At 32.9% G+C, this 127,866-nt stretch overlaps 5 protein-coding genes across 10 annotated transcripts in view; 2 read left to right on the forward strand and 3 right to left on the reverse strand.

Moving 5' to 3' along the window:
* LOC145246738 (uncharacterized) overlaps positions 1-2,628 on the reverse strand; it is a 38,907-nt gene extending 36,279 nt beyond the window's left edge. The window contains exon 1 of the mRNA XM_080108498.1: positions 1,472-2,628. Coding sequence (XP_079964624.1) covers positions 1,472-2,189 — 718 coding nt within the window. The 5' untranslated portion in view covers positions 2,190-2,628. The remainder of the gene's footprint in view (positions 1-1,471) is intronic.
* LOC145246739 (DNA-directed RNA polymerase II subunit RPB4-like) lies at positions 2,499-23,664 on the forward strand. Its single transcript, XM_080108499.1, has 5 exons — positions 2,499-2,690; positions 10,750-10,807; positions 17,254-17,376; positions 18,687-18,782; positions 23,373-23,664. Exons 1-5 carry the CDS (start codon positions 2,609-2,611, stop codon positions 23,449-23,451), a joined length of 438 nt encoding a protein of 145 aa, XP_079964625.1. The 5' UTR covers positions 2,499-2,608; the 3' UTR covers positions 23,452-23,664.
* A 7,247-nt stretch (positions 23,665-30,911) lies between these two features.
* On the reverse strand, positions 30,912-39,916 carry LOC145246733 (transport and Golgi organization protein 6 homolog). Its single transcript, XM_080108490.1, has one exon. It carries the CDS (start codon positions 39,914-39,916, stop codon positions 36,209-36,211), a length of 3,708 nt encoding a protein of 1,235 aa, XP_079964616.1. The 3' UTR covers positions 30,912-36,208.
* Positions 39,917-40,178: 262 nt separating this feature from the next.
* Positions 40,179-120,033, forward strand: LOC145246734 (splicing factor Cactin-like). Its single transcript, XM_080108491.1, has 19 exons — positions 40,179-40,321; positions 51,309-51,584; positions 51,692-51,761; positions 57,882-57,935; positions 59,727-59,873; positions 62,879-62,950; positions 67,702-67,764; positions 72,515-72,569; positions 75,287-75,375; positions 76,043-76,196; positions 78,766-78,912; positions 81,863-81,972; positions 88,279-88,505; positions 90,042-90,231; positions 93,195-93,350; positions 97,924-98,007; positions 105,807-105,857; positions 106,299-106,361; positions 119,835-120,033. Exons 1-19 carry the CDS (start codon positions 40,233-40,235, stop codon positions 119,958-119,960), a joined length of 2,223 nt encoding a protein of 740 aa, XP_079964617.1. The 5' UTR covers positions 40,179-40,232; the 3' UTR covers positions 119,961-120,033.
* Positions 120,034-123,738: 3,705 nt separating this feature from the next.
* The window catches only part of LOC145246736 (sialin-like), a 254,509-nt gene continuing 250,381 nt past the window's right edge, over positions 123,739-127,866 (reverse strand). For all 6 annotated transcript variants that reach the window (XR_013863157.1, XR_013863158.1, XM_080108493.1 and 3 more), the window contains exon 13: positions 123,739-124,578. Coding sequence is in view for 4 of the 6 variants with exons in the window: in XM_080108493.1 (XP_079964619.1) it covers positions 124,528-124,578 (51 nt within the window). In the remaining 2 variants the exon portion in view is untranslated. The remainder of the gene's footprint in view (positions 124,579-127,866) is intronic.

Here is a 127,866-nt window from a genome sequence, read left to right on the forward strand (position 1 = left end):
AAAAAAAAAAAAAAAAACAAAAAAAAACTATAAAGTTCTATAATTGAATATCCCATTCCAAAATAAGAACGAAAAACAAACCGGCAGTCCCCCCCCCTCAAAAAAATGTGACCATAAAGTGAGTGTATTTCTTCATATCTTGGAAACTACTCCCCCCCCCAAGAAAAAAATCGTGGCCACAAAGTGGGTGCTCATTTTACTTTAAATTATTATAGATAAGTGATCTCCCACTTTTTTAAAACTAACATTTCGTCATATCTTGGAAACTACTCGTTTGCCGTAATTTTAAACGTTATTTTCCTTTTCAGCGACCTCGAAAACCTATAAAAGTGGTAATTTTAAAGGAATTTTCGAGGGTGGAGTAAGTCTTCATATTTACACCCCCCCCCAAAAAAAAAATCGCAATTGAAATTTTTCCGTGTTGAAATAATGGCGTTATTATTTAGAAAGCCGTTCTTAACATTAAGACGATGTTTTGATGTTTTTCGATATGAGGAAAATCACCGAGGACATTTTGTTTATTTTTGTTAATCTCCGCAAATGCTGCTAACCTGGACTTGCACCAATTTTCCTACCTATAACTATAATCTCCGGCCAATAAAAAGATCCATGAAAAAAAAAAAAAGACAAAAAAACAAACAAAAAAAAACATAAAATAATCCGAACAGCGCCAAAAAAATATACAAAAAAAACAAACAAAAAAAAAAACAAAAACAAAAATATCATAACAAAATAATCCGAACAGCGCAAAGTTCAAGAAACAAAAACAAACGAGGACACATATGCAAAATAATAAGCGCTCCCGCAAACGTGATGCGATGCGTACATTACAAGATCGGAGCCGATGCGTATTTCGTGTACGTTCGCCAACAATTATTTAAGAATTTAGAGCGAGGATCATTTTCGCAATAAAATTTTAAAATAAATGACCCCCCCCTTTCAGTTTTAGGAAATTCTAACATGTTAGGGCAGGTAACCATTTATTTGCTATGGGAGGTAAATTTTGTATATTTTTTGAGGAAGAGTCTATTTTGTTGGGCGATTTTGTCTAATTTTACAACCATAGCAGTTAGACTTGGGGTTAATGGTAAAAACATTCAGTTTAGTAAACTGCTGTAACTGACAGTTTACAGCACTAAACTGTCAGGATCATTGTATGTTAAATGTATATGCAAAAATGATCTCCCACTTAAAATTCTAAAATAAGTTTCAGACAATTCTTTCGTAATAGCCTAAAAATGTAGAATCTCATTTTTTTTTTTTTTTGTGGGGAGGAGAAGGAGTTGAGTGTGTTAACAAAATTACCATTCCCCTCTCAGTGTCTGAAGTGAAGAAATTCAAGTAAGATAGGTGTGATGTTTAATGGCCTTAAGTTATAGTCATTGAAAATAACATCTAGAGTTAAGGCTCTTAACTATAGAATAAAACCCCGTGGGACGAAATGCAAAATTAAGTAAAAGTATTTATTTACCTATGGCCATACTAGCGAGGTGTTCCGTGGTAGAATCAACATTCCTTTCCTCGTCTTGTTGCGAATCAAGTATCTGTTGTTGCTCAGCCAGTCTCATTTCTTCTTCTTTAGTTCTTTCAGCCTCCTCATAAGAGGGCAGGTCGGTGGCCACGTCGTATGAGGGCAAGCTATTGTGGCCACCCGGAACATTATTGTTGTTATTGTGTCCACCATGGAGATTACTATCGGCACCATTGCTTGGTGACATCTTCAGATGATGATGATGAGGAGGATTATTAATTGAATAATTCGATAGCATCATCAGTGTCATCAGGTTCTGAGTCTCGTCAGACCCCTCAGCTAGGTTTAGGGAAGTTGTGGTGCCACTAGCCAGAGGAGCCCCTTCTGCCCCCTCGTAAGGGGGAGGTGGTATCGCAGACGAAACGCAAGGCTGGACAGAAAAGGCTGGCATGGATATGGAAGAATCGAGGTTATCATTATTGTTCGTCAGCTGATAGAACTGTTGACTTGCATTTGCAGAATATTGAGGAGGCACATCCCTTGTGTTGTCTTGCGATAAAACGATGCTTAAAACACTCGCATCATTGTCGTTTTCATGTTCGCTGTGGATTGGGGTTATAATGATGATTTCAGATCCTTCTTCGGACGCATCACCATCTTCATCTTCTTCTCGGAGTATTTCGTATTTAATACTATTAGTCGTTAGCGTGGTAGCCATCGTTGGCTCTCCTTGTTTTGGTCGTGGGTGGAGTGAGTTCTTATGCTTTAAAAATAAAATAAACAAAATAAAAAAAGGTTTTAAAGATCACAACGAAGTGATCACTGGTTGATGAAAACAGTAAACACCACTCAGCTGTTTTGCAACAAGCGTAATAGATCTAAATAGATTAAAAAAAAAAAAAAAGAAAGATCGTAACAAGTGACAAGCCGTCACGGTCTGAAAAAAAAGCCTTGAACGTTTTTGTTTTGTTTTTGTTGTTTTTTTTTTTACTTTTATAAATACAAAACCGGAAGTGGAACTCTTCTGTAATTAAATCGTTTAGAAACACAGTTATCGTTCCTATTTCCTCCATTCTTAGTTTCCGAAAAAATAAAGCACGCTTTTTAAACCGTTAAATTATTGCAAAGATACTAAGAATGGCAGCTGCAACTAATACAACTACGACGAGTGTAAATGATTTAACGGAAGAAGATGCATCAGAGTTACAGTTTCCGAAAGGTTAGTTATAAAATCTCCACATTATCCACTCGTTTTTAGCGTTACCGATTTCAAAGACATGATTTGATTTGGTTGTTTTGTGCTAATTGCTTCATATTGTGAAATTGTAATGCTTGTGCTTTTGAAACAATAACAAAGAAAGCGAATACAAACGGACAAAAAAATAAATAAAATAAAGTTATACTATTTATCTGAATAATTCGTAGTTAGATTTTATGGACTACTGTTCTCGTCTTCAGCGTTATTTTTACAGTAGTCTGAAGAAGGTCGGAGATTACATCGACCGAAATGTAAAAATAACAGTAAATTTATACAAACACCGTGACAGCGAATTAACCCTAACCCTAACCCTAACCCTAACTCTGTCACGGTGTTTGTATAATAATACCAAAATAACACTAAAGATGATAACAGTAGTTCGAAGTATTCAAACAATAGAAATAATCAACCCTCATCTAAAATAAACTACCTAGATTAGTTACTTTTTTTGTGTGTGTTATTTTTTATACGGCTAGCGTCAACTATGTTAGCACAAGAAAAAATGGCTGTGACGTGGATGGATCGCTGAAAATTTGAAAATTGCACGAAAATACTACTAATAAAAATATATAATTCGGTTGGACATTACATTTTCGCACGATTGATAACAGTTATTAACTGAGATTCTGTTTAATTTTCGATTTTTTAAAGTCACCACGTGACCGTCTAATGTCAGCTATTTTTTATTGGTAGAAATGGTGCTTGTGTATTTATGTTACTGTAGTGTAGCAGTGTCAGAAATTTCGTGAAAATAGTGAATAATTCCACCCCATCTTTCCAAGCTTATAACTCCTCGAAAAATGTAATTCAAGCCCTAATTTTTTTTTTCAATTAAAGGAGTAAGGACCAAGGTTTTATTTAAAAAAACAAAAAAAAACAAAACAATGTGTTTTTTTTTTTTTTAAAAGGTTTTAAACTTCGGACTTTACAGGTAAATTTCTAAAAAACTGATTTTTTTTTTTGTTTTAAATTTGAATATATTATTTATTGACCTTTTCTCTTCAATTTGTGATATATAAAACTATTAAACATAAATTAATTATTTACTTTTTAATAGACATTTCAAAATGAGAGGCGTAAATTATTCGACCCCCTATCTTTCTAAGCTTCTAACTCCTCGAAAAATGTAATTCAAGCCCTAATTTTTTTTTCAATTAAAGGAGCAAGGACCAAGGTTTCATTAAAAAAAAAAAAAAAAGACAAAAAGAAAAAATGTGTTCTTATAAAATAAGGTTTTAAACTTCGGACTTTACAGGTAAATTTCTAAAAAACTGATTTTTTTTTTGTTTTAAATTTGAATATATTATTTATTGACCTTTTCTCTTCAATTTGTGATATATAAAACTATTAAACATAAATTAATTATTTACTTTTTAAGAGAAAGTTGAAAATGGGGGGGGGGCGTGAAAATGGGGGGGCGTGAATTTAAAAAAAACGTTTGTCTAAAATATTATATTCGGTTTATTGGAAAGAACATAAAATTTCACATTGACCCTGAAAATATCGTAAAAATAGAATCAATAGAAAAATTTTGATAGATTTTTAAAATTTAAAAATATTGAGTTTAAAAATTGAAAGATATTGAGTTCGGAAAATTCATTACTGTTTTAAAAAAAAATAAAAATATTTTTATTACTTTTAAAACAACTGTAATAGTTTATTTTGGAAGTATAATCCATAAAGAAAATAAATAACCCACTTTTAACAGAGAAATTACGAGATTTTTATATTGTATTCGCAGTTTCGTGTTAGGAGTGTCAAAAATTCCTACAAAAATTCTGATACTGCTATTGCTATTTTTAATGGTATTTTCAAGTGTAAGTTCAATTTTTACGATATTTTTGTTCATGAAACTGCTAGGTGAAAGTACAGAATACTTAGAAAACACCTTCCCTTCCCCATGTTAAGAATAGGTTTCTAAATAATATTTTTCAGCGCCGTAACATAGATGCAGTATGCACATATACCGAAAAAGTTACTTATTCTGATTTTCCAACCTCTCCAGCATTCCTTTACATATTTATAGTGACAATTCCAAGCGATAATTGTGGTAGGATGTGACATAATTCTTCAAGAGAAATTAGGGACTTGTGAGATGACACACATTAAGACACCTTTACACTCCCTTTAGTATGGAATTGTATGGGAAAGACTAATTAAAACCATGAAGTCTTGTTTATATAAATTAATTGGCCGTGCTAGCTATAATTATTTTGATCTTCTGATTACACTTTCTGGTATACAGAATTCTGTAAAATGACCGTCCCTTGACTTATAAAAGTTCATTGGACTCTAGTTTGGAAATAAGCGCAAATCATTTTGGTACTCATGTACTGATCCGTGCTGAAATAATATCGTTATTATTTAAAAAGCCATTCTTAACATGGGAAGGGGAGGGTGTTTTGTACCTATTCTGTACTTTAACCTTACAATTGAATAAAAAAAAACATATCTACTTCACAAGATTTCCAGCTACGGTATAACTGGAAATGTTTTCTCAATCATTAAATCATTTCTCTCCGATAGGCTCATAAGAGTAGTGGTCGATGGACAAAAATCAGAGGCCTGCAGTATTAATGCTGGAGTCCCTCAGGGGTCAATCCTGGGCCCAACTCTCTTCTTGACCTACATCAATGACCTCCCTAAACACATACTTAAATCATTCGTTGACATCTATGCTGATGACACGACCATCTATGGCAACACGTCAAAGGCTGTAAATGACAAAGTTCTCTCTGATTCTCTCTCCTCTGATCTTGAGTGCGTGGTTCAGTGGGGGAAGACGTGGTTGGTTACCTTTAATGCATCTAAAACCAAACTCCTATCCTTACATCATCAGCGCTCTGATCCCCATCTGGCATCAATTGGGATGAATGGCTCTCGTCTGGGAGAGGCCCTGGGTTTGACCTTTACTCCTGATCTAAAATAGAACACGTACATCAAGTCTGTTGCCAAGGTCGCTGGAAAGATGGTGGGATCCTTCTACCGCTCCAGAAGATATCTCACTACTGATGCAATTCTCTATCTATATAAAAGCCAAGTACGTCCAAGGATGGAATACTGCTGCCATATCTGGGCAGGAGCTGCTAAAAACAGCCTATCCTCCCTTGACAGAGTACAAAATAGACTTTGTGGCTTAGTGGGGGATGCCCTTTTCTCTACCCTGCAACCTTTCTCCCACAGAAGAGACGTTGCGAGCCTATCCTTGTTTTATCGTTATTTCCATGGCAGGTGCTCGTCTGAACTCCAACCTCTGGTCCCCCCTCACCAATCTTTCATGAAAAACACCCGTCTAGCTGAATCCACTGTGAAAAATTTCCCCCACTCTTTATCTGTGCCTAAATCAAAACGTGGATTCCATGAACAAAACTTCTTTCTTAGAACTGCACGCCTGTGGAACTCTGTTCCATCTGCCTGCTTCTCACCTGACTACAACTTGGATGTGTTCAAGTCCAATGTTAATAAATTCCTAATGAACTGCCCCCTTAAGTAAACACTTCATCAAATCTCCACACTAACGTACTGTACTTGCAATAACCCTTATCCCTGAGTGGCTTCCAGGCCTTGATAAGTGGTGACCACTGTGTAAAAAAAAAAAGAAAATATCATAAAACTTTAATTAAACGTGGAAATACGATTTAAAAAAATAGCGCAGATCACTCTCTGGATTAGCACCATCATTTTTTCCTATGGAAAAAATAAGGGAAGCACTCATGCCAAGAAGTGGAGGTTTGAGAAAGTCGGTTTTACCCTAAGGTGTCTTCGACTCCGCCATTTTACATTGTTACTGGGAGGTGCTGGCCCTTAGACATATATTGAATATGTCTTGGGCCAGGTGGTGTTGATCATTGGTGCACGCCACTTCATCGATAGTTCTTAGGGATGCTGACGTCATCTGTGTTCTGCAGTGTTCCCTGTCTGACCAGTAGTTTCTTATATTGCGTCTATTCAGGTTACGTGACGTGGGAGGTTGCTAACAGAACCTTGGTGAGCACTTTATCTGTTACCAGTTGGTTGCCGACGTATATGCACCATTCCAAGTCTGGGTGTGATAATGAGGTATACTGTGGACGGTGCCTCTGCAGGATGCAGGTGTCGTTGGTTCCTTTTGGAGTTTGTCCAACAACTAACCACAGAGTCAATGTTTCACATTTCTTCATCTAGCTGTTAACTGACTCCTGAGTTAGTCGTGAAATAATGATCATTTCGCAACCTTGATACCGGCCCCTTCTCGAACCATCCGGCCCGACTCTGGTTGAAATTAAATTTTTGACATTCCACCCTCTAGTAAACCCTTGTTTAATTTTGAGAAAGAACATGGAATATATTCATCAACTGGAACCTACCTTCGAAAACAACTCTCGGAGTCACTGAATTGCAGGGATGAGATATTAAAAAGATTTAGGAGAATCTGGTACCAGAATTATCTGTTGAGCCTAAGAGAACATGCACAAAATCAACAAAGAAGAACTACGACTGTTATTTGTGTGAGACATAGTGACAATCAAGCTCCCTAATAAATCTCGATACTAGTGCACTTGTTGATCCATGCTAAAATAATAATGCTAGAAAGCCAATCTTAACATGGGGAGGGTGTTTTGTACCTATTCTGTACTTTAACGTTACAATTGAATAAAAACAGATCATAAAACTTGAAAATACTATTTAAAAAATAGCGCGGATCAATAGGGTCACACATCTGTTCATAGGAGATGACAACTTGGTGAGATTTGCTCAGATAAGGCAAGGAGATGGCTTCTTGCAGGTTCATTCCTTGAAGCACTTCTATCCCTTGGAGTTGTCCATTCAGGAACCCTCTGATGCATTTGTTTCTTTGATAAGGAATGTTGATGACAACTTTAACAGCTGTACATGATGATGAGAAAGGATTATCATAATTATTAGAAAGGACAGAGCTTGTTTGGATTTGCCCTGATTATGGTGAATCAGATGATGACAGTGCTATGATAGCTGGTACCATTTCTTCTGTGTTTGTGTATGTCCGTCTTCACTAACAGAGGAAAGTTGGTGATGTCATAACTGCCTCAACCAGGACCCTTCATCATTCCATTCTGATATGTTTGTGAATGATTCCTAAAATGACGATGCTGAACATACATGAATTTGCAAAGGATGTGTTTGACTTGATAATGGTAGTCCTATGATATACTCTTTTTTTTTTTTTTTTTTTTTTACTCATGTTCACCCTTACAAAGCATATCGCCACTTGGACGTAAGGGGCTACTATTTGGAGCCATATCTAGGAAAGATTAATAAGATATTTGTTTATGTTACATTTAAACTTCTGTATATCAGTAAAGCCAGAGAAGCAGGGAGTAGGAAGGGAATTCCAAAGTCTAGCTGTTCGAGGGAAGAAACTATTAGAATAGAAAGCTTTCTGGCATTTAGGGACAACAACAGTGAAGGGGTGAGATCTTATTGCTAAGCAGGTTTGTCGGGGATATGTACGTCAAGGGGTTACAAGTGAAAATAGTTCATGAGAACACATTCTATTAAAATATTTGTAAATCAGGCACAGTGGTGGGTGCCATGACTGGTACCATTTCAACTGAGTAAGCATACAGCAGATTCCCCCAGAGAGTGATAGTTGAACTGTTGGAATTGCCTAAGTTTGAGGGATTAATAATCAACCTTCAAAAGATTTAATTAGTAACATCCCCACTTTTTCTTTCTTTCTTTTTTTTTTGAGATGTGAGTGTACAAGAAAAAGTTACTTATCCTTAATGGTCTCTGATTTGGGGAGACAGATGAAAAAGCGTCTTCTCCTTTGTGATTGCTTTTATATTAATGGGTAATCATGTGACCCTTGGTGGAAGTCACATGTCATGGATCATGCTAAGAAACGGATTGTTTTGATGAGTTTCTTTATCCTTTCTCTCTTTCTACAATTGGTTCCTACCGTCATAGTAATTTTATCCTTTTCATTTCCTGTAACTGTTTGCCATTACTCATATTCATTTTTAGACTTCGATGACTTATACCTTAGGTCGTAACTGACGGCAATCTGTTGCAAGAGATATCTATACAAGGAAAGTCAGGTGTTTTTCTCTTTCTCTGTCTGTAATTCCATGTTTATAACCTAAGTCCCTTAATTATACTCTTTGTTGCATCCTAGCAAGGAATTGCTACATTCTTAGTGGACACTGCCTGTGTATCAAACTAAAAAACATTAAAAACGCATAAAAAATTCATTCAGGTAAGTAGAAGAGTAACTTATCTTGCATTTGGTATCACTTTCTTTTTTTTTTTTTATATATATATATATATATACTTGCAAAAATCAAAACAACAAGGAAAAGATTAATCAGAACAAGTTTTATCAAAACATGAGATGTGTCACACTGCTGGATACTGTTAATAACAGGATGAAAACATGTTCAGATATATATTAACCTTGTATTTCTCTCAATGAGTCTGATGAGATGCCAACCTCGAAAATTTTTTAATGTAAAGTTTAAAATTGTCTAACAATGTCGAAACAATTGTAACATTCGAAAAAATATAAAATATGATGTAATCTTTTCCCTTGTTTTGGTTTTTGCAGATCTATACGAATGCTCGATTACAGAAATATTACTCATGTTAATATTTAAGTCAATTTACCTGGCTTAATTTTTTATTGATATATGTACATTGCAACTGATTTTAATATATTTGGGAAAAATTTTCTAATATATATACATATTTATTTTTTTCCACTCCTTTTTTGTTTTGTTAGGTATTATTAAAAAGACCACCAAATTGATTATTATGTTAGTGTTTAATGTCTGATATGGATAGTTTTTATGAATGCATATCCAGAAATTTGTAGTTCTGACATATTCATTTCCAGGTACAAATGGAGAAATTCAAATCTAGTTACGATGCACCATACGAACTGAAATAAAATGACTTTTGCCAAACCAAACTTAATAGTAAAATGTTGACATTGTATGCTTAAACAGAATGCGATAAAAAAAAAAAATGTGTATTGGCAATATGTTTTTTTTTAAATTTATTTTATTTTATTATTTGTGAACTATTCTCCTCCTCTTCTAGTTATTGTTTTACGACATTTTGGCCAATTATTCCTCTGGCCTTCGTCAGGTGGTTAACCGCGGCAGGATAGGAATGTTGAATCTCCAAACTGCATCCATAGCAATTACTGCCTTCCATAGTTGTTGTCGGCTCACAACGGTTTAATCAACTAATTTACTGACCGACTTTTGGTGGGATTGAAACTGCTACCTTCAGGCAATGCTCACCTGGAATCATAGATATTCCACATCTCTATCCATTGCGCCATTTTGTTATTAAGTAAGAAATCATTTTGAGTTAAAATCTATTTAGTATTATGCATGTAATCTAAAGAAAAATATGTTTGAAATGTGTAAATCCGCTAGAATAATCGATAATTTTTATTAAATGACAATTATATTTACACAGTCCAAACATAGTAATTGCTTTCTTCATGTATAGAAGATATATTTTTCTTTTTGGTAATAATTATTTCATATTTTTTACCCATTTCTAATTTAAGATTAGTGACATATTTTATTTTTAATGTTATTCAAAATGTCCAGCATCCTTTTTAGCTTTATTGCACTTTATATCTAGAAGTGTAAGCCATGTTTAGTTTCATAAAAGTTTCAGATGGTTCGTTGTTTTAAACAAGTCTTGAGAGGTGACTTGTTTGCAGTAGACAGTTCCACAGAGCAAAATATTCTTACCGTGTCGAGATGGAGAAAAAAAAAAAAGATGTGAAATTGCTCCAGAAAAGGTTTAATATTTATGAAGCAATTCTGGTTTCTGATTGGTTGGTAGCAGAACGTGAATTAATTCGATTCGTCAGTTCCTAGCAAGAATCGTCCGACTGTGTGAGATCATACCCCATTACAAGTCCAAAATATTGCAACATTATATTTAGAAGATTTTTGAAAACGATCTTCCCTGTCACCAATATTTGAATTGTACGAATGGTCATAATGAATAAAACAGAATTTTTTCTTTTCTTTAATAGAATTTGAGTCTGCTGAAACTTTGCTGATATCTGAAGTCTACATGCTGCTGGAACATCGGTAAGATCACGGCTTTTCAAATAAAAGTGAAGGTCAAAATAGAGTTTTATGTAAAAATGGAAACTGGCTGAAAGTAAAATGAAATAAGAAACCATTACACTGCTTGATAAATGGAATGAAACAGAAATTTTTATTTAAAAAAAAACACTAAGAAAATTACACATGCAGAATATGATCCAGGCATTTTAAAACTACTCTGTACTTTCATCTAACAATTTAATAAAAAAACCTGTCAACATTAAATTTTACTAGAGAATCTTATCTAAAAATAGTATTGTTCATATTCTGAATAAACACCATTTTAAATTCTAGAATTAAAATAGAAAATGTATCCTGAATCGCCTACTCTAATGTATGACCACAGCATATTTTTTTTTTGCACAGACACAGTGCCCCACCCCTCCCTTGAAACAAAAGAAAGCAAAAAAAATAAGCTGTCTGTATTGTACATAAATACCTTTAAAATAAACTATTAATTTTTAATTTTTTTTTAATATAAATAAAAAATTTAGTTTCATGTGCCGGTTTTGTATTTTGTTTTACTTTCAATAATTTTTTTTTTTTTCTGACCTACATTTTGTTTCTGTAGACTGAAATTGCAAAATCTTTTCTTTTTTTTAATAGAACTATAAAAAATTTACAAAACATTTTAATACTTTTTCAAATGAACAATCAAAAGGAAGTGTATATTAGTACAAGCGGATTAGAAACCCTGGAACTAAATTCTAACCAGGTGATATTGTTTTTAGAAAAGTTCCTCTACTTCGGTATGTAGAATAACGTAACAAACTCCCTAAGTTTTCACTTCAGACTTTTTTCAATATGATCGGCAACCCCATTACATTAACAACAAGAACATAATAATGTAAGAATGGGACAAATTCTTATCTGGATCTTACCTCTACATATTGTATAAGTATTCTCAAAGTTATGTCATAGAAACATTGATAACTTAAAAACTATTTATCTGATTGATTGAAATGTTGCATGGTGATTATTGTTATCAAAGTGCATTTCATCTATGCATCAAAGTTAGAACAAGTAAGTTGAAATTCCATCAAAATTTCAACTATAATCAAACTTTTCAAAGTGAAAATAATATACGAGACATCATTAGCTACAATATGGGCCAAGTAGTGAGTCCCTATAATGAACAAGACTAAAGTGTGACCATTTGCTTGACTTTGATATCCCGAATTTAAATTGGTTCTAAGTTTGATCATAACTGATATTTGGACCAAATTTAGTAATAATTGGTCAAGCTATATAAATTCTAGGCTGTAATGATAAACTCAACTGAAAACATAACTGCCACTTTGGTGGAGGTAATTACTCCCAAACTAATTGTATCTGATGTTTCACAACAGGATTCATATAATTAATAATATATGAAAAGTTGATCACACTCCAACTACTAGAAAGGTAATAATTTACCAAATTGGTTCCCTTGGGATTAAATACTAAGCTTATTAATTTTGAATGGTAGCATTGAACTTCAGACTCAATTGGACGCATGAGAAAATGTAGTTATTATATTGGTCAATAGATTAAATCTTGTGAGGATATGTTTAAAGATATACATTTGTTTGCAGTTTCTGTCAGAATTTCAAAATGAAAGATTACATTGAGTTTAGTAGTGTTTAGATCTAGCCGGAAATGGATCTTATAGTTAAGCAAGATAAAATATGTAAAGATTGAATTGCTGTTCTCTCCTGTTCTTTCATATGTGTAATCAAAAGCCACAGGCAAGAGAAAACAATATTACTGCCAGACAGTGAAGCGTTAAGAAAAATGACCATGACCCCATTAAAGTGTAGTGTAACATAATTTCCAAGATGGCTGACCTTGGAATTTTAATTTCTTAATTAGAATAACCCTAACTAATAAGTTATGCAAAATAGCAATTTGTAATATTAAGTGTGTCATAGTTTGACCACCTGAAAGTTTTTGTGATTAATTTTTTGATTATTATTTATGAGATGGCTTTAAAATATTTTTTAAAAAAAGTTGGTACTTGTACAGTTTAATCAAGACATTTAAAAATAAAAATATTGAAAAAAGTTTATATTGCATGTATCCGTTATGGAATGAAGTTCTCAGAAAAAAGAATTTCACTTAATTTCATCAAGTATTTTTTTTTTTTTTTTTACAGTGAAAAAGCAAAAGGTTCGATTTTTAGGAAGGAAAGTTAGTATTAAAGATGGGGAGGGAGTGTCGGCGCTTTAACTGGAGTTATCTCCCTGTAGCGTGTTTAACAAATTCCATAATGGCTGACTTCAATGCGCTCTCATAAGAACGTGTTTTTCCATTGTAAAAAAAAAAAAAAAATACTCGATCAAATTAAACAAAATTCTTTTTTTTTTTGAGATCTTCAGTCCAAAACGGATGCGCACAATATAACCTTTTTTTTTTTTTTTTTTTTAATTCTTTTTGATATTTTCATTTTTTAATGTCTTGATTAAACTATACAAGTACCAAAAAGTTAATAGATGATTTTTTTTTCTTTTTCCAGACTAATTCTCACATTTTAAACACCATATTTGAAAAATGCCAAATTGGAAACTTGGATTTTTCACAAATTGTTCTATACAGCATAATCGAGTAAATTTCAAAAATGAAAAAAAAATCTCAACTTTTTAGCATTGCGTTCTGGGTTAAATGCTAATTCTCTTGGTTTACAATGTTTATACCAATAATTTTAAATTTATTTGCTGTTAAACACAATTTGTTAGTAAATATTTAAAAAGTTTTCTTCATTATTGAGGTTTTAGGTTTTATCAATTCATCAAGGGAATAAACTAACAACTTAGTTTAAGGCCTGCTAGCTAAAGCTGGAACACTTAAATCTCTTAAATAGAACGTCCATTATTCAAAGGCATTTGAATCAACACTGTTCGACCAAACTTTGATGACCAAAACCACCAATATGGCTATTGTATGAATGTCTTTGTACCATAAGCAAAAAATACAATGCGCCACAAACTAATAGAGGTAATGTTCATATTAGCACTTCCTCTAAGTTAATTAATAACTCTTCTCAATAAAACTCCTTTCTAGTTTGCATGGGCTGTGGTAGAGACCAAGATAATACAGTATGTCTGCCTCCTGGTCATGGCCTTGAACTGCAATTTTTTGTCCCTCTTGTGAGCATAATCTGTCCAACATGTACATCAACTTGTTAATATTGAGTTCCAGGTTAAATGCTAATTCGCTCTGTCTCTTGACTGTTAATGTCGATGAATTTTTTTGTTGTTGTTTTAAAAAACAATTTATTAAATATTTCAAGTTTTCTTCATTATTGAAGTTGTTAAAGTTTTGTTACCTTCGTGATATCATTAAAACATAGGGAAGATAGATGCTAGCATGATTGCAAGCATTAAGAGTAGATAAAATAAATTAAGGGACGACTTATACCATTACTAATAAGCAAAGCATTACCACTGTTAACTGTTAACCAAGGAAAGAATCTGTTAGGCATATGCACATAGTGTTATGATACCTGAAATTGAAACCTTGCCAGTGAGGGTTGAAGATATGCATTGTATGGAGAGAAAAGATGAAAATGATACGATAGATATGTAATGCAAGTCTTAAAGATAAGATTAGATCTGATGACCTGAGAGGAAGATTAAATGTGGACTGTATAGAAAGATGTGTGCAGAACAGCAGACTTCAGTAGTGTGGCTACGTTGAAAGAATAGATGAAAGAAAGTTCTTGGGTTAGTAGATGTAGAACTGTTGAGATAACAGGATCAGTTGGCAGGGGAAGGTCAAGGAAAACATGTGAAGAAGTGATAAGATTGAAGGAATGACTAAATAAAGACCTGGCCAGAGATAAGTTTGTTTGGAAGTTGATTTTTAAAAGTTGTCTAACATTAAACTGAAGATGATGATGATGATTAGTAGTAATAGTAGTAGTTGTCTTTTTGATCACACAAAGAGAAAAAATGGAATGAATGCAGAGTTTTATGAAATTATTAGAAACAAAATATTTTTTATTGCATATGGTCACATTTATATTCCAAGTTCCATAAGATCACCAAAGTTAAGATATGTAGAGTCTAGTTAGTAAATATGTAACCCCAACGGGTGTGGCTCCTCGACAATCGCCGGACTCCCAACGTTGTGTATCATGGATTTTTCGTTCGACTGTTCTTCTTATGGCCGGATCGTCCTTTTCCCGTTGGCGACTGTCGATGAGAACACACGCGGTTCACAAAATAGAAATATAAACGAAGAAAGGAAAACACAAACGCCAATGTTCACATATAAATTGACTGTTGGACTTGTGTGTTTGTGTCCCCCCCCCCGTTCTATCGATGTTACATTTGTCTATCTTCTGTTTCACAATCAACTCCAAAATTGCCCACGTCTCTAGTTCACAGTCAACTCTATAATTGTTCAACTATCACTGTCCAACTTCCAACCGCTGTCTAGCGAATCTAGATCTTAACTCTCACTGTCCAATTTCCATCCGCTGCGACGGGCATCTGTCAACTGACTGTTCAACTTCCATCTGCTCTCGAGCGCATCTCGATCTCAACTGTCTGTCCTCTCTACGTTGGTATCACTGGTTGCCCACCCTACCCTGGCTACCGGAAGCTGCCCTTCCCTGTTTTATCAGTAGGTTTCTATTGTTATGGTTGATCATAGGATATTTTCTCTTTCTTTGTTTACTCTAAGCCATTTCCTATCCCTTTGTCTATGGTAGGATATTTCCGATTTCTTTGTCTATTCCCCCCCCCTCTAAGCACTTAGTGGCTCAAATCCACCCCAAGGCCACTTTATAGTATCACACATAGATGAGTGACCATTTGGAAACCAAGTCCTAGTAGCCTTACTATCTGAGAACCAGTAACAAATGTACACCTGTCAGAAGCTCACAGTATTAATGCTGGAGTCCCTCATAAGTTTATCCTGGGCACAACTCTCTTCCTGATCTACATCAATGATCTCCCAAATCACATCCTAAGATCATTTATAGACATTTATGCTGATGTCACTACCATCTATGGCAACACTTCAAAGGCAATAAACAACCAAGTTCTCTCTGATTCTCTCTCCTCTTATCTTGATCACGTGGTGCAATGTGGAAAGAGGTGCCTGATTAATTTTGATGCATCTAAGACCAAGCTTCTATCTTTCCATCATCGATGCTCTGATCCTTGTTTGGCATCAATCAAAATGAATGGCTCTCGTTTTGGGGAGGCTCTATGTTTGAACATGTACATCAAATCCGTTGCCAAGGCTGCTGGGAAAATGGTGGGATCGTTCTACTGCTTTAGTGGATATCTCACTGCTGATGCAATTCTCTACCTGCATAAGAACCAAGTACGTCCAAGGATAAAGTACTGTTGCCAGATTTAAGCAGGATAAGCTGCTAGAAGCAACTTATCCTGCTTTGACAGAGTTCAAAATAGACTTTGTAGCCTAGGCGGGAATGCCCTTTTCTCTTCTCTACAATCTCTTTCCTACAGAAAAGACGTTGCGAGCCTGTCTGCTTCATCGTTATTTTTATGGCAAGTGCTCGTCTGAGCTCCTATCTATTGCTCCCCACTGTCCTTCACGAAAAATACTCGCCTAGCTGATGACCACTATCAATAATTACCCCCCCCCCACTCTTTATCTGTGCCTAAACCTAAACGTAGATTCCATAAACAAAGCTTCTTCCTTAGAACTGCATGCCTGTGAAATTCTGTTCCATTTTCCTCTTTCCAACTGATTACAATATGGTTGTCTTCAAGTCCAATGTGAACAAATTCTTGATTAGCCATCCCCTTAAGTAATCAAATTTACCAAATTTCTACTACTAATGATGACTACGGCATGTTCCCCTTGATCACTGTACACTCATTAATCCTTATCCTTAAGTGGCCTCTGGGCCTTGATAAGTGGTGACTCCTTTGTAAAAAAAAAACAGTCCTGGGCCTTGTGTTGTGATATATGGCAACCAGGCACTGATCGGCAATAATAGATTCATTTCAGATATATTCATTGCCATCAGAGTTTGATGCAATGCCAGTAAAAATATAACCTTAAAATATCTGCTACACTTGCAAAAATCCAAGAGGTGATAGGTTTGTTCCCTTGAAATCCAGGGTTAGCTGCCTAAGTTTAGGAGTGAGTCAATTTTTTCTACGCTATTCCTTTTGTGTCCAAATCTGTTCTTTCTTATGAATTCATGTTCCTTGAAAAAAATCCCTTTATTCCAATTGGTTAATTGACACGTCAGCTCAACCAATGGAAATTTGCCCTGTTTGTATTCCACCAATTGGCTAATCTTTCAAATTAAACCAACTCACAGACACACACATTTCTTCAGTCCACCAATTCTGTTTTCTATGGTGACAATGATTTCTACCATCTTGCTTTTTTTTTTTTCTTCATCCAATACATAACTGAAAATAAATAATGTTGTGTTAATCTTGTTTTTTTTTCTCATCTAGGAAACAACAAAATGAAAGTGCTGAAGAGGAACAAGAACTGTCTGAAGTGTTTATGAAAACCTTGTTGTATACCCAACGTTTTAGCAAATTTACAAACAGAGAAACGATAGCTGCTGTCAGGAGGTAAGCTCTTGTTTTCAATGCATTCTCGTAGCTATCACATGTAGTACTTGAATAAATGTTAATATTAAAAAAACTCATGGTTAAACTTTTATAATCCCGACTAACTCGACAAGCAGCAAAGTCTCACTCCTTCACTGTTGAGATCCCTAGATGCTGGGAAAGCCTTCTACTCTATTATTTTCTTCCCTCGGACTGATAGATTTTGGAATTCCTTCCCTGTTTCCTGCTTTCCTAACCTGCAAAAAGTTAACTGTAATGTGCTGCTCAAATTCCCACAGTCCCATGTTAGACACGATCTCAAACAGTAACCCCCTTATGTCTTAAGTAGCAATATATGATTTGTTTGGGATGAAAAAGAGTTAAAAAAAAAAAAAAAAAAAAAATTAACAGTCTCTTTCACATCAAATATGGGTTACATGTTAGCCATTGTGATCAAAGAGATTTTTTTCATTAAACTATCATTTATGTTTGTTTATACGGCACAATCACGTTGACACACCGATCCTCGCCAGATCACCAAAGTTAAGCAGTATCAGATGGCTGACCACTTGGGAAGGCTAGGTGCTGTATGTACTGCAACAAGGCATAGAAATTTCCAGGTTGGTATCTGGGGCATGTTTAACTCACTGGGTTAGATACACCCCTGAATCAAGATGGAAAGCAACGAGAAACTACCGCCTTTACTTGTCTTCCCAAAGTTAACCTGGCTCTACAATTTGGAGAACCGTGGTCACCGATGCTGTTAAAACAACAGGGCCGCATGCATGTATGTATGTTGGCCTTGATGTGTTATAGCTTGAGGTCTTCCTCAACTTTTTCAGTCTGCCTTTTCCTCGTTTATGCTCAATTGGGATGTGGGTACATTTGTTGATCCAACCAGAGCTTTGTTCAACGTATCCATGCCACCATAGGCAGTTGCAGAGCTGACTCTAGTCAGAGCACCTTCAGGGAGTCAGAACTAACTCTGTTAAGGCATACACTGCATATCCACCAAACCAGAGCCATGTCATTCGACTATGTGTATCTTCAGAACAATTGAACTGCATATTCCATCTCCTGAATTTCTAGCAAAGAATCCAAAGATAAAACACAATAGATTAAACAATTGGTTCAGTTTGAGATTCTAAGGTTGATCACCACAAAAATACCTGGAGAAAGTCCGAGCATGGCTTGTGAAAGCAGGGTAAATATTTATTTCTAAAAAACACTTGCTTTTCATAAGTATTAACATAAAATCTATTGCAATTCTTCCAATGATGAAACTATTGGTATTTTAAAGATTCTTATTTTCATAATTCTTTTTATTTCAGCCTTTTACTGCAAAAGAAATTGCACAAATTTGAACTTGCTGCCTTGGCTAATTTATGCCCAGACAATGCAGAAGAGGCCAAATCTCTTATTCCTAGGTAAGCGTTTGAAGCATATATGTAAAACTTATTTGATATATATTTTTTTTTTTTTTTTGGATCCTCTTTACGTGACCCCCCTCTCCCAACAAACTCTACCTATAATTGTAATATCTGTTGAATGGTAAACTATATTAATGCGACTTGAAAGTTCCTTTTTAAAATTTTTCATTGAATCTGAGAAAAATATTTGAGTAATGTTCCTATTTACTTGCCTCACCATGGGGGCAGTTAGACATGGGGTTGGTTTTTAATGTGGACAGAATCCAGCTCCCCAAAAGTGAGAACTCTGGATAGGAACAAAAATAAAAATTGTCTCAGTCCTGAATTCCTATCCTCCACTGACCGAGGACAGAAACGGTGAAGTGTAGCATTAGAACAAATACTACACTGTGATCTTTGCCCGAAGGCCAAAAGATCTGTATTACTTGGAAATTATTTGCCCTTACTGTGTAATGCTGCATAATTACATTGACACTGATTCTTGGTAAATCACCAAAGTTAAGCAATGTTGAACTTGGTTAATACCAGATGGGTGGCCATTTAGGAATACCAAGGACTGTATGTATGAAGTTGAACTTCCCTTCAAGAGCTACAAAACCCTGTTGTCATCTCTCCTGTCGGGAATATACATGCTACTGGGGATTGCTTGTGAATTTTATACTCCTGTGAAATTTTCTCCTAGGTTGAGTGCTGCTTTGGTATGGTCGGTATAATGTGATGCTTGTCGATGATACCTGCCTTGTTGTATGGATTTACCTTCACTTTTATCGAAAGTGTTGAATGCTCAATGAGTGAGCATTCAACACTTTCAAGAATCACTCAACTTTCCCCTAACCTCAAAAATGTCTATTGCACACACACATAATGTAAAAACGAAACGGATAACATTTAAATTTGCTGTAATTATTCTTATCCCATAAGGAAATTAATGTAACTCCTCAACACCACCACCACAATAACCAACGACAAAACTCAGCTCTAATATTCTCTCGCAACTTTCAAAAGTTCAACTCATTGTCTTCCTCAATTTGTCTTAAATTAGTTGTCCTCATATTCAAATGAATTCTGCCTCTAAAAAATCTAACTACAAATACAAAAATCAAGACTGAAAGTCGAGTGTCCGATATGCGAAACAGTCCATGCGTTTCAAAGCTTGTAACCTTTTATTTACTTCTCTATTGTTACAGTAGATAATGTTTAATTCTCCTTTATATTTTAAACCACAGAAGGGTTACATTTTCTGGTAAGGGACAGAGTTAGCAAATTGCAATAATTCGTTGGTAACCAAAAGCAAAGAAAAACATTTTATCACAGTTATACTGAGAATTTAAACAGTGAAATTTGTAGTTGCATTATCATTTCATTTACAAACCTTATAATTAATATGAAAATTTACCCAAAGCCATCGAAAGGCACTGATAAATTGCAAATATATAGACTTTTAAAAAAATTTTTTTTTTACACTTTTGTTTTAAGTTTTGTTGGTATAAAACCTTTCCTTAGAGATATTTTGGATGTTTCTATCATATCTTTGTAAAAATTAAGTTTTTTTTTTTTTTTTTTTTTTTTTAATAACATCTTGTATTCCTTTGATATAATGAAGTGATGATGTTAATATTAATCTGGGTACTTGTACAGTTTAATCAAAACATTAAAGAATGAAGAAGAAAAAAGTTATATTGTGCATATCCGTTTTGAACTGAAGTTCTCGGAAAAAAAATTTATTTGATCGAGTAGTTTTTTTTTTTTTTTCTTTTTTTACAGCAGAAAAACACGTTTTTATGATGGCACGCTGAAGGTAGCCATGTTTGGATTTATAGAATGTGCCATGAGGAGATAACTCAGTCTAAAGTGCCGCCCCACCCCTCCCCATCTTAAACATTAGTTTTTCTTCTTAAAAATTGAAACATGGCTACCTTTTGATCTGTATCATAACAAATTGTTTTTTTGCTGTAAAGAAATATTTGATCAAATTAAATGAATTTTTTTTTTTTTTTGAGAACTTCATTCCATAACGGGTATGTACAATATAACTTTTTTTTTTTTTTTTCCGATATTTTCATTTTTAATGTCTTGATTAAACTGTACAAGTACCTTAATATGTTCATCTTTCATGTGGCAATCATTTCAATCATACCTTATTCTCAAGTGGCTTTTGGCCTTGATATGTTGTAACCTAATAGTATAAAGAACAGTACATAAGACTAATTTTCACCATCTGATTACATCCAGCATTACTACACTTTAAGTGTAATAATTCTTTCTATTAAATTCAATATATTTGTATTTTGTTAATCAGAATTGTTATTGCGTGTTCATTATTCACACATACCATCAAAAGTCCAATGTGGCAACTTCCATCTTCACACAGGTGGCCTTGAATAGTTATTTCTATTATTCGGATGACTGTTTAACTAAAACCATACTAAAGTTATTTCTATATTTTTAAAAGTGTTATGACCAGTATCTCAAGAAACAAAGGGAGACAATTCAACAATAATTCATACTTATTAGATTTATGTTTTAATGCCTACAAATTCCCATTAATCGCTTAAAAATGATTTTCTTTATAAAAATGAAACTACTTGATCAATTTACGTGATTTTAGAACGATATTTTTATTACATCATACAGATTTTTCTTTCTGTTTTATTTTATTTTATTTTTTTAATGTAGAGAGAATTTTGGACAATAACTCAAAATTATTTTTACATTGACCTTTTAGAATTTTGAGTGGTGTTATTATTTTACTAGCAGGGAGACATGATGTTTGCCATGATTGAATAATGATCAACTAATATTTCACACTCCTATATTGTCATAAAAATTGGTGAAATCAACAATTTTTCAATCAAATCAATTGATTGTCTGCTCTAGTTGGGGACAAATTGTGGTGCACTGAGAAGAAGCTTCATATGCCTCTCTGCAGGGACTTAATTCACAATACAATGTAGTCTATATTGCATTGTAATCTATATTATAGAGAACCTACTGTTGATGATTTTATAAAACTATTTCTTATATATAACTAGCAGGAGATACCCGGCGTTGCCCGGGTGTTTAGAGGTGTGTGTGTGTTTGGGGGGGTAAATCAAAACAAAAGAATAAGCGAAGTAATAACCCTGTTTAAATATATATATAAAAAAAAACAATGTTAAAACTTCTTAAAAAAAATCCTTGCCTGGGTGTTTGTGTTGGAGGGGGGGGGGGGCTTAAAAAAAAAAAAAAAAAAATTTTGGTAAGTAGGTAGGATGGAACCCGAAGGTGGAAAATAAAGTGTGTAAAAAAAACGTGACATGTTACCTGCTCGGTCAGCAAGAAAAAGTAACTGACACACGTTTGAATTTATTTAAGTATTAAAAGCAGAATTGAAAGGTGCCCGCAATAAAAGTTATCTCCGCTACTTCTATTTGACGTCATTAATGAGGTCAAATAGAAGTAGCGGAATTAATTGCGGGGCAGTTTTTTCTTTTTTTAGGTTTGTTTACCCAACTTTGGCTGGTTGTTTCCCCAAGATGTTGGGGGGGGGGGGGCAGCTCCCCTTAAAAAGAGGATTGTCCAAATTGAATAGCAGTTGTCTGGTATAAGGAGTTTCTCCCGCATTGATCAAAACTGATTTTTTTCTGGATGTTCCCGGCGCGATTGCCGGGAACAGTTCCTTAGCTTTGAATTAGTTTCAGTTTTATACAAAAAAGCCGAATGAACACAAGATGGGCTGAAATAGCAAGAATTTTGTAAGAATCGACATAAATAAATCTAGATGCGATGCACGTTCACAAATCGTAGATATTATGATCTAGGGGGTATATAAACACTTCTAAGACATAGTACCCCCCCCCCCCAAAAAAAAAGCCTTTCTTGGACATATAAAAACATGCACGCCCGTTTTTGCCTTTTATATATATATAATGGCTTAAAACTTAAAATGCAAAAGTAAAGTATCGTGCTTCGATTGTGCCTTAAACAGAAACATTTATTTCAAGCACGCCTCTGTCATATTAAAGAATCTACTGTTGATTTTATATACTGGGTCTTTTTGCTGGAGTGGTAATAAAACTTCTCAAATGTACTTGTGATATTAGACTGTGTAAGGTTTTAACTTTAGTCAAAATCGTCTGTTCCTTCTTTCATCAGATTATTTTGATTATTGATACGTATCGAAAATATTCCAATACAAAAACTATCTAAGAACATTGCCAGGCACATAAAGTACCTTTGTGTGAAGTTTCATCAAAATCGCCTCAGCCGTTTTCGAGTCCATAGGGAATGAACACACACACACACACAATATCTTTTTATATAATAGATTATTTTTTTATTCATGTTTTGCTAAAAAAATCAAGTAGGAAGATCATTTTATGTTGAACCTTTCATAGAAAATTGACCCCCCCCCCCTGCTAAACATTGAATAAATAAGTTTTTTGATTGAAAAAAAATTGTTTACATTCTGAAGAATTAAAAAGAATTTTTTTTAAATCAGTTGAAATATTTGTAGAGGATGACACTGGAATATGTTGTATAGGTTCAACTTTTATTGAACTTTGAATAAATTTTTATGGGTTTTATTTTCTTTCTTTTTTTTTTTAGTTTGGAAGGTCGATTTGAAGATGAAGAACTCCAACAGACTTTGGACGACATTCAGACAAAAAGAAGCTTCCAATATTAATTTATTGCTGCCATTTTCCAGGGAAATAATATATATATATATATGTCCAAAAATTTCATCCATAGACTCTTGAACATACTCCTTCATCCCCAATCGACCAATTCAGTCATGTCTGATGAGAAATTTTATTTTTTATTTTAAATCATAAAAAAATGTAACCATTTCTGTTTCATCATAAATGTTTTGTCATAATAAATTTTTTTTTTTTCTAAATTTGTTTTTTCTTTTCTAAATTTTGTATTTGATGATGGCAATTCATTAATTTGAGTCTTTAAACTTGTGATATTTTAAGGAATTTGGTCAGACAAAACCCTTTTATAAGTTTCTCTCTCTGATAGGTTCATAAGAGTAGTTGTAGATGGGCAGAAAATAAAAGCTCAGTATTAATGCTGGAGTCCCTCAGGGGTCAACTCTCTTCCTGATCTACATCAATAATCTCCCTAATCACATCCTAAAATCATTCATAGACATTTATGCCGACAGCCCTACCATCTATGACAACACTTCAAAGGCCGTAAATGACTAAGTTCTTTCTGATTCTCTCTCTCCTCTGATTGTGAGCACATGGTGCAACGGAGAAATAGGTCGCTGATTAATTTTAATGCATCTAAAACCAAGCTTCTATTTTTACAACATCAACACTCTGATTCCCGTCTGGCATCAATTGAAATGAATCGCTTTCATCTTGGGGAGGTTCCATGTTTGGATAAGGTTCTGGGTCTGACTTTACTCCTGATCTGAAATGGAACATGTACATCAAGTCTGTTGCCAACATTGCTGGAAAAATAGTGGGATCATTCTACCACTCCAATTGCTGATGCAATTGTCTACCTGTATAAGAGCCAAGTACGTCCAAGGATGGAATACTCTTGCCACATTTAAGCAGGAGCTGCTAAAAGCAGCTTATCCCGCCTTGACAAAGTTCAAAATAGACTTCTTAGTCTAATGGGGGATGCCCTTTTCTTTTCCCTACAACTCTTTTCCCACAGAAAAGATGTTGCGAGCCTGTCTCTGCTTAATCTTTATTTTTATGGCAAGTGCTTGTCTGAGCTCCAATCTATAGCCCCCCCCCTTGCCAAAATTTCACGAAAAACACTCGTCTATCTGAAACCACTATCAATAACTACCCCCACTCTTTATCTGTGCCTAAACCTAAACATAGATTCCATGAAGAAAGCTTCTTTCTTAGAACTGCACACCTGTGGAACTCTGTTCCATTTCCAGCTGACTACAATATGACCGTCTTCAAGTTAAATGTACACAATTTCTTGATGAGATGTTCACTTAAGTAATCCAATTTATCAAATTTCCACTACTAACGATTACTACAATATTGTCCCATTGACTACCGTACACTCATTAACTCTTATCCTTGAGTGGCCTCCGGGCCTTGATAAGTGATGACTCCTTTATAAAAAAAAAAACCAAAACAGAATAAGTTCATTCAGAAAGGAAGGTGTTCTAAAATCAAAGGAATTAAAACCCAGTGAAAAATGATAATGTTGAGTCTTCTTTTTTTCACATGTTGACTCATAGATTGGGCGGTTTCCCTTTTGGTTGATCTAGTAACAAGATCACTCATATATAAAAATAAGTCACAACACGAAAGTTCACTTCTCTTTCCAGTTGGACCCTTACTGAAACAACAGTTGGGCCAGTTCTGTTTATATGCTTTAAAGACAAGATCCTTTCTATAAGCACAAATCTGCACAATGATGCATCTTTAGTTTGGGTTGCAAGACATCTTACAAGCGACACACCTGTGATGGGAAAAATATCTGGTTCTAGATTTGACCACCCAGAAAATGGGATGCCATTTTGGAAAAAGTAATTGTCTCTTAAAGACAATATTCTGTGCTGAAATTTCAAGCTACTTGAGATTCTACAGAAGTTATGTGCTTTTGAGCTGATAGACCCATCTACATTTTATGTACAGTGATTAAACATTTGAAAGGGTTTCTATGTGGTCCAAAACAGTACTAGAATTTAGATGTCTATATATCTAAATGAATAAATGCAAAAGATTTTTTTATCTATTTTAACTCTGTTAACATCAAAACAGTTTATGCTTATTTAGTTCTATGATGCAATATTTTAAAATACTGTATATATAGTAATCTGCAAATACCCACAAACAACTTTAGGTATTCTTAATTTGTATGTTTATTTTATAAACCGTTTCTAATAAAGTTAATATTCTGTAATATATATTTGTAATTTGCATTGTCATATTTTCTTTCTATGAACACATAGTAGTTTAATAAAATATCTGATGTCACTGTGATGTTGAGAACAGATACTACACTTTGACTCCTCTTTTTGGCACATCAAATTCATTCCCGAGCACTCAATCTATTTTCGTTTCTGGAAAGATGTCAACAACCTGAGAATCCATCTGGTAAACACCTTATGCATGTACATATAATCATGAATGATAGTTTTCACAGACCCTATACTGATCTAGACCTATTTGGTGAATAGTCACACATTGATCTTCCGAAATGGCAAGCTCAACTTTACTGATAGATGCCTTATCAATGGCAGAAGGGAGACAACTAGGTCTGGGAGATGTTTCCACAGATTTCCGACCATGTTTTAATTTATGATACTTGTGTTTTACAAGGTCACATGATGGGACATCATTACCATACGTTTATTTTATTTCATCAAATCTCTTGTAGGTGTCTTTTCCAATACAAAAACCGACTCACTTCACGACACTGTACAGGCTCTATTTCACACCTAACTCGATTCAAACCAGACGTAAATCAGAACCAGTTAGTTCATAACTATAATTTGCCACATAGTCCAATAAAGATATAAATCATTGCACATGTAAAATTTTAGCTGGATTAGATAGTTGGAAGTGGATCAAGGGCACTACTTATTGAATGCCCCTTGTATTTCTGTGTGCATGTGTATATATATATTATATTTTTTCAGCAAAACAGATAGGGGAAGTTTGGTATTTCAGTCCAGCTGCTGGGCAGGTTCTAAGCTTTGTTTGTCATAAGAAAAACGTTTTAATTCAGTCAGGTCTTAGAGTGCAGTCAGGATTTTAAAAGGATGGTCTGTTTTGTACTTGGTTGCAAGTGACTATTGTTCTAATTGCAGATCTATCATTTGGTAAAAAAAATCAAGTGTCAATTGTAAACCTCTCAAAACAAAACATTACTTGTTAAGTCTAATATATAAAAGGCTATATGTCTGTCTGTCTGTCTACATATTTTCAAACTCTATCTCCTCTAAAACTAAAAGTCACAGAGCGGCGCTAGGGCCCTCAAATGATTAGATTTTTTTAGGACCGTTCTCTTATGGGTCTTTAGCCAGTTAAAATAGTTTTAAATGAGTCAAAATTAAAAAAAAAAATTATTATACATCTTGTACATTCATCTTAGTTTATTTTTAATTTTTAATCAGTTCATATGCATATCACGTAACATCACCAGCTTTGAATGCTAGAGTTTTGCTTTCGGTTTCGATTCTAGCTGATGGCACCCAAATACTTTTTTTTTACTTTTGAAATCATGACTTTAACATATATATGAAATCTGGACAAATCAGAATATCATATTTAAGCGTAGTTTATGCCTGGGCAATAATAAAAAAAAAGAATTCATTTGTTACAGCAGTAATCGAGACTAAATTATTAAAACTATAGGCTAGTGACGAAATCAAATACTGAATGGACAATCACAATTTGTGAAGTGAACACGCAGTAACACAAATTCACATGAGAACAGATAAGGGTAAATTCTTCATTAGTAACAAAATATCATACTGTGAGACTGTGCATTCGTCTTGACAACAATCACCGATCCTAACACTGTTGTGTGTGTCGTGGTTTTCTTCTTTATTTCCTCTTCTCTATGTTTCTCGTTCTGGCTGTATCATTGTCTTTCATACATTGGTGACTGCTGAGAGCAAGCACTGGTTCACAAATATAAAAAATAAAACAACAGAAAACAGAAACTCAAACACATTCTATAGATATCAATTGGGCTCTGAGTGTGTGTGTGTGTGTGACACCATCGCAGGAAACAACTCTCTAATTGCTAACATCCACGTCTTAGTCACCTTCAGGTGTATCTTGTTAACCTTGGGGAAACTTTCTGTTGAACTCTGAAATCTGCACGGAATTACAAACAGAACCTTTTATTCAATCTATGCTCTCATCCTGTTCATTATAGTAATAATATGTAGTCAGAAATATATCTATATATTTATTAAAGTGAGAATGTATTTTTGAAGACACTTCTCAACCTATATACTCAACAAATTTTTGATCTACAGATTTGAAATGTGGTATATTAGGTTATTCAGACATGTGTAAAACTTTTTAATCAATTTTCATCCGAACAAAAAAAATGGCTGCTAAGGGGTCAACACTGAAAAATGGGTACTTGCAGATCATCAGATGCACAGTCGTGAAACATGATAGCTTCCTCATGTTAAGAATAAGTAGGTTTGAACACAATTTTTAAATATTGCGTCAAGCTGGTCTAATAGTTATCATACTTGATTCACTGTCTTTAGGTTTTGGTTTCCATCTCAGCTTGAGTATTTTTTTTTTTTATTTATTTACAAGAAGTGAACTGTTTAGAAAAGACATAATACTCACAAGCACATGTCTGTTTTTTTCCTTTTTTTTTTTTTTTTTACTTCACTTTTTTAAACATTATAAAAGGATAAAAATTACCAGAGCAGTAGCAGAAACTTGCCATGAAGCAAGTGAACAACAGATGTTGTGTTTTTAAAGAAGCAGCTTACCTTATAAGGTTGTATACGAGGTTTATCAGTTGTTTTCATTGGTGAAGTAATCAATTTCAGATAAAGTTAATGTCAGTTGTCAAGAGAGAAAATGCACCTTTCTAGGGCCTTCCTCATCTTATTTTTTTATTGTATAGAATGGTGTTCATCGTTTTTTACCTGTGGTATCTCATTGGATTTCTTAGTTTATTCACTCACACAATCATGTTTGGGGGTATATTTCATAGCATCTTACAGATAATATTGGGTCATCAGCAGAGAATATGCACTGTTTTGGGGCCTTCCTCACTACAGTATTTATGTTTATAATGAACTAGCATTTCAGTCTGGCGTTGTCCGGATGTTTGGAGGTGTGTGTTGAGCAAAAAAAAAAAAAAAAAAGCGGTCAATGTTTTTTTGACCCTTATTATGATCGCTTAACATTTATTGTTTTGGGCTCAAATCAAGTTATTAAGTTAGATCCATGTCCAAAGAACCTATATCTAAAATTTCAAGTGTTTAGACCCACACAGACACTTTCAGATATACTAGCATGGGTGCCCGGCTTGCCCAGGTGTTTGGAGGTGTGTGTTGATTAAAAAAAAAAAAAAAAAAAAAAAAAAAGTGGTAGTAGAAAGGCAGGCTCGAATCCGTACAAAGAAAGAGGAAAAGAACATGAAAAAAATGTGACATCTTTGCTGTTATGACCACTGCCAAACCGGAAGTGACGTAGGTTTGAATTAAGGCTAGTCAATCAAAAAGAGGGGATGTCTTTCGAAAATATTGGCAAAAAAGCGACCGCTCCCTGTAGAAAAGTGCCCAGTTGAGGGTGAAGAAATGAATGTTTTTAGCCAATTTTTCGGTATTTGTCGTCTGAAGGGTTGAGCTTCAAAACGATACTGATTTTGTGAAAATCCATCGCCTCTGTCGAAAGTTTTAGGCAGACATGCAAACATACATTTATATATTGGTAGCTCAAATTTTCAACCCAAACCGATTAAAAAGCTTGCCCTATCTCTGAATACCTTTAAATGTTTAGACCAGAAATTGTCTTTAGTAATTTGGTAGAGACCGCACAGGTCAAATTTTTTAAACTTTGATCCCTATTATAACCCCTTAACATTTATTGTTTTGGGCTCAAATCATGTTAAGTTAGATCCATGTCCAACGAATCTATATCTAAAATTTCAAATGTTTATACCCAAAATTGGCGGAGAAGTTCGGTAGAGTTCTCAAAGATCAAATCGTTGAACTTTGACCCCTTAATAGTCAAATTTCTGGCTGAAAACGGATTACAAAGATGTTCCCAAATCTCAATACCTTGTATATCAAATTTCGAGTTTGTAGACTGAAAATTGACAGAGTTATTGTGTAGGGAAATGTACACAGACAGACAGACACTTTCACTTTTATAGATATATAGATAGATAAGAAATCTGCATTAATTAAAATATAATACTTATGTGTATTTTATGATCGGACAACACTGGGCAGCCTGCTAGTATATCTAGAAAAGTGAGAAACTGTGTGTGTGTGAGGACAATACTCAACAAATTTTAGATCTACAGACCCGAAATTTGGTATATAGAGTATTCAGACACATGAAAAACTTTTTAATTGGTTTTCATCTAGACAAAAGGGGCGCTAAGGGGTCAAAATTGAAAATTGCTATATGGGGTGGGGTGAGGTCGGGTGGGGGATCAGCAAATTTTTATCTGTCAACTGTTTCACGAATGTGCATGCGTGAATCATTCACATGACAGCTTCCTTATGTTAAAAAATAAGTAGGTTTGAAAACAGTTTTTAAAATCGTATCAAGCTGACCTAATTGTTATTGTACTTGACTCACTGTCTTTAGGTTTTGGTTTCCATCTCAGGTAGAGTATTTTTTTTTTTTTTTTTTTTTTTTTTTACTTACAAGAAGTAAATGTTTGGAAAAAAACTTAATACTTGCATGCATGTCTCAGTTTCTGTATGAATTAAAATTTAATATCTATGTGTATTTTACGACCGGGCAACGTCAGGCAGCCTGCTAGTAATGATATGTAATGATAAAGTAGGTCTAAGGCTCCTAAAAATTCATACTAGACTTGTCTGCAAGGACCTGTGGCATAAAGTACTTGGTAAAATTCAGTTGTAAGCTACACTCTTCTGGAGGTTGAAGGGTCAATCTTCAGTGTGGGCAATATTCAAAATACAATCATGAATTACTTAGAGGACTTCTATATTTTGAACTCTTATTTTGTGCTCTCTTTTCACTCAAGCAATACTGGCTGACAAAACAAGAGCATGCTATCCCTGTGGAATAAATAAAAAGTTGTGTTTGAAATTCCATGCAAATTCTAGAAGATCAGTGGTTACATTGATTGAAACTTTGTGAAGAATCCAAATAATATGGGAAATCAATCCACATCTTAAAGTTAAAAAAACATGGAATCTATGATTTTCTGCATTTTAGCCTGAGAAGGCCTTATGGGGATGAAACAAAAAAATTCTCTGTAGCCTAATTGCCATATATATTTTCATAACTTACAATCTAACTCTACTCATGTATTGAGTGCTGAAGTAAATACCAAAAAATGATAGATAATATATTATATCTCCTTATAAAATTTTATGTAGCTACATGAGATAATAGCAAAACCCATGGAAATTCCATGGTAGTTGAAAATTTTTAAAACACATAAATAAAATGAATAAAAAATAAAATAAAACAAATAACAATGAATTTAAAACAATTTTTTAGCAAATTCTTTTTTAATCTTTTAAAGCAAAAAAAAAAAATGATTTAAAAAATTTACATTTTTTTTTCAATGAAAATTCAACATTCAATACATAGTTTTGTTTTCCTGAATAATTTTTAATATAAATTATAAAGGAACAGATGCCAATTCACTTGCACATTTTTGTTTTTTAATTTTAAAAAGAAATTATTATAAAAAAAAACTTAGTCTTCTCTCAACATGCCTTTTTAAATTATAATATAAAATAGTTAATTTGAAACTGTAAACAGACTGCCATGTTTTAAAAAATTTTTTTTTTTTAATTTTTGGACAGGAAATGGTTTTAATGATTTTTTAACTGATAAAAATCGACTATGAAGGGAGGTAATTCATTTCTCATTAATTAATGTTTGCAATGATGATGTTCTTTTTTTGTGACACTGGGCGTATGGACAAGTAAATTAATATTTAGATAATGTAGATAGTCTGCTATATATAAAATTTTTCTTTTATTGTAGTTAATGCTATTGTTTGCAGAAATATTACTAAACAAGCAGGGCAGGATATAATCAAAGAATATCACAAAGTGAAAATTGATGCTTGTAGAGGATTCACACTTATACCGCAAAAGAGGGATTGCTTAATATAGGTGTTGTGTTGGACAACTTGACTGAAAGGCCATATGATTCAATAAAGCCGAAATTGTACAAATAATTAATTTCCAAAGCTTTGTGGTAAATCTTTATTTACGATTTTACGAACAATGTAACCTAATATCCTTGCTGCATCTGTACAATTTCGGCTTTTTTGAATTCTTATTCTATGTTTTCTTTCCACTTGGACAATACTGGATAATCCTGCGAGTTCATATGTGTCCATGTAAAGACACAATTCCTCAAATGTGATTCATTAATGTAATTATGAATAAAATACGGTTTATGAATATTTAAAAATTTCTAAAACTATCTTATAAAAGTAATAAGCAAAAAATAAAGCAATCTTGTCTTACATTTAAAAAATCAGTAATATTTAGGTCTTCCTTTATTTTTACAAAAAAGTTCTTTGTGTTTTCCACCTATTCCAGAGTTTATAATCTCATGGCAATTTTAATGTCACTATTTTCAGCAGAAATGTTTCGTTTTTCATTTCTGATAAAATAAATAGTTCAACGGTACAACAGGTGCGCAACTGAAGTGCACCATTTTTTTTTTTTTTTTTTTTTGCTTAGGAGAACAAATGTACCAGAATACCTTTCTCATTAAATCTTAATTCTCACTAGGAATTATGGTTCTTGTCCAGAATTCCCTATATATTAAAAAATAAATAAATAAATAAATAAAAATAAAGAACAATCTGTATTATGAAAATACCTTTGATGAAACAAAAATATCATACTCCAAAAATCATGATAAAGTAGTTTAATTTTATAAAGAAAGTAATTTTTATGGAATGCATGGGAATTCATAGGTATTAGAACAAATCTAGTATAAATTATTGCTGAATTACCTCTCTTGTTTTTTGGGATTTTTCAAAATGGCAGACAATACAGTTATTCTTTGAATACTAATAAAATGTTGTTTTTTTATTTAAAAATAAAACTACTTGATCAATTTACGTAATTTTTGGAATATGATATTCTCGTTTTGTTGCAGGTATGTACATCATACAGATTTTTCTTTATTTTTATTTTTTTTAATGACGGGGCGACTCTTGACAGGAACCAAAATTACTTTTGAATTGGTAGTTTAAATATATCAAAATCACATTAATTTGATAGTTGCAATCCAAAACTTTTCTTGGTGTTTCTATATTATATGAACAAAAAAAATTATTGAATTTCAAGTGCAACAAAAGGTATCTATGTAATTGTCAGGTCTCAAATAGTGACATATGCAAAAATTATGAAAAACAATAAAATAGAAAAATAACTTAATGAAAAAAGAAATTTGTGAAAAGAAGCGAAATCACTATATAATGCTTATTTAAAAAAGAGATAAGTTGACAAGGGAGATAATTAAGTTCTGTTGCTTACATCATGTGATGAATGTAATTCCAAATGTTGGATAAAATTTATTTCCCATATATATAAACTTTATCGAAAACAAATTTTCATTAATAATTATATTTCTTATTGTTTTCTGTAATTTTTGGAGATGTTACTATTTCTGACATGACAATCATGTAGGGACCATTGGTTTTACTTGAAATTCAATATTTTTTGTTTGTATAATATAGCAGCCCCTTTTCTTTATTATTTATAGATAAAAATATGTCCAACATTTACTTTGAAGCCATGCGACTATGAAATCCTAAAGTAATTTTGAAGATTTTGTAAACTTGCGATTTGAAAGTAATTTCTAGATAGAATTAAAGTTTAAAGGCAGTGTACAGATTAGGATCACAATTTTGTTAATGAAAAAAAAAAAAAAAAAATTAAGAGAGGTAACTAAATGTATAATGGATGATTGGTTAATTTAATGACGAAACAACTTAACCATTATATTTAGTTAAGATTTTAATTATTTCAGAAAAAGATGTGTCGAGGTGACCCAAAGCATGAATGACAGTTTACGGTGAAGTTCTAATGCCACAGATGAAGTAAATGCATACACATAAATAATATCACCACTGTTTGTGCTGCTTATTTGGGCCTCAATGTTCAGTGATGAATCAAACTGTATTTCCTTTTGTGGAAGACTGGAGGGAATGTGGAACTGCAGCAAAAAAAAAAAAAAAAAAAAAAAGAAAGAAAAAGAAAAAAAAAAAGAAAGAAAAAGAAAGAAAAAAAGAAAGATTGCTGGTATTTGACAACAGCTTTTGGAAAACCATTAAGTTAATCATAGGGAAGAAGCAACATGAGAATCACTTTTGCATGCATGAACGCTTTTCAATGTGTGAAGATATGAATGTAAAATGTTACAGTTATCTCCCTTGTACAAAAAATTTGGCACTTTGGGGTTTCTTCGTTATTCTAGCGAAATTCGAAAATGAAATATTAAATTTCAAGTGAAACCAGTGATACCCACTGAGTTGTCATGTTGTAGCAATGAAAATATCCAAAAATTACAATAAACGATAAGACAGAAAATGACTTATTAATGAAAACAGTTTTCAAAGATAATTAGGTAAAATCAAGTTTTTCTAAATTGGGCAAAGATTTTCAGTTTTTAAAAAATATTTACCTCCATTTTGTTATAATTAGAACTCTCTGGTTCCTTTCTTTTTTGTTTTTGCAAAACTCAATATTCGCTAATTATCTTCAAAAACTATTTTTATTAATAATTAATTTTCTACCTTATCATTCTTTATAATTTTGGGATATGTTCATTACTGTGGCATGACAATTCAGTAGATATCATTGGTTTCACTTGAAATTCAATATTCCAATTTTTGAATTTCCCTACAATAACGAAGAAGAACTGGTACTTTTGCAGTATAATTCAATTTCAAAAAATACATTTTAGGTATTATGTACTTAGCTGTTATGTCGAAATTAGTAAAAGATTACAAAAATTATGAAAAATCATTGACTAGATCTGCAAGAACTATTTTTTTTTCCAAGAGACAGATATTAAATAATCCAACATTTTCAATTTGCAACTGGCGGATTTTAAAATTGTCAAAATCATAGACCACAGTTACTTCCCCTGTATTTTAAGTCTTCATTAATTATAATAAAACTGTATAATTCAATAGATTTTTTTATTTGTGACTATTTTTCTATGTAATCATTTTTCATAATTTTTTACTAATTTCAACATGATACGTAAGCATGTGATAGTGTTTTTTTTGTATTACCTAGAATGCATTTATTTGGAAATGAATTATAATTTGCAAGAACCAAAATGTCATTGTGGCCTTTTTCTGGATGATTCAAAAACAGAAGTATTATGATGCATTTTTACTTCTAAACCAAAGAAAACCATTATCTTGTTCCGTGCTAGTGTGTACTTAGTGAACTGAAGACAAGGATGGAATACTGCTGCCACATCTAGGCAGGAGCTGCTAAAAACAGCCTATCCTGCCTTGACAGAGTACAAAATAGACTTCGTGGCTTAGTGGGGGATGCCCTTTTCTCTTCCCTGCAACCTCTCTCCCATAGAAGAGATGTTGCGAGCCTGTCTTTGTTTTATCGTTATTTCCATGGCAAGTGCTCATCTGAGCTCCAATCTCTGGTCCCCCCCCTCGCCAATCTTTCACGATAAACATCCGTCTAGCTGAAACCACTGTCATTAATTTTCCCCACTCCTTATCTGTGCCTAAATCAAAGCGTAGATTTCTTTCTTAGAAGTGCACGACTGCGAAACTCTCTTCCTTTGCCTGTTTCCCACCTGACTACAACTCGGATGTCTTCAAGTACAACATAAACAAATTCCTGATGAACCGCCCCCTTAAGTAAGACCCTTTATCAAATCTCCAATACTAACGATCACTACGATACTATCCCATTGATTACTGTACACGCAATAAGCCTTATCCCCGAGTGGCCTCTGGACCTTGATAAGTGGTGACCTCCATGTAAAAAAAAAGGAGAAAAAAACATTGTGGGGACATTGGAGGTTGGGTGAACAAATGTTTTAGTGAGAGAAACATTCAGAAAAACAAAGTATGGATTATGTAGTTGTTGAATCAAATTTGGAAAAGGTTATTTCAAATCAATCCATTCACAACCTTCTGACAATTCAATATACATTTTGTTTTTACATTTTAATTGGAATTATAGTGTGGGCACATGTGTGTATATAAATATATCATTTTTTTCTTAAGTATTATTGTGTCTCTATATTTTTTACTTGATCCTTTCTAGGTGCTCCGATTAATTTTCCATATTCAAAAATTAATAAAACATCTTGGAAAAGATATGCAGACACAAGTCATTTGTAATATTCAATGAGATATGTCTTTAATATTTAAAAACTTGTTGCCAATGCTATATATATATATATATATATATATATATGTATGTATAAGAAACATTTTATGGCAATATGCAACAGATAATAGGATCAGAAAAAGATGTTAATTATTCTTTTAGATGCATCCATGTAGACTGACAAAAGGCTCTGTTCATAAACTGATCTGTCATACTTACGTTTGAAATAATATTTTCATTACTATCTTCATATATGCAGATAAAATGAACAAATATTAAATATTTATACACCATTTTTACTTGTTCATCTTACTGATCTCCTTTTTTAGAGCTGGGGAACATTCCTGAATACTGTATTTTAGAATGGTTTGGTTTCTAAATTAAATAATAACAACAAAAACGAACATCCCATCTATTCTGCATCAAGAACTTTGATTTTCTTAGTCAGGCTTTGTTTCGGAAAAAGGGTTTCTTTCATAATATCGCTGAGTTCATTCAAAGCCAAGTTTGCATGCAACTTGACTTGATCTTCTTTTTCCACAATCATGATTGACTTAAGCAACTGATAAAGATCCTTCATGACAAATTCCAAGACATGCAGAGCATCTTTCCCGAGTCCTTGGAGCAACTGGGTAATAAGTAGAACAGCTGCTGCTCTGACTTCCACACTGGGATCAGATTTGGCCATTGAACTACAGCAGGAAACAATTTCATGGATGACATTACCAAGGGAGAAATGAAGTAGTTTACATGCTTCCCCTAAATTTGAAAGACTGCTTGCACGTACAAGTGGGTCTTGATCTTTAACACCCTGTAAAAAAGCATTCAGAAGGAGATCCCGATATTTTGGGATTGTCGAACCAAGGCTTCTTGATGCCTTAACAATTGACTCACCTAATTTTATTTTCATTTCAGAAGGAACGGCTTCGCCATTCTGAATTTCTGATTCTGGATCACTAAACAGTTCTATAAGCCTGGGGACAACCTTTTCAGGGAAAGTTTCAGCCATGGCAGCTAGACCATTAACAGCTGATAAGTAAATATAGGAGTCTGGATGGGTCAGTTTTTCTTCAAACACGTGCATAATAAGATCTTGTTTTTTGACCGCTTCCCGCTCCTGGTCTTTAATAAGTTTGGTCAATGTTATCAAGCCATGACCTTGAACTGGGATAAGAGAATCATAAGTTTCTTTCAGAGCATCTTGCAGTTCTGAATGTCGAGAAACTTTTGTATTTGTGTTTGAAGGAGTAGAAATGTTGTTGCTAGCGGTATCGGGCAAATTTGCAGTTGGATTTGTTTGTTTTGCAATTGTGTGTTCACTGAAACTTTCAAGAGGTGTGTTCTTTGCTAAGTCAATGTTTTTGGAGATATCTTCTTTCTTGATATGGCATGGTTTAGAATGAGCAAGAGTGGAATGATCATCTAATTCTTTCTTAACAATTCTTTTGTTTTTCTTGTTTTGCTTTTGTGAGTCTTTAGCAGGTGCTGCTTCGTTTTGGGGACAATTTTTGGCACAGGTATTATCAGGTAATTCTGTGATTAACTTAGAACTATTTTCTGAATCTGGATGTTCTTCCTTGCACTCTTTTTCATAATTCTCAACAAAGTCCATTCCAGGCCAGACTTTACCATATGTAGCAATGGCAACTCGCAGACTTGAGGCCATTGCTTTAATACTGTAGTTACCAGTTGTAACAATCAAGTTTTGTAACAAAGGAATGAATCCCGTTAAAGTCTTCTGGTCTTCAGCTGTCATGTCCAAAGCACCAGCAATTACAGCTGTGAGCATTCCAAGTGACATTGTTAAGATTTCATTATTAAAAATCCCACCAAATTCTTTTTCTACTGGATCAAGTTCGTCAATGCCTCCTTTCATTAAAGTTGCTTTTATGAACTCAAGCACATGCTTCGTACTTTTTAAACCACCAGGTCCAAGCTTCTCGTAAACAGCAGCAAGGAAGTTAAGTATCGTAAGCTGGTAGAAAACTTGGTCAGTGTTCTCCTGCTGCCTTTTTTCAATGTCAAGCAATTCTGTTGAACTCTGCCCTGAAGATTCATTTTTAATAAAATTGTCTGGTGCTGTTCCTTCATTCAAAGTTCGAGTAAGTTCTTGAAGCATGTAAATAAGAAATCTCTCGCTGAGTTCATCTTTGTCTAATTTAGAAATTAGATTAAGCAGGCTTCCTGTACGCTCAGATTCATCACATAACAGATCCAGTTGTTCATCGTCGGTCTCGTCCTCAGGTTTTATAATAACTCTGGGGCAGTCATTATCTCCAGCTGCGAACATTAATCTAGGGTGCATTAACTGGGTGCCAAGATTCCAATCCTTAGACAGAGATCCAAAAACAAAGGTTTTCAGGCAATTCATTGCGTCTTTTATGTCTACAAATGTTAAATAAACTATCAGAATCTCTTTTGTAAGAGATTGTACGTGGGATGAGGTCATATCTGTGAAGCAAAATATAGAAAATATGACATGGAGAAATGGACGAAGTTGATTTAATAATTCGGCTTGTGGCTCAGATCCACTGACAAAAACTTTGTGTGTTTCTTCAATGCATTTATTTAAATCAAATTCGTTTACAATAATCTGTCCAGGTTCAATGCTGCAATCGTGGGTGCATTCGATGCAGGAATAGAATGGTCTAAGTAAACCTTTAAGAAAATACTTCTCAAATAAACATGGGTTTCTGCTTGACACTATTTCCATCACACAGCAAGAGATGCGCATCATTTGAGGATACTGGTCATTGTTGGCGTCTCGAATCAGGTCGATCACTTGCGGGGCTATTTGTTGGTAATATTCATTATCTGAGGCAACATTGAGTGGACGGGTAGCAATCACTCTGGCAATCACTTCATATTTTTGGTAATTTTGGGTTTCGTTGCTTGTAGAACTGACTGGGACGTCAAGCATTCCTTGGACAACGTGACTTACACCATTTGGTTTAGATAAAAGGATTTTATTTAAGGTTTGACTACAAGCATTTTTTAGCCAGGAAGGAGCAGAGGGTAGGTTTAGGTTCCTGGAGAGATTGATTACTGAAGGGTTGGTCTGTTGTAAAGATTTTATTAGTTTTGGTCCAGGTACTCCCTGAAGAAGCAGGAGTTCTTTCACAAGTGAGGGTTGGAAAGAACGCTTTTTTAAATTTTCGAGAAACTTTTGGCAGAATTCAACATCTTCTTCAGTAATGGCGACACGGTAAATCGATGTCGTTTCTTGGGTGTTATTATTTGGAGATGAAGAAACTGGATTGTCAGTCTGCAATGGAGTGTCTGAAGATGCTATTTTAGAATCATCTTCAGCATGACCATGATTCAAGTTGGCATTATCAGAAACTTTAGAGCCATTTGTCGGGAGACTATTATTGCTCTCTGAGGTGCCGTCTTCTTTCGCCTTCTTCTTTACTCCGTAACATAACTGAAATATGACTGCAAGACAGTCGCCTAAGTGTTGAGATAAAAATAGGCTGGAGAGTGACGTCTGATCGAGACAAGCAGAGAAGGCACGAACGACCAGCACTAATCTGAATTGCCTTTCAAGGATAGAGCGGACGTCCGACACGGACGAAGTTAATAGGCATCCATAACCTGACCTTCGTTCCAGAGGAATGCCCACACCTTTGGCGAGATGTGGATAAACACCGAGGCACAATATAAACTGCATTGTGTTTATAAATACCTTTTGTTGGTTAATGCTGAGGGCGTCGGCAGGTAATCGGGGAGCGATGTTTTTTTTCTTGTTTGACTTGTTTTCACTCGTTTGCGAAGTTTGTCGGACATCGTTGCTTATTTGATCTTTTTGTTCGCGATTTGAAGCTTCCCGAAGAGATGCTGCTAATGCTTCGATGAGGATCAAACAAGCTGACGCAAATTTCCATTTTAGGCTTGCCTCGATTGGGAAATAACGTGTTTTTCTCTCAAGCCAAAAAGAATTCAAGCTACTAAATTTTGTATCCGTATTGATTTTTTCTGTGTAATCCTTTAAGCTGTTTTCTAGTATCATATCCAAGCCATCACTATCTTTTTCGCTGTCATCTTCCTGCGAAATCGCGAGATTTCCTGGTGTAATAAGGAGCTGTATAGCTTCAATCACAACAGCTGGTTGAGGTAACATATTTGATCCGTTGTACAAAAATGGGTTCGATATTACAGAAACATTAATCAAACACAGATACTTATCTGTTATTACTTTAAAATCATTTTAATCAAGAGTGTCCTAATTTACGGACATGTGTCTTGCGTCGTTTACTGATTTCTCCACACCAAAGAGCGACGTTTCGTCATTTAGAGTGATCTCCCCCTGAATGACTTTTCAATGTTTGAAGGTAAAAAAAAATTGAAAACGGCAAAAAATCTCTAATCTAAATATACTTTTTAAAGGATTAACTTTTTTAATGGAATTTTAGGATTGAAAATAAATAAATAAATAAATGGATTGTATAGAAAGTTCGAGAAGTCGGGACAAGCATACGTCTTCACACAAATCTCGACACGAAGAAAGAAAGACACATAGTAAAAGGTAAGAAAAGAACAACAGATTTTTTCATTTTTAGTTTTGTTATCAAGACACGCTGATATAATTTACGTTATGAAAACGTTTCTAAATCATTCCTCGGGTTTGTTTTACAATCCACAGAGATTCGAAAAAGTGGTATAATATTAAACATATAAACAAACGTTGCCAAAAGCACGATAAGTTACTCTTCTACCTAGCCGAGTAGGTTTTTAGTGCTTGTATTTATTTGCTTCCCCACTGAGCAAATTAGGCACAAGGCCGTTTTTTAATGTGGAGAGATTGGGGAAAAGGAGGCCAGCCCCCCCCCCCCCGGAGAGTAGAGGAGCTGGATAGTGACATGAAGGGTTTCCCCTACATTGACTAATAACTGATTACTACAAGAGCAATGGTCTTATATGTGGGTTGCTCCCATATATGGTCTTTGCTTGAACTTTAGTGCCCAGCCCCGCAGGGGGGGGGGAGTTTTTAGTGTTTTTACTTCATGTAAAATGTTTATTCGGCTCGAAAAACAAGCAATGTCAACCTGTACGCGACCACAAGAAAATATGGCCCCAAAATATTTATTATGCAGCCATTTTTTTCTTGTGGTCGCATACAAGTTGACATTGCTTATTTTTCGAGCCGAATAAACATTTTACATTAAGTAAAAACACTAAAAAACCTACTCGTCTAGGCAGAAGAGTAACTTATCGTGCCTTTGATAACATTTATTTGTTATATGCTTAATTTTTACCACTTTTTCGAATCTGTGGATTGTAAAACAAACCCCAAAATACTGTTAGAAACTCATTTGTCTTTTTCACATATATCGATAAACACTATGATTTTCGAACCGATTACGTTTTAAAGTGAATAAAACCACTAAAAACTTTGGTGCTAATAATGCACTTACTGATCGGCGCTATTCTTTTCAATCGTATTTCCAAGTTTAATTAAAGTTTTATATGTTTTTTTTTTTATTCAATTGCAAGGTTAAAGTATAGAATAGGTACAAAACACCCTCCCCTCCTCATGTTAAGAATGGCTTTTTAAATAATAACGTTATTATTTCAGCACGGATTAATAAGTGCACTGCATGAGTGCATGATGAGTACCAAAACTTTTCCAGATAGATAAAAGCGTAACTTATCTTGACTTTGATAACATTTATGGCGCTTATGTCAACGGATCATTAAATCTAAGGGAGATAACCAGCATAAACATAGCAAAAATAAGCATATTTTGCAAGATATAATTTGGGACGCTGAAATAATCAGTAGAACAATGAATGTTAAATGAAAAAAAAAAAATGATTACACGATTACTGTAGCCGAGTTCCAGAAATTGCTGAAGCAGTTTACGAAAAGAAAATAAGTTAGCGAAATTAATCAACGAACTTTAAAATATAACAATGTTAAGTAATAAAATAAACTTATTAATTAATGTACACAAAACAAAAGTAAACAACCTGTTACAATGAAACGATATTAATTAATCAATAAAAATTAAATAAACTTGTTAATCAATCAAAAAGTTGTTGTCCAATTAGCCAAAGAAAAATGCTTGTGTTACATGATAAGGGCTGTCCCCTTTTCATGTAAGTATAAAAATAGAGAGATTTAGTTAAAATGAAAATGAAATAGAATAGACGAAATTCGAACCTCGTAAATTAGGTTTAGAAATAGATTACGAGAGAGAATTAGCAATGGAATGTAAAACAAACGATTGTTTAGCTTAGAGATAAAATAGTTTCAAGAAAAGAATGTGCGTTGACAGTTCTGTTATGAAAAAATTCAATTGAGGAATGCAACACAAGATAATTTAATAAACATGTTTTTAACATATTGGAAATATAGGTTACTGAGAATATAGGTTAAAATTCCTTTTGTAAACAAAGGAAAAAGTTTTGGACATGCATGGGAGTTTGAGAACGACAGATGATAGTCTGCAGTTTGGAATTCGAACGTCTAGAAGCGAGACGGTAACTTTGAAACTTAATATGTGAAGCTGAATTCTTGATGAGAAAACCACGGCCGGTCGTGAGAAGAAATAAACCCATCATGTGTTTTTATAAACGTCGTCTTTGTGTTGTCATTCGACCAAAAAGGTAAAGTGAAAATTGTTATTATATGTCTATATATCTGTGTTATAAAATGTCCTTACATACACGTCTACACATCTTACATACACAAATGAACACTAAGACTGTCTCCTCATTCTATTACACATCTAAGTATGAACATTTTAATATATATGAATATCTTCATAAAACAAACAATCTCTTCATAACAGAAACAACGACATTCTTTATAGCACGAACATCTCTCTCTCTAAGATACAACAACATCCCTCTTAATAAAAGACTCTCTAAAACTCTCTTAATAAAACTCTCTCAATGAAACCCTTATATAACACTTAGTACTTAATGACGAGTGTAGACCCTGCGCAAACATTTGTCTATTTAGCAATGAAAAACTTTTTCAGGCCAAAATAAATTTAACCCCCCCTCCCAAACAAAAATGCCAAATTGATTTTAAACTCCGAATTAATCAAGCGTGTTTTCCGTTTTGACTTTTTTTTCTTTGAGTAAATTTCATTCATACTTTTATTTTGTGCTTGTTTTTATTTTATTTCATTTTAAATTTATTTTAATCCATCTTAAATTTATCTTTATTTTAATTCATTTTAAATTTATTTTAATCCATTTTAAATTTTTATTTTATTTCATTCTAAATTTATTTTATTTTCATTTTAAATTCATTTTTATTTTATCCAAATATTTTTTTTGTACATTTATAATAATAAAAAAAAATGCTTACACAACTATTTAAGTGGACAAAGGACTTTGATTCTTCTTATAATTTAAATTATTTAAATTATAAGAAGAATCGAAGTCCTTTGTCCACTCAAATAGTTGCGTAAGCATTTTTTAAATTATAAATGTACAAAAAATATTTGAATAAAATGAAATAAAATAACAAATTTAGAATGAAATCAAATAAATTTAAAATGAAATAAAATAAAAACAAGCACAAAATAAAAATATGAATGAAATTTACTCAAAGAAAAAAAAAAGTCAAAACAGAAAACATGCTAGATTAATTTGGAGTTCAAAATCAATTTGGCATTTTCTTTGTTTTTTTTAAAAGTTATTTTGGCCTGAAAAAGTTTTTCATAGCTAAATAGACCAATGTTTGCACAGGGTCCACACTCGTCATTAAGTACCAAATGCTTCCCTTATTTAAGAGAGAGAGAGAAAAAAAAAAGGTACTCATGCACTTATTGATCCGTGCTGAAATAACGTTATTATTTAAAAAGCCATTCTTAACATGGGGAGGGGATGGTGTTTTTTTACCTATTCTGTACTTTAACCTTACAATTGAATAAAAAACAAAAACATATAAAACTTTAATTAAACTTGGAAATACGATTGAAAAAATAGCGCGGATCAGTAAGTGCATTAGCACCAAAAAAAAAAAAAAAACCCCACTTTATCTTGTGCAGAATCTTTGAATGTTGTAACTCCTCTTTTGTTTTTAATACATTTGTACATAATAGTAAAAAAAAATAAAATAAACTTTAATCATAGACAGAAATGACTGATTACCTAAAATAAGGAAAACAAACTTCTTATTTTTTAATTTTTTACTTTTGTTTAAAAAAAATTACATCGATGGTTTAAATACGTCAAAATCTCCTTCAAAAGCGTTTTCTATTTTCATTGTTTTGTGGATGTTAATTATTATGCGCCTTAAATTATACATTGAAAAATGAAACTACAGAATAGGAAAAAAAATAAAATCAATAAAATTAAAAAAAATTTAATTAAACTTTAATCAGCCAGAAACTGATGATTCAAATACTTCAAAATCTCATTCAAAAAAGTTTTTATCACCTTGACGCTGACTGATTATTTGCAATAAGCAATAACAAATTTTTTTTTTTTTTTTTTGTCTCATTTAACATCATTTCATTGTTCTACTGATTATTTCAGCATCCCAAATTATATCTTGCAAAATATACTTATTTTTCCTATGTTTATGCTGGTTATCTCCCTTAGATTTAATGATCCGTTGACATAAGCGCCACATTTATTTGTTATATATTTGTTTTTTTGCCAACTTTTCGAATCTGTGTATAGTAAAACAAACCCCACTTGGGTTTTCATATAAAAAAAAAATCACTTTTCATCCAAAAAACAAAACCAGTTAAAAAAAAACTCCCCAAACTCAATATTCTTTTGCATTTTTAATTGAGAAAAAATGGCAAATTTTTACGACTTGCCCAAGCATATTATAAACATCCCAACCTCCCCATATTAAGAACGGTTTTCAGAATAAACACCCCACAACCTGGAAAGCTGTTCTTAACATGGGGAGGTTTGGGGGGTATTTATTTCGAAAACCGTTCTGGTAACTTTTTACGACATGCCCTAGTGTATTATAAAAACCTCTGACCTCTCCATGTTAAGAACGGCTTTTGGAATATACCTCCCCCCTCCGCCAACCTCGAAAGCTGTTCTTAACATGAGGTGGTTGGGTATGTGTATTCGAAGCCGCCATTAAAAATGCTGTATATGAACTTGAATAATTCAACTTACTGTCTTTCGAAGCTTATAACTACTTGAAAAATATAATTCAAACCTTAATTTTTTTTCAATTAAAGGAGCAAAGACCAAATCTTAAAAAAATAACAGGTTTAATAGTAAATTATGCAATATTTGTTTTTTTAAAAAATTGGTTTTCTTTAAAAAAGATTTAAAGAAAATCAACAAAATTTTACTTACTTTGATTATAAAAATATATATAAATTCCAAAAAATCACTTACCTATAAAAAATACTATTCAACGGATACTTTCATTGTTAAGAATTTATCCATATTTATACTTATATTCCATGTCCTTTTTAAATAAAATGCTTTTTTAAACAAGGATTCCAAAAAAAACGCGAACTCAGATGTCTTTCACTGTTCAAAGGAAGGGAGACAAACGTCTGATTTTCTTCCAGTTTATCTTATGGTGGCTTCGAAGCGCCACAATTAATGTCTCTTTCTATTGCGTGCTGTAAACCAAAATTAGTATTTTTGGTCCACCTTAGTTGAAAAATGAACACATCCACTTCTTAGTTTTTGCCTTTAAAAAAACCCCACTCTACCGATTTTTTTTTTTTTTAATTCTCTTAATGAAATACATGAGTTTTTGATTAATATATTTTATTTCTTCTTTATCGACTGAATTATTTTTTTTAAATATCTAAAAAAAGAAAACATTGAATGAAATAGAAAAAAATTGTTGTCAGCGTCCAATATTTACTTGACAATCTAAGCATAACATGAGCTTTCACTTAAATAAAATCAACGTGGTTTAAAAAAAAAAGGTTTTTACACTTTTGACTTTTTTTTTTTTTAAATTAGAATATTTTATTTATTGATCTTTTATCTTCAATTTGTGATATATAAAACTTTGGTGAGTAAATTAATTATTTATATTTTAATAGACATTTCAAAATGCGGGCACTGGTCTCCCGCTTTATGGTTTTTTAAATCAGGGATTTGCTTCTCCTAGAAAGGTCGCCTTCACCACGGCTTACGGGAGCCCTCTCCAACACATATATACATACACACAAATATACATGGTGCTAGTTGGCCATTGACCCCGAAATATAATATATATATAATATAATATATATATATATATATATAGTATATATGTATGTCAATACTCAAAGATAGCAACATAAAATGGATTCAAATTGGGTGCTTTTATTCATTGTATTGGTGTGTTTTGTAAATTTCTGCAAACTTTAAATCATTTCATTTTACACCATTTTGTTCCGAACAAAACCTGTTTAATTTCAAGGATGCCAAAAAATTCCAACTGTTTTCGGATGAATATACATTTATATTATTTAACTAGCATGTGTACCCAGCATTGCCTCGGTTGACATAAAGTTCTGTTTAAAACACGCCTGCTATACTAATCATTTTCATCATGGGTAATGTGGATACCCCCACAACAATTTAAAAAAATAAAAGAGCGGATAAAAACATGTAATCGCCCCCAAAAAGAAGTATCTGATACCCTCTCCACCAGATATTTCAGCAGAAGGGATCACTGTCCTAAGAAAACTTAGGATTTTGTGAACCTAAAAAAATAACGTTTATAAACATTAATGCTTGCGTTTATTTTTTATTTTGGCAAATGTGTAGTTTAGTTGAGGCTGCTATATTGCTTTTTAAATTTGGCCTTTCTAAGGTTTGGTAGATTAGCCTGTTTAAGCTCTTTCATAAACTGTTTTTTAGCCACTATAGTTTTTTTTTTTTGTAATGAAAGAGCGTAAAAAGGGTCAAATTTGGCCTTAAAAAGGCCAAATGTTAAGCGTGTAAGGTGTGCACATTTAGTCTAATAAAAAATGATAAAAAAACATAAAAATGAATTTTTTTTTTGGTTTTATTTCAGCCTTTAGGGCTAATAATGTTTTATATAAAAATAGTTTTTAGAATTTTTTTCATGTCAAATAATTTATGCTGCTAAACTACACATTTACCATTATTTTTTTTGTAAGGGCACATTTTTACTGGCCTTTTTTTGTAAATAAAGGAAATTTTCGATTTGCTTTTTTTAAGGGGGTGGCTTTTCAATTTGCTTTTTATTTGTTGTTTTATCTTTCTAATGTCTAAAAAAAATTGAATTTGTCATATTTTGGGGTTTGTTTTGTTTATTTAATTGTTAGGGGAAAGTAGAGAATGGTCTCATAAAAAATAATTAAATTTATCGTTATTTTATGTTTCCAATGTAATTCTCCCCCCCCTCCCAACTAGAAAAAAACAAATTGTATTTGTCAGATTTTGCCCTCCCACTCAATCGCCAAACTTGAAAAAATTCTAGAGATAACATGTCTCGTTAAACGCTTGGTGGCCAAAAAGTGGGTGCTCATCTTACATTAAATTTATATAGAAAAGTGATCCCCCACTCTAACATGTTTTTTTTTTTTTTTTTTTTTTTTCAAATTTCTTCTCTCATAATATTTATAAAGGCTGTTTTAGGCTAAAAAAAAGTAGATCTTCATTTTTTTTTTTTTTTTTAGGGGTTAAGCGACGCTGGGTCACGTTGCATAAAGTTACCCTTTTTAATTAGAAAGTTAAGTTTGTAATCAATGAGATTAACGTGAGAAAGTGTAAATTGTGGAATTTAGAGGGGGGCAGTAGTTCTTCATTTTTTTTTTTTTTTTTTTTTTTTAGGTATCAAACGACGTTACATGGTAACAATTTAACGATTTCTGTATAGCCGTTTAAGGAATAAAATAAAACAAACAAATGAAATCTTTTCAGTTTTTTCCGTAAATGTTTTTTTGAATATTTAAAAAAGCAATAAAAGCCAAACATTTTTCTATCTACACGGAATTATTTTTCCAGCTAGAAACTTAATGAAATTACCAAATGATTTGATTTGGTAAACGTTTTCTTTTTATGCATAGCATCTAAGGGCAAATAACTCTAAAAAAAAGTTTTTAAAAAAGGTCGCTGTTGGAAATATTAATTCCAAATAAATTAAAGTAAATATATTATCAATATAATTGTTGGTTAAAATTTATTAAATAACAATTTTAAATAGAATGCTTAAAATAATTCTCTCACTAAAAACATTAATTAAGATACCGCTATTTAGTAAAATCGATTTTTCTTAATGTCATATGCAAATAAGGTGATTTCTTAATTGTATATTTTTGAAAGTATCATACTATATATAGAAATAACTGAAAGATTAAAGTAAGACACGTTTTGTATATATTAATCAAATTGTGAACAAACAGACAGACAGGAATACGAATTTATATATATAGATTAATTGGAATTCATTGAGTATTATTTATTGCAGACTATTATCCTCATCTTTTTTAGTTGTTGTTTCACAATGTTTTAGCCAATATTCTTCTGGCCTTCCTCAAGTGGTAACTGACGAGATAGGATCTCTGAATCTCCTAACTGCATCCTCAGCAAATCCCAGAAGGCAAGAGGAATAGTTGGCTGAATCATCGTGAAGCAACAACTAAAATAGATGAGGATAATAGTCCGCAATAAATGAATTAATGAATCTACATTTGTCTCTCATAAGATGTTAAGTGGGATTTCGCTATTTATGAAAACGGACATAAAATCCTCATAGGCATAAAATATGTGCCTACATTAAAAATGGCTTTCCATGTGGCAGTGACATCTCCAGAAAATTTTCTACATTGCCTCATATGTGCTTGACAGCAGCACTTGTTCACAGCAACATGTTCATATTTGCCCTCTATTGCCCACTTCGGCTAACATTCACGTCAGCACAGACTTCAGTGTTAACAATATTGAATGGCTAGTCCACTCAAACAATACGGATGATGAGAGGAGGTACTGTCATGATTTCTTGATTGCCTATGACCTAACACAAATTGCTCACGAACCCACTCGTATGCCCTACTCTGACAGAAAATATGCAAGTCTCCTATCGAGGTTGTTGAGAAGTTGTGTTAGCTTGATGATACCGTTTTGGAGCATAGAGTGGAGAAGGTGCTGATCCAATCCCAAGAATTAGATGTTGATGGAGTAAGTTCTGGAGACTTCTGCCATTACTAACCAGGAGAGTGTTTGAGTGATGTATTGCTATGGACTCCATGACATGGACGCACAAGCAAAGGACGACCTAGATCCACCTACATCCAGCAAATAGCACATGACGCCAACTGTGAACCTGAAGATCTAAGGCAGCTGATGGAAGGCAGGAAACTCTGGAGAGGAAGAATCACATTGGTACGGGCAAGGAACCCGTCATGATGATGATGATGATGATGAGTGTTTCCACTGTCAACTAAAGGAAGAATCTGTCCGGCAAGTGTATGCAGTGAGATGATGTATTATAATGAAACTTGTCCAGTTACGATTGAGAGAATGATTCAATGGATGTGTAATGTAAATCTTAAAAGACAGGCTTTGTTTTGTTGTCTCAAGAGGTGGATAAAATCTTATAGTATAGGTAGCTTTGTACAGAGCAGATGATTTCGATATGATAGTCAAGTTGAAAGCATGGATGAGAGTTCTTATGAACAGTTGAGGTAACAAGTTCAGTTCACAGTGCAAAGCCATGAAAAATCTGATCCAAAATAAACCTGAATTGATAAACAAAAACACAATTCGCAGTGAATGAAGTACATAGAAAGATGTTTAAAATTAGAGGACATTTTATTTCAAAAACTGGCCCGGATAATTTTTAATGGTGTGACAATTTCTTTAAAATTGAATTCAACAAGTCACTATCGAAACGGCAAACGTTCACTTGATTTCACTATAACTACATTGCTTGTTCACATTCTCTTCTAAAACAAAAATAAACGCTTTCTTATTAATAATTGTTTTTAGTTGTGTGCATTTTCATTCCATTAAATTACTCTTTTACTCTGAGTTTGACAATTTAAAAAGTAATCTTTGTTTAAATTTTTAAAATTATTTTATTGCAAAAAAAAAATTTTTATTACAAAAAAGTAATAGACCGTCTGTTTTTTCCAATTGCGGTCCTTCTAGACTGAGACAATTAAAATTTTGCCTGAATCAAGAGTGCCGCTTCTATGTAAATATTCTCGATCAACCAATCAGTCAGTAAGATCAAACCCATTCACTGTAGAGGCCCCCAAATATAAAGATGAGGATAACAGTTTGCAAATGAATAAATAAATATAAAAACACTGTCCAGTTTTGTTTTTAATATTAATTTATTCATTTGTGAACTGTTATCCTCATCTTCATAATTATTGTCGTTTCACTACATTTTGGCCAACTATTTCTCTGGCCTTCTTCAGGTGATTAACCATGACGGGATAAGAATTCTGAGTCTCTTAACTGTATCCTCAATAATTACTGCCTTCCATAGTTGTTGTTGTCTCACCAGGTTTTGGCCAACTAACTTTCTGGCCTGCTTTGGATAGGATTGAAACCGCTATCTTCAGACTATGCTCACCTGGAACCGTACAGATTTAACGTCGCTATCCACTGTGCCATGGGCACTGAAGGGCGTTCAAGGTTGGATTTTTTGGTTTTATAAATCCAAGTTTTCGTTCTTATCTGGTCTTCCATTGTTGGGTTTGTACTGAATGGTATTATTTCTTTTTTTATTGGAATCCTTTGAGATGAGTAATTTGTGTATTTATTTATTTGCAGACTGTTATCTTCAGCTTGTTTCATCACGTTTCGGCCAACTTCAAGTGGTTAACTGTGATGGGATAGAAATGCTGAGTCTCTTAACTTTATCCTCAGTAATTACTGCCTTCCATAGTTGTTGTTGTTTCACTACGATTTTTTTTACTTTGATAACGTCTTTCCTGGAACTGCTAACTTTTGGAAATCCTTTTTTGCTTTCTGTTTTCCTGACTACCAACATGCAAAAGTTTAAATGCAATGTGAACAAACATATCCCAGCACAATTCCCTACTTAAGATGCCATTAATTCACAATAGCCTCTTATGTTTCAGTGGCATTTTGCTTTGTTTGGGTTGAACTTCCATAAAAAGAAAATAATTTAGTAGTTAATTCTGTACATGCAAATATATAAACATGTACACATACCTAAGTTTATGAAAAGATACATCAGAAAACCTAAAACTTTTATTTTTTATACATTCCATTTTCAAATACTCCTCTTTAGTATTTAAGGTAATTGTCTGTGTGTTCAGATAAAAATAAAAAACTAACCTCCACAAAGTTAGTGATGACTGTTGTCCTGGATAAATAATATATAAAATTCAAAAGAAATTATTCATTCTCTTAACTGAGTCACATTATGGCTGGCTTTTCAGTCATTTTAATTGAATAAGTTTCATGATTGTCTTTCCTTGTCACAAATTGGTTGCCATTTAAATTGGTGTCCCCTCTATTCGCAATCTTCAGTCTTGATAAATGAAAACAAAAAAAATTGCCGAAGTACTCCTTCTTGTTTAAATGCTGTTAAATTTTTTATTTTTATTTTTTTATTCATTTTAGGTATGATTCTTCAGAAAGTTCCAGAAGTAACAGCCGGTCTCGTTCCCGATCAAGATCAAAATCGCAAGATGACAAGAAGAAAAAGTCAAAATCTTCCAAGAAGAAAAAAAAGAAAAGAAAAAAGTCAAAGAAACCTTCCCCTTCTCCATCTTCAGCAAGTTCCTCAGCAGCTTCCGACAGCGATACTGGCGAAGTCGGATCAGCTATACAGAAGCGGTTGAACGACATTGATCGGAAGAAACTTGTTCAAATTGAAAAACATCAAGTTGAGAAAAGGTATGATCGATTTTGTTAAGTTTTCATTTTCAGTTTTAATCCGTAGGTTCTTATACTGTGTAATATACATGGTTTGGGCTAATTATTATTATTTATTTTTATTTTAGGCGTCGTAAAGATATCATAAAGTCAACTGAAACTCCTGAAGAGAAAAGAGCTCGAAGATTAAGTAAAAAGGTATTGGTGTTTGCTTCTTTTTTGGTGTTTATTAAGATAGTCGGAGATTGATTTTAAAAAAAAAAAAAAATGTGGTTTTAAGCAAAACAACAGTACTTACTTGTCATGTCGAAAATAGTAATATATTCCAAAATTACAAAAAATAATTTAGTAGAAAACTGCTTTCGTGTTTTTAGAAAAATAAGTCTACTGCTAGTGTCTGATACAGTACATCAGCCATTAAAGTGGCGATAAGGTAGATAAGTATGTCCCCTGTATTCACAGCCTTTAATTTTCCGTAAGAATTACTTCTAACTATAAATAATATTCTACTTGATGAATTTTTGTAATTTTTGGATATATTACTATTTTCGACATGAGAACTGTTGCTTTTTGCTTAAAATTACATATATAAAAAAAATCGATTTGTTGACTCTATCTTAACAAGCATCTTTTTTTTTTAAATTTGATTTTTTTGTAACCCTCTGCTTATTTGATGGTTTAATACTACCTAACTTTACAAACTGTTTGAACTCTTCCTCTTCACTTTAAATACTGGGAACACATGCTTCTGGGTGTTAGGACAACCCCAGTCTTATACTTGGCAGTCAAGTTGACGTTCAACCACTCTCTTATATGCAGTATTTATATTTTCCTTAATATACTTTATTTCCCTTAATCCAGAGTTTGCGTATTTTTTCCGAACCTCTTACCAGTCAAAAAATATATTATATGATAAGTGATAATAGACAATCTATATCTATCTATATATCTATAAAAACAGAGATGTGTGTGCCACAGACGATTTCTGATTGGTTAATCCAATAATCACATCTCCTAAAAAACTATGGTTCATAGGCTCTTAACTTTACCATAAAATATTATGGCTTTATTTATTGTCCATCTTGGAAGGGTTTAATTTTTTCCTAACTTGCGATTTACAAATTACAAAAATACGAAACTTACAATCTAACAATCGAACCTCCGACATCACGGCCGCCATTATGAAACTAAACTAAAAAAAAAAAAAAACGCGCGTTCACCCGTGGTCTTTTCATTTCGGGTTTGGGTACGTGTGCAGTTTTCCATTGACATTAAAAAATGGAAATATTTTTAAAAAAATATATTGTACGTACTCGTCATGGGATAAAGTTGTCCTACAGAAAAAATCACGTAATTTCATCAAGTAGTTATTTTTTTATAGCGAAAAAAGAAAACAAATCAACGCTACAAGCGAGTAATTATTAATTCAGCCATCGTGATTTTTAACCAAACAGAAAGTTCAAGTAGGGGGATTTCCCTTTTTTTTTGATAGCGAGGCCAAATTTCGCGAATTTGGCCTTTTTTTTAAAGCAGTTTGGCCTTCAAAATTTCTGTTTGGCCTTTTTCTTCACCGATGAAATAAAAAAAGCAAATAAAAACAACGCAATAAAACTTTTAAAAATACGGCACACTTTTGTTGTTCTTGTTTGTTTTTTTTTGGTAATTTTCCTTATTTTTTTTATTTTTTCAAGATAATACTATTAAATGGACACTATTATGCCAAATTAGCCCCCCCCCCCCAAAAAAAATGCACAAAAATTCGAGATTTAAGGTTTTGATGAGATAATTTAGCGAATTGTCCGGACTATTGCGAGATAACCATCCATTAGTTTTTCCTGAAATTTTGCCACAAATTGTATTTCAATACATAGATGTGCATAGTAACAACATTTTTTTGCCGAAAATTCCCGTTGCGTCCCCAGATTTCATCGGTGAAGAAAAAAAGGCCAAACAGAAATTTTGAAGGCCAAACTGTTTTAAAAAAGGCCAAATTCGCGAAATTTGGCCTCGCTATCAAAAAAAAGGGAATTCCACCTACTTGAACTTTCTGTTTGGTTAAGAATCAAGATTGCTGAATTATTAATTACTCGCTTATAAGACTATCAATACACACAAAAAAATATAGATTTATTTTTGGGTAAAGTTCCCCCGGGTTTTCCTTTCACTTGAGTAAATAATGGTCTTTCGTTATATATATGGCGTACTATTATCCTTATATATATGATGTTTATGTTTATAACAACATCTTAATACGGCGCTGATCCATAGTCGTTTCGACTGACGGATGCCACATACATGTTTATATATATATATATATATAAAGTGATAGTGTCTGTGTGTGTCTGTGCGTCTGTGTGCATTTCCCTACGCTAAAACTCTGTCAATTTAAAGCCTAGAGATTCGAAATTTGATATAGAGGGTACTGAGATTTGGGAAAATCGATGTGATAGGTTTTCGACAGAAATTTGGCGATTAAGTGGTCAATATTCAACGATTTGACCTTTGAGAACTCTACCAAACTCCACCTACAATTTTGGGTCTAAACAGTAAACACGTGATATTTTAGATATAGATTCCTTAGACATGGATCTAACTTAAACTTTACTTGATCCCTAAACAATAAATGTTAAGAGGTCATAATAGGGGTAAAAGTTTAAAAAAATTGACCGTTTTTTTTTCTCAGCATTAACCTCAAAACACCTGGGCAACGCCGGGCACCGATTGCTAGTATTCAATAATTCAATTAATATAGATTTTAATAAAATAAAATATGCATGAAGTGCACTTGAAACCAAATCACAACGTAATATTAGGAAAATGGAACACGTACATCAAGTCTGTTGCCAGGGTCGCTGGAAAGATGGTGGGATCCTTCTACCGCTCCAGAAGATATCTCACTATTGATGCAATTCTCTATCTATATAAAAGCCAAGTACATCCAAGGATGGAATACTGTTGCCATATCTGGGCAGGAGCTGCTAAAAACAGCCTATCCTGCCTTGACAGAGTACAAAATAGACTTTGTGGCTTAGTGGGGGATGCCCTTTTCTCTATCCTGCAACCTCTCTCCCACAGAAGAGACGTTGCGAGCCTATCCTTGTTTTATCGTTATTTCCATGGCAGGTGCTCATCTGAACTCCAATCTCTGGTCCCCCCTCGCCAATCTTTCATGAAAAACACCCGTCTAGCTGAATCCACTGTGAAAAATTTCCCCCACTCTATATCTGTGCCTAAATCAAAACGTGGATTCCATGAACAAAGCTTCTTTCTTAGAACTGCACGCCTGTGGAACTCTGTTCCGTCTGCCTGCTTCCCACCGGACTACAACTTGGATGTCTTCAAGTCCAACATTAACAAATTCCTAATAACTGCCCCCTTAAGTAAACACTTAATCAAATCTCCACACTAACGTAATGTACTTGCAATAACCCTTATCCCTGAGTGGCTTCCGGGCCTTGATAAGTGGTGATCATTGTGTAAAAAAATAAAAAAATAAACAAATATTTTACTTGCTTGAAATTTATCACAATACAACCGCCAGATACAATGCGCGGCTCTATACAAACAGACTACTTGCTCTAAATTTACAACATGGCAAGGAAGAAGAAAAAGAAAAAAAACAACACACTGAAGATGGAGTATACCTCCGAAATATATTTATGATAAATTTCAAACAAGTAAAATATTTGTTTATTTTCCTAATATTACGTTGTGATTTGGTTTCAAACTCACTTGATGCGTATTTTATTTTATTCAAATTAAAACAAGGTTTCTATTGAACTCTCATTCTTGACAATATAGATTTGTTTTTGAAGCATTCAAAGAAGATAACTATGTAGAATTGCACACGGTCACTTCCCTTTAATCTGTCTGTGGAAAATGTATTCACTAACTCACTGTGCAGTACTTTTAGCTAGACTCTAGCTCCAGGCAAAGTAAAATAAAATATATCTGTGCCAATAACATAAAAGGAAACAGAAACACAGAAAAACAGACTAATCTGAATCAAGTATCAATATGCCAGACAAGTTTCTATTTGGGTTTGACTTTAAAAAAATTAAAAAATATAACTTTATGTTATGTTACCCTACTTTTATGGACTACATAAACTTTTCCTCTTCATTATAAATACTAAAGTACATGCCTGTATGTGTTAGGACAACCCCAGTTTAATACTTGTCAATCAAACTAATATTCAACCACTCCTATATGTTATAGTTATTTATTTTTCAATATATTTTATTTCACTTATTTCTGAATTTGTGTCTTTCTTCCGGTCTTCAGTCCACAATAAATGAATATCTACATTCTGATCCCAAATTCACCCGATATTAAAAAACAAAAATAAAGAAAAATCTGTATGATCTACGTCTCTCTGACAAAACGATAAAATGATATTCTAAAAATCAAGTAGTTTTACTTTTTAAATAAGTAAAATCAAATTTTATGAATATCAGAAGACTGGCTGTCATACCCACCATTTTGAAAAAAATCTCAAAGACAAAAGAGATAACTCGACAGTAATTCAAAACTTGCAAGATTTATGCTATAATGCCTACAAATTCCCATTCATCACTTAAAAATGATTTTCTTTATAGAAACAAAACTACTTGTTCAATCTATGTGATTTTTGGAATATGATATTTTTGTTTTGTCATGGATACATGTATCATACAAATTTTTCTTCATTTTTGTTTTTTGATATGGGGGAATTATATCTACAATATATTGATCGCTATAACCTTTGATTTTCTTTAAGTACATCTTATCAGACACTGGAATCTTTATGTTCAACTTGAAAATCTGTATGGAATTTCAAATCAAACCATTTCTTTGAACTATTAGGGTAGATTGCTCTTGTTCTATCAGTCATGATTGGGGAAAAAGCATTAAGTACTTCTTTTTAATTTTCTTAATATTGTTTGTACTGAGAATTGAATTTTCAACCTTTTTAAAGACTATGATTTAGCACTTTATCCATTAAACCATGGGTTCATGGATAAAAGTGCTAAGTAATCAATAATTTTAAGTGAGGTTCAACATTCAATCCTTAATACTAAGAATATAATTACATCTACCTCATCATGGTTGAGTGAAAAACACTAATCTACTCCCATAGATGAAATGGATGCTGATGATGATGATGATGATGATGGAGTCCCTTAATCTGTTGAGTTTGATTTGGTTGTTTTGTTTTACAGCATATCAACCTTTTTTAGGTTATTTAATGCCGAATTCAGTTATTTTGGAAACAGTTTTTATGCTTCAAGTTTTTTATATCTTCAAATATTTATTTGCAGAGTTTGGTTTGGTTGTTTTGTTCTACTGCATATCAACCCTTTTCGAGCTATTCAATGCCAAATTCAGTTATTTTGGGAATAGTATTCATGTTGCATCCAGTTATTTTTTTTATAAGGGTTTTATTCTTCAAGCTTTTTGTATCTTCAATCGCTAGTTTGTAATGTTTGGTTTGGTTGTTTTATAGTGGATTTTATCGTTTTTATTCCCTGCAGAACATGAATGAGTTTTGCAATCGGAGACGGGAAAAGGGTTACAGTATTAATGTTTGGTACATTTTAAGTTGGGAAACCAGTCAGGAAGTGGGGGGAGATAGAAAGAGGAAATGGAAAAAAGGAAAAGGGGGAAAAGGTGGGTTTTTGTTGTTAGTTTTGCAGAACATAATTAAGTTTTTTCAAAAGGAAGTAGAAAAACAAAAAGCATTAATGTTAGGTGCATTTCATCTCGGGAAGCCAATATCTTCAGACAGCCTTATCTGGTAGTACCAGTAACCTGTCGGGGTCATGCGGGCGTAGAATTATTTCATGCAGTGTTTCTCTGGTAAGAATAGTCTGGTAGCATCCATCCCTTTCCAGTCTTCAGAACGTATACAGCACCTGGTATTACCAATTTTATCCATTTTAATACTGATCAGACAGGTGAACAGAAGAATGTTGTAAGGTAAATATTTAAAAGAATAAAATATTTACAGGGTGTTTTACTGATATGGGACTGGGATTTAGTTCGCAAAATAATATTACAATAAATGCTATTTAGTTTGATAAGATGCATCTGAAAAATGTTAGAAGTTAGATTGATTAAAACGTAGCGAGAAAAGAGTCCAAGATGAAAACATTAGTTTGAATTATTCAGATAATTTAAATTATCAATCCTCATCTAAAAAATTCTGAAACATAGAAAATATGCTTTTTTCTTTCTTTTTTTTTTTTTTCCCTTTTCCAGAATCCATTTTGGCATGCTTATATAGAAATAGTTTGTTTTTTAAATTAACAAATAATGTTTTCGGTTTACTTTTTGCAGGAAGCAAAAGAAAGGAAACGAAAGGAAAGAATGGGATGGGACCAAGATTATTTGGTAAGTATGTGCGTGTATATGACATTGCAACATTTATTATTTGTTTTTATTTACTTAAAGAAGAAAGTTACTGTATATCTATCTATCTATCTATCTATCTATCTATATATATATATATATATATACTTCTATAAAAAAAATTTTTTTGTGTATTGATATTCATATTAAAAACCCTTTTTTCTATTTATTTAAAAAAAAAACAACAACTTTCTTATATATGAGCCGTGGAATTGCATTTACTAGCAACAGATCTTGCGTGATATTTACGTAAAAAGTTTATAGTAAACACAAAACTTTTTCCATATATATTTATGTATACATATATATTGTTTAAAAAATTTTGCCTACCAAACTCCTAGAGTTTTTGGTCTACAAACATGAAAATTCATGTATAAGGTATTTGAACCTATGCAAAATCTTATATTTGGGTTTTAGCCTGGGAAAATCGGTAAAAAATTGTGAAAATTGAAAAACAATGAAATTTACCAGGTGGAGGTCAAATGCACGCATTACGAATATGCATGCATAACGTAGTAGCTATTGGTTCATGTTTTAATTTTTAGCCTTGCAGCAAACATGTCTTCATAGCTCTGTCATTAAATGGCAGAGGCAAAAATAAATCGTACGCTAAATGTTTTGGTTTTGATTCTCAGTGTTGGCACATGAGTCTTTTTTTTATTTATTTATTTATTTATTTTTAAACTTTTTAAATCATTATTATATATTGGATCCAATATAATAAGTATAAAATCTGCATTAATTAAAATATTATATTTAAGCGTATTTTACGACAGGCCAATGCCGGGCACCTTGCTAGTACTTGGATAAAACTTCATCCTCTAATATAATAAAGAGAAATGTGTCCCTGTTATTCGTGGCAATCCATCCAATGATGCATACTGAGGGTGCGATATGTTCAATATTATTGAAATATAAAATATTTCAATAACAAGAATGCTGTAAAGTAAACAGTATTTTCAGGATGTTTTACTGATATGGGATAATAATCACCATTGATGACAATAATTATAATTGACAATAATTATAATTGATAACAATAATTACAATTGATAACAATAATTATAATTGAATAACAATAATTACAATAACAATAATTATAATTGATAACATTAATTACAAGTGAAAACAGTAATCACCATTGATAGCCATAATTACAATGCCAAATTCAGTTTGATTGGATTAATAGTTTTTTAGTTATCAACATTTCTATAACTTTGGTACCATTTTATACAATATGAATAAATAAGGCCCAGATAAGACTTTTGCTCATCCTTACATTGTCGGTCAGATAATAAAATAATTTGAAAATGTTCATAACATTTGTTTTTCTAATATTTTCAAATTAACCTTACGAAATGTTTTCAAAGATGTGACCAAAGTTTTATTTTAAATTTGCACCAAAACATACACATCAATTTCAGACTTACAACAACCGTCAACTTGATCGGATGTATACTTTCTCTCTTCATGAGGGGCTGACCCCGCAGAGTTAATACCACTAGAAAAATAAAGAGAAACAAAAAGAAAAAAAAAACCCTAAATAACCAACAGTCTTTGAAAAAGGTGTATTACACTGTAAGTCTAAGAAAAAAACCCAGATTTAATCATTTAATAAAATATTTCATATTTTGTTGTTTTTGTTTTTCTAATATTTTCGAATTAACCTTACAAAATATTTTCAAAGATCTTCCCAAACTCCTTCTAAATACTCTCATTTACTTGTAGAAATCTGTTTTGTTTCTGATTTCTTCATTATTTTCTTTCTTCTAGGGTTACACTAATGCCGACAATCCATTTGGTGATGAGCATCTGCTGGACACATTTGTTTGGCATCGGAAAATGGAGAAGGAAGGAAAAGAAGATATATTGCATGAGGAACTGCAGAAAATGCAGAAACTGAAAATGGAAGAAAACAGAGTGAGTCCGTTTGAAAAAATAATTTTTATATTGTTGTAGGGAATGGGGGGGGTATCTCACATAAAATTTTCTTACACTTTTGGTGATTTGTCTTTTCTTTTTTTTTTTTTACTTTTTTATTTTGTTTTTCTGCAAAATTTACAAAAATCTGATCACTTTGTAATCTTGTTTTCTAATGCTTCTATCTTTATCTCTACCAGCATTAATACTATTCGTCTATCCTCACTATTTTAAATCCTTGAGTGGCTTTTAATTTTATTTTTATTTTTCGTTTAACACTTCTCTTTCGCATCAGATGTAGGTTATACATTGGCCATGGCATGAAATGATTTTCTCTATGAAAATCGGTTCTTGTCCAGAATTCTTCTATATTAAAAGACAAAAATAAAGAAAAGTCTGTATGGTGTATGTACCAATGATGAAACAAAAATATCATATTCCAAAATTCATATAAATTGATCAAGTAGTTTTATTTTTAAATAAAAAAAAAAATCAAATTTTAGGAGATACTAATATTTGTCCTTATTTTTTTCTTCTAAAACATGAAGATAAACAAAGGCACACACTTCCTGGACATGCTCCCTAATAACCCGACGAGCAGCAAAATCCCACCCCTTCACTGTTACGATTCCTAGATACTGGAAATTTCTTTTTTCAGACTGCTAGACTTTGGTATTCCCTTCCTGGATGTACTAATCTGTAGAAGTTAAAATGCAATGTGAACAAACCTCTTGCTACTCAACTCCCCACAGTCCTCTATTAGACATGTTCTTAAATAGTAGTCTTTTAAGTCCAAGTGGCAATTTGCTTTGTTTGGAATGAAAGAGTAAAAAAATAAATAAATAAAAAAAGCATTCAAATTGAGGGTAAATAAAGAAAATAAAAAAATCGCAAACTTTTAAATAAAAAAAAAATGCTTACTTTGCTATCTATTTCAGTTTTGTGATTCTTCACTCGTTGAAAATTGGTCGTCTACTTTTTTCCTTTTCTTTTACATTATTGAACTAACCAACCAATTATCCTTCAGATAAGATAAAGCCCATCCCTCATCTTATGCTTTTTAGTCACGAAAGTATATTATATTAAGGCCAAGTAAAATGCAGCAATAAGTTTGTGTTTTTATGACAAAACCTAAACCTTATTGGACATAACTTGTTGGAATTCTTTTGCAAGTCCAGAAAAAAAGTTAAACGTTTTCCTCATTCCCATGAAATCTTGATTAAAATAATGTTGTTTGATGATTCCGTAGTAGTTGGAAATAGTAAAATGATTTGTGTGCTGAAAAGGATCGTTAAGAATGGAGTAATTTTAGCAGTCCTTGAAATCTGTTAATTTTTATCTTTCTTTGTCTTTGTTTTTCCTTTTCGATTTTGTTAGAGAGTTAAAATCATGCATATGTTTTGCAATTGAGTTTTTAGACTTGTAATAGCAGTTTTTGACCTTTGGATCTGCACCTTTTTTCAAATCGTCCTTATATTTAATGTTTTGCTTTTTACATAATTTGTCTTTCTTTTTTATGGAAATCACTCCAAACAAAGCATGATGCCACTTGATGGAGGAGCTAACAAAACAAAAACAACCTACTCGTTCAAGGTTAAAAATTTGCTAATAATTAGTATGAGATGGAATATACTCAGAAAATAGAAATCCCCCCCCCCCTCTGTTTGTTCGAAATATCACTCGTGGAATATGAGGACCAAATGACAAAACAAGGAAAGTGAGAGATATGAGGCTACTGAAAGTGAGCCCAATGTTCACTTTCTACTCTCCTAAGAAATATAGTCTACCAGATCAGGCTATCTGAAGATATCAGCTTCCTAACATTGATGTTATTGGTTTTTCCCCCTTTTCCTTTGAAAAATTCAGTTATGTTCTGCAAAGCCAAAAACAAAAACAATTTTGGCACTTGTACAGTTTAATCAAGACATTAAAAAAAATGAAAATATTGAAAAAAAAAAGGTTATATTGTATGTATCCGTTTTGAACTGAAGATCTCCGAAAAATTTTTTACTTAATTTAATTGAATAGTCTTTTTTTTTTCTTTTTTTTCTTTTTGTTTACAGCGGAAAAAACACGGGTAGATAACTCAATTTTAAGCACTGACACTCCCTCCCCATCTTTAATACTAACTATCTTCCTAAAAATCAAACCTTTTGCTCAGTATCATAGCAAATTGTTTTTTGCTGTAAAAAAAAAAATACTTGATGAAACTAAGTGAAATTTTGTTTTTGAGAACTTCATTCCATTACTGCGATGTACAATTTAAACTTTTTTTTCTCGATATTTTCATTTTTTAATGTCTTGATTAAACTGTACAAGTACCACAATTTCTTTTACAAAACAACCAAACCAAACAATATGAATAAATATTTGAAACTATAAAGAATCTGAAGCATAAAAACTTTTTCTCAAAATTACTGAATTTGGCATAAAATAATCCAAAAGGTTTGATATGCCATAAACCAAACACTATGAATAAATATTTGAAGATATAAAGAACTTGAAGCGTAAAACATATTTTCTAAAATGACTGGATTCGGCATTAAATAACCAAGAAAAGGTTGATGCGCTGTAAAACAAACACCTAAACCAAACTTCTTATATATAAAGTAAAGTCGTTTTTTTTCCACTGCAATTTTTGACAATTTATAGACCTCACACCAAAATCTTGTGCTACCCTTTTCCACTAACCACTTACAGCATTTCCTAATGTATGTTTCATGAAAATATGCTTACATTTCATCCCCGTTAAAAATATTACATTTATTTCAACCAAACTGATTCTTCCAAAAACATCCTGCACGAAACACTTTACCTCACTATTCTTTATTTCCTCCCATGTAACTCTTCAACACTGGTTTACTTTCTTAATAGGATACATATGATTTTATACACTGTAATTACAAATATTTTACAAAGATGTGTTACTTCTATATAATAATTCTCTCTCTCTCATTCTTGCTTTTTTTTTTACCTTTACATTTTTTCTTTCTTTTTCCATGCAGCGTGAACTTGAAAAAGTAAAAAAACGTCGACTTGAGCGAGAAAAGGAACAGGAAGAAAGAGAACAAGAACGGGTGAGTTTTACACTATTCTGCTTAAAACGGTACAATAATTCTTTTCTGAATTGTTGAGATGATGATTCATATTATTTGGATTCTTTGAACTACTGTTCTCATCTTGAGTATTTTTTCACAATGTTTTGGTCAGATTAACCTATGACCTTTTTCAAGTGTATCTTGAACTTGGGAATCTGCACGAAATTTCAAACAAAACTCTTTAGGTAATTCACAGGAGTAGCATGTTCTTGTTTTGTCAGCCATGACAAAGTAGAAGGCCTAAGTAATTCGCAATTGCATTTTGAGTGTTGCTCTCACTGAGGATTGAACCTTCAACTTGCAGAAGAGTGTAACTTTACAACCAAATTTTACGAAGTACTTTGTCCTCTAACCATAAGTTTGCATGCTATATCTGTAGATTAAATAAAGGGTTCCATTTAAAATTCCCCAGTTTAATAGAAAGATTCCCATGTTTGACAAAATATATCTGAAGAAGGTCAGAGGTTACATCGATTGAAATGTGAAAATAACACTAAAGATGAAAATAGTAGTCCAAGGAATCCAACCAATACGTGCAATAATTCTGTATTGAATAAAACCATATATTGTATCCCCAAACATTTGCCAATAATGTTTCTCCTTGACTGAGAACGTCTTACTCTGGAATCTAAGTTGAGCCCAAGCAAACATAAACAAAGGCAGGAAGATCAATTTTTATTTAACCTTTTGATATTGCCTACATCCTGCTAATGGTGGAGAGAAGAAAATGGCAGAGCTGTAAATTTGGGATCTTATTTCTTACTTTCTGTCTGCTATTGTTTCTTACCAACATGTAAAAACTGGAGAAACTAAGGATAACATTGAAAAGCAAACAAAGGGATATGAAAAGGAATTTACGAAAAGCAAACGTTTATCGCAGGCAGACAAATTTTCTGCATAGGGCTATCGTCAAGGTCCCAGTAAGGTTCAAATTTCCTTTTTATTACAAAAAAGGTTGAAACAAGAAACAGCAATTGGTTCCCATGAGACAATCAGGATGCAAAATAAACACAAGAATCGAACATGATAAAATGCGAGAAAGAACGAGACAAACACTTCCAAATAATATAAAATAAATTTATTAAAGCTAGGGAAAGAAAAATTTAACAAGAAAAAATACAGGGTTACCCCAAAAAAACTGGCCCCGACTCTAATTAGGCCCCGTTTCTTAGTGTTTTGTCCGAATGAAATGAAACTTTGGTCATAACTAGTTTATTATATTCAAAACATCACATCAAAACACTAGGGTCTTTGCCATTTTTTTCTCCGTTGACTGTAAAAGTCTCAGAAAAACAATTGAATGTCCTGATTTTTTTTTGGGTCACCCTGTATATATTCAAAATTTATGGAGGTTTGGGAATATTTCTAAACATATAATTTGAGCGAAAATCCTGCAAAAGAAAGAAAAGGGATTGACGGCGTAACTAGACTCCACGCGACCATGAGGAAAAATTTAATCTTCAGTTTGACAGAAAGAGAAACAAAAATTACTCTCACAACTCACAGCTCTTTATTTTTCTGTTTTTTTTTTGCTTGTTTTGTCCTTTTTCTTTTCACAACTTGTGAATGACACATTTAGTCTGAGAGGGTTCTCTTGTGGGGGAAAGAAAGTTCCAAATAACAAATTTACAGTTTTTCAATACTTCTTTTTTGTCCCCTTTTTCATATCATGTCTGTCGGCATTCATTTTCGATTTTCCAAAATAGCTTTTCTGCGGTTCGCCTTTGGCTGATATATTTTTTTTTCTTTGGCGTTTCCATATTTGAAAGCACATCATAATGCTTACGGGTGACAGAGAAGAATGAGATTGGACTTCAGTCGGAATGCGTGAGGGAAGGGGTTTCGCCTCCTGCTTTTTCTTTTTTTGTTTCGCATCCCGATCTAAAAATAGAATTTACAAAATTGTTTTTTTTTTCTTTTTCCGTGACTGATGAAATATTTCTAGCTGGTTGAATCTTTGGTTTTCGAGATCGGATCACAGTGTAATAACTGTTCTGCCGCCATACGCCACCTTTTCTGTCCTCGGTCAGTGGAAGAGAATTCCTTCAGACTGACTTTAATATTAGGTTTTAAAGGGATAAGGAATTAGTGGATCTTTGCTCAGTTTCGATATGCAATTAGATATTTATCTTATCGCTAACAAATAAAGAAAAAAAATACTTGATTTCGAAGTGGCCGTTTGTAACACAACCAAATACCAAACCTCACCACCACATGGCAAAATTGCAGAGATGTAAATTACGAGGCAATGATAAAATATAACTTCCACATAACCAGCCTGCAAGAAATCCTCCTCAAAGAAGTCAGCAATATTTCCTTTAAAGGATATGATATTTACAACCAACCAAACAGATCACCAAACACAACCAACCTATTAGAAGAACTTCAATTATAATCAAAAATTAAATATCCTACATGGTATTATCACTGCAAACAAAACTTGAAGCAATAGCAATAAGAGCCTCACTCCATCGAACAATAACCATTTGTTTTTTCTGTATTCCATGAAAACAACCTAAACAAAACTGAAATCTAAAACTTAATCATAACTCCCCACCCCTAATATGATAATGGGGTATGTTAATGGTTACTATGTAATGTGGGGATTTAATGACATCAACCCAACAGGAAGAATCATAGAAGTTATGTTAGAATCCTTTGAATTATATCTACTTAATAATAGACATACACACCTACCTCCATTCAAACACCGGAACAAGATCAACCATAGATTTAATCTTATGCTCTCCTTCAATCTTCATGGGCTTTCACTGGGGAGTCTACAATGATCAATGTGGTAGCAATCATTGCCAAATAGTCCTCAAATCAAAAAATCCTACAACAGAAAAGATAAAACAAAAAATGTTAAATCCACAAATCAGATTGGATTAATTTAATGAACTCTGTTTGGCATTAATTAATGAAGAAATACTCAACAAGTCAAAACCAATGTCATCCTTCACCAACATTTTAATTGAAACCACTAAATCTCAAACTACACTTCAAAGGAACTCCCTGGTTCAGAACAGAATGCAAAGAGATAGTAACAGCAAGAAAAAAAAAATACAGAAGCTTTTTAAATACAATCCTATGAGAATTAGTCTTTGAAAATACCAACAAACCTGAGCAGAAGTTTGTTACATAATCAAGAACAGCAAAAGAGAAACCTGGCGAGACTGCATCTCTAAACTCAATAGCCAAACTCGCATAAATAAATGCTAGATGATAGGGAAAATAAGTAGAAACAAAACCCAAATGCCAATACCATATCTAAACATTTCAAAAAAAGGAAAAACCACAAACAAAAGAGGAAATTGTTGACTTAATAGAATTTAGCCCAAACTCCTCTAACTACTAATTCTTTAAATTTAAAAAAAAAACAAAAAAACTGCAGATAAAGAAAGATGCAACTTCACATCAAACAACAAGGAGTACTACAACTCCTCATTCAATATTGCAGAACTAAAAACTCAATAAGCAAGAATAAAAACACAGCAACTGGCCTAAGATGAAATACACTACCAATTTTTGAAGCATCTACCAAATACGTCCTTCACAATTTTCTAAGCGATTTTCAACAAAATCTGGCAGGATAACAACTTTCTAAAACAGTGGCTGGAAGTTACTATCATTCCAATCCCTAAACCAGAAAAAGATCACTTCCACCTAACAAACTATCACCCCATCGCTTTAACAAGCTGCATCTGTAAAATGTACAGTTCACTTGGTATTTGGAAAAGCGAAACATACAGATACCAAAGTAGATTCCAACAAAATCAGGCAACAATAACCATTGGATTAGAATTATTCATCTGCAGTGGACTAATTAAAAACCACTATGTAATATCAGTTTTTCTTAACATTATACAATGTGGAAATACAGAATCTTAAAAGATCTTCACAAAATGATGATTAAAGGACATATGGCTTTATTCATTAAAAACTTCCTCTCACATTGAACCTTTGGAGTACAACTAAGAAGGACAATCTCAGATGTACACGAATAGGAAATAGTATACTTCCTTGTGGTAATCCTATCGGTCACACTATTCATCCTCAAGATCGATAGCGTCACTAAATCAGTCAACACAGGAATAGAAAAATTCCACTATGTAGACGGCATTGTTATGATATACTCATCACCAAATATGCACAAAATCAAAAGACAAATACAAAATGGCATTAACAAGATTCTCAAATGGACCAACAAGAATAGTTTCCAATTATCCAAAACTAAAACCGTTTGTATTTTCTTTTGCAGGAAATGAAAATATCACAGAAATAAATACTGATGGGCATAAAATGCCCATACTTCAACAAACAAAATATTTTGGAATAATACTCTTTTTTTCTTCTCTGCCCAGTCCATTCCTCTCTCTGGACATGCACATACCTCTATAGATTACTCAAGGAATGAATCGGCATAAGGGAAATAACTCCTTAACAAATCAGTTACTTCCCTTTAGTTGGTATCTCAAGTGACTAAAAAAAAAAAAAAAAAATTTGCATCTGTTTAGGGTTGAAGAATGAATATTTTTTTTCTAAAATTTTAGATACTGTTCATTCGGAGCAATATTCGTGAAAATATCAATTTTGTTTTATAGTTTTAGAGTTTTATCTAGATATACACACAGGCAATCACCTTTTTTATATAATAGATGGATGCAAAAAATTTTTTTTTTTGTTTTGTTCATTAATCACTGTTTTTCTTTTTTTTTTTATTTTTAAAGGAAAGATTGCAGCGAGAAAAAGAAGCTGAATATTTCCGAGAGTGGGAAAAACAAGAGGACAGTGTAAGTATGATGTTTTTTTTTTTAATTCTTACTGTTTTTTTTGGGTTACTATTCTCATCTTGGTTTTTATATTCACACCGTTTCGGCCGATGTAACCCCAGATCTTCTTCAAGTACATCTTTTCAAACTTGAAGACCTCCAAATTTAACTGCTTGGGAATTTCTGTTGAACTCCGGAACCTGTAGTTAATTTTGAACTGAACCTTTCATAAAATCCATGGATAGATTATTCCTATATTATCAACCATCATAACCAAGTAGGAATTGTTAATCTGTATTATTTTTAATTATTATCATCTCTAGTAAGAAATGAACCTTCAAGAAAACTGCCACTCAGGACTGATTGATACTTTTTATCTGTTACGTCATTGACCCATATGGACAATTTTAACATGAATTTTCGGAGCTGTAAAGATAATCTTGTCCTAGATGTACTACTAGAGGTATATAATTCTCTCCCACTGCAAAAACTGTGACACCAGAGTTAGAAAGTGGGATTGAAAAGTCGGTGCCCCCAAGGAAGGGGCACTCTAACCTTCAAAATTGTCTGAGCAGACCCGTCCGCATTCCCTTGTAAAGGCACTGTTGCTGCAAAGAATAAAAGAGCACACAAAACCTCAGCTCACTGCAGCAGCGTCGTCGTCCTTTGGTACTTTCCGTAGACTTGTTTTCACGTCTGTCCCCATCTGCTTCAGTGGCCTGTTTTTATAAAAGACAGTCTTCCAAATTTGCATATGTGCGCGAGAACACACAAGATTCTGCGAGACTGCATTGTTATATAAGGTCGCAGGCACCATCTTGGACCCTTTTCAGCATCATGATGCTGCGTCGGCAAAGCGCACACTGAGGCCGTTTAAGAGGTAAGCCTGCATTCCCACAATTTTTGCTACAGGTGCCTCAGATTATTAGCAATAAACTAAACCCTTCTCAAAGAAAGAAAGCAAAGCCTGGGAAGGTGGACCTCCAAGAACTGCACAGAACTAATCTCCCACCACAGTCAACAGGAAACAAATCATTATAGCTGTATTGCTACTAAGAATTATATATTATTTTTATTAATTTTTTACTGTTACTCATATTGCAAATCTTTTTTTATATACTGATGTTCTAATCTACTATTAGAATTATTGCTTTCCACATTGTATTCAATTGTCGTATAGGCACGTGTGTTGCTTCTTTGAAATGTTTTATTCTTGGTTGCCATTCTGTCTATGATCTTTTTATTTTATCCCATAATTTTTTTTTCTTTTGGAATTCTCCTCCCTAGTATTTTACCATCCCCCACTCTCTATCTCCTTCCTCTCCATTCCCCTTCTCTCTTTCCAAATATTGTTTTCTCATTTTGCCATTTTGTTTGATTTTTTTTTTTTACTTTATCGATAAGAACAGATTTATTTTTTCTTTTTGAATTCTCCTCCCCAATTTTTTTATTCCCTCCTTTTCTCTTCTCCCTTTCCATTCCGCTTGTCTTTTCCCTTCTCTCTTTCCCCCTTTCCTAACAATTATGTTTTCTCATTTTGCCATGCTGTCTATGATTTTTTTAAAAACTTTATCCCATAAGGGCAGATATTTTTTTTCTTTTAGAATTCTCCTCTCATCTTTCTTATTCTATCCTGTCTTGTTTCCTTCCCCTCTATCCCTCCCTGTCTCTTCCCTTTTACCTCTTTCTTCTTCCCCTCTCCCCCTTTTCCAACAATTATGTTTTCTCAGAGATGCTGATAGATGCACGTCCTGCCTCCTTGATACATGAAAATCTAAAATTCCGTCGACTCCGATGCATTGCACACAATCAACCTGTACCTTTTATTCTAACAAAAAAGAGATGCTACTTTTCAAAGTAAGCCAATTTTTGTAAAGGTTAAATGCTAGCGTAACATTCGTCCTTCTCCAATGCCGTCTAAAATCATTCAGGCATGCAGAGATGTAGCTCGGCGTCTAGAGGGAGAGCTCATTCACAAGGTCCTTCTCCCCACTTCTCCACCTGGTTGGCAAAATATTATCAATTGAGAACCTGGGTGACTACAATCAAAGACAACTTAACATCAGTGCTTGACAATTTGACTTGAGGTAACATTCACTCAGGATATGTTATGCCAGCTCCTAACGTAGAACACACAGTATCCCAGTTGAATGCAAACCACACATGATTGTCCAAGATAGTAATAGACGCCCAGTTCTGGAACCAGCAGCAAACATTGTGGACTAGAGCTACATTCAACGTTGGCTTTGATTGCGTGTAACCACATTTTCAGCCGGCCTTCTGGGCATCTTTGCCAATCTTGGAATGATTCTGGCGCTATTGCTTTGTGGATAAACTCTTCTGGGTTGTTGTGTACAGCCTGGATAAACCAGCAAAGTCTCCTCTTTAAAAGAGATTGGTTGAGGAGGATAATCCTGCAAGGCTCATCTCATTCTAATAGCATGCGACTATGAAACCTACGAGTAGTTGGTCTTCAACTATGGAAACAAGATTGGCTAGGCATATCAGTGATTCAGCTCCAGATTGGCGAAAGCGAGCTGAGATGGGCAGAGACATTATACTTCCTCAAGAGAAGACCAATTCAATCCGACCAAGGTGATAACCATTACAAGTATGAGTAACACTAGATGCAGTTGTTATGAACATTTTTCTTATTCAAAAGGCCGTCTGTAGTTTACCAATTAATTAGCTTTTGATACTTGTTTGTTGTTGGTGTTGTAGTTTTTGGTTGAACTGCTTTGTTGACTGTTGATGGTGCATACAAAATCAAAAAAAATGTGTACAACTTTGTTTTTGGTTGTTAAAAGTGCACTTCATTCATGCTTTATTGAAGAAACTTCTACACTTGCTGTGTATTCTATTTGCATTTATGTGGCTTAACAAAAACATATTCTTTTTCTCTCTTCTGTTGTTCTGCATTCTCTCTATATACTCTATGCTTGAACATGTGTGTTGTTGAAAATGTAAAAGCTAGGATATATAATATTTCTACCTTTCAATATTATTATTATTTGTATTCACTTGGAGTTCTCACACAGGCCATCATTAGAAATTACTCGCTGACAACAACCAGTGATATTCCCTGGAGTCTGGGTAACAACCAGCATCAACATCATCATCATCATTAGGAACAATATATGACACAATCACATTGACACACCAGTTCCCACTTGTCATGGGATGATATATTTTCCCCTTACGATATGAAGAAATTATGATTTATTACACAAAAGATAATATTAATTATCCAAAAAATAACATATAATAAAAATAAAATATAATAAAAGATAATTATTAATATTATTATTATTAATTATAACAAAATAAAACTACTTAACATATTATATAATAAAAATAATAAATTACTTAATTAAAAGGAAATAACAATAAAAGATTATATAAAATGATATAAAAAGTATTACTTTGAAATTTGAATATAAAACGTTTTTTTTTAGCGTCTCTGGAGATTTTCAAAACATGGAACAAAAAACATTCTAAAACGTTTGTTCCCGAACCTTCTCTAGCGATAGGTATAAATAGCGGACGACCGCAAATTATAATCAGTTATAACATGACATTGGGTCGCAATGAGAGGCGACTACTTATTATAACTCTGACCAAAGAAAAACCCAAGAAAACTCGAGTCGTTATAATAACAGATGAACCAAACAAGATACAGAGTAGAATCTCTTTCATCAATAAACTGGTAAATATAGATTTTTCTGAATTATATTTGACCAAAAAGCATTTATGTCTAAAAGATAAAAACAAACATTACTATAAAAACATTTGCTTCTATTAAAAGGGAAATAACTAGAAAATAGAATTATTTCCCTTACACTATTATAAACAGCTTATTAGACATTTGTTTTCTTTACTATTTTAAATTATCTTTTTTTACTCTTTTATTTTTCATTGATATGTTTGCGGTGTTCCATTACCCCTAGATTAGGAACAAGTCCGTAACACTGCTAAATCACTGAAGTTAAGCAATGATGAGCTTGCTCAATACCAGATGGATGACCATTTAGGAAGGCTAGGCGCTGTATGTACCACACTGAGTCATAAGAAATTTCCAGGTTCGTATCTGGAGACGCATTAATTCACTGGGAGAGATGCACTCCTAGTCTTAGTTAAGACATGCATCTAGAAGGTAAATCTGATGACATCGGCAGCAGGATGTTGGATGGCCATAGAGGAAGATGAATCTCTGGCAGATCAATGGTTCTATGGTATTATGAGTGATGTTATTTGATTGCAGCTGTGCAGATGATTTAAGGACAACAGATAGGTGCAAACAGGCAAGTCAGATGCCATTGCACTGGGGAAGGTAATGGTAACCCACTCCATGTATTCCGCCAAATTACAAATCATGTGATGTCTTCATAGGAATTTGACCAATAATAGACTGAAGCCAATGGAGAACACTAACCATGATTTCATCTACGGCATGAACATGCCATGATACAAGAAGATTATTAGGAAAAATATGCTCCCTCTGCTGGCATATTTTTGTTAGTATATATGACATATACTATTCTGCTGCCAAAAGGAGGAGGTAATGCCTGGGAGGATGGTCTCATGGTAACAGAACAGATACTACACTATCGCTTCCACCTGAATTGAGCATAGAGAGATAGTACAGTGAACTGAGTGGAGCATTACAAAATAGTAATCATAATTTCGATTTCAGACACACAGATACCAAATCTCCATTTGTAGTAGATTTTTTTTTTTTTTTAACTTGAACTTTTTATTTTATTTCTTTCAGTTTCATTTGCACCAGGCAAAAATGAGATCAAAAATTAGAATTCATGATGGCAGAGGTAAGGCTTTTGTTTTTTAACTTGTTTTTCATTGTGTGTCAATACGTAAATAAACATCTTAATTTTTGAGATGAGTATTGATAATTCATAATATTTGGATTATTTAAACTACTGAACCAAGTACTTTATCTGTTACGTCATGGGTCCTTGACCATGGCATAATGGATGAAGTACTTGGTAAAATACCATTGTAAGTGACTCTCTTCTGAATGTTGAAGGTTTAATCCTTAATTCGGGCAATGTTCAGAATACAATTGTGAATTACTCAGGGCTTCTACCTGGTCATGGCTGACAAAATCAGAGCATGTTACTCTTGTGAATTAAATAAAGGATTATGTTTGTAACTATGTGCAGATTCTTGCATTCAACAGAAAGATTCAACAAGAACACCTGAAGAAAATCTGAGGATACATCAGCTGAAATGTTGTGAAAATAATATTCAAAATGAGGACAGTAATCTAAATAATCCAAATAATATGTAAATAAATTTATCAAAAATTTATTGGTATAAAATGCACAAAAAACTTATTTAAAAAAATAATGAAATAATGAATTTCGTACTGCACCTCTTATCAGGGCTAATGTAAGAAATAAGTTTAGTCTGATATTGTATTTAGCATCATAAACACATTAACTCTGTTTCAGAAGAACAATTTTTTTCTATTAAAAAAAAAAAAACAATAAATGATTTTTGTCTTATGCAAAATTATATATCAGACTGACAAGAAAGTTCCTGCGGTTTTTAATTTCTAACTTCAGGTGAACATATCTCAACTCAGACAAAATTTTATTGATCGAAATAAGTACTATCAGAATGAACACACTTTTGCCAACGCAAAACAAATGTATTTTTGCCAGTAACGTAAAAATCTTGCGTTCTGGTGGCGATGAAGTCACTGGAGGCATTTTTTATATCACTTGGGTTTTTGAAGCATTTCTCAAGCAGAAGTTGTTGACATGCTTGAAAAAGTGGTAGTCGGTAGATGAGGAGTCTGGAGGGTATGGCGTATGAGGCAGCGTTTTGTAGTTCTATTCGTTCAACTTCTGCAGGGTCGGTTTATCAACGTGCGGTCGGGTATTGTGGAGGAGAACTAAGCCTTTTCTGTTGACGAATGCTGGGTATTGTTGTTGGAGTTTCTGATGGATTTCATCCATTTGTTGATAGTACTTTACCATAATGGTTTTGCCTGCATTCCAAATCAAACAGATGACTTTCTTTTGGTGCAACTCTAGCTTCATGACGTGTCATGGAGTTTCATCAGCATCTAACCACTAAACTGAGCATCGCTGGTTGTTATAAAGAACCCACTTGCAACCCGGTTGAGAAACAGGTAATTCTTGCTGCATAAAAAAAGGGAATATTGACACTTCATAACAGCATTTTTTGGGGTTGTCGTTCAATTCGTGAGGCACCCATTTATCAAGTTTTTTGCCTTTTCAATCTCTCTCAAGTAGTTGGAAATTGTTGCATACATTACATCTAATTCAGAAGCAAGTTCTTGAGCAGTTGGGCGTGGATTGGCTGCGACTAAGGCTCTTAATTCATCGTGGTCAACATCCGATAGCCGACCACTATGCTCCTCATCTTCAAAACTCTTGTCACTGCCACAAAATTTCTTAAACCACCATTGTGCTGTGCATTCAGTAGTGGTTCCTGGGCCAAACACTTTGTTGATATCGTTAGCTGTTTCTGCAGCTTTTTGGCCTAGCTTGAATAGAAATAAAAAAAAATTGTGTAAATTTGCTTTTATTTCCATCTTGTATTTAACATTCTGAAAAGAAGATATAATTCTTTTAAAATAGTTGTAATTTAAATTATTAAATAGAGCGAAAAACGCTCTTTAAAATGATATATAAAGTATTATAACAAAAACTTATTTAAAAATACATAATTTGAAATCAAAATTAAAAATTTCAAAAGAACCTTCTTGTCAACCTAATATGTTTATATTTGTTTCTTACAAAAAAATAAACATTTAATTCTTCTAGATTAAAAACATCAAATGCACAAAAATTGTTTTTTTACTTCCAATGAAGCAAGTAATTTGACAAGTTATCTATATATATAAAAGCGAAAATGTATGTATGTATGTATGTATGTACGCTTTTCCTTGATGTCCACAAAAGGCTTCTTTCAGAGAAGCGCTCGCTCGGTTCACAACTTCTTAAAACTTTTTATATCATCTATAAATTGTAATATCTTACACTTAACCACGGAGCTTGCCTGTCTATTTAATTTTATTGACTTTCAAACGTTAATTATTCCACATTTCCCGCATCGGCACGCGTTACATTCGGTTTTCGGTATGAACAAAAAGCGAAACTCGAGACTCTAATAACAGGCCCAGAGCCAGTGAACGTTGGTCAATGTCGACTTCGTCATATCAGACGGGGGAGCGGGTTTTTAAAAACAAACAAACCGATTTATTGACCTCATTAAAAACTGTCCTGCACAAAATGCTGACTGCTGAATACCTATCGCCGTCACGTCAATCAAAAACGCGCACCTGTTTTTTTTTCACACTTTACTATTTTCCAACTGTGCGTCATCAAGGCTTTGTTTTTTTTTTCACGGGCACCTGTTTTTTTTTTTTTTCACACACACCTGCAAACACCCGGGCAATGCTGGGTACCCCTCGCTAGTTTATTTTGAAATTAAAAAAAAAAGATTTTTTAAAAAATTCTTGTAATTTTATAAATTTGTGTATCTTTTTCAGCCAAACCAATTGATCTTTTAGCCAAATATATAAGTGCAGAAGATGATGACCTGGCAATTGAAATGCATGAACCTTACACATATCTTTATGTAAGTAGAAACCTTACACATATTTGTATGCAAGCAAAAATCTTGGGGCCCTGTCGGTGGGGCATTAGAATACGCCGACTGCCCCCCTGCAGAGGGTAAAAGTCCCTCAATGGGGGTCCTGGATATGACCTTAAACTATATTCAGTGGTGAGGCCCCAGCTTGTGGGCTTTGGGGAGTGTGGAGCCACCCTTTAATTACCATTGCTCCAAGGTCCACTCTGACCCGGAGTGGTAGTACCTGTTAGGGTCCCAACTATGGGTTAAATAGAAACCGACGTGAAAACAACAAATATATTCTATTAAAAAAAATTTTCTTCAAAATCTTTGGATTCAGCATTAAATAACCCGAAAAGGGTTGATATGCCGTAAAACAAAAACAACCAACCAAAAACAACCAAAAATCTTGGACACATGTCTTTGTGAGAATAGAAAGTCCTTTCAGGAGTAAGATCTCCTTAATTTTATATTATCATCAACATTCTCTCATTCTGAGCTGCTTTAGGCTAAACTATAGAAATACAATTGCTCCTATTGACTGCAATTAGTAATTACATTTTGACATGTATTTTTGAATGTTAATCCAATTGCTAGCATTACTTAACATATGCTTTCATCTGCATACAGGAGAGTGATGGTTGAGTTTTGTTTCATTTCCATTGTATTATAGGGTCTGACGATTCCTGATCTTGAAGATTTACTGGAAGATATCAAAGTGTATCTTCAATTGGAACAAGGCAAAAATGCAGATTATTGGAGAGATATCATCACCGTTACAGAGGATGAAGTCAATAAACTCAAGAAACTTGATCCAAACAGTAGAGGTAAATAAAATAAATTTTACAAGAGTGTCTGTATGTGATCTCTCTCTCTCTTTCTCTAATATATATATATATATATATATATATATATATATATATATATATATATATATATATATATATATGTGACAGCATTCCTTTGTCTGACTATATTTGATTGAATATTATAGACAAGATCAATTGAATGTTTTATCACCTAAACTAATGGACCTACTACTAAGAGTGGAGTGGAGGAAATTCTATCATTTAAGTGAATTTTTTTTTATTTGTTTACAAATTTATGATACTCATAACCTAGAGAACTCGATTCTTTTGATGCATGCATTACATTAAGTATTTTTTTTTTTTTTTTTTACACAAGGGAGTCATCACTTATCAAGGTCCGAAGGCCACTCGAGGATAAGGTTTAATGAATGTAAGGTAGTAGTGTAATAATTGTTAATAGTGTAGTTTGGGTATTATGCGTAAGTAAAAACTTTGGACATGTGTCTTTGTGTGAGTAGAAATCTTGACATTACGTATTTGGATTATTTAAGAATTTTGGATTATTTATATTGTTATCGGCTGGGAAAGTAGGCCAGTGGAATAGTGTTCCACAGGTAGGCAGTTCTAGGAAAAAAGGCTTTGTTCATGAAATTTGCGTTTTAGATTTAGACAGTGATTGTGTGTGTGTGCGTGGGTGATTGTTGATAGTGGGTGTTGTAGCAAGATTCAATGTTGTGCTGCTGTGAAAACCCAGGAAAAGTCTGAAAACTTCCATTACTTCACCGGTCCTTATATTTGATCCTCCCTCCTCTTGATTGCAACTTTTGAACGATTACGTTTGAGCTGGAGTACAAAGGATGAGCTGAAGGACGTCATCAAGACTGCATACGTCAGTTTCAGCTTCCACCTGAAGGCCATAATGAAGGATCAGTTTAACTTCTTCTCGTGCACTGTATTTGGCAAAAGATCCTCCAAGAGATCCACTGAATTCTGATAATATATCAATTACTAGATTTTTTTTAGTTCGTTAAAAAACGGCAAAAGTTATAGGCCGTTGACTTGGAATGAGTGCTTTATGCCAAATTGATGGTTGAATATGATTACATTTGTGCTAATTTTTTGCATTGAATACTAATCCATATTAATCTCTAACTGTATTGAACAGATGCCATAATACCTAATTTGCTGCAACTTATCCTAACAAAGATTCTAAAAAATTTCAACCAGATCAACCTAGTAATTTCTGAGAAAACTTCTAGAATAAATGTGATATTGATGTAACTAATTCCTATTAATCTCTAACTGTGCATTGAATAGATACCATAATACTTAGTTCGCTATACCTTGTAACAAAGGTCCATAATACTTGGACCTCATAACAAAGGTCCATACAAAATTTCAAATAAATCAGCCTAGTAGTTTATAAGAGAACTTCTAGAGTAAATGTGATATTGTTGTAACTAATCTCTATTAATCCCTAACTGTGTGTTGAATAGATATCATAATACTTAGTTTTCTGTACCTTATAACAAAGGTCCATACAAAATTTCAGTCAGCTCAGTCCAGTAGTTTCCAAGAAAAAGTGGTACAGACAGACGGACTAAGAGAAAGATAATATAGATTAGCAAAGATAGGATGTTTTTTCTTTCTTTTCTAAAAAGTGCCGAATTTATCTTTAACACTGTATGTTGAGAATAAAATCATTTCTTTGGAAGAAGTATAAGAATAGTTGCTATACTTCTTCCAAAAAAGTTATTCCCAAAATATTAGAATGTATGTGCATTCAGATAAAATGATAGAATAAAAAAGAAATAAATACATACTACATGTAATAAACTACCTTTGTTATCACTGTATATCAGTGTTATTCTTTTTTCTATATAGAGGGTGTTTTTTTTTCTTTTTTTTTTTTTTTTTTAGAGGCCACAAACTTCTACTCTCTTTAATTGCAGATTTGGCAACTATTGGTTATTTTGAGTTCAGTTTGGTTTGGCAAATCATTATGTGATTTCAGCAGGACGGAACCTCATGTAACATAGGGTGTGATATGATCAATTTACTGAGAGAAACATTTGGTGAATGAATAATTTCACAAAATGGATATGTCAACTGGTCACATCGTTTGTGCAATTTAACTCTATTAGATTATTTTCTTTAGGGATATGTAAAGTTCCATAGCTACACTGATAAACCAGATAAAATAGATCACTTGAAAGACAACGTTCGATCTGTTGTTGCTGAAATACAGCCTAATTTAATACTTAGTCATGAAAATTAGACCTCTAGATTACACCATATACATGCAAGTCATGATGGCCATATACCCAAAATTGTATTTAAATTGTAAATGCCAAAATTTAATGTTTGGAATAAACCACATATTTGTATGATAAAAATATTTTTATGTGATTTCTTTTTATTCAAAGTTCATTGTCTCTAAAAAACACCCTTTATAATTGTATGTTCTTGTATTTATATTTACCCTTAAGGGTTCATCGCCTTAGCCTTTAATACCATATGTTGTACAATACACGCAATGCTTTGTGCAAACTACACCACTTTATGTATTTATTTTTCTTTTGTTTAGACTATGCAGGTGACCGTCGTGAGGGAATCAACCAGTCTGTTAGTAGTGAAGTGTCGAATATTTTTAAAGGCAAAACTACAAACCAGTTACTTTTGCTTCAAGATCAAATGAAAAAGAAACTTCAAGGTGGAGAAGGTGTTGATGTTGGTAAGTGATTTATGGGTCATTCAAAAAAAAATCGGATCATCAAGCTTAGCTTGAATAGAATCACACAAAGAGAATCAAACGCTTAAACCAATGATTCTCACAGAGAATCTCAGTCATTTATACTATGTTTAGAAAACCAGTCATTTTTTAATAGATCCGAGCAAATGTCTTGAAAATAGGGAGCATTTGAAATAAAGGATTTTCTAGGTATTAGGCAGAGTGTTGATTAAACGTGAGCGAGGGATGGCAAGTTTGCCTGTGATTTTAAGAGTAAAGTTTAGGCTCAAAGGAAACATTCAAGTGGAAAATGGTAGGATGAGGATGGCAACAAGTTAAATTTGAAGAGAATGAAATGTTCGAAATACCTACAGATCTGAATTTTGGTCCTCTCACATAAACCTCAGTCAATAAAAAGAAGCAAATTTCAATAAATTCATGAAAAAGACAGTTTTTATAAGCAATGAATTTTTTTTAATGCAAGACAAATCAAATGATGGGAAGAATCTTCAGTTCTTGCCCAGAAATTCTCCTATATTTCTATGATTGACATACCCGTGATGAAACAAAAATAACATATTCCGAAAATCATATGAATTGGTGAAATAGTTTTATTTTTAAATAAGAAAATCAAATTTTATGAGTAACAGAAGAGCAGCTGTCTTCTATGCCGTTTTGAAAACAGTCTAAAAATATACAAAGGGAGATAACTCAACAATTCAAACCTGTGAGTTTTATATTGTAATGTCTACAAATTCCCATTAATTGCTTAAAAATGATTTGCTTTATAAAAATAAAACTATTTGATTAATTTACATATTTTCTAGAATATGATATTTTCGTTTTGTCACAGGTATGCATACCATAAAGATTTTCTTTATTTTTATTTTCATGATGTTGGGGGAATTCTGGACAAGAACTGAATCTTCAAACTACAGTTTTTACTGATTTTCTACAAATCTGTTTAAAACAATTCATTTATAACATAGTTCGTCTACAGAAACTATTTTGACAATAACATAGTTCGTCTACAGAAACTATTTTGACAATAACATAGTTCGTCTACAGAAACTATTTTGACAATAACATAGTTCGTCTACAGAAACTATTTTGACTATAACATAGTTCGTCTACAGAAACGATTTTAACTATAACATAGTTGGTCTACAGAAACGATTTTAACTATAACATAGTTCGTCTACAGAAACTATTTTAACTATAACATAGTTCGTCTACAGAAACTATTTTAACTATAACATAGTTCGTCTACAGAAACGATTTTAACTATAACATAGTTCGTCTACAGAAACTATTTTAACTATAGCATAGTTCGTCTACAGAAACTATTTTAACTATAACATAGTTCGTCTACAGAAACTATTTTAACTATAACATAGTTCGTCTACAGAAACGATTTTAACTATAACATAGTTCGTCTACAGAAACTATTTTAACTATAAGATAGTTCGTCTACAGAAACTATTTTAACTATAAGATAGTTCGTCTACAGAAACTATTTTAACTATAAGATAGTTCGTCTACAGAAACTATTTTAACTATAAGATAGTTCGTCTACAGAAACTATTTTAACTATAAGATAGTTCGTCTACAGAAACTATTTTAACTATAAGATAGTTCGTCTACAGAAACTATTTTAACTATAAGATAGTTCGTCTACAGAAACTATTTTAACTATAAGATAGTTCGTCTACAGAAACTATTTTAACTATAAGATAGTTCGTCTACAGAAACTATTTTAACTATAACATAGTTCGTCTACAGAAACTATTTTAACTATAACATAGTTCGTCTACAGAAACTATTTTAACTATAACATAGTTCGTCTACAGAAACTATTTTAACTATAACATAGTTCGTCTACAGAAACGATTTTAACTATAACATAGTTCGTCTACAGAAACGATTTTAACTATAACATAGTTCGTCTACAGAAACGATTTTAACTATAACATAGTTCGTCTACAGAAACTATTTTAACTATAACATAGTTCGTCTACACAGACGATTGAACTATAACATAGTTCGTTTACACAGACGATTGAACTATAACAAAGTTCGTCTACACAGATGATTGAACTATAGGATATACAGTTCATCTATAGCATAGTGTATCTATAGATATAATTTAGTTAATAAGCATTAATTGTACATATCAGAGAAAAATAAGAGGACTTTCCCTGCAATGAAAGTCAGAGAAATTAAATTTAGGATGTGTGCGTGCGTGCGTGCGTGTGTGTGTGTGATGCGGTAACAAAAAATAATCAATTGAATAATTTAAGAGAATTATTTTCTTTTTACCCTTGTCAAGAGTTTAAAATGTGAATGTGAAAACTTTAAAATAATAAACCAAATATTTGAATGTTGGGCACTTATACACTATCAGAACAAAATTTCGGAAATCATAATACTGAATTTCACATGAAAACAATGGTATCTATGTATTCCTCGTATTTTTAAGATGATTATATCCAAAAATTGCGAAAATTAATAAGGTAGAAAATTATTTATTAAAAAAAAAAAGAATTTGGATCGTATTTGCTTATGTAAAACACAGGAGAGTTCAAAAGGGAGGTAATTTTCCATTTCAATTTATTTTATAAGAACAAGATGGCCGCAATTTTTCACCTTCTAACACGATTAAAGTTGTGTTTGTTTTTTTTATAATTCAGTAATATTCAGGTAATTTTGATTGCATAATTTGGAAGCTAACATTGTAATTTATTAGAATTGACAAAAAAAAGTCAGTAGAAACCATTGTTTTTTTTTTTTATTTGAAAACTTCATTTATCGACGACAAAATTTTGTTCTAATAGTGTAGAAGCTGCCACTACTGTAATGCAATAAATGTATTCTTTAATTTTGGATCCATGTTTTGCTGAGTCATTTTTGTTTTTCTACATTTATGAACTTTCAAATCATGTTTTATTTACAGGTTATTGGGAATCGTTGTTGTCACAGTTAAATGCTCACATTGCTAGAACACGTTTAAGGGAGCGTCATCAGGAAGTTTTGCGGCAAAAACTATTCAAGCTGAAACAAGAGGTAAATTCAGTTCTATGTGGAAATATGTAAAAAAAAAAAAAAGAAGAAACTAAACCTTTCCTGCTTTAATTTACTTACTTAGTTGCTCCTACTGCTACCAGTCAGGCTGTCTGAAGATGCTGATTTCCTGACTTAAAATGCGCCAAATGTTGATGTTATTGATGTTTTTCCTTACTCTTTGCAAAACTCAATCATGTTCTGCAAAGTCCAAAACAAAAATGACAATTTTACTCCATAAAACAAGCAAACCGAACACCATGAACAAATTCGTATTATTTGGAGTCATCGGACTACTGTTCTCATCTTGAGTGTGATTTTCACGTTTCAGTCAATGTAACTTTCGACCTTCTTCAGGTGTATCTTGTCGAACTCGGGAATGTTCCAAATGAAGAAGGTCGGAGGTTACATCGACCGAAATGTTGTGAAAATCACACTCAAGATGAGAACAGTAGTTTGATGAATCCAAATAATATGAATAACCAATCCTCATCTCAAAAGTTCAGAAACGTCATTCAAATATTTGAAGATAACTTGAAGAATAAAAACTTTTACTAAAATCTCTGGATTCAGCATTAAATAACCTGAAAAGGATGATATGCCGTAAAACAAAACAATGAAACCAAACAACTCAGTTGCGAAATCATGTTGATGTTGTTGTTGTTGAATCTCATTCATTTATGTATTTTGAATGAACCGGATGATTATTGTTAGTATTCGTTTCCCTGATATCTTTCTAGCAAAAACATTGAGTGCATATGAGGGAGATCACATGAAGGTTGCCAACACCCCTAAGTGAAAATGTTTCTGTGGAACAAGCTGAATTTGAACTTGGCACACTCAGATTGTCAGTCTATGCCGTTAACCACTTCCTCACTGTTAACTCCCCTGTTGATATTTTTGACAACTTTTGTTACATGATTGGAACCAACAGAAGCTGTTCTTCTGCCTCTCTTGCAAATCTGCATGGAAATCATTTTAAGAGTTCATATTCTGACTGGGTGATGCCCATCTCTTCAAATAAAAAGCAGAATAGGTTTATGTTATAGGCATTTTATTTTTGTTTCATTTTTTTTTTTTTAAATTGTTATTTTTACTTTTTAAAATTCTATCAACATATTTCTTTCTTTAAATTGGATTTTGTAATTATTTTTTTCTTGAAATTTGATTTTGAAATTGTTAAAGCATCATTTGGTCATTAACTTATTAATTTTACCAAATTGTTACAAAACTGTTGTTGCAATATTTTGGACTTGTAATGGGGTATGATCCCACACAGTCGGATGATTCTATTTATAAACGATGCTGCTAGGAACTGACAAATCAAATTAATTCACGTTCTGCTACCAACCAATCAGAAACCAGAATTGCTTCATAAATATTAAACCTTTTCTGGAGCAATTTCACATGTTTTTTTCTGTCTCGACACGGTAAGAATATTTTGCTCTGTGGAACTGTCTACTGCAAACAAGTCACCTCTCAGGACTTGTGTGTAACAATGAACCATCGGAAACTGTTCTGTCTACTGCAAACCAGTCACCGCTCAAGACTTGTTTAGAACAACGAACCATCTGAAACGTTTCTGAAACTAAACATGGCTTACACTTCTAGAACTGTAACTAATAACTCAGCCTGACAGATAAAAGTCTATTGAAATTGCCTAGTTTTTGCTGGACTTATTATTGAGAATAAATCCTCGACTGGTATCTCCCAGTCTGACATCTCTCTTTTTTTTTTTTTAAATTGTTATTTTTACTTTTTAAAATTCTATCAAAATATTTCTTTCTTGAAATTTGATTTTGAAATTATTAAAGCATCATTTGGTCATTAACTTATTAATTTTACCAAATTGTTACAAAACTGTAACTAATAACTCAGCCTGACAGATAAAAGTCTATTGAAATTGTCCAGTTTTTGCTGGACTTATTGTTGAGAATAAATCCTCGACTGGTATCTCTCAGTCTGACATCTCTCTTCACAAATGTTGCAAGAAACGACTGGGTTAGTGCTCCAAAGAGTTGGATAAATGTACGAGGTTGCAAGGTGTAACTACTTACTTTGACTTTCTCTTCGGTAGTTTACATGCTTCAAAATTCTTTGGAAACTACAAATATTCAAAAGGAATTAATATTTCTTTCAACTATTAACAAAAGATTAAGATGACTGACTGAATAAATGAAATGTATTTTGATAGATTTAATTTCATAATTCATTTATTTTGAGATGTTATGAGCTTATCTCTGCTCTATCATTATTTTCATTGCAAGTGCTTGACTGAGCTCCAATCTATGGTCCCCTAGTTGCCAATCTTTTACAATAAACACTCGTCTAGCCAAAACCACTATAAATAATTTCCTCCACTCTCTATCTGTGCCTAAACCCAAACATAGATTCCATGAACAAAGCTTCTTTCCTAGAACTACCCACCTGTGGTACTCTGTTCCGTTGGTCTGCTTTCTAGCTGACTACAATATTGTCATCTTCAAGTCCAATGTAAACAAGTTCTTGTTGAACTGTCCTCTTAAATAATCTAACTATATCAAATTTCCCGAACTAACGATTACTATGCTATTGTCCCAATGACTACCATACACACATCAACCCTTATCCTTGAGTGACCTTTGAGCCTTGATAAGTGCTGACCCCTTTCTAAAAAAAAAAAAAAAAATTTTTAAATAAGATTTTTAAAAAATTCAATTTAGTATTTTATGCTATTGCCTTCTTGATTTTAAATAATTGGTTAATAGTAAAAAAAAAAATATTTTGCAAGTCACATTGTTATAAAAACTAATTTTGTGGAGGTAATTTTGTTTTAATCTCTATTTATAAAATTATTGAATGCCAATACTTTCCAAAACTTTCAGCACATTTCTTTTAACACATGACGATATTCATATTTGGATTCTTCGGACTACTGTTTTCATCTGAAATGTTATTTTTACAACATTTCAATCGATTTAAATTCACTTGTAAGTTTCACTCTTTTGAAGATTCAATCCTAAGTGTGGGCAACACTCAAAATACAACTGCAAATTATTCAGGACTTCTACTCAGTCATGGCTAATGAAACGAAAGCATTTTTTTTTTTTTTTTTTACATAGGCATCACCACATTATCAAGGCCAAGAGGCCACTCAAGGATAAGGGTTAAAGAGTGTACAAGTAGAAATTGGACAATATAGTAATCATTAGTAATGAAAATTTGGTAAATTTGATAACTTATATGGAACGGCTAATCAAGAACTTATTTACGTTAGACTTGAAGACAACCATATTGTAGTCAGCCGGAAAGCAGGAAAACAGAAGACAATTCCACAGGCGTGCAGTTCTAAGAAAGAAGCTTTGTTCATGGAATCTACGTTTAGGTTTAGGCACAGATAAAGAGTGGGGGGAATTATTGATAGTGTTTACAGCTAGACGAGTGTTTCTTGTGAAAGTTTGACGAGGGGGGACCATAGATTGAAGCTCAGTCGAACACTTTCCATGAAAATAACGATACATCAGAGACAAACTCGCAACATCTCTTCTGTGAGATAGAGGTTGCAAGGAAGAGAAAAGGACATCTCCTACGAGGCTACGAAGTCTATTTTGAACTCTATCAAGGCAGGCCAAGTCCTTTCTAGCAGCTCCTGCCCAGATGTGACAACAGTATTCCATCCTTGGACGTACCTGGCTCTTATATAGATGGAGAATAGCATCAGCAGTGAGATATCTACCGGATCGATAGAAAGATCCCACCATTTTTCCAGCAGCCTTGGCAACAGATTTGATGTACGTGTTCCATTTAAGATCAGGAGTAATGGTCAAGCCAAGAAGCTTGTCAAAACTTGAGGCCTCCTGAAGACGAGAGCCATTCATTTCAATTGATGCCAGATGTGGATCAGAATGTTGATGATGTAAAGAGAGAAGCTTGGTTTTAGATGCATTAAAAGTAACCAGCCACTCCTTACCCCATTGTACTACGTGCTCAAGATCAGAGGAGAGAGAATTGGAGAGAACTTGGTCGTTTACTGTCTTAGATGTGCTACCATAAATGGTAGTGTCGTCAGCATAGATGTCTACAAATGATGTAAGGATGTGATTTGGAAGATCATTAATGTAGATCAGAAAAAGAGTTGGGCCCAGGATGGACCCCTGAGGGACACCGGCATTAATACTGTGAGCTTCTGATTTTTGCCCCTCAACTACTACTCTTATGAACCTATCAGAAAGAAATGATTTAATAATTGAGAAGACATTTCCAGCAATATCATAGCTAGAGATCTTATGAAGTAAACCTTTATGCCATACCCTATCAAAGGCCTTAGATATGTCAAGAGCAATTGCTCTAGAAAAGTTGCCTCCGTCGAGAGATTTGTCCATATGGATTAAATAAAGGATTCTGTTTGAAATTCTATGCAAATTCTAGAATGTTAAATTGATCAAAATGTTGTGAAAATGACACTCAAGATGAGAACAGTTGTCTGAAGAATTCCAAAAATATGAATAATCAATCCTCATCTAAAAAATTCCGAAATATGAGGATATGTTCAGAATTTTAAAGCCAGAATTTACTTTATATTTGATAGCTTAAATGCTTCCAAATTCTTTTCAAATTTCAAAAGTGCGTAAAGTAATTCATTCTTTTTTTTTCAACTGTTAACAAAAGATTAAGACTCATTTACAAATGATCTGAAATGCATTCTGATAGATTTAATTTTTTAATTAAATATTTTTAAATAGAATTTTATGTTTACTTTAGTACTTTACTAATTCAATTAAAACACTACAGCATTAACAACATTAAAGATCTCTTTGAAAAAATAAATGAAAAAACAATTCTAAATTACTTGAAAGAGGTAAACCTCTCCTCCAAAGTATAAATCTACCAAAAAAGAAAAAAAAAAAAAAATTTTCAACCCAAATCTCTTACAGACCTTCCTCCAATCTTACCTTGACATACTGGAAAATAAAGAACACCTACCTTACTAAGACATCCAAAGAAAAAAAAATGAACTTATTTGGCCTTAAATGACCATGCAGCTGTTGATAGACCAATAAACTGAACAAACAAACAAACTAATTCAATTAATAGTAAATCAAAAATATTAATGTGTATGCCACATTGAGATGAGAAAAAAGACACAAGTGGTCATATGATTTTATTAATGCAGAGATTTATTGAATTTGTAATAGGGATTGCAAAACTGATATTTGGCAATTGGATATTAGATGGCAAAGGATAGGCAACTTATCTAATCTTGCAACATAACCAATGCTTTGTTATCATTTAATTTGTTAACTGAAATTTAATTCATAAAATGGTGCATTTCTTGTGTGAGAATTTGGTTCTTATCCAGAATTCCCCTATATTAAAAAATCCAAAATAAAGATCAGTATGATGTACGTATCTATAACAAAATGAAAATATATTCCAAAAATCACGTAAATTGATCATGTAGTTTTATTTTTATAAAGGAAATAATTTTTAAATGATTAATGGGAATTTGTAGGCATTACAACATAAATTTAATAAGTATGAATAATCGTTGAATTATATTATTTTTATTTTTTGGAATCCTTTGAGATGAGGCGTCATAATTTGTGTATTCACCAACAACTATGAAGATGAGGATAACGGTCAGTAAAAAAATGAATGCACATTGTTATCTCCCTTTGTTTCCTGACATCTTTTTTTTCAAAATGGTGGGTGGGACAGTCATACTTCAGATGCTCATAAAATTTGATTTTCTTATTTAAAAATAAAACTAAATCAATTCATGTGATTTTTGAAATATGGTATTTTCATTTTGTCATGGGTATATACATAAAGATTATTTGTTATTTTTGTTTATGATTATAGAGGAAATTCTAGACAAGAACTGCAAATTCTAATGCTATTTTTAAATAACAAAGTCAAATTTTATGATTATCCGAGAAGTAACTATCTCGTTCACCATATTGAAAAAACAATGTCAAGAAACATAGGGAGATAAGTCAACAATAATTCATACTTGCTAGATATGTTGTAATTCCTAGTAATTACTTAAAAAATATTTTCTTTATAAACTAAAATTACTTTATCAATTTACATGACTTTTGGAATATGAAAATTTCATTTCCTTATGGGTACGTACATCATACAAATTATTCTTTATTTTTGTTTTTAATATAGGGTAAATTCTGGACAAGAACCGTGAATTTTGTAAATCGATTTGTTCATAAAGAGTGGCATTTGGTAACCAATGTTTGACTACATAGAGTATTTCTTTTATTGATTAAAATATGAGATGTAATAAAAATAAAAAAAAAAACCTTTTATTTTCAACAGCAAGGAATTGAATCGGCACCTTTGTTTCCAATTCTGGGTGGCAATGAGCTGCCTGCTAAGGTCACGAGCCGCACGTCTACCCAATCAAATGACCATCTTCAGGAAAGAGTACCGAAAAGGGAGCGAAGTCCCCCTCCTCTCCCTGTTGATCCAAGCGTTGAAGGGTCACATGATGCTGCAGGGGATGACAACAACCCTGAGGATGAAGCGGAAGAAGAGGAAGAAAAGTAAGTTCAATTATTGAAGGATATCACTAGACATTGGGGAGGGTGAAATGAACACATCAGGTGAGTGCATGACTGGGTTAATGGATGACCTAGCTTAGTATGGAATTAGTGAGACAGTGTTCAAATCTTATTGGGTCTATTTTGATCCTTCCACACTAATATAGTTTGGAAAATTATAAACCCACAGTTTCCCTCCAACTATGAGTAAAATAACAGTTTCTTTGCAATTAATTGCATGTGGTAGATGAATTTTGAATCTGCTTTAAATCACCCTAAGGAGTTGATATGCTATAAAAAGAAAAAATCCTAAGCAATCCATCTATATTTTATTTCTCTTAGTCTGTCTGTTGTGCATGGAGAGAAATGATATGACAATAATACAACGGATGTGTAATGTGAAGCTTAATGACCAGCTTAGTTCTCATGATCTCGGAGGAAGATTAAATCTGGGCAGTATAGTATAGGAAGAACAGAGATTTTGTTGGTTTGGTCACATTGAAAGAATGGACTAGATCTAAAACAGTTAAGGTAGAAGGTTCAATTCACAGAGAAAGGCCAATAAAAACATGAAGGAAGTGATAAACATAAACTTGAAAGAAAGAGGGATAAATAAAGACCTGACCAGAGATAGGTTAGTTTGTAAGTCAATTTCTAAAAGTTGCCCATCACATGCTAATATATAAAACAGATATTAAACCGAGGATGATGATTAATTCTTAATTGAATCAGAATTTCAACTTTTCACCTGAATATTTCCTACATTTACTCTTGATTATAATTTTCTTTGCTTGGTGTTAGATGTGGAATATCTACTAAATGATTTAAAATCACTAAAACAATTGATAAATTTTTGTAGATACCAAATGATAACGTTACCAGGTGATGTGTAAACACAGTGGCTTAGAAAAGAAAATTGCTGCTGAGTTAGTTTTATGTAAAAACTGAAATTAAACTATATATATATATATATATATATATATATATATATATATATATATATATATATCAATTATAAAGATAATTATTTGTAAAGAATGTTTGCTTCACCTCCTCCCCTCAAGTAAAACAGTGAAATCCATCTTTTAAACATTTCCATCTCCAACCATCTGCAAATAATGGTTCACAGATTTCACACCGCCAAGAATTTGCTATTAACCATTGGTTGGTAGTCCACTGAATCATTTCAAAATTGTCAGTCAGCCTCATGACAAGTTGAAATATTGTTATTTCTTCAGTCAGCATAAAATCATTGTTATAAACATCTTTTACAAGACTTGTTGGATGTATTCTCAGAACTCAGTGGCCATTTTCTTTCTAGGTCACTGTGTCTACACATTACCCTTTCCCAATACAATCTTGATAAAGTTACAATTTATTACCAAGCCGATACAAATGCTTGTAAAATAAACATTAAACACAAATAGGATGACTCATACAGTTTCGGTTAAAAATATTTCTAAATTTTGACCAATAATTTAACAATTTGAATACATATTTATAATTTCTTATATAATGTGCTTTTTTTATGCTTTTCAGTAATGAACCCGTTTTCACGGAAGAAGATCTGGCTCTTCAGTGCCAGGACGAGTACACAAATGGAAATTATTCTCCGCGATTGTTGAGGATAGAAGAGTTGGAAATTGATGCCATTGTCTATGATCCTGTTGATGATATGAAGAAATTGGAACTGGCACGTGAACAAGTTCGCACCACTGGTAGAGTGAGGGTAAGTTTTCATCTGTTACCATGATGCATCAGTCAATTGAATAAGGCCTTTTTTATGTATTAATGAATCCCCACATATCAAGGCTCAAGAGCCACTCGAGGATAAGGATTAATGAATTTGTTAGATAGACGGTGAGACATCGTCATGAGGATTGGTAATGGTAGTTGAACCTGGGTAGAATTTGATTATTTGATAAGATAGCTCAACAAGAAATTGTTAGTATTACTTGGATTACTGTTTTCATTTAGTGTTATTCTCACAGCGTTTTCTTTTTTTTTTTTTACACTTGGGTGTCACCACTTATCGAGGCCTGAAGGCCACTTGAGGATAAGGGTTAATGAATGTAAGGTGGTAGTGTAGTAATCGAGAATAGTGTAAATAGGGTAGAATTTGATTATTTATGGGGATGGCTGAACAAGAACTTCTTTACATTGGATTTGAAGGCTACCATGTTGTATTCAATAGGGAAGCAGACCAATGCAACAGTGTTCCACAGGCAGGCAGTTTTGGGAAATATGCTTTGTTCATTGAATCTGCATTTAGATTTAAGCACAGATAGAGGGTGGGGGAAATCGTATATAGGGGTTGTAGATAGTTGAGCGTTTTTCTGTGAAAGTTTGGCAAGGAGAGGACCATAGATTAGAGTTCAGTCGAGTATGTGCCATGAAAATAACAATTTTGTACAGATTCCTGAGTTTGACTGAAAAATTCCCTGAGTTGGACAAGATGCACCAGCTGAAATGTTGTGAAAATGACACTCAAAATGAGAAGAGTAGTCTGAATAATCCAAATTATTAATGCTCATCTAAAAAGTTCAGAAACATACGAATAGAATAACATTAGATTTGTAGTTAGCTGGAAAACAGCCCTGTACTATTGTGTTCTACAGATGCATAGTTCTTGGAAAAAAAAACTTTGCTCATCAAAGTTTAATTTCATTTTAGGTACCCAGATAGAGAAAGGAAAATTATTTACAGTGGTTGTTGCTAGAAAAGTTTTTGCTGTTAATTTTGTACTGCAAGTGGAAAACCATAGATTGGAGATCAGTCGAGCACCTACCATGAAAATAGCGATAAAGTAAAGAAAGATTAGCAACATATTTTCTGCGAGAAAGAGGTTGCAGGGAAGAGAAGACGACATTTCTACTAGATTTTGAAGTCGGTTTTGTACTTTATCAAAGTAGGAAAGAGTACTCTGAACAGCACCTATCCATTTTATGTATTAAGATCATAAGAAAAAAACTACACAAGCAGAATCATGTTGTGGTGGTGGGGTTTGACTTTCTATCCTCTTTCGTTTCACGTGTTTCGATGGCTGTTCTTTGATTACTCGCCAGTCAGCACTTACCTTAGGAAGGTTGAACCAGCTTTCTCTAAAAGAGGAAGTCTCAGGGGAATATCAAATTCGCAAGTGGTCTCCAGTTGCATGTATATCCTTATACAAACCGATCTGAAGTGGCACTAACCCTGGGCAGGTTGAACTGGCTTCTTCTGAAGGAGGAAGTTTCATGGGAGTATGAAATTCATAAGTAGACTCAAGTTGCATGTATCTCCCCATCAGGGGAGTTGATGACATTAGGTTTTTGCAGCTCTTGAAGGGGGTGTTAACATTGTCCTACATACCGTGTCTGGTATTCCCAAATAGTCACCCTTCTGGTACTGACCAGGCTCAACATTGCTTAACTTTGGTGATCTAATGAGTAAGCGGTATGTCAATGTGATTATACTTGTCAGATGGCTGCTTTCATTCGGTCGTAGTACCTGGTAATCTCACCTTGTTCTGTTTGAGATCGCACTTTCGCTTTCTTTGTAAGGTGATCATTTAAATTTTTGTTATATTGAAATAAAGAACATATTTATATCTTGTGTTAATTTTTTTCGTCATATATATATATATTGTTTATTAAACTATGTGTACGTTTGCACTTGCATTTTTGAATACGACAAAACTGTTGCATGTTTCTAAATCAAAAGAAAAATATTCTGAAGTATTTTTTATTAAATCACTTCAGTTATAATTGTAGGAGTGCGGTTCTTATGACAGCACAAACTGACTCCTATGTCCTTGCACGACTCTTTGACATGCTTTTGACATTACTTTGTATAAATTGAATATTTCTTTGAATGTGCTTTTTTCTTTAGATGTGAAATAGCTTAACTTTTAACAAATTCTGTCTTTTATCTCTGATATTTTTTTATATCTATGAATTTATCTTGTTGAATTTTAAAAGTCAAACCCAAATAGCATTTAAGCTGACAAGTGACATTTTTTTTCTGATTTGCTAATTTCATTTGTTATTGTTGTAACATGTTATTGGCAATATAACAACATACCTTGCTACAATTTATTTAAAACATTACTTAGTCTGGCTGAGACAATTTATATCCTGCAACATTTCTTCACAAATCACAAAAAATAAATCAAAATCAGCAAGAGGAATAACTCATATTCTTATTTGCACAATAAAAAACCCCAGTTATCTCCTTTAGAACAACAAAAAATTTATTTTTTGCATAACTTTAAAAATTGTATGTTTATTTATACAAAAAATTATTGGCTACATATGTGCATACATGTTTCTGCTGCAATTCTTCTAGAAAGTTGTAAAAAAATAATCTGGCTTCATGATACTGCCTCTCTAAAGGAATTGCAGCAAAAACATGTATGCACATATGTAGCCAATAATATTTGTATAAATAAACATACTATAATTATGCTCTGTTTGTCATTGAGCTCTTTTTGCTAAACACCAAGTTTCAGTAGATTTACATCTAGAAAACTACAGCGATACAATCATAAATTAAAAAAAAATTGTACAAACAAAACTTAAAACTAAGATGTTGTTACTGCATCCCAAGCATTGCTAGATATGTGTTGCTAGTTTTTTTGATAATTATCTCTCGGACAAATTTTATTTTTTTGTATTATTTTTGTTGCTTAATAAAATTTCTGTTTCTTTTCAGTTGGATGGAGAGACTGAATTTGAGAAGAAAGCCCGTGAAGGTATGGGGGATGATGAAGCTCAATTCAGTGTGGAGGTTTCCCTTGACCAACAAGCATTTCTCTGGTCGGACAAGTACAGGCCTCGCAAACCTCGCTTTTTCAACAGGGTGCACACGGTAAGTCAGCATTATACATTAGAACTGTAATTTTCAGTAAACATTTTGTATTTTATGTACTTTATTTCTATGTTCCAGACTGGTATCCTCATCTTGGTTGTGTTTATACACATAACATTCTCGATTTACTTCATGAACATGTCTGTGTGTGTTTACTGCACAGGCCGTCATCATCTCGTTTATTGTACCGATCCAAAATTGTTGCTTGCTTCCAACACCAGTCCCACTGTAAGTCATCTGGGGTTTCGATGCGTGTTGAAACAGAAAAATTCTCCCCCAATCCTCAAATGAAATCGCAACACCTATTTCAAGAAGTGAAAAAACTATGGCATTAACCCTAAAGCAGATTTAACCGGCTTCCTAAAAGGAGAAAAGTTCATGGAAGTATGAAATTCCCAAGCTGTCACTAATTAAAGCAATGTCAGTCGTGTGGTTTTGGTTGGTGTTGCAATAGAAGAATTCTCTCTCCTACCCCAAATGAAATCGCAACACCCATTCCAAAAAGGGAAAAAACTGTAGCACTAACCCTAAAACAGATTTAACCGGCTTCCTCCAAAGGAGGAAGTTTCCTGGGAGTATGAAATTCACAAGCAGTCGCTAATTGTATGTATGTCCCCATTAGGGTAGATGACGATGTTAGGTTTTTCCAACTCCTGCAGGAAGGTGTCGATGTCCCCCTACGTACAGTGCCTGGTATTCCAAAATTGGTCACCCATCTGGTATTCCCAAATCGGTTACACCATTTTTATAAATCACCATACCGGTTGAATTAACTTTGCCTAATTTTAATGTTCCAAACTTCTGATCGCGTCATGGAGTAGCGGTAAGATGTCAGATTTTCTTTCACTTTCTTATCCGCCTTCGCGTCACAGGTTCGAGCCTGCCTGCCTACTACCACTTTTTTTTTTCTCAACACACACCTCCAAACATCCGGGCAACGTCAGGCACCCAGGCTAGTCTATAATATAAATCTCACCTCTCTGTTTAAATGTATGTATGTTTGTATGTCTGCCTAAAACTTTTGACAGAGAGGACGGATTTTCATGATCGGTATCATTTTGAAGCTCAACCCTTTGGATGACAAATATAAAAAAATTGGCTAAAAACATTAATTCCTTCACCCTCAACACATACCTCCAAACATCCGGGCAATGCCGGGCATCCAGTCTAGTAATATATATATATAAATAAATAAATTTTTTAAATTTGGAGTAATCTCCTCTGCAAAAAAAAAAAAAAAAAAGTAACTAGCTGATCTAACTGCCAATATCACTTTTGACCTGAGTCAAATCCATCTGGATTATTAACAAAACTGATTTTAGGATCTTAATACAAGTGTGTGTGTGTGTGTGTGTGTGTGTGTGTGTGTGTGTGTGTGTGTGTGTGTGTGCTTTTCCCCAGTAAATCGCTTGTTATTAAATATATTGATTATTCATGCCACTTTTATAAGCATTTAAGAATATTATCACGTTTATTGAAATTTATTTTATTAATATTTTGTTTCTTAACTTTAATTAGTAAAAAGAAAACAAACAAAATAACACCATTTCTATAAATATCTTAAAATCAATACTATTAATTATCTCTGGACAGATCTAGAAGTACGAGAGTCAAAAGTGACTATAGCAACCAGTTTTCGCCTGAAGCAAGAAATTAATTAAAATTTAGAAAGGATGAAAACCAAAATATTAAGACAAGAATTGTTTAGATTGTTTCATGAAACTTGCCTAAAGGTAAGAATGTTGCCTAAATCTAATAATAAAAAGATGCAGACCTCATCAACAATGAGAATTACACTTTTGACATCGCAGGTATGTTTTGAACTGTTTGTGACATTTAAAAATTGTTTGAATGTTTTTTCTCTATAGAATTGTCTGAATAGTTTGCTACATTCAAAAATATAGTGATAACATATTTTTACTGTTTGTTGGAGATTGCTAACATACTCTTATGAGAAAATAAAAGAACACATGTTTTCAAGAATTTTGAATTGAATTTTAAAGTATATATTCAAACACTACCGTGTTTGAATATATGATTAAGTGGTAGTTTTAGTAATTTAGAACTGCTTTAAAACTTCACCGCTCACTCATTTTTCGACCAAATTTCAAACAAATATTACAGATATTACAAATGATCACCTTCTCAGCTATATTGTGAAAAAAAAAAAATTCAATTTTCGTTCAGTAAAACAAAAGTTATGATGAATTTAGTGGTGTTCAAAATCATAAAAAACGTAAGGAGGTGAGCAACGTTTTTTATGACTGGTTTTCATAGCAACTATGTTACTTCAGTGACTACTGTTGCTACCAATTCATCGCTCTCGTGAAAAGAGAAGTAACAAGTGAAACAGAAAGAATGAGAGGGAGATAATTGGGGGATTTTATTGAAAGCAGACGAGCACCGTACATTGCTATTATGTGTATGTTGTTTTTATGTGGGCAAAAAAATAAAACTGAAATTAAACAAAGAACAAGTGAATTTACTGGAAGCATAAAAAAATCACGGATTACAATAGAAAAATACGAGCATGAAAAGTAATATGGATAAGCTTAAACATGGAAAAGTAAAGGACTAGTTGTTAAAACTGGAAAAGAAAATGGACAAGATATTCTAGTAAAAAATATAATAAAATTTATAACTTAAAATATTGCAGTATTAAGAAATTTTTTAAAAATTCAATTTATAACATTATATAATCAATTCTTAAAGATGCAATATTTTAAGTTATAAATTTATTATATCTTTTACTAGAATATCTTATTCTTTTCTTTTCCAGTTTTAACAACTAGTTCTTTACTTTTCCATGTTTAAGCTTGACCATATTACTTTTCATGTACGCATTTTTCTATTGTAATATATATATATGCTCTCAATATCATTGAGCTTCAGACAAATTTAGTGTATTTGGTATTGCACTATTTATATTATATTATTGTCTATCCTACTATAACTGGAAAAACATTACACTTGAAGTATTTGCAAAAAAACTATAAAATTGTGTGTGTATATATATATATATATATATATATATATATATATATATATATATAATCTATGGTAATTGTCACTTCTTTACAAAAGAAGATCATTCCTACGTTAACAATCTCTGGTTGTGCATATATAGATGACTCAGCAACCAAATTTATTTTTACAAGTTTTGCTGCAAATATGATATACAACACAACTGATTTCCAGTTACACATTGTTAAATGTACATTAAACCATCGACCAATTAATATCAGGGTAATTATGCAAAAACAACCGGTTCTTAGAAAATTAGAATCAATCAGTTTCTGTTTATAGAAAACATGTTAGAAACCTTGTTTTAGCACCAAGGTCGATTAGATTGTGAAACATTGTCAGCAATAGCGGAGATGGTGTAAAAAAAAAAAAAGTCAAATAGTCAATTAGTTTAAAGAATTTCCTTACTGTCTGAAAACATTTGTCGATTCAGACTTTTTTTTTATTAAAAGAATTTGTTATCTTATCCTGCATATTTCTTTACATATATTTACAAAATAAGGAGAGATTTTGAAAACTATGTAATTATTTTATTTAGATTGTGAAACAAGGTTTGATCTTTTTTTTGAAAGAAAATGAGATGAAATGCAAGGCAGTGGATTTAGATCTTAATATTTTCGTAGACCAATGATGCAACATTAACAAAGATATCACTTTAAGCATAGCATTTGAAACATAATATTATTTCTGTTAAGAATTATCGAATTTACGAAGAGTTTCATTAAGTGTAAGAATTTCGCTAATGAATGGAAGAAAGAGACCTGTTAATATCCATAATTTCAAGTATTTTGCTATAAAAGTGCTTTGGTTATAGTCAGCCAATGTACTTCTTTACTTCTGGCATAGTGCTACCAGAAGCAATAACATGACAAATCTGTTCCTCCATTTTTATTGTTCTTCAGTATTTTTATTTTTAAGCAATTTATTGAAATAAAATATAAGGAAAGGATATTATTAAAAAAGTATACAATAAAAATTAACAAAATTATACAGATAAAAATAACACAATTAGGCTTTATTGTATATATTACTTAAAAAGATTTTTGAAGTGTTTAAAAAAAAAGAGCACAAAAGCTGTTTTCAATAATTCTTAAAAAAAAAAAAAAAAAATAGAGCACAAAGGTGTTTTCAATAATTAAAAAAAAACAAAACAAACTAATTTCAATAATCTTTAATTAAAATAAGACTGAAAAAATTTTCAATGATTATTAGATAAAAAAAAAAGAAAGATTGGAAAAATGTAATAAAGAGTACATGCATAGGGAAGATATAGGTGTGAGAGAAAAAAGTGAAGGAACTACGCCGGAAGTTAGGAAGTGCATTAGCTGACTATAACCAGTGAGTGCTTAATTACTTTTAAAGTATGTGGAGGAAGGGGGTGTTGCATGTGTATCGTTTTTTTTTTTTTTTTTTTTTTTTTATAAATCGTCTTGGGATGAGTATTCCAGCTATTATGAAATTGTTTTAAAGACACAAATTTTATTTGCCGTCAAAATCGCTTTCTTATTGAATTTCCTCTCATGAAAAATTCTTCTTTTCTCTTTTGCAGGGATTTGAATGGAACAAATATAACCAGACTCATTACGACATTGACAATCCGCCTCCAAAAATTGTACAGGGATATAAATTTAATGTAAGTATTTAGTTTTATTTTTTCAATTTTAAGACATCATCATCATCAACGGCATCAACGACCCTACCGTTTAACAGTACTGGCGACCATAGCTCTCCAATACGGGCAGCTATTTATAGCCTGAAACGGCTCCACTTTTGAAAATAATCCATTATGAGTTTGGTGGTTAGGAGAAAAAGTTGCTCTCTAAGTATGTGAAAACTGCAATGGCAAAAGTGTTGGAAGAACCGAAATCATGGTCTTGAAGGCGTTGTGAGCGAGGCGTTCACAGAACCGTGAGAGCAGAACCAGCAACATTTGAGTGGAACCGATCAAGTGCAAGAATCAAGATGGAAAGCAACTGTCTTTATTTGTCTTCCCATGATTACCATAACTCTACAATTTTAAGACAAAGATAAAAAAAAATAATTAAATCGGTTTGTTCCACAAAAATCACTTTTTACTTAGGATGTTGATGACCTTCATGTGGTCCTTCACGTAAGTACCTGATATCTTTCTAAAAAGAATTCTAAATTGAATAAATATCAGGGAAACCAATGCCAACAATAGAAACTTTGGATTCATGATGACCATAATTAGGGAGATGGTACAATTGTAAGAAAAAGAAAAAAAAAAAATACAAAAGAAAAACATAGAAAATCTATAAAACTGAGTTGTGATTCATGTTGTTACTAATTCAGCCTTTGCTTAAAATTCTCTGTAGTTCAGTAGTGTAAGAACTATGTATCACTCTGAGGAGATGTACTTTTGGAGGAAATGCCAAATTGTAGTCTTCATAAGATCTAGCAAAAGGAACTTTCGTCTAAATAGAATAGCAACATTCTCTGTCCATGTTTCTATTTTGGGAAATAGTCTATCAGAGGAAGTAATAGCAATGCCTACCACATCTGCATTTTAAGTTGATTATAATCAGCTAACATACTTCTTAACTTCTGATGTAGCACTACCGAAAGCGGTGACCAGGCAAGTAAGTTCCTTTACTTTTATTATTCGTCAGTAAATATGAGAATAGGACATTATTGAAAGTATATGATAAAAATTAACAAAATTATACAAATAAAAATAACACGATTAGTCTTTATTTGCACTTTTAATAACAAAATTTAAAGAAATAAGTTTTATTTCATTTAAAATTTTATAAGAAATATGTTTATTAATTTCTAAAAAAAGTTTTTTGTTTGAATTTATGAAATAAATGTATGTTTATGAAAGTATAAGAATGAAATTATTGAAATCAAAATTACAAAATTTCAAAGATCATGAAAAAAAAATATATCCAATACATAATATTCCCAAAATAGTTTTAAAAGATTTTAAAGTGTTTTCAGTAATTCTTAAAAAAAATATAAAACTAATTTCAATAATCCTTAACCAAAATAAGACTGGAAAAAATTTTCAATGATTATTAAATAAAAACAAGAAGAAAAAGAACAATCAGAAAAACATAATAAAAAAAATAAGTACATGCACCAGGAAGATATGGGTATGAGAGAAAAAAGTGAAGGAACTGATTTGCCTTGTCACCACTTCCAGTAGTGCTACACTGGAAGTTAGGAAGTACGTTAGCTGATTATAACCTTAAGTCTCCTTGGACAAACGTTCAGACCGTATATAGATGTACACATCTTTTTGCATGGCTTCTTGCATGTTACTATTTTTTTTTTTTTTTCTAATAAATTTGATTTGATTAAAATCTCGGTTATAAGGGTATAGTGTTATATTGGCATGCTGGGGCAATGCCAGATAATCCTGATCGATTATTATTCTTAATATTGTTAAATGTTATGTAGAGGAAAATATTCAGAGAAAATGTTTTTATAGAAATACTAGCATGGGTTCCTGGCGTTGCCCGGGTGTTTGGAGGTGTATGCCGAGCAAAAAAAAAAAAAAAAAAAACCCCAAAAAGGTTAAATTTTTTAAAATTTGACCCCTATTATGACCCCTTAAAATTTATTGTTTTGGGCTCCAATCGAGTTAAGTTAGATCCATGTCCAAGGTACCTATATCTAAAATTTCAAGTGTGTAGACCCCAAATTGTCGGAGGAGTTTGGTAGAGTTCTCAAAGGTCAAATCGTTGAACTTTGACCCCGTAACAGTCAAATTTCTGGCCGAAAACCGGTCACGTAGATTTTCCCAAATCTCAGTACCCTATATATCAAATTTCGAGTCTGTAGACTGAAAATTAACAGTTTTTGCGAAGGAAAGTGTACACAGACAGACAGACAGACAGACAGACAGACAGACACACACACACACACACACGTTCACTTTTATAGATATATAGATAGATAGATTGGATGAAATATATAGTAATGATTTAAAAAGTATAAAAAAGACTCATGCGCTACAACCGAGAATTGAAACCAAAACGTTCAGCTCACGATTTATTTTGCCTCTGCCGTCAATGATTGGGCTATGAAAACATGTTTACCGTAAGACTAAAAACTAAAACATGAACCAATAGCTATGACGTTATGCATTTGTAATGCCGGCGTTCGACTTTTTTTCAATTTTTCTGGGCTAAAACCCTAATATAAAGTTTTACATGGATTCAAATACCTTATATATGAAGTGTCATGTCTGTAGACCAAAAACTCTAGGAGGAGTTTGGTAGGTAAAATTTGTTAAACAAAAATATATACGTACTAGCATGGGTGCGTTGCCCGGGTGTTTGGAGGTGTATGCTGAGCAAAAAAAAAGAGAAAAAAGCGGTCAATTTTTAAAAAACTTTGACCCCCTATTATGACCCCTTAAAATTTTGGGCTCAAATCAAGTTATTAAGTTAGATCCATGTCCAAGTAACCTATATCTAAAATTTCAAGTGTTTAGACCGAAAATTGTCGGAGGAGTTTGGTAGAGTTCTCAAAGGTCAAATCGTAGAACTTTGACCCCTTAATTGCCAAATTTCTGGCCAAAAACTGATCACATCGATTTTCTCAAATCTCAGTACCCTATATATCAACTATATGTAGACTAAAAATTGACAGTTATTGTGTAGGGAAATGTACACACACACAGACACTTTCACTTTTATAGACATACTAGCATTTCAGCCCGGCGTTGCCCGGGTGTTTGGATGTGTATGTTGAGCAAGAAAAAAAAAGTGGTAGTAGGAAGGCAGGCTCGAACCCGTACCACTAAGGAGGAAAAGAACAGGGTAAAACCTAATGTTTATGCTGTTACAACCACCACCAAACCGGAAGCGACATTTTTTAAAATTAAGGCTAGACAATCTAAAGGAGAGGATAACTTTCAAAAATATCGGCGAAAAAAGTGCTCCCCCCCCCCATGTAGAAAAGTGCCTAGTTGAAGGGAAAGATATTAATGTTTTTAGCCAATTTTTCGATATTTCTCGTATGAAAGGTCGAACTTTAAAACGATACTGATCTTGGTAAAATCCATTGCCTCTATTGAAGTTTAAGGCATGCAAACATATACATACATACATTTATATATTGGTAACTAAAGATTTTCGACCCAAACTGATGAAAAAGCTTGCCCTATCTCTGAATACCCTTTATGTAAAATTTCAAATATTTAGACCAGAAATTGTCTGAGTAATTTGGAAAAAAACCCTTAAAATTTATTGTTTTAGGCTCAAATCGAGTTATTAAGTTAGATCCATGTCCAAGGAACCTATATCTAAAATTTCAAGTGCGTAGACCTAAAATTGTTGGAGGAGTTTGGTAGAGTTCTCAAAGGTCAAATCGTTGAACTTTGACCCCTTAATAGCCAAATTTCTGGCCAAAAACCGATCACATCGATTTTCCCAAATCTCAATACCCTGTATATCAAATTTCGAGTCTGTAGACTAAAAATTGACAGAGTTATTGTGTAGGGAAATGTACATAGACACACACACATACACACACAGACACGTTCACTTTTATATATATATAGATTTATGTTAGAAATGAAAAAGAATGTAAGTTGTTGTAACTAACAAAAGCAGGAGTTAGCTAGATAAACATGTATACGTGACAGATATCAGCCAATAGCCATGAGTTTGTGTTTGTGTTGATGACGTCATTAGAAGGGAGATGTTTTTGTAATGTAGAATTTAGTCAGTTAGTGGTTAGAGATTGAAGGAGACAGACAGTTGAGCAGTCCAGTTGTAATGACCCAAAGCACCCGAAGGAGTGAGGGGTTTAGCGCCTATCAAATTTAAGAAATGTAGGACCAGTGAGAACAATGGGGAAAAGACAACTTGAGATTTGTTGATTCATCAAAGAAAACCAAAGATGAACTTGGTATGTTTCTATGGATTGTTCCAATGTTAAATAATCAGAGAACTCTTATCCATCTATTTTTGTTGTAAATGTTATGTCTGTCTGTGAAAAGCAGATTAAACCTCTCTTGAAAATGTGGAATACTAGGAGAATTCAACATTGGCAATTCGTGAATGTTAAAAGATTCATATATCTAGTTGTTGAATTCTACAAGCTAATTATACCACATCTCCAAGACACCTTTACGCAGACAGACTGTAACAGTGCGTGGATGTGCATGCAAATACTAAGCTGTGTGAAATGATGTCATGGTAAGAAAAAAAGACTATAAAAAGGAGAGAGAGCAAGTTAGAGAGGATGATCATGTGAGAGACGTCACAGCCGTAATGAGAAGTCACGTGTGTCGGGGGAATGAGGAAATAAATATTGTAACATGAAAAAGTGAGTTTGAGTTATTCTTTGTCTTAATCTCTTTTGCGACATAGACTGCATACAATGTGTGGATTACCATGTGTAAGCATGTATAATGGTACAAGACTTCAATCTATAATATAAATCTCACCTGTCTGTTTATGTATGTATGTATGTTTGTATGTCTGCCTAAACTTTCGACAGAGGCGAAGGATTTTCATAAGATCAATATCGTTTTGGAGCTCGACCCTTTGGATGACAAATATCTAAAAATTGGCCAAAAACATTAATTCCTTCACCCTCAACTGGGCACTTTTCTACAAGGAGGAGTCACTTTTTTTGCTGATATTTTTGAAAGTCATCCACTATTTTCAATTGACTAACCTTAATTTTGAACTTCACAACTTCCGGTTTTGCGATGGACACAACGGCAAAGACGTCACTTTTTTTTATGTTCTTTTCCTCCTTTGGAGTACGGTTTCAAGACTGCCTGCTTACTACCACTTTTTTTTTTTTTTTTTTGCTCAACACATACCTCCAAACATCTGTGCAATGCAGGGCACCCAGGCTCATTAAAAAATAAAAATAAAGAAAAATCTGTATGACATACACACCTGCGATGGAACGAAAATGTCACATTCTAAAAATCACAGAAATTAATCACATAGTTTTATTTTTAAATAAGAAAATCAAATTTTATTAAGAAGCAAAAAGAGACTGCCTCACACCACCACCTTGTAAATACTAAGGCAAATAACTCCACAATAATTCAAACTGTGAAATCAGCCTTGTAATGCTTACGATTTCCCATTAATTGCTTAAAATCACTTAAAAATGATTTTCTTTATAAAAATAAATAACTTGATCAAGTTACATGATTTTTGAAATATGATCTTTTCTTTCCACCTCGGGTATGTAAATGATAAAGATTTTTCTGTATTTTTGTTTTTAATATATGGGGGAATTCTGGATAACCACCACTTGACATCGGACATGTGTACACAGTGTGATGATGTATGAAAGAGAAATTTGACCAATGAGTGTTGAGGACATGCACTGCGTTGAGAGAAATGATATGAAAATGGATGCATAATGTGAGTGTTAAAGGCAGTCTTAGATCTGATGACCTCTGAGGAAGATTACATTTGCGCAGCATAGAGAGATGTGTGCAGAACAGGAAACTTTGATGGTGTGGCCACGTTAACAGAATAAATCAGAATTCTTGGGTTAGTAGATGTAAAACAGTTGTGGTAGCAATTTCAAAGGAAAGCTAAGGAAAACATGGAAAGAAAAATAAAAGAATAATAAAATTATGTCTAGAGATAGGGTAGTTTAAAAGTCAATTTCTAAAAGCTGTCCAAGGCTATTTCAGTTCTATGATTTAGTAATTTTTTAAAAAATTTTTAAAATTAAAAATTTCTTATTTCTCTTTCAAGCATGTAAAATAAATGTTAAATCGAATATGATGTTTACGTGTATTTTTTTGAAAAATCAAATGAAATATTTTGTTTGTCTAAAAAAAGTAGAAAAAAAAACAAACTGATTCTTCATCTATTTTTATTTATTTATTTTTTTTTCAGATTATCTACTCTGCAAATTTTTTGCACACTATCCTTTATAAAATAACTGGTTTTTATTCATTATCCTAAAGTAAAAATTATTCTGCCTACAGTTAGTTGCTATTTTAGTTCTATGATTTAGTAAATTTTTTGCATTTTTTAAATTAAAAATTTCTAGTTTCTCTTTCAAGCATAATCTATATGGATTGTCTAAATATCTGCTTTTTATGTAATTTTTTTATTGTAATATTTTCCATTCAGTTTTAGGTGACTGCTTTCTTTGATACCCCAGTAATGGTTAGATAATGGTGTCCTAAATCTGTATTTTCTGTTATTCAGTATGCTTTTGTGATCATAATACCTTCTTATTCTTATCCAGAATTTCCTATATATTAAAACAAAAATAAACAAAAATCTGTATGATGCATGTGTCCATGATAAAAACGAAAATATCATATTCCAAAACTTACGTAAATTGATCAAGTAGTTTTATTTTTATAAAGAAAATAATTTTTAAGCGATTAATGGGAATTCATAAATCTCACAATTTTTTAATTATTGTTGAGTTATTTCACTTGTTTTTTGAAATTTTTTTTTTTTTTTCAAAATGGTAGCTTCTCCGATACTCGTGAAATTTGATTTTCTTATTTAAAAATAAAACTACTTGATAAATTTACATAATTTTTTGAATGATATTTTCATTTTGTTATGGATATGTACATCATGCAGATTTTTCTTTATTTTTTGGTTCCCTGACAAAAGACAAAAGGAGGGTGGACCTGTAAATTCATCCTTGTCTGTTCATCTGTCTGCACTTTTCTCAATAACTATGCCTTGGGATTTTTGGAAATTTTGCACAAACATTAAACATGATATGAGTAAAATAGTAACAGAACGGATTTTCTGAGAAAACTCTGGTTACCCTCCTAGGGGTGGCTTTCGGGTTAAAATGGCTAAAATTGACACTTTTGTGCTTATCAAAAAAAAAAAAATTGATGCCTTGGATATTTTATAAAATTTTCTAAAAAGTTGTAACTAACCGATTTTTATATAATTTTGTTTATCTATACTTCACGATAACTGTTGAGTGTGCGCCAGGGGCTCTTTTAGGGCTTAATGAAAACACTCCATTTTTGTGAATATGACTATTTTACCATATTTGTCCAAAATATTTTGTGTATGTTTATTTAGCAGTTTTGCATGGTGCTGAACTCAAATTTAAATATGTTAAGACCTTGGGGACTTTTTTGGGCTAAATAAGGTGGGGGGGGGCAAATGGTGGACTTAATCATTTCTTTTTTTTTTTTGCATGGTGCAGAACTCAAATTTACATATGTTGAGGCTTAAAACTGCACAGTTTGCTCATTTTCACCAGGATTTGATGTTCTCTGGGGCTTTTTGGGCTAAATGGGAGGGAGGCAAATGCTGAACCTAGTCATTTTTTATTTTATGCCTCATTCACTATGCACTCATGGGGGACCATGCATGCTTATTCAGGTTTTTCTGTGTAAATATTGGTAAGTAATTTTGTGTGTCTAAAAATGAAAAAAAAAAAAAAAATTCAAAAGTTCTTCATTTATTTTTCTGTTTTATTTTTCAGATTTTCTATCCTGATTTAATTGACAAGGCAGACACACCCGAATACACATTGGTAAGTTCAAAATTCTATCTTCATTCATATAAGTTGATAAGAGCATTTAAAAAGAACTAAAAATTTAGATTAATTTATTTAATAACTACATATTTTTTTTACCCTTTTTCACCTCAAGCAAGGCTTATTGCCACTTGGAATGTAAGATGCTGCTACTTGTGATCATATCTAATAGGGAACATTGGGGAGTTGAACAACATTCCATTTAAACTTCTGCAGGTTAATGTAGTCAGAAGCTGATAATAAGTAGGGAATTCCAAAGTCTAGCAATCTGAGGGAAGAATCTATTAGAGTAGACGGCTTTCCGGTATCTAGAAACCTCAACAGTGAAAGGGTGGAATTTTGCTACTTTAGAGGTTGTGGCACAAATCATTTTAGTCTGTATATTTTTTGTGAAGACATTTATTATTATTTGTATTTTTATTCCTTTTGCTTTTTCAGACTCCTTGTGCTGATAACAAAGACTTTGCGCTTTTAAGATTCCATGCAGGTCCTCCATATGAGGTAAGCAGCTTCATGATGTTTGCACTATTCTTTAAAATCTTTATTTGAACTTTTCTATTAGACCATTCAGTATTTACACAGATTAGAGACTGCGTTATTCTGGGTAGGTTATGGAACGTGTCGAAATGCTTAGCCAGTGAAATTTGCAGGAGCCAACAATTGGCAGACGCAATAAAAATATTGATGAAAATTCAGTAAAGTTGTGGAAACTGGTTAAAGTCGTCATCATAAATTTAGTAAAGTTGGGATAGATGTTGCGGTCTCCAGAAGCAAATGTTGAATTTTGTTAAAAATGGAAAGTTATAGGTGAAACTAATATTTGCCATACATATGCACAGATGTGCAAGTTGAAAAGAAAAATATTAACCCCACTGTAAAAATGCAATCTAAGCCTAGACCTTAACAAAAACACAACCTAATCCTAACCTATATTCGGTATGGTTGAAAAGGTATGGACAAAAACAAAAAAAAAATCATTAAAATATTTGTTTGCTAACAGTTATTTCCTTCTGGACAAGATCAAAGTGTAGTATCTGTTCTTCAGATGCTGCACTTCTATTTCTTGTTCTCTTTCGGTGGAGGAGAAATCCTTCACGACTGAGACAATTTTTATTTTTGTACCTTTTCTCCACGTTAAAAAACGACCCTGGTGTCTAACTCTGTCCCGTGGGGAGGCATAGTAAATAGGTACTATTAAAAAATTAAATATTTATTCATGAACCTTATAATGTAATGTGTTTTTTTTCCCATTTAATCTTAAAGCTTTCCATTAACTTTTCATAATATTTTCTTCATAACAACAAATATAATATTGTTTTCATTGAAAAATTTGGGCAGCATTTTTACAAAAACAAAAAACATGAAACTTTCATTCAATACCTTCCAATGGTTTATGCAACCTTCCCAGGATATGCTGACGATAACACAATCCTTAATCTGCATAAGAATGACCCTTCCCTAACCTTATTAACGAAACAAAAGGTGTAGAAGACTAGTTATATATACTATATTTGAAATAAGATTAAAAACAAAGACCTGTATGGACATGTGTGTGCATGCATGCGTCCACTGCACAGGCTGTGATCGTTAGCTCATTGTGTTTGTTCAAAGTTGTTGCTTACTTTTGACGCTTGTTGTCAGCTGTGTGGTCTTGCTGCAATACAAGAATTATCGTCCAAATGAAATCACAACTTAAGGTTCAAAACAAGTAACAAAGGTTTTTTTTTTTTTTTTTTTTGGGAGGTTACAATGGTACTTGTTTTCTGAGATTGAATAGCTGACTTGCAAATGAAATTTTTGCCTGACCAAATCAAAACACAAATCCAAGTCTTGCTTGAAGAGACACACAGATCCAAATGGCTGCTAGCTCTCTAATTGGCCTCTCCTGCCCATAGGGTAGAATATATACACTTCTGGATTGAAAATTTTTGATTTGTGGTCATTCCAATTTGACTACCAAGAGATTGACCACTCGAAATAATTGTCAGCTTAGTTCATGAACATCAAAGGCCCAATCCCCAAGGGGTCTCAGCTATTATTCTTGGCAAAAACTGAAGTGGTCCATAACCACAGCAGGGTAAGATCTGGAAGCATTATTTTCTTAAATAGACAAATTGAATTTTGGGTGGCTCAAACTTTCAGATCAGCCATATTTTCAATTACCTGTGTCATCTGTCTTCTTATTGATAGATATTGCTCACTTGCAGCAAGTCTGCTATTCGCATGTACTGAAAATATGAAACTAACTAAACATGTTTCCTAGTGCATGTTCACATCTATACCAAGGTAAAACGCAACTTGATACTTGTCCAGAATTCTCCCATATTAAAAATCAAAATTAAAGTAAAATCTGTATGATTTACATACTCGTGAAAAATATCTTATTCACAAAATCATGGAAATTGATCAAGCAATTTTATTTTTATATATAAAAAATAATGAAATTTTATTAGTATCTGAGAAGTGACTGTCTCGGTGATCACCTTTAAAAAAATGTCAAGATACAAACGAAAATAACTCAACAAATTATTCAAACTTGCTAGATTTATGTTGTAATGCTTATGTATTCCCATTAATTGTTTAAAACTGACATTTTTTTATAAAAATAAAAATACTTGATCAATTTATATGAATTTTGGAATATGATATTTTCATTTCGTCACAAGCACATACATTATATAGATTTTTCTTTAATTTTGTTTTTAAATATAGGGGGAAATTCAGAACAAGAGCCCACAACTTTTCTTTTATAAAAAATTTTATTGTGGTATTAATTTTGTATTGGGGCATTTTACAATATTTGTATGCATTTGTACTGGATATCTATAAACAACGTAGACAATGTTTTGCTTTGTTATTATCTATTATGTAAAGAACAGTTTTCTGAGTGTATATGTGTATGTTCAGCTAAGATTTAAAAACTACAAGACAAACACCCACAAAGTTGGTATTTTCTTGATTTGCATTGCCTCAAATGAATAATATATAAAATTTAGAAAAATTTATTCATTCTTTAATCCTAAACTTGTGCAGATTTTGTAGGGGAAGAAGTATGTTTTTCAGCCCTTTGATGTACAAACTAAACAGAAGTAACTGATTTTTTTTTTTCCAAAAGTTATTCTTCTTACATCAACTCATTCCTTGAGTAATCTGTAAAAGTGAGTGTGTCTGTCCAGAGAAAGGAATGTACTGGGTGGAGAAGAAATAGCGAGATGTGGAGAACAAGATAGAAGTTTTAATAGAATTATGTAACACTTTTGCACCGAGTAACATCAGGTAATCCTGTTAATTCTATATACAACTTTAAATTGAAAATTTAATTTATATAAAATACTAGCCTGGGTGCCCAGTGTTACCTGGATGTTTGGAGGTGTGTGTTGAGAGAAAAAAAAAGTGGTAGTAGACAGGCAGGCTCGAACCCATGCCGCGAAGGTGGAAAAGAAAGTGAAAGAAAATCTGACATCTTAGCCGATGTCTCCATGAGGCGACCGGACGTCAAAAGCGTTGAAATTAATTGAAGTCAATCCAACGATGACTTGCTAAAATGTCAGCGAAAAAAATCGACCCCTTGTACAAAATGGTTTAGTAAAGGGTGAAGGAATTAATGTTTTTGGCCAATTTTTCGATATTTGTTGTCCGAGACGTCGAGCTTCAAAATGATACCAATCTTGTCAAGATCTGTCGCCTCTGTCAAAAGTTTTTGTGAGACATACATACATACATACATACATTTAAACAGACAGATGAGATTTATATTATAGACTATCGGGGGGGGGGAGGTTACCCGGTATTGCCCGGGTGTTTGGTTTGGAGGCGTGTGTGTTAAAAAAAAAAAAACGTTGAAGGTGTAAAAGCAAAAAAAAAGTTTTAGTAGGAAGGTAGGATTGAACCCCCGAAGCCTTGATGCGAAGGTGGAAACGAAAGGGAAGAAAAGCCCGACACCTAACCATCTCGGCCACGCGGGGAGAGTAACTGATTAGCGCATTAAGTGAAGGTTTATAAAGCGAAATAAACAAGTGCGAGGAAGTGGCATGATGTCTGACCTAGTTTTGCGCTGCAAGCCAGATCATTCGCTTTTTGAAGTAGCTGGTAAAGTCGGGCAAATTAAATATGTAACCCCCTACAGGGCAGCTCAGATGCATAGGCTTGGGGGTTGAGATGCAGCTGTAGCTGATACCTGTGGGTCAGCCGTGTTTTCGTCTAGTGGTCGAATTCGTCTCTGTCGCTGTCATCCGCTCTCCGGTTCCGCTTTTGAATCAGCTTCCAAACGGTCACCTGGGCTATCTGAGAAATATATTGCATTCAGCAAGTGTGTTTTCAAATAAAGAAAAAAGTCAAAGCTTAATTGGCTTTTCTTAACATAGAATTGATTATTGCCTTTGACCTTACAAATGATAGTTACATGCTGGCCTAATGATGCAAGCACTGGGAGGCTGACAATTTTCTTTCCTTTTTTCCAAGCACTTAGTTTTCTCTATCGTCAGAGACACACGTATTGGAGATGTGTCGTCCAAGCGCGTGGCAACAAAAGTCTATCACATCCCCTTCTCACCTCCTTTTATCAATATCGGCTGGCTGTAACCCCCCCCCTCCAAATATGCTCACAAGTAGCAGTCAACCAATCAGCGGCTGCGCCTTTGTTCGGAGGGGGAAGCAGTAAGGGCCTGCTGAACCCTGACCGCTTGGTCATAGAAGAGAAAGAAAAGAAAATAATAAAAAGCGACCTTTACATTTATTGAAGCAAAAGAGAAAGGAAGACATTTTCCTCTCTCATCTTCTCTCCACCCACCCCTCTCTCAACACGTCAGTAAGGAGATAACGTCCCTTCACCAGGAATACGAGCCGCCGTCATGTCTAATTAACACAAGGTCTTTTGCCACGCATGCTAGCCCGGGTGGTCCATCAATACACGAGTCCATCTGTTAAATTTCGGAATTATTTTTATGACTTTATTCTGGCGTAGACACACGTTGTAATATCCATTCTCCAGGAGGGGGATGGGAGATCATTTTGATTATCCATCAAGAAACAGACGTATTCTGTTTAGAATAACATCAAACCATCATCATCATTAGAGTCCAGCCGTGCGAATTCCCCTGAATTTGTGTCAATGGGCCACCCAGACTACAAGCTGGTCTTTAATCAACTAGCAAGGTTTCCCAGCATTGCCCAGTCCCCATCGGGTCACAAATACACATGCAACCCTTGATGTTAAGTCGTAGTTATTATGATTTAGACGCGATATAAAAAGTTTTAAGGAGTGAGCCGACCGAGAATCATGGCGGACATACACAAAAAGCGAACACACATACATACATACACACGTTTTGCCTTTTATATATATAGATTATAAAAATGATGTAAATGGTATTATGGGAGGAAAGGCTGTGAATCCTTATTCATTTAATGCCTGCCTTTTGTTATTTCTACATGTTAATATATATCTATATTTATTGCTTAAATGATTCAAGGTCTGGAAAATCAATCATGAAATGTCAAATATTGCAAACCTTACAACCAAAGCCAAGAATTTCTTTTTCTTCTGTGAAAATTTTTTTGGATTATTTAAACTACTGGTCCCATCTTGAGTATTATTCGCACATTTCGGCCTTGGCATAATGGATAAAGTACTAGGTAAAATTCAGTTGTAAGTACCCCTGTTTGGGAGGTTGATGGTTCAATCCTCAGTGAAGGTTGTATCAAGAATACAATTGTCATTTCTAACTGGTCATGGCTGATGGAACAAGACTATGCTATCCCTGTAGATTAAATAAAGGTTTCCATTTAAAATTTTGTGCAGTTTCTCAAGTTCAACAGAAAGATTCTCGAGTTGTACATGGTACACCTGAAGAAGATTGGAGGTTATATCGACTGAAACGTGAGAATAACGCTCAAAATAAAAACAGTAATCCAAATCATTCAAATTGTTAATCCTCTTCTAAAAAAATTCAGAAGCCTAAAAAATTTCTTCCCAAGAACTTCCCATCTGTGGAATACAATACAACAGTGCTGCTTTCCAGCTGACTACAGCATGATTATCTTCAAGATAAGGTTTTGTGAGTGGTCCTCTTAAATAATCAAATTTTGTCAGTTCCATCCATCGTTTTCAATCCTCTCAAGCTGTTTTTTAGCATTTAGTTTAAATTATAGATTTTACCTTATCAAAAAATAGTTTGGAAGTAATAATTAATTAAAAAATATTTTGTTCAATTATAACTATAGATATCTAAACTGTTTTTAACATTTTTTTTTTTATTGGTTTTCATTTTTATTGATTTTCATGAATTAAAATTAAAATTTTAAATTAAATGTAAATTTTACTTTTTAAATAAAATTCTAATTTACTTTTTCAAAATCTTTAAAATTAAATTTTTATTTAGTTTTATTTTATTGCTAGTAACCATTTTATTTTTTTCGTTGTCAAGAAAAATATTTTTTACTGTTTTAAAACTTTTCAAGTCGAGCACATATCTAAGGAAGGGCAATTTTCCCGAAATATCATGCAACATAAAACTTTCACCTGACCATACTGATGTAAGAACATAATGCAATGTTAAAAACAATTGCATTTATATTAATATGATACACCTTATTCCTGTAACTTCTTTCCAAGAACAGCAGGTTTGTGGAATTCTCTTCCTGCCGATTGTTTTTTCCCCCTACCTTCATCCTATCTTTATGATAATCATTTTTCGATTTTGCTAGCTCCTTACATTAAGTGGTTTCATGCCTTGTCAGGAGCGATTTCTATCAAATTAAAAAAAAAAAAAGAAGCTGAATCTACCTAACTCATTCGACTGTTATATATTTTAATTTGCTTCAGTTTGTGGCAGCTCGGTATTGTATTGTCTTCTATAAATTACCTTTTTGGTCCCCCGACGAAAGGAGGGGGTGGACCTGTAAATTCAACTTTGTCTGTTCATCTGTCCACACTATTCTTAATAACTACGCTTTGGAATTGTTTGAAATTTTGCAAAAAAGTAAACATGATATGAGTAAAAAAAGTAACAGAACGGATTTTCCAGGAAAACTCCGGTTGCCTCCCTAGGGGTACCTTTCAGGTTAAAATGGCTAAAATTGACACTTTTGTGCTTATTAAAAAAAATTTGATGCCTTGGATTTTTATAAAACTTTCTGAAAAGTTGTAACTAACTGATTTTTATATAATTTTGTTTGTCTATACTTTGTGATTACTCTTGGGTGTGCTCCGGGGGCTCTTTTAGGGCTAATAAAAACACTCTATGTTTGGGATTATTTTACCATATTTGTCTAAAATTTTCTCTGTATGTTTATTTAGCAGTTTTGCATAGTGCTGAACTCAAATTTAAATATGTTAAGGCTTTGGGGACTTTTGGGGCTAAATGGGGGGGGGGGGCAAATGATGGACTTAGTCATTTTTTTTGCATGGTGCAGAACTCAAATTTATATATGTTAAGGCCTAAAACTGCACCGTTTGCTCATTTTCACTAGGATTTGATGTCCCTTAGGGACTTTTGGGGCTAAATGGGGGGGGGGGAGACAAATGCTAAACTTAGTCATTTTTTTATGCCTAGTTCACTGTGCACTCACAGGGGACTATGCATACTTCACTTGTTTATTTTATATTTATCATTGTTTAACTGATAATCTCATGTACTCTTATTAAGTTGCCTTTAGGCCTTGATTAACAGTGACACATTAGTATAAAAAAGACCTTTGAAAGGGATACAACCTGTTCCTTAAAGAGATCACTCGATAAGTAAAAAGCAGACAGATAAAGTTTCTGATTGGTTAATCATGATCATGTGATCAGAGGAGAAAGGTACTTTTGAGATAATTTTAAGCAGTTTGTGTAGTGGCAGTGACCTGTGGAATCTGACTTTGTCTAAAGTAAAGCAACTGGCCCTGACAGTATTCCAATTATAGTACTCAAAAAATTCAACCAGAACTTGTGCCCATACTTACAAAACTGTTTAAACGTTGTCTTAAGGAGAATTGCTTCCCATCACCCTGGAAAATCTCATCAGTATGCCCTGTATTTAAGAATTCAGGTGATCGCTCATCTCCCTCTCAGTACAGGCCAATAAGTCTCCTGTGTATCATGAGTAAGTTGCTGGAATCTGTATCATTACTTTCATGGAAAGTGTTCGACTGAGCTTCAATCTATGGTCCCCCCTTGCCAAACTTTCACAAGAAACACTCGTCTAGCTGAAAACACTATCAATAATTCCCCCCACTCTTTATCTGTGCCTAAACCTAAACGTAGATTCCATGAACAAAGCTTCTTTCTTTGAACTGCACGCCTGTGGAATTGTCTTCCGTTTTCCTGCTTTCCAGCTGACTACAATTTGGTTGTCTTCAAGTCTAACGTAAACAAGTTCTACATCAGCCGTCCCACTTGTTAACAAATTTACCGAATCTCCATTACTAACGATTACTATATTGTCCAATTTCTACTGTACACTCTTTAATCCTTATCCTCAAGTGGCCCCTTGGCCTTGATAAGTGGTGATGCCTATGTAAAAAAAAAAAAAAAAAAAAAAAAATTCGGTCATTGCATATAGGGTTTAAATAAAGCCACTTCAACAATCAACTGGAAAGAATATTAAAAAATATTCTGATTTGTTGCTGTTATCAATGTTGACCACAACTATTAATATATTATTTTTTGACATTCACAGAGCTTGCCAATCCTAGTCTGGTGAAAGACACTTGAGAAATTGAGAATACCTTTTGGCACTTGAAAATGGGTGTGTTGGTGGTGGGTAAAAGAGAGAGGAAGATAGTCTTCTTTGAATCCATTAAAGACTAGAGGGGGGAAGCGTTACCAATTTAAGACTAAAAACAGGAAATTTTACTTTGGCTGGTTTTTATAGCTAAGACCAATTAAATTGAAGTAATTTTAGTCAGCAACATCAACAACAACAACAAAAAAAAGATATCTGATTTTTTATTTATACTGTTTAAAGAAAGTAACTTGACTGGGCATTTAAACAACCTAATTAAACACCATGAATAAACATTTGAAGATGTAAAGAACTTAAAAGATAAAAACTTTTGCCAAAATGATTAAACCTGAAAAGGTTTGATATGCCATAAAACAAAACAATCAAACTAAGCACCATGAATAAATATTTGAAGATAATGAAGAACTTGAAAAATAAAACTTTTTCCAAAATTACTGGATTTGATATTAAATAACTTGTAAAACAACAACCAAGCCAAATACCATAAAAGGATTTGAAAATATAAATAACTTTAAACATAAAAACTGTTTTTTCTGAAATTACTGCATTCAGCATTATATAACCTGAAAGGGTTGATTTAAAACAAAACAAACAATGGACTGAGTATTTTTAAAAAAAAAGAAAAAAATTCTTGTAGATTTAAATAAAATTGCTTCTTGGTTGCGACAGATTAAAAAGAGTGAATAATTTCTGTGGATTAAATAAATTATATAGACTATTATGAGAAAAGAATGTGTCTGTTTTGTTCATCAAAGAAAACTATGATGGCTTATTAATTGCAGAATGGTATTCTATGAACTTTATACATTTTTAAGATTTTAATTTTATTGTGTTTGTAAATAAATATTCAATATATCATCACACTTCATGCTATGTTTTTTATTTTTTTATTTTTTACAAAGGTATCACCACTTATCAAGGCTCATAGGCTACTCGAGGATAAGGTTTAAAGAGTGTACAGTATTCAATGGGACAATATCATAGTAATCGTTAGAAGTGTAAATTTGGTAAATTGGATTACTTAAGGGGAATGGCTCATTAAGAATTTGTTTATGTTGGACTTGAAGATGACCATATTGTAATCAGCTGGAAAGCAGGCAAATGAAGGAGAGTTCCACAGGTGTGCAGTTCTAAAAAAGAAGCTTTGTTCATAGAATCTACATTTAGGTTTAGGCACAGATAAAGAGTGGGGGAAATTATTGATAGTGTTCTCAGCTAGACAAGTCTTTCTCATGAATGATTGGCGAGGGAGGGACCATGGACTGGAGCTCAGATGAGCACTTGCCATGAAAGTAATGATAAAGCAGAGACAGGCTTGCAACGTCTCTTCTGAGAAGAAGTTGCAAGGAAGAGAAAAGGGGATCCCCCACTCGGCTACAAAGTCTATTTTGAACTCTGTCAAGGCAGGATAAGGTCTTTCTAGTAGCTCCTGCCCAGATGTAGCAACAATACTCCATCCTTGGATGAACCTGGCTCTGGATTCAAAAGAATTTGGAATATAGTTTTTATCTTGAGTCTTATTTTCACAATGTTTCGACTGATGTAACTCCCGACCTTCTTCAGGTGTATCTGGTTAAACTTGGGAATCTTTCAGTCAAACTTGAGAATAAGCATGGATTTTAGCATGCTTTCTTTTCATCAGTCCGAGTTCGACGTGATACAATTGAAGACGGCTGGAGATTACATTGATTGAAACATTGTAGAAAATAACACTTGAGGTGAGAACAGTAGTCTGAATAATCCAAATAATATCAATTATCATTTCTCATCTAAAAATCCAGAAACCTAATACCACCCCATTTTCTTAAAATAAGTCTCTCGCTAGACTAAAAGCCGATCTTATGTTTAAGTACATAGTGACAAGATCTCTACATTAAAAAAAAAATAAAACCATGTATATTTTAGATTTCATTTTATTATACTTGTAAAGAAATATTTACCCCCCACCCTTTTTAAATTAAAAACTGGCCTCATGTTTGATTTTGCTCTATGCTGGTCATGATAATTGAAAATATACTAACATAAAAAGGATTTTAATGTTAATTTCTCACTGCTTATCCAGGCTAAAAGTTCACTTAAGGATATAGGTTAATAACATTGTCAGTAAGTGATGAACAATGCCTTGAGAGGATTGGAAGTGATAGGTAAAAGGCATCCGAATTTGATTATTTAGGCAAGCAGCTTAACAAGAATTTAACACTGGACTTTAAGACGGTCATGTTGTAGTCTGCTGGGAAGCAGCCTTTTGTTATTGTATTCCACAGATGAAACGTGCTTGGAAAGAATTTTTTTTTCATAGAAGTTCCATAATTTAAGTCTCTCCATAAACTCATTTCTCTAACATGTAAGACAGTTTTATGAATTGGCCTCTAGCATCTTTCATTTTATTATGTAAGGCATATAGTAAATCTGATAAGAAGTTGCCAGTCGATGAATTGTGACTACGTAATATCTCCCCCTTTCAATGGTTGTAATTGAGTTTCACTGCACATGAATTGACAAGCAATTATGTCAATACATACTAAGCATGGTTTGTGTTTGATTCATACGATGGTCCTTCCAAAAGTAAGATCTCCTATTTTTTAACTTAAAAACTAAAGGGTTGATATGCCGTAAAACGAAACACTGTGAATAAATATTTGAAGATATAAACAACCTTAAGCATCAAAACTTTTTCCCAAATGACTGGATTTGGGATTAAATAACTCAAAAAAAGGTTGATATGCCATAAAACAAAGCCAAATCAAATCAACAACTAAAACGTTGAAGAGCTATGAAGACAGGAGAGGTACCATCAAAACAAGCGATTTTTTTTTTTTTTTTTTTTTTTGCCCCAGAAATTATTTTTCTGCGTAGTTACCACCATTCTCAGTGCATTTTTACCTCTTTTGATGTCTTACTCGTAAAAGTCTGGAGCACACTTTGTCACTCACATCCGTTGCTACTCTGAAATCGACAAACTCATCTTCTAATTGTGCTGACATTAACCACATCAGTTTCATAAACAGTCAACAGGCACCAGTGAATGTTGATCGGTTCAATTTTTTTCTGCATGGAGAAATTCAATTCTGACTGAGTTGATTCCCAAGAAATTAATTAATTTTTGGTCTCCTGATTTATCAGAGAGGGACCTACGTTTTCTGTGGCTTCCGTGTGTCTGTGCGTCCGTTAGTCCAGACTATTACCAGATAACTGTCCATTAGTTTTTCCTGAATTTTTGCCACAAATTGTATTTCATTAAATAGATGTGCACAGTAAAAAAATTTTTTTTTTTTTTACAAAAATCCCCGCTGTTTCCCCAGCGGCTCAAAAGAGGTAAAAAAAAAATGCCCTCAAATGGCCAAAAATGACACCTTTTGCCCCATAACTTTTGATCTATCCATGAGATTTTTTTGAAACTTGGCCAAAATGTGGTACTCATTGTTCTTAATATAAATTCAGTATGGGTGATCCTGGCAAAATTCTGGTTTGTATCCCCAGGAACTTTTGGTGCTAAAAACGCCTCTTTTTGTGGCTCTTTTTTCATATTTCTCAACAAAAACTGGATATGTCTGACTATATATGTGGTTTTTCATGGTGGTCAACTCAAATACATGTGTTAAGGCCTGAAACTGCACCATTATCCATTTACACTGAGATTCGGCATCCCCAGGGGCTCAAAAGAGGTCAAAACTTACACATTTTGTCCCATAGCGTTTGATCCATCAATTAAATTTTCCTGAAACTTGGCCAAAATATGGAGGCTATTGTTCTTAATATAAATTCAGTATGGATGACCCTGGCAAAATTCTGGTTCGCATCCCTCTGGGACTTTTAGGGCTAAAAAAACATGCCTTTTTGGAGCTCTTTTTTCATGTTACTCAAGAACTAGATATATATATCTATATAATAGTTTTCTATGGTGCTGAATTCAAATATACATGTCTTAATGCGTGAAACTGCATTGTTTGTCCGTTTTCACTGGGATTCAGCATTCTCAGGAGCTCAAAAGGCGTCACAAATGCCCCAAAATTGCAAAAAAAAAATGACACTTTTTACCCCATCACTTTTGCCCCATCCATTAGATTTTCCTCAAACTTGGCAAAAATCTGAAGGCAACGTTGGCTCTTCACACTTCTCACATTCATCATTTCTTCACTATTTTTTTGGTGTCATCTCACATGCAGCACCAGAGGGGGACCATGCAAGCACAGCGTTTTTTTTTTTTTTCCCTAATTTTAGATATTATTTATCCAGTGAAATGCTGAATTGAATACATAATCTGTCCCATAAATACCAACTTTGTGGCTGTTTGTTTTGTATTTTATTTTTACTTTTGCTGAACCTAAACACATGTACACACACATAGATAACTCCTTTCTTTATATATAGAAGATTTCCACTGGTGATTTTACTTAACGTACTACTCAGCTCACGAAGGGTAAGAGTGAGGGCATCCACAGACATTGTTTTACTTCAACTACTTTTTATTTGCGTGACACATTATGTATTCAGTTAGACTGAACTGATTGACATATTTCAAAAGTAGGTTGAACACGACATTGAAATGTTATGTTTCTGAATTTTTGAGATGGGAATTGATATTATTTGGATTATTCGGATTGCTGTTCTCATCTTGAGTGCTATTCTCACATCGTTTTGACCAATGTAATTTTTCACCTTCTTCATGTATATCTTGTCAAATTCTAGAATTTTACTGTCAAACTCTGGAATTTGCGCATAATTTCTTCTGGAGGTTGATGGTTCAATCCTCAGTACAGGCGATACCAAAAATACTATTTTGAATTACTTAAGACTTTTATCTGATCATGACTGGCAGAACAAGAGGATACTACTGTTGTGGATTAGATAAAGGGTTCTGTTTGATATTCCATACAGATTCCGGAGTTCAATGGAAAGATTCCCAAGTTTGACAAGATACACCTGAAGAAGGTCTGAGGTTATATTGACTGGAAAGTTGTAAAAATAACACTCGAGATGAGTACAGTAATGTAAATAATCCAAATAATACAAAATATTGTAAATTGAAATGCATAAAAAAAATTGTTCATTGTTAATAGTCCAACTGCTGTTAACATCAATATTGCATACCTGTCCAATTCTGATACAAAAAAAAAAATATGTTGCCTAAAATGTCTAACAAATTAAAACCAAAACATTTGTTTTCTACTTTATTTTTTGTTTCATTCATTTCTGCAAAAACTTTCTTCCTTTGAACTGATTCCATTTTTATTTATTATTTTCTAAGGACATTGCTTTCAAGATCGTCAATCGAGAATGGGAATATTCATATAAACGAGGTTTCCGATGCCAATTCCAGAACAACATTTTCCAGCTGTGGTTCCATTTCAAACGTTACCGTTATCGCCGATAAAACCGACATGATTTTGTATTTCTCTCTCCAAGTCAAACTTCTGAATAAATTTTATTTTTTATATTGTATTTTATGATTGCTTCAGTGTTTTGTTTTAAGTGTTTTTTTTTGTTTTTGTTTACTTATGTAATCATCAAGATAGTTGTGTTTATGATGGTAAATGCCAGCCTTTGAAGCCCAACTAAATGCCCGGGCTTTTTTAATGTTGATTTCTTTTATGTTTGACCTCTGAACTGTAACATTTAACAAAAGAATGTTTAATAAAGCGAAGCACATTGTCTTTTCACACAAAACGCATACTCGCTGAACTTGTGAAGTGAGCGATCAAAAAAAACAATCAATTGATAAGTCTTCTTTGCAATAAAATCTTGGCCACTACTTTTTTGTGCCATCTAGTGACTGTTGATTGGTTGTTTAACTCTGGCAAATATAACTTGTATATCAAAACAATGGAGACTTGTTACAGTTTCAAAGGTTTTATTTGGGAGAGAAAGTTTGTTCACAAAGGGAGAAACCAAAATTAATTCCATATAAAAGAGAGGCTTTATTTCCTTTTGATGGATTGATTGTTGCTATTTCTTCTGATGAGTTAAGGGCATAATAGATTCACTGATTGATATAATAATTAAATAATTGATTTTGCGCTACGAACAGATACTGTCAAGAATTGTAAATGTCAACTGAATTAAAGGAATAAATTTTAAGATGGTCAACATCATGAACTTTGGAATATAGACTTTTGTGATTTATTCTCTATATTGCTCTGTAATTACATTGAGCTTCTTAAATAAGGATTTGTATATATTATAAGAAAATATATGTGTGTATATATATATATATATATATATATATATATATATATATATATATATATGAATAAAAAAGCAATATCAAATATAGGGGGAACAGTACAATTATCACCCTAGAAAAGCCAACATGATTCCATTTCCGTTTTATTAAAACTGTTTTCTTTTTTTATTGCAGATCATCTACTAGTTGGTCAGTTGTGTACAAATCCCAAGAGCGATAGGAGCCTTCTATCATGTCTGAAATGATACAATATTCCATGATTAAGATTAGAGATGTGCTGCTGTATAACTCATGCTCTTTACCGATCCAAGTTATTACGAGACCATTGCTCACACCCTCAAAATGCATCGCTGAATTGCCATGAATAACAGGGATGTGCCCAGAGTGATAAAAACAAAGTTTCCAGCTATGGTTATAGTTTTTGATGTGGTTTCAAGTAAGGGCCATATCATGCCACTTCACATCTTCGAAGTCAACACCAAATTGTACCTGGATGTGTTCTGAAGAATGTGTGAATCCCCTGGCGCAATCAGGTGGCCGCTGGCAGACCCTGGGTGTGGCAGCAGGACTCGGTGCTGGCCAACAAGTCCAAAGAGACCTAGGCTTGGCTTCAGAAGGAATGCTATGACTTTATACTCTTATCTCACTGGCCCTACTCCTCCCCGACCTGAACTTGTTTGGTCATACGTCGAGAACATCACTAACATAACCTACCACAACACCAAAGCCAGCCTGATCACCGTCATCCGCTGAGTATTTGCTGAGCTACCACCAGCACATGCTCCCAGTTCCCGACCCGTATCAAGGTGGTGATTGTGGCTGAAGGTGGCTACATTGAATAAATGTCAGCTTTACTGCATAATCAAGTTACCTGAATTGATTTTTTTTTTCAATAAAAGTTTTAAAATAAAGTTGTAGTGTTGTTTCCTTTAGGGTGACAACTTTATCGTTCAACCCTGTATATAAAAAATGATTTTACATGCATATATATAGCAAATATCTTTGTATAATTTAATAGAAACGTGGGAAAGAGGTATCAGAAATTAAGTTATTTTACAAGTTAACTAATATATATATATATATATCGTAAGCTATACACACACTTATAAATATACTCACATATGTATAAATACATGTAAGAACACGCATATATATCTGTACATCTGTTTATACATATATGTGAGTAGATCTATTTGTGCGTGTATACATGTTTTTGGTAATTTATTATAAATTGTTTATTATATATGATGTTTTATGCATAATTCGAATTGTCGTATCCTTCCCCTCTGCCTGCTTTTTTGTATATTTGCTATTATTCCTATAATTTTTTTTTTTTTTTTTGGGGGGGGGATTGATATTCATATTAAACACCCTTTTTTCTATTTATTTACAAAGAAAATACAACTTTGTTATATATGGCTCATTGAATTGTATTCATCTGCAAAAGATCTAGCTAATTTGTATATTCATTTGAATTAATTCCCTATTAGTTATTTCAGTTTTCTTATGAGATGATCATCTTTAGTTAACTATTACGTGTAATTATATTCATGCAGATATTCTAGAAGATTTATACTTGTGTAATATCTGCATAAAAAGGTTATAGTGAACACAAACCTCTTTCTATATATATATTTATGTATGCATATTTTATATATGTTTAAAAAAAAAAATTTGCCTACAAAAACTCCTTTGTCAGTTTTTAGTCTACAGACATGAAACATTATATATAGGGGATTCGAACCTATGGGTTTAAATTTTTAAAAACTCATAATATGTGTATATATTTTCAGACATAAAAATACACTTGCAGAGACGATCTATATTTTTTTTAGTTTTACTGATAATTGAACACACACACATACCTCTTTTTCTCTATATATATGTACTAGGAGGCCACCCGGTATTGGCCGGTCATAAAATACGCTTAAATATAATACTTTGATTAATGCAGATTTCGTTTTTATTATTATATTATATTGGACCCAATATATAGTAAAAAGTTTTTTAAAAATGACTCATGCGCCACCACCAAAAATCGAAACCAAAACGTTTAGCTTACGATTTACTTTTTCCTTTGATGTTAATGCCTGACATATGAAAACATGTTTGCTGCAAGGCTAAAAATTAAAACATGAACCAATCGCTATTACATTACACATGCATATTCGTAATGCCATCATTTGACCTTCACTAGGTAAATTCTTTTCTTCTTTTTTTTTTTTTTAAATTTTCAAACTTTTGTACAGATTTTTTCCAGCTAAAACCCAAATATAAAGTTCCGCATAGGTTCGAATCCCCTATATATAATGTTTCATGTCTGTAGACTAAAAACTGACAAAGGAGTTTTTGTAGGCAAATTTTTTTTTTTAAACATATATAAAATATGCATACATAAATATATATATAGAAAGAGGTTTGTGTTCACTATAACCTTTTTATGCAGATATTACACAAGTATAAATCTTCTAGAATATCTGCATGAATATAATTACACGTAATAGTTAACTAAAGATGATCATCTCATAAGAAAACTGAAATAACTAATAGGGAATTAATTCAAATGAATATACAAATTAGCTAGATCTTTTGCAGATGAATACAATTCAATGAGCCATATATAACAAAGTTGTATTTTCTTTGTAAATAAAGAGAAGACGCTCATGTTAAAGACATGGATAGCGTCACAGCCGTGGTGAGACGTCAGGCGTGACAAGAGAATGAGGAAAAATTACAAAAAAAAAAAAAGAAGTCGAGTTATTACTTGTCCTATGTTCCTTGCGACATACTCTACTACAACGTATTGGGTCTATGCGCCTAAATGTGTGTAGCGTTAAGTTCGTAAAAATGTTTTCACCTGAAATGCATTAGTTTAAAAGATCCCTAATATAGGCAAGTACTCTTAAATTTTAATATTCTGGGCTATTAAAAAATAAATAAATAAATAAATAAAATAAAAAATAAAATATACATTTATCATTTTATTTTTTTAAATATTTTTAATTTCAAATTTGTACATTGACAAAAAATGCATTTAATTTTATTTCATAAACGTAATCCATCAGAATAAAATTTTTATTTACAAACAGCTTAAAATGCAAAATATTTTTCTTTTGAAAATTTAACATCATTCAATTTCGTTAAATATATAACGATGCATGTAAAAGATCTAGACTTTTCTGAGACAATTGTAGACGGACTTATTTATTTTTGCAAATACCCACCTTGATCAAGCACTCAGCACTCCATACAATTTAGGATCTTTGCATTTCATTTGAGAATCAATTAACATTTTTAGAATAAAACATGGCGGACGGGGTAGCCACAGAAACGATTTTATTCTTGTCAGCACTCCTCCTTTCCTTTGGTGAAATGGGAGGAAGTACTGCTTGGGAGAATTTTATTTAGCCTTTTGAACACTATCACAAATAGCAAACGATTTAAACATTATTATCATAATTATGACTGAAAATAGAATTTACACAACTGAATTTCGGGGCCGAGAAAAATGGTGTTACAGTCCAATTAAAGGGTCAGGGCTAGAGGGTCCCCTCGGCGTTGGTACTCCACCCACTTTATATCAAAAAATTCTTTTGCACATCATTATATGCTTTTTGTGGAAAATAATCTGATTCACCACAGTATGCTGTGCGACCATATTCATTTTTTTTAGAGAACACAGACAAACAAACTATTTTATATATAAATATATCGACTGTACAAGAGTATAACAAAGAGGCTGTCCTTTCAGGTTTCTTTATAATGAATATTCAGCTTTCTTTCCTCTTCGACAACATGAACAACAACTCTGCAAAAGAGAGAAAAAGAAAATGGAATTAAAATAATGGTATTACAATAAAGTGCACTTTAACTTAACACGCACTAGTTAACTAATCTGAAGTATTTTTTTGTTTTCATTTTCAGAAGAGTTCCATTAGAGAAAAACAAAACGGAGTTTGTTTTACAATCCACAGTGATTAGAAAAAGTAGTAAAACAAAAGTAAAATATATAACAAATAAATGTTACCAAAGGCAATATAATGCAGTTAGATATGCATTAATTTGCAAATTAATGAATCAGCGGCCCTATAAAGAGAAGATGTGGTCGACGCAAAACAGGAGACGTAATGAAAAGACGTGCGCATGATGGAAATATATTTTCAATATATATTTAAGTACAAGAATTTAATAAAATATGTTAAAAAACACTTTAACAAGAGTTAAAATGATATTTATTTTTGGAAAGGAAACACAAATAAAATGGATTGTCCTTAATCCACAGAGTCTCGACAGAAATACTTTCTTTTAGATCAGAGGAGAGGAGTTAGCAAAATGCGGAATAAGATTTTGCTTGTAAAGTATTTAATAAAACCGCAAGTATGAAGTAGATCATACTAGTGTGAAAATAAAGAAAAGTGGGGGAAAATGAAAGATAATTTCACGTGAATGGATGTTCAAATCAATGACGAGTGGAAAATCCAAAGACAGTAAAATCCAAATTGTTAGTAAAAAGGAAGACTCTAAAGACATCCCGTTAATTGAAGATGTTCCGAAGTAATCCAAAAGATAGAATTCTGTATGAATGGGTTTAAGGAGGAAAAGTGAGTCCGAAGTATTTTTATAAAATGAATGAGAAATTGTTGGGCGAGTGACGAAATGGAGAGTTTTAACATGCTGTCGAGGCCAATATTAAACTAAAACTAAAAGGAATAAAAATCAAGGGTGACTGAACTATTTTTAGAACAGAAAAGACAATGTCACAATAACTCAGACAAAATGACGTTATGGTAATACAATTTTTAGGGCAAAAAGGGGGTCAAAATGACCTAGACAGATACTAACGTTATGGTGAAATTATCACAGGGGTCACAGGATCAAGGCTGATTATATTGAATGCATTGGGTAGTTATAATTAATATTACTTCTAAATTAGAAGCTGTGAGCTTATTATAAAGATGTAACTAAATTGGAAGTGTATTTAATTAATCAACATGGATTTAAGTAGTGAGGAGGGCAATTATCAAAGAAAAGTAAGTATATAAATTATATGATGGATAGAGGGAAAGTACAAAATTTAAAGTTGTAATAGATTTTAACAATTAAAGGGGAGATAAAGCAGAGAGAGATTGGCCGGCATCCACACACTCTGCTAGAAGGCATAAACTAAAAACTACACACATATACATAAGTACATGCACATGCATACAAGCATAAGCACACACACACATGCAAAAGCATAAATGCATAGGTACACATATATACAAATATACATGCATGCACACATGCATATACATTCCAACACAGTTTGCAGGTACTAAGCCAGCCAAACTGGAAGAGACAAAGAACTAAAAAAAAAATTATATATACTAGTGGGACCTGTGGAAATTCCACAGCGGCATCTTTCATATTTAATATATTGCTGCTGGTCATTCTGTGGGCGTTCAGCATGAATGAAGACACCACCATATTATTCTAGCCCTTTTGTTAAAACTGTATCGTCCCTTACTAAAATAATAACTTTGATATATTGTCTGGGCTGATTATTTCATTACAAACACACCATTCAATTAACTCACATTTCATCATTTTTCATAATTCTTGGATATGTTACTAATTTCGACAATCATTTTTCATAATTTTAACCCACATTATCGCCCAACCTTACCAAAATACTAATATATGGGCTGATTATTTCATTATAAACATACTAATCCATTAACTCCTATTTCATCATTTTTAATGATTCTTGGATATGTTACTAATTTCGACAATCATTTTTCATAATTTTAACCCACATTATCGCCCAACCTTACCAAAATACTAACATATGGGCTGATTATTTCATTATAAACACACTAATCCATTAACTCCTATTTCATCATTTTTCATGATTCTTGGATATGTTACTAATTTCGACAATCATTTTTCATAATTTAAACCAACATTATCGCCCCCTTACTACAATAACAAGTTTGATATATTATCTAGGCTTATTATTTCATTACAAACACACTAATCAATTCATACACATTTTATCATTTTTCATAGTTCTTGGATATGGTGCTAAATATATTGTCTAGGCTGATTATTTCATTAAAAACACACCACTCCATTAACCCACATTATACCATCTTTAAAATTCTTGGATATATTACTAATTTCGACAATCATTTTTCATAATTTTAAATCACATTATCGCCCCCTCCTTGCTAAAATAATAACTTTGATATATTGCCTGGGCTGATTATTTCATTACAAACAGATCAATCAATTTACTCACATTTCATCATTTTTCATAATTCTTGTATATGCTTCTAATTTCGACAATCATTTTTCATAATTTAAACGCACATTATCGCCCCCTTACTAAAATAACAAATTTTATATATTATCTGGGCTTATTATTTCATTACAAACACATCTTGAATATATTACTAATTTTGACAATCATTTTTCATAATTTTAAACCACATTATCGCCCCCTCCTTGCTAAAATAATAACTTTGATATATTGCCTGAGCTGATTATTTCATTACAAACAGATACAATAAATTAACTCGCATTTTATCATTTTTCATGATTCTTGGATATGTTACTAATTTCGACAATAATTTTTTATTATTTTAACCCACATTATCGCCCCCTTACTAAACTAATAAATTTAATATATTGCCTGGGCTGATTATTTCATTACAAACATATCAATCCATTCTGGGTATTCTCATAGTATATATGTTCAACCTATCTGATCCAATCCCGGATGACGCTGCGTATTCTACTAGTATATATCTTCCATCGATCTCATTCGATACTAGGCGGCGCTGGGTATTCTGCTATTATATGTTTTCCTCCTATTTCATTCAATTCTGGGCGACGCTGGGTATTCTGCTGGTATATATTTGCGCTTATCTCATCCAATCCCTGGAATGACTTCATATATATATATATATATATATATATATATATATATATATACATGAAATAAAGTAATGTTTAAATCGTAAACTGTTTCAACTATTTCCGGGACTGACATTATAACCACAGCCCACTTAAAAATATACATGAAATGATATAATGTTTAAATCGTAAACTGTTT

The sequence above is a fragment of the Euprymna scolopes genome, chromosome 24 (genome assembly GCF_053919585.1).
Source record: "Euprymna scolopes isolate OS-2025 chromosome 24, ASM5391958v1, whole genome shotgun sequence".
NCBI classification, from domain to species: domain Eukaryota; kingdom Metazoa; phylum Mollusca; class Cephalopoda; order Sepiida; family Sepiolidae; genus Euprymna; species Euprymna scolopes.

What these genes read in the sequence shown, in the direction of transcription:
- LOC145246733 (XM_080108490.1), bottom strand. Translation starts at nt 39,916, where the DNA reads ATGTTACCTCAACCAGCTGTTGTGATTGAAGCTATACAGCTCCTTATT.
- LOC145246734 (XM_080108491.1), top strand. Translation starts at nt 40,233, where the DNA reads ATGGATTGTATAGAAAGTTCGAGAAGTCGGGACAAGCATACGTCTTCA. An exon ending in GATGGGACCAAGATTATTTG is followed by an intron (nt 57,936 to 59,726) that starts GTAAGTATGTGC and finishes TCTTTCTTCTAG; the next exon opens with GGTTACACTAATGCCGACAA. An exon ending in TACAGGGATATAAATTTAAT is followed by an intron (nt 98,008 to 105,806) that starts GTAAGTATTTAG and finishes TTTATTTTTCAG; the next exon opens with ATTTTCTATCCTGATTTAAT.
- LOC145246739 (XM_080108499.1), top strand. Translation starts at nt 2,609, where the DNA reads ATGGCAGCTGCAACTAATACAACTACGACGAGTGTAAATGATTTAACG. An exon ending in TACATGCTGCTGGAACATCG is followed by an intron (nt 10,808 to 17,253) that starts GTAAGATCACGG and finishes TTTCTCATCTAG; the next exon opens with GAAACAACAAAATGAAAGTG. An exon ending in GCCAAATCTCTTATTCCTAG is followed by an intron (nt 18,783 to 23,372) that starts GTAAGCGTTTGA and finishes TTTTTTTTTTAG; the next exon opens with TTTGGAAGGTCGATTTGAAG.